Here is a 144,179-nt window from a genome sequence, read left to right on the forward strand (position 1 = left end):
ATAAGGGCATTAAATAGGCCTAAAGAAGTATATCAAACTGTACAATTTTTGATGCGGGGTTATAAGATTAAAGAAACAGCTGCAGGCCCAGATGCCGATTTGTTTGTGAGATTTTTAATTAGTAAGTTTGATAAATTGAAGGCGACTGTGGCAATCCAGGTTAGATGGACAAAATTGAACTTTCTGGATGATGGAGTTGGTGTATGGAATGAATTTGAACTGATATCTGATAAGGATATTGAAATTATACTACAATCAGTTACTCCTATACGCTCAATGCGTGATCCTTGTTCAATTGGAGTGCTGTGTACGTTGCTCCATAAGGTTGGGCCGTCTATTTGTCAGATTGTAAATAAATCATTATGTGATGGCGTTTTTCTATAGTTTTGTAAACAGGCCACTATAAAGCCACTTTTAAAGCATGCAGGGCTTGATTCCACTGAGTTGTGTAATTACCAATGGATTTCAACCATTCCATTTTTAGGAAAAATTCTGGACAAAATAAACAATTGGATGAATCCGTGGAGAAAGTTGATGGTTTGGATCCTTTTCAATATGGGTTCAGACATGCACATAGTGTTGAGACATTGTTGATTTCTACAGTGGATTTTATAAAGAGAAATATGAATGGTAATACGTGTTATTGTTTAGTTTCTCTTGATGTCTCCGGTGCTTTTGACTTGATGCTTGAAATGTTTAAGGATTTAGAGATGGCTGGATGAGTGTTGTTTCATATTTAATGGGAAGAACTATGGCTGTGAGTAGTGGTTTGCAAGCCTCAGCATCAGTAGAAGTTGATTGTGATGTACCACAGGGATCAACACTGTTGGTGCTGTTATTCAGCATATATTTGGCATCCTTAGGTAAGATGTTTTAATCATTAGGGATCAGGCTTCCAAAGGGGGGGGGGGAGCAGGAGGCAAGATTCCCTTGGGCCTGGACTCCAAAGGAACCCGAATTATAGCTACGTCATGCAAGGTTCCACGTTAGGAGTCACGAACCAAGAAAGGGATCTAGGTGTCATCGTTGATGATACTTTGAAACCTTCTGCTCAGTGTGCTGCTGCAGCTAAGAAAGCAAATAGAATGTTAGGTATTATTAGGAAAGGAATGGAAAACAAAAATGAGGATGTTATAATGCCTTTGTATCGGTCCATGGTGCGACCGCACCTTGAATATTGTGTTCAATTCTGGTCGCCGCATCTCAAAAAAGATATAGTGGAATTAGAAAAGGTGCAGAGAAGGGCAACAAAAATGATAAAGGGGATGGGACGACTTCCCTATGAGGAAAGGCTAAAGCGGCTAGGGCTTTTCAGCTTGGAGAAAAGGCGGCTGAGGGGAGATATGATAGAGGTCTATAAAATAATGAGTGGAGTTGAACGGGTAGATGTGAAGCGTCTGTTTACTTTTTCCAGAAATACTAGGACTAGGGGGCATGTGATGAAGCTACAATGTAGTAAATTTTAAACGAATCTGAGAAAATGTTTCTTCACTCAACGTGTAATTAAACTCTGGAATTCATTGCCAGAGAATGTTTTAAAGGCGATTAGCTTAGCAGAGTTTTAAAAAGGTTTGGACGGCTTCCTAAAGGAAAAGTCCATAGACCATTATTAAATGGACTTGGGGGAAATCCACTATTTCTGGGATAACATACATAGTAACATAGTAGATGACGGCAGAAAAAGACCTGCATGGTCCATCCAGTCTGCCCAACAAGATAAACTCATATGTGTATACCTTACCTTGATTTGTACCTGCCTTTTTCAGGGCACAGACCGTACAAGTCTGCCCAGCAGTATTTACCGCCTCCCAACCACCAGTCCCGCCTCCCATCACTGGCTCTAGCACAGACTGTATAAGTCTGCCCTCCACTATCCTTGCCTCCCAACCACCAACCTCTCTTCCCCCAACTGCTTCGCCACCCAATTTCGGCTAAGCTTCTGAGGATAAGCAGTATAAAATGTTTTGTACTTTTTTGGGATCTTGCTGGGTATTTGTCACCTGCATTGGCCGCTGTTGGAGGCAGGGTACTGGGCTTGATAGACCTTTGGTCTTTCCCAGTATGGCAGTGCTTGTGTACTTGTGTGTACTTTTGTACCCATCAGGAAACAGGATACCCTCACTGAAATTTGGTCATAGGTATTGATAGAACAGTGTAAAAAATAAGAAAAAAAAATAGAGTTTATAAGTGCTTGTTCTACCAGCTACAATAATTTTTAAAGCTGTTTTAGTGATATTCAATTTTTATTTCGAGTAAATTAAAAAGCTGTAAAATTAAGTTTTAAAAAAATCGTTTGTTCTCCACCTTTTAAGGCACTGTCTATCCATCCAACTGGAACAGCTTTAGACTTTTTACAGATGGTCCACTAATAGGTAGTCCCGTTTATTTCTAATAATCTGCTATTGTTTTCAATAGCGTTTGCTATTGTTTTGGGTGTACTAAAACGGCGGCAAGCTCCGCCTACTGGCTTCAACTCAACTATGGACTAGGTAGGATCACCCCGTCTCTTGTTTTCATCCTGCTTCCTTGTTTTAAACCTCCTTTGGCCACTTTCTAACTTGCTGGAAACAGGAAGTGGTATGAGGGGGGCGGATGACGTTCGTCCAAGGAGGTTGGAGAGAGGAGGAAGTAGCATCAGAGGGGGGCGGGACACCGGAGAAGGCAAGGAGAGATGCTGTGTCGGCCGGCGAGGACGTTCTCAGACATGAGTTTGAAGGTAAGATATGTAGAAGCGACGGGGAACTTGAGATTTAGAGAGAGATGCAGGATCGTAGACGGTGAGACGTGCTGAACGTGGGGAGCGTAAGATAGCGGGAAACATAGTAGACGATTGGGGAGAGAAGACGAGGGGTCACCGGTTTCTGAATGCGTGTGAAGAGGGTTGCTCGGCGTCTGAGGACATTCAAATAAATGCCTGCATTGCACACCTCTGTGTGCGTGACTTGGTATCTCTGCTAACCACAGCTTAAGACTACTTCCCGTTGTCATAGACTTTACATTAGAATATAAGAAGAGCCATTGCTGAGTGAGACCAAAGTTCATTGCATGCCGTCTGCGACTGTACTAGTCAGGATCACAAAGAACCCCGCAGGTCCCAAAAATTAGATATTTCCACACTTAATTTATAGAGATGAGCAAAATGGCTAATAATTTATATATTTGGATTTCAGTGGTAGTAGCTCAAGGTGAGTTACTGTTAGGTACCTTAAATATTTGCTTGTCACCAGAGAGCTTGCACAGTTTGTAATAAGCCAGTGTAGGGTTAAGTCAATTACTGAGCAGCAAGCAGGATTTGCAGTTGCTTCCATGGTTGTCAAGTCTGTGCTCTAATCATTAAGTTACTCCTCCACTTTTTCTCCAGGAGCTTGTCCCATCCTCTTTTGAATCTAGCTGTTTCGATTATCTTCCCTGCATTAGGCAACAGATTTTCAGTTTAATATAATGTATCACTTGTATTCTGCCAACTCCAAATAAGGTTCAGAGCAGATCACAATCAATATAAGTATACAACCCTCCCCCCCTCCCCCCCCCAAAAAAAAAAAACTATATATGTGTATGTGAAAGAAGAAATTACAATAAATATTTCTTGAACAAGTAGGTAAAAAAAACTTTCTGCAACTTGTTTTCAGTCTGGTGGGTATTTCATGGAGTTTTTTCTTATGTTTGTGTTTCTTGACAGTCTATGATGTCAAACCATGGGTATAGTTTTCCTAACTTTGGAAGAGCAAAGGGTAAGGAAGTCATAGGAACGGGAGGGGACAAATTTAGCCTTGGCACCAGCAATATTTGAGAGCATGCTCTCTGCCTATACCCACCCCAAACTATGCCTATAGACCAAACTAATTGTGGAGCACAGGAGTTTGAGTCCACAGGGCTTTCGTTAGATATAGTACATGAGCTTTCCACACTGTGCTTCAGATATCTTTGGTTTATTCTTATTGTGAATGCAAATCTGGACATAGTTTTCATAGGTAAAGCAAGGGTTAATATTTGAGCCAGAGATGTGTGAATAAATAATGATTGTTCATAAGTCAGCCAAGAGCCAAACACAAGGTCAATAATAATTGTACTAGAAGGGAGGATCTAGGAGCCAGACTTGGAATGACTGGAATTTATGTTCATTTATAAATTGCAAATTTCATGTGATGTACATCAAGGTATTTATTACAGTAGCAGAGGAGGAGTCGATAAGAGGCTACTGCCCTTCTTGCTCACCCACCTGGAATGTATCTGGCATTTGAGAGGCTTTAGGCTGTGGTTGCTTCAGCATTGAAAGAGAGACTAAAGCTGCAGTTGCTCTGGGTGGGTGGATGGTGCATCCTCCCACCTTACTCCCAGAAGCTGGAGCATTAGCCTGTCTTCATTGCCCACCTGCCACCAGAAGCTGCAAAATTTAACCTCTCATTACTTGCCCACCCACTCCCAGCAGCTGCAGCCTATAGCTTCTCTTAATCACCTACCCAGCCAACCCAGCAACAGCAGCCTTGGTGTCACATCCCTTCTCCAAGCAGCCCCAGCAGAAGCCTGTCTCAATCCTTCTTCCCCATCAACCCCCCATCCCAGCAGTAACCCCTCTCAATTCTTCTCTTTCCCAAAAAAAAGAACCAGACTTTAAAATTTTTGATTGATCTACCAACAGGGCTGCTGTAGAATCTCTTTCTCAGTAAGTGCTCCTTATGGGTTGCTTCTGCTGCTCTGAATCTCCTTCTGATTCACAAGGCTTCAGATGAGCTGCTTTTCCACGGTGGACACCCCCCTCCCAAGTTCTGCCTCTATCCCTGATCCTGGCACACTCATCCCCCATGGCTCTCTGCTTCCCCCCAGCACACAGCCTCCAGCTTTCTTACACCCTCCTCCAGCACACACTTTCATATCTCTCTCTCTCAATCACCACCCCACAGCATATACAGTGGTGGAAATAAGTATTTGATCCCTTGCTGATTTTGTAAGTTTGCCCACTGACAAAGACATGAGCAGCCCATAATTGAAGGGTAGGTTATTGGTAACAGTGAGAGATAGCACATCACAAATTAAATCCGGAAAATCACATTGTGGAAAGTATATGAATTTATTTGCATTCTGCAGAGGGAAATAAGTATTTAATCCCTCTGGCAAACAAGACCTAATACTTGGTGGCAAAACCCTTGTTGGCAAGCACAGCGGTCAGACGTCTTCTGTAGTTGATGATGAGGTTTGCACACATGTCAGGAGGAATTTTGGTCCACTCCTCTTTGCAGATCATCTCTAAATCATTAAGAGTTCTGGGCTGTCGCTTGGCAACTCGCAGCTTCAGCTCCCTCCATAAGTTTTCAATGGGATTAAGGTCTGGTGACTGGCTAGGCCACTCCATGACCCTAATGTGCTTCTTCCTGAGCCACTCCTTTGTTGCCTTGGCTGTATGTTTTGGGTCATTGTCGTGCTGGAAGACCCAGCCACGACCCATTTTTAAGGCCCTGGCGGAGGGAAGGAGGTTGTCACTCAGAATTGTACGGTACATGGCCCCATCCATTCTCCCATTGATGCGGTGAAGTAGTCCTGTGCCCTTAGCAGAGAAACACCCCCAAAACATAACATTTCCACCTCCATGCTTGACAGTGGGGACGGTGTTCTTTGGGTCATAGGCAGCATTTCTCTTCCTCCAAACACGGCGAGTTGAGTTCATGCCAAAGAGCTCAATTTTTGTCTCATCTGACCACAGCACCTTCTCCCAATCACTCTCGGCATCATCCAGGTGTTCACTGGCAAACTTCAGACGGGCCGTTACATGTGCCTTCCGGAGCAGGGGGACCTTGCGGGCACTGCAGGATTGCAATCCGTTATGTCGTAATGTGTTACCAATGGTTTTCGTGGTGACAGTGGTCCCAGCTGCCTTGAGATCATTGACAAGTTCCCCCCTTGTAGTTGTAGGCTGATTTCTAACCTTCCTCATGATCAAGGATACCCACGAGGTGAGATTTTGCGTGGAGCCCCAGATCTTTGTCGATTGACAGTCATTTTGTACTTCTTCCATTTTCTTACTATGGCACCAACAGTTGTCTCCTTCTCGCCCAGCGTCTTACTGATGGTTTTGTAGCCCATTCCAGCCTTGTGCAGGTGTATGATCTTGTCCCTGACATCCTTAGACAGCTCCTTGCTCTTGGCCATTTTGTAGAGGTTAGAGTCTGACTGATTCACTGAGTCTGTGGACAGGTGTCTTTCATACAGGTGACCATTGCCGACAGCTGTCTGTCATGCAGGTAACGAGTTGATTTGGAGCATCTACCTGGTCTGTAGGGGCCAGATCTCTTACTGGTTGGTGGGGGATCAAATACTTATTTCCCTCTGCAGAATGCAAATAAATTCATATACTTTCCACAATGTGATTTTCCGGATTTAATTTGTGATGTGCTATCTCTCACTGTTACCAATAACCTACCCTTCAATTATGGGCTGCTCATGTCTTTGTCAGTGGGCAAACTTACAAAATCAGCAAGGGATCAAATACTTATTTCCACCACTGTACCTCCATAACAGTCTCACTGATCTGCCCCCGTGTAGCCCACAGCAATCCCCCATAACTGAAACCTTCCTTACCTCTCTCCACTTTTCTCTCTCCTCCACCTGCACCCCAGCACACACTTGGCTCTCTCCCCTCCTGCCTCATCTTACCCCTCTGCCACCACTGATCCCTGCAGCACATAGACAGTCGGCTCTCCCTCTTCCCCCCCCCCCCCCCCAATAGTACACAGATATCTGGCTCCCTCTCTCCCCCACCCTAGTCCTGCAGCACACAGGTGCCTAGCTTCATTTCCGTCCCATCCCACAGTGCATAGACACTTGGTTCTAGCTGTCTCCGAGGGCAAGCAGGCTTATTTATTCTCACAAGTGGGTGACGCCAACCTGCGTCGCCTGGTCTGGAACTTATAACAAGTATAAGTAGACCTTTGTGGAGTACAAGACATGGTCCTCCGTGCATTTGTGAGGACCTTCCCACACGCCGCGAGAACGCAGTCTCCTCGGTTCTTTTTCTACTACGGTGAGGAGATAGCTTATTTTTTTTTACCATCTCCTCTCAACACTCAGTCCTAAATAGCTTTCTTCGTGCCTGTTGGTGATTTGTTTTTTTTTTTCATCCTCAAATTGTGTTTTCAGTTGTACAACCTCCGTTTTTTTGTCTTTCCTGTATATTTTTAGTTTATTTTAAGTTTCCTTTCTTTTTCGTTGTCGTTTGGCCGCAAATTTTCCCGTTGTTTTTTGCTGTGCCTTGCCCCTTTTTCAGGCACCATCGCTTCATTTAATTTAGCTGAAGAAGTTTTTCCTTCCATGTCCACAAAGATTCCCAGTGACTTTCAGCGCTGTACTCGGTGCAGTCGGACGATCTCTGAGAAGGACACATTCTTGGTGTCTTGGACCCAACCATAGCCCCAATAACTATGTTCACTGTCTTCATATGAAGAAGATGACCCAAGTTTCCAGAGAGGCTCAACAAGAGAGGATTTTTGGAGCTAAGTCCGGTTCCTCGACGTCGGCATCGACGTCGAGCTTTGCACCTCTATCTGGAGTGTTGGTAAGCATGGCTTTTGCTAGACCCTTAGATACTGGGAGAAGTGAAGCATCGAGTGGGCCTCCATCTGCCTCAAAGCCTCCTGCTGTGCATAGCCCCCAGGACCGGCCATTGTCAGACCCGACCCCGAGGCAACGTGTGGATTTGACGTCATCCTTGTCGGCACCGAGGAGCCTCAGTGACATGCTTCAGATGAAGGCCAAGAAGTATCGTCATCGATCGTCCTCGACGCTTGGTGCCAGGAGCTCTGGGGCGTTGAAGGATTCGGCACCCAAGAAGTGTCAACGCCAGGAGATCCACTCCCGCTCCATACAGGAGGTGCCGATGCCTCCGTCTCCCACCAGCCAAGATCCAGCTGCCGCATTGACTCCGACAGCTCTGCAACCCGCGCCTGAACTGGCACCCCAGCTTTTCCCGGTGTCTGCCCTTGATGAGGGCATCTGGGCCTTGCTCCCTGAGCTGTGGGATAGCCTAATGCAATGGTTTTCATCGGCATCGGGGTGCTTATACATACCCTGCATACCATTGCGGCTCTTCTTGGCCCTCAGCCTGAGGTGCGACCTCTAACACCAATGCTGCATATGGCTCTGGTGTCGACTGCCACCCAAGCTGGCACTCGCTGGACATCGGTGTAGGATGCTTCGCCGGAATTGAGGCGGGAACAGACTTCTCAACGCCTTTCTCGAGGGCATGGTTCCTCCACATCAACACAGGTTCAGTCTCGACACTTCCATCAGGAGGTATTGTCTGACAACAAAGAGGAGCGCTCATGGGATTCAGAGGCGGACCCAAGGTACTTTTCATCAGATGAGTCCTATGGAATTCCCTCTGAACCCTCCCCTCCACCTGAAAGGAGAACGTCTCCTCCGGAGAGCCTTTCATTCCCTTCTTTTGTTAAGGAAATGGCTGATGCTATTCCCTTTCCTTAGGACGAGCCCAGGGCCAAGATCTTCAAAGTTCTGAACTACGTCTCCTCCTAGAGAGGCTGTGACTGTCCCTCTCCACGATGTACTCCAGGAAGTCCTCGTTAGGAACTAGGAGTCCCCTCTGTCGGTTCCGGTCATGCCCGAGAATATCGACACCCAGTATCAGATCCACAGTGTAGCTGGTTTTGATAAGCCTCAGTTGCCTCACAATTCCATGGTGGTCGAATCCACTCTTTCAAGAGCCAGGAGTTCCAGGGGCTATGCCTCGGCGCCTGCGAGTAGAGAAGCTAGAGCCCTGGATTCTTTTGGGAGGAAGAGTACCAGGCTTCATTGCTCATCTTCCGAATACAGTCATATCAGCTCTTCAAGAGCATCCACTTGCGAAACTTGGTGTGCAAGTTCTCAGACCTGGCTGAGACGCTCCCTCTGGAGCAGGCCAAGTCACTTCACCAGTTAGTCAAGCAGTAGAAGGCGTGTCAAAAGTTATTGGCCGGGGTGCTTACGAAACTTTTGATGTGGCATACAGGATCTCTGTTCAGAGTATAGCAATGTGCAGACTCCCATGGCTGCGTGTTTCTGACTTGGAACATTCTGTTCAGCAGAGGGTGGCGGATGCACCATGCCGGGGGATAACATTTTTTGGAGAGAAGATTGAGGAGGTCGCTGACCAAATCAAAAAGCATACTGATACCATTTCTGTCTTCCGCCAGGCGCCTTCTGCATCTACCCCCTCAGCTGGGAGGACTTTTGGCAAACCAAGGAGGAGTGCCTATTACTATCAGAGATGTAGGTACAACCCCTTGTCTTACCAGCCTGTTCAGGCTCAACCCCAGAGCACTTGTTCACGTCAACAGCATGCACCAAAGGCCCCTACTGCTCCCCACGCAAAGCTATGGACAAGCTTTTGACTAGCTCCAGCAGAGCATAGCCACAGTAAATGTCCATCCCAGATGACTTGCTGGTCGTGGGGAGGCTGAAGCTTTTTCACAAAAGGTGGCTCCTTATAACCTCCGCCGGTGAGGTCTTCAAATAGTCCATCTTGGATGTGCACTCAATTGGTATCTAAAACTTCCAAATTGCCCGCTGAGAGCTCATTCAGCTCTCAGCACAGGCAGATACTTGAAGAGGAACTCTCAGCCCTTTTGAAGGCCCATGCGGTTGAGCATGTTCCACCAGGGGAGGAAGGGTGGGGATTCTATTTCAGGTACTTCCTTGTGCAAAAGAAGACGGGGGGGGGGGGTGCGTCCCACCCTAGACCTAAGGGCCCTGAACAAATTCCTAGTCTGAGAAAAGTTCAGGATGGTTTCCTTGGGCACCTTTGTCCCAGTGATTCAGAAAAATGATTGGTTATGCTCTCTGGACTTAAAGGATGCATATACTCAATTCCCAATTCTTTTAGCCCACCGGAAGTACCCTCTATTTCAGCTGAAAACATCAGTACCACTTGTTGCCTTTTAGCCTTGTGTCAGCTCCCAGGGTCTTCACCAAATGTCTAGCAGTAGTTGCAGCATCGCTACGCAGACTGGGAGTCCATGTGTTCCCATATCTTGACGATTGGCTGGTAAAGAACACCACTTCGGCTGGTGCTCAGGAGTCCATGTGGAGGACTATTCAGGTGCTTGAGCTGCTTGGGTTCATTTTAAACTACCCCAAGTCCCATCTTCACCCTGTCCAGCAACTGGAGTTCATAAGAGCCTTGCTCGATACACAGAAGGTTCTAGCCTACCTTCTGGACACAAGAGCGGACACACTTGTTGCACTCACTTCCAAGGTTCGATCCTCTCAGCAGGTCACAGCTCAGCCGATGGTAAAATTGTTGGGCCACATGGCTTCCACAGTGGATGTTACACCCATGACATGTCTTCACATGAGATCAGCTCAGTGGACCCTGGCTTCTCAGTGGTATTAAGCCACAGGGATTCTGGAAGATGTCATCAAATGTCCCCAGAGCTTGTAAGCTCCCTTCAGTTGTGGACTGTTCGAATCCATTTTGACTCTGGGACTTCCATTCCAAATTCCTCAGCCATAATGCTGATGATGGATGCATCTCTCCTGGGATGGGTGGCTCATGTAGATGGGCTTCACACCCGAGGTCTTTGGTTCAGTCAGGAAATGAATCTTCAGATCAATCTCCTGGAGCTCCAGGCAATCTGGAATGCTCTAAAGGCTTTCAGAGATCGGCTGTCTCATCAAATTGTACTCATCCAAACAGACAATCAGGTGGGGCACCGGTTCTCACCCTTTGTATCAGGAAGCTGTCCAGGGTGTGACATTGGGCTCGCCAACTTGGTATGTTCCTTTAAGCCACTTATATGGTGGGCATAAACAATACCCTGGCCGTCAGACAGAGCAGTATAATGTAACCACACAAGTAGTCTCTCAATATGGGCATAGCCCGCAAGATCTTCCAAGCGTGGGGCACCCCCTTAGTGGATCTGTTTGCCACTCAGATCAACCACAAGGTGCCTCAGTTTTGTTCCAGGCTTCAGGCTCATGTCGGACTAGTGTCAGATGCCTTCCTCCTCAACTGGCGGACAGGTCTTCTGTCTGCATATCCTCCCATACCTCTAGTGGGGAAAATTTTGAAACTCAAGCAAGACAGCGGAACCATGATTCTGATCGCGCCGTACTGGCCACAGCAGATATGGTTCCCTCTTCTGGAGTTATCCTCTGAAGAACCGTGGAGATTGGAATGTTTTCTGACCCTCATCTCAACCTCCAGTCTATGGCTCTCACAGCTTGGATCTTGAGAGCCTAGAATTTGTTTCCTTGGGTCTTCTGGAGGGTGTCTCCTGGCTCCCAGGAAAGACTCCACTAAGAGGTGCTATTCTTTCAAATAGAGGAGGTTTGCCATCTAGTGTGAGAGCATGGCCTAGATCCCCTTGCTTGACCTACACAGACCCTGCTTGAATACCTTCTATACCATCTGGTCTCAAGACCAACGCCGTAAGGGTTCACCCTTGTGCAATTAGTGCTCATTATCATGGTGTAGAAATTAAGCCCATCTCTGGACAGCCTTTAGTTGTTCGCTTCATGAGATGTTGGCTTTTGTCAAAGCCCTCTGTCAAACCTCCACCAGTGTCATGGGATCTCAGCGTCGTTCTCACCCAGCTGATGAGAGCTCCTTTCGAGCCACTGAATTCCTGCCATCTGAAGTACTTAACCTGTTAGGTTGTTTTCTTAGTGGCTGTTACTTCAACTCATAGAGTCAGTGAGCTTCAAGCCTTGGTGGTGGATGCACCTTATACTAAGTTTCATCACAGCAGAGTAGTCCTTCCGAAGGTGGTGTTGGAGTTCCATCTGAACCAGTTGATTGTCTTGCCAACATTCTTTCCCCGACCTTATGCCCATCCTGGCGAAAGCAGCTTGCACATCTTGAATTGCAAGAGAGCATTGATCTACTACATGGAACGTACCAGGCCCTACAGACCGCCCAACTTTTTGTTTCTTTTGATTCCAACGCACCATTTTTAATTGACTGGCAGATTGCATTTCCTTCACTTATGCCAGGCTGGGCTGGCCCCAGAGCTGAATCAGTAGTCTACTTGAGGTTAGTCTCCATTGAAGAAATTTGCAAGGCTGCAACGTGGTCTTCAGTCCACACGTTCACATCACCTACTTGAGCAGGATACCTGATGCGATAGTCTGTTCGGGCTGACAGTGTTGCAGAATTTGTTTGGGGTCTAGAATCCAACTCCAGCTTCCTAGGCCCGTTTTATTCTGTTCCGGGCTGCATTCTTGTTCAGATTGTATATAGTTTCAGGTTAATCTATGTTATGTCCTTACTGTTGAGAGGCCCAATTGTCCAATGTTTGTTGTTTTTGTTGAGCCTGAATGTTAGGGAGTCCCCACATGTGAGAATAAATAAGCCTACTTGTCCATGGAGAAAGCAAAAGTACTTACCTGTAGCAGGTACTCTCTGAGGACAGCAGGCTTTATAGTCTCACAGTCCCTCCCACCTCCCCTTGAAGTTGTCTCCTCTATTATTTTTACTTTATTTTTGCTGTAGTATTAAACTGAGAACACTGCGTTCTCGCCCATAATGCAGTGGACGGGAAGGCACTCCAGCATGCGCAGTGGAGCATGACTTGTGCTCCACACGGCTCTACTTACACTTGTTATAAGTTCCAGAATGGACAACATGGGTCGGCGTCTCCCACTTGTGAGAATATAAATCCTGCTGTCCTCGGAGAACACCTGCTACAGGTAAGTAACTTCACTTTATCTTCCCATCTCCCGCAGCACAGAAACACGGCACGCTCTCTGGCTCCGTGGTGGTCCCAGCCCAGTGAGATTATTGGGGGAGGAAAGGAGAGTGGCTGTGCATTGGTCACATCATCTTCCTCCTTTGCTGCTTTACTACTGAATGCAAAATTTGAACCATTCAGTTCAAATTTTATATTCAGCACCAAGTGGCAGAAGAGAAGACTGCTGCATGACATACAGCTGCTCTCTTGCTTGTGATTAGCAGTAGGCCTGGGTCTAGATCAGGGTAGTTGCAAGCATGTGAATGTGTGCTTGCATGTGTTGGATATACCGAAGTGGGGGGGAGGGTGCAAAGACAAGAGAGAGCCTGCTGCTGACCCTGAATGTTCTCTGCAGTTCCAGTTGAGCCATGGTGACTTGTCATGCCCTAGTGTATGTCGTGGGAAGAACTGCATTTTCCTTTTTTTTTTCACCGCTGAAAGGGAAAAGTGATAGGAATGTTTATAACTAATTGCAGAAAATACAGTTTCTTTGAAATGTATAGAAATCCAGCTTTGGGCTTTGTGTGTTCAAAGATCACATGGAGCTTTGCCTATGATGTCAGTCTGTGTGCCAGCATACAAATGAATAAACTGAAACTTTCAGCTGGCAATGATGTGTTTAAGTTTCTTATTAACATTTCCATTGGTTCAGTGTAAGGCATTTCATGCAATGTACAGGTCTCATAATCTAATATACCTAAAAAAAAAGTTTTTTATTATATGTTTGCCTCCAACGCACTCTTCCTTAGCTTCCCTTCTGACCAGCCCAGAATGTGACTGATGGGTTGTGCATTTCTTCCAGCAGGTGCAGACTGAGAATTCTGACTCTCGTGCGAGCCAATAAGAGCCCTAGCTAGCTAGAGTGAGATTCAGTATTCTCAGTCTCCAGCAGGTAGAAGGAGGTGAACCCTTCAGTCTCTTTCTAATTTCTTCCATATGATTAAAAAAAAAATAAGTAATTATGATTATATCCCTTGCATTCTGTGCTCTGGTGTTTCTCTTAAAGTTGGAAGCTGAGGCCCATGGGGGTTTTCAGTAAGCCTGGGGGGTGCTAAACTCGGATGGCCGGGTCCCTCCCCCCCAAAAAATCCTCCCAAATGTTTGTTTTAGTGCTTCTAGCTTCGATTGTCTGAAGTTTTGATTTGCACTGCCTCAGCCCCTTCTGAGAGCCTCAAAAAAGTACCTTGGTACCTCTGTTTAGGGTGTTTGGTGCTCTTTTTAGCATGGCGTATAGGCACGTCTGAGCTAAAGCTTACTAGTGCAAACCCACTCTCATGTGAATTTGATCTGCCTCCTTTCTGTGGGTTCAACCAGGGCGCTTGGCCTCTCTTTATGCAGGTATTTTTTTCTGCCCCTACTGGGATCTTGGTCTGAATTTGTATCTGGGGCAGTGGAGAGTTGGGTGCCTTGCCCAGGTTTACAGAGGATGGTACTGGACGTCTAGCCCAGATCCCCAGGTTCTCGGCTCACTGCACTGGCCGTTAGACTTCTCCTCTCCTCTCCTCCCTGTATGCCAGGTGTAAATCAGTTTTGCCTAAATGTTCCAAGAGGCATGTTTGACCTACAGTATTCTGTAACTTACAGGTGTTTCTCGGTGCCATGTCCATGGTCTACCCATGCTCCTCCCATATTTGGGCACATCTTGGAATTACAACGGTACAGCTCCAGTGACATTTTATTTTTGGAAAATACCAGTTAGACACACCTTTGCCGCACACTCAAGTGGCACGCTCTAGGGATAATTCTATAGCGCAGGGACACACGGCCCTAGTTAGCACTCATTCCATAACTGAGATCACAGTTTCCCTTTTTTTATGGATTTGCAATTCTTCTTCTTTCCTGCAGGTCACGGACTATCAGAGCCCATTAGATTCTCCTCCAACATCATTTATACCATTCAAGTGCCCTCTCCTGTAATAGTTAATCCAGTTAACCCTCCCTTCTCTTGGCTACCTTTGGTGATTCCAGCTTCTTTTTTTCTCCCCACTACTGGTTTGGGGGAGACAGAAGCAAAGCGCCTTCGAGTTTGCGGGGAAGCGATCAGATACTCTTCTAGAGTCTCCCTGTTGGTCAATTCTCAAAGCGGAAGCCTTCAGGTCTGTTTTACACAGGCTTCTCAAACTTCAGGTTATTTGCATAGTACCTTTTACAGATATCGGAACATGGCGCTACTCTACTTACTTCACTGTTCCGAAGGAGGAAGGGTCCTTCAGGCTGGTTTAGATCTCAAAGTGGGCAACTGAGTACTCAAGATCTTCTCTTTTCTTATGGAAACTCTTCTTTCCATCTTAGTCACAATGTGTTCAGGGAGTTTGTAACACTTCTGGACTTAACGGAGTCCTATCTTCAAGTCCCAATTCATCCGTTTCATTAGCGGATTCTTCTCTTTGTGGTCTTGCGCAAGCATTATCAGTCTCGAGCTTTGCCTTTCGGTCTCGCTACAGTTCCTCTACCATTCTTCAAGTTCATGGTAGTAGTAGCAGCAGCAACTCTCAAGTTTGATGTTTTTCTAATTCACCCTTGTCTGGACGATTGGTTGATCAACACAAAGTCTCTCCTGTAGAGGTTGCACGTTACATTTCCAGTTGTCCAGTTTCTTCTGTCCTTCAGGTAGCTAATAAACCCTATTATGAGTCGTTTAGAACCCTCTCAGACGGGGTCTCTTCCATAGGACAGGATTATCTTCTGATTTTTAGGTTCCTTGACAGCTACGAAAGAAGAGTGCCTTGGGCCACAGGAGACCTCTACAGCTATCCTACTGGTTTCCACTTACAGATCCGATGTCTGTCTATCTGCCTCACAGATCTTTCGAAAGAGGAAGTTTTTGTGGGTGCCTTCAAACCCCAATTTCTGATCAGGGGTGTTCCTTTGCATCTGCCCCAGTGGTTAATGATAACACTGAGGCCGGTCCCAGGGGTTGGGACACTCTCCGTATGGGGCAGCTTCTTCAGGGACGGGAGTTCCCTATGGAAGCAAGCTGTTCGATCTCTCTGTAGAAAACCCGGGCAATTCGTTACGTTTTTACAGTCTTTCCAACGTCTTCTGGAATCCTGTTCTGTGCAAGGGCTCTCGGACTACACGACAGTGGCCAGTGCAGATCCCAAAAAGGAGCATGGGTGGGTCATGGGTGTTCCAGAAATGTACACACAGTGTTATAGAATAACCTGCTCCACACCTGTAGTTAAGCGTGAGCATTTACACCAGGTTTTCATTGGTGTAAATGGCAGCGCCTAAATTCTAGTCACATGGACGTATTTAGGTGTATTCTGTAAACCATGCCTAACAGGTACAGTTTACAGAATACACTTAAGCGTGTTTTCCTTTGGCACCGATTTTTTTTTTTTTAATGTGACACATAGAATTTGGTTCCATGTGTGCGGGTAAATGCCACCAAAAAAGTTGGTCTGTTTCTGCTTTCTTCATCTTACTTTAATGATGACATCTAACCTGCACACAAAAATGCATTTGTGCCTTCATGGTGACCAGAAGTATGACAATCTACACTAGAAAAGAACACCAGCTAAATTTTCTCCCTTGTCCACTCCACTAATTTCAAGGTGCACAAGGTCTACTAGGGAGTAGACTTGATTTATGGCTAGAGCAGCTGGACCTGAAATTTCATGCTCTGGATGACGTGGGCTATATTGAAATAGTCTTTCACAGTGCATAAAATTTCCATTTGAATACAATTAAAATATTTGCAATTTGGTATCTTTGTAGTCTCTAAACAAAAACAGAGAAAAAGGTGTAGAACACTTTGCAGGCTCACATCTGAAGAGTCACCAAGAAATGATTTCTGAGAGTGCAGTGCTGTGCACCACAGGGAAGACTTGAAAGCTGTCTGCTTGCATGTTAGTACACACAGGTACGAGACCAGACAATCTAAAACAAAAGGGGAAACAAAATAAGCCCCCAACTCCAATTTAACCATTATGCACTTTTGTTATTTTATTTCCATTACTAAAATAACTCAATAGCATGCGTTTACCAGAAACTGTCTTTTATGCAGTCAGTTTTCTTTCACCAAGCCTATCATTAAGGCTGGATGTTTTCCATGAAAAAAGTGGCACTTTCAAGAGAGCAAATTGCTCGATTTCATAAGGCAATACGGCAGATTTACAGGGGAGCAGAAAATAATGGAAATTCTGTACCTCCTAGTTCTGACACCTTTATAAGAAAAATAGAGTTTTCATTATTATTAAAGGGATAAATTATTTTGTATGGCTGAAACAAATTAAGGATTGAAAACTATAATTTTATCATTTAGCTGTTCAAAAATTCATCTATCGCTGATGAACCAAATCAACTATGCATGACTCCAAAACACAAAACAGACTTGCGCTGTCTTGTGTCAATGGAAAGGGAATGGATGCTAGCAGCAATTCCAGTGAAGTCAGGTGCTTCCAGTCCTGCACAACCAGGGGGACTAGGAAACTATTGCTGTATTAGGAAGTTTGGATGCCACGACTACAGTACTTCACATTCAGCATCCAGATGTGCTCTCGAGTTCAGCTGACTCCTGGCGACTACACAATGAAGGAAATTTTATAAGTGGACATGAAATGTAAGCACACATTCAGGTGCCTATTGTAGACAGTAACACAGTAAATGATGGCAGAAAAAGACCTGCAAGGTCCATCCAGTCTGCCCAACATGGTAGCAAGAGCCACATCTGCCCCTCTGTACATGTTACACTCCTTCATGTAGGAACACTGGCATCACAACCAGGCAGTTCACCATTTATTAGCATGTCTATCATAAATTAGTAGCTCTATATAATGCCGCAATATCACACCACCATGCCAATAGTCTGAAGAGTGATTTTTATTACAGCCTCAGCATAGTCTCAACAGTCTAACCATTTTGAAATTGGAGAGTAAAATGTTAATTAGCACTTTGTATCACTCTATGGTGCGACCGCACCTCGAATACTATGTGTAATTCTGGAGGGGTAGATGGAGGGAGGGGCTGTAAAGCCATTTTGAAGGGTAAAGCTGGCCCCTCAATGTTGGGGAGACAATTTTTCTATGCTGAGAATCTAAAAGGTTTGCTGTCAGATGAACTACTAGGTAAACAAAACTCTGATGTCTTACATCTGTTTTTCTCTTCTCTGTTTTGGGATGGAGGTGAAGAAGGCAAAAGCTCAGATTATCCTTGGTTTACCCGATTCTTTCTGGAATTTTTGAAAAGCTTGGTGTCTCCTTCAAGTTTCTTGGTAGCCACCAAGATTGGTAGTAGAAAATCAAATGTTCCTTGAAATCAAATCAGAAGACTTCTTGTCAAGAAACTGCTTCACGGGATTAATCTGTCAGATTTGTCATTTACTGGTGCACATTGCAAACTAAGGGTTGAATGAGAAGTAATGTCTCCATCATTAGTTTTGTTTAAATTAAAATATTTGTAATGAATAAAAAAATGGAAATAACTCATGAAACTTGCTCTTCCATTACATGGATGTACTTTTCTACATAGTCACTACCATTTGCCACACATTTCTACCAACAATGGACAAGTTTTTGAAGTCCAAGAACTACACATTTCCCCCCAAATTCTATAAATGGTACCTTAAGTTGTGCATGCCAAATTGCGCACACAACTTAATTGATGAACAAGCCAGTCAGTTCTTGATACTTAGCCAATTAGTGGCACTAATTGGATTTAATTAGAATTTGCGTGCACAACTTTCTAGCACATCCTATAATGTGGTGCGCATACATTCTAATTCGTAGAAACAAAAAAGGGGCGTGGAATGGGTGTGTCATGGGCATTTAATAAACTATGCGTGCTATTATAGAAGACACCTGATCAAAGTTAGGCACAGGTATGTAGGCCTGGTTTTAGGTGGCCTAAATGGGTTCGCCTAAATTTTAGTCGCAAGCATATCTGCTAAGCATATTCTATAAAACTATGTCTAGCTTTAGGCGTAGTTTATAGAATCGTGGTAAGCACAGGGGTTTTCGTCGTCAGTTTTTAAGGTGCCATTTATAGAATTTGGCCACTTGTCTCTTTAACTAGTTGTTTAGTCTTCACCTCTTCATTTGATGCTCCCAAAGGTATTCCTTCAGTTTTAGGGACAAGATGGCAATTGCATAGCGCTAAGTCTGGGTTGTTTGGCAGATGGGGTAAGATTGTTAGACTAATCCAACGGGTAGCCCTGTTTCGCTACAATATAGCTGCCTCAGGGGAATATTCATATGTATGAAAAAAATCCAAGCTTCTAATGTCTCGCCGTCTCCACTTTACTCTGGTTCAAAACATGGCGGACGGTCTCTCCGCTTTCCCAATCTGTTCATATACTCAGCGTCTGACGTCACCCGAGAATGCTCCAATCACCCGGACTAATCGTCAGAGAAACACTTTCCATTCGATAGCTACATTTAAACCCCTGGGTATGACAGTCTTAAGCTCAAATATCCATCGTTGTTCTCTTTGTCTTAGAAGACGTCTAATATCACCTCTTCTTTCCGAAACTCTCATTTGTTCTAATGCTATACACCTCAATTCTGAAAACTGATGATGATGTTGTATGCAATGCGAGACCATAGGTTCATATGTCTTCCCCGCTTGGATACAGTGTCTGTGTTCTATTAATCGAGTTTTTAAAGTTTAAATGTAGCTATCGAATGGAAAGCGTTTCTCTGACGAGTAGTCCGGGTGATTGGAGCATTCTCGGGTGACGTCAGACGCTGAGTATATGAACAGATTGGGAAAGCGGAGAGACCGTCCGCCATGTTTTGAACCAGAGTAAAGTGGAGACGGCGAGACATTAGAAGCTTGGATTTTTTTCATACATATGAATATTCCCCTGAGGCAGCTATATTGTAGCGAAACAGGGCTACCCTGTCGGGACTTTATTCAAGCGTGGAGTACAATGGATGCGAGGCTGGGTTCATAAAGCAGGATAATTCTTCAGCCAAGATAAGTACTCTTTCCAAGCCTTTTGAATTTAGATTTGATTATTTAAGTCTCCTTTACAAATGTTTGTATAGCACATGGTTAAGCCAGTGGCAAAAGAGTGTTGTGGAGTTTTTTTTTTGAAGACACATGATTGATACAGTTCCCTCATTATACAAAAGGCTTGTCCTTTGACAAAGAGGTGTCGCTGTAATACCTGATGTCTTTTTCTCCACATTTTGTGACTGTTGGAAATTGCATTGCCCAGGGGCAGCCATAGTTGCTTGCTAACAGGTTGTAGATAAGGTAGAAAGAGATATATAATTTTTGTTGGTAAGATTGTTAGACCCATCTTTGCAATTGCCTCTGTGGTGTTTTTCGTGCTGTGTGAGGCCTAGTGGTATCATGTTGCAAAAAAAAAAAAATCCTCCTTGTCCTTTCAAACTCTTTTCTCAATCGTTTTTTCAAAGTCTTCAGTGTTGCAGTGTAACACTTCAAGTTGATGGTTGTACCAGGTTCAAGCAAATCCATGTGAACACCACCATCCTCTCATAACTAAACAGCAATGTTTTAACTCTCCTTTTACCTCCTATCCTCTCCTTAGTTTTAGTTTTGTGAACTACCTAGATGCCTATGTGTAGGCCCTTTGTGGTGAATCAGAGAAATCAATCCATGTCTCAAAAGACTGTAACCATGATTTTTTTTTTCCGGAAGAAGGCTGTGTGTGCTCCACTTTTGTGTTCTTCATTTTGACTTTATTCGTGGAGTGTTTCAACTTCTTCGGTGTCCTGCCTATTGAATACCTACCTTCATAATAGCTTTGCCGTTCTCTAGTATTCTCATTGTATTCACACATCAAAGGGGTAATTTTCTATAGGGTGCTTAAAGTTAGTATTCTATAACAGCAGTGGCATGCGCAATTGCCATAATAGAATTACTAGCCTAAGTCTGCAGTGGTCACCGAACTTTAGGTGCAAGCACTTATGCCAACGGCTGGCATAAATGTGAGCGTGTAACTGCTAGCGTTCTGTAACATGTGCTCACACCCTTGGCAGTTGCGCACTATGGGGCCCTTTTATGAAGCTGCGGCAAAAGGGGGGCCTGCGCTGGCATAAGCATGTGTTTTTGACACACACCGAGGCCCCCATTTACCGCAGCAGGTAAAAGGCAGGATTATTTTTTTAAGGGAATGGACATGCAGCAAGTGAAGCACTTGCCGCGCACCCATTTCGGGTGGGAGCACTTACCGCCACCCATTGAGGTGGCAGTAAGGGCTCCCGTGCTACCCCGGAGGTAACCGGGCAAGGCGCAGCTCTGTCCTATTATCGCTGGGTACACACCTTGTTTCTGTAATCAAGCTTATCCTGAGGTCTTTGTATAACTTTGAAGTCCTAAAAATAAGTAGTAGTTTTATTTATTTATTTATTGTATTTGTACCCCACATTTTCCCACCTTTTTGCAGACTCAATGTGGCTTACAGAGTATGGAAATGAGAACGTCATTGCATGATATAAGAAAACAGTCGATCATAAGCTGAGGTGAAAGAGGAATTTAGGTAGAAGGTGTTAGGTAAGGTCGTGTAAGAGGTGTTTTGGTGTACTTCGGTGGTTTAAGGAATGATTTGTTTCATTGAGGGTGACTTTTGTAGGCTCTGTTGAAGAGTGTTTTCAAAGCTTTGCGAAAGCTGATTAGATTGGTCATGGTTTTTAGGGCCATGGGTAGTGCGTTCCAAAACTGTGTACTTTTTTGTACGCAAAGGTAGTAGCATAAGCCTGTTTGTATTTCATTCCTTTACAGCTGGGAAAGTTCAGGTTCAGGAAAACGAATTAAAAATTGCCCCGGCTTAGGAAGCAAGTATTCTAATTCTACTGCATTTATATCTTGGGAAGGGAATATATGATATAAGGAAGATAAATGTTTGAGCACATTTACTACAATTGAGGTTCATCACAGTACATAATTTCGCATCAGAGTTTGTGGTGTAATAGGGGCAGTATTTCACTTGTGTGGTTGTGAATTTTAATATTTACCTTGGTGGCTGCCTAGTATGTGCCTGGAATCAGAACAAACTCTATACACAAACAGATTTGTATTTAGTTTGGACCAGGGCCTGGGACTGGCATACACCAGGAGGCCGGAGACAAATAGCACACACTCTTCACTCCTCTCTCCAGCAGTGAGTCCACTCTGGGTATATGAGTTCTGAACCAACTAGTTTACTATGGGCCCCTTTTACTAAGTCACATAGGTGCCTATGCGTGCCCAACGGGCGCCAAATTGGAGTTACCGCGTGGCCCTTGCGGTAATTTCAATTTTGCCGCACGTCCACTACGCGCTTCTGAGAAAAAATTTTTATTTTCTGGCACGCGTAACGGACACGTGGCAAGTGGCATCTGACACACATAGGTCATTACCACCCAAATTCTTTACCGCTAGGTCTATGGCTAGCGGTAAGGTCTCAAACCCAAAATGGACGCTCGGCAATTTTGATTTTGCCATTTTCTGCAAAAAAAAAAAAAAAAGAGGCCTTTTTTCACAGGTGCGCTAAAAAAATGGATCGGTGCGTGCCCCAAACCCATGCCTACACTGCCGCAAGCCATTTTTCAGTGCACCTTTGTAAAAGGACCCCTAAGTTTCTTGTTAACAAATAGTGGGACAATAACTTGCAGGAGTCTTGTAGGCAGAGACCACAAGCAAAACTATATACAGAGTTCCTAACCTTCGCCTACCAATTATTCCTCCTGCGACTCGTATGTCGATACTCTCCATATAACTCCATATAAGAGCAGTGTATCAATTAGCAGCAAGCAGATATAAAGAGAACTGGCACTTAGTCTTTGAGAATAGCACAGTTGGGAGATGCAGGGTTCCTGAGGTTCTGAAGGAAGTTACGTGACTGGGGTGAAGTGTTGTTCCTATGAGACTGCTTGCTGTAAGTGGTTCCTTTATAGTCCTCAGCCTCTGGATGTTGATCCAGGACCTTAAGTGTAGGTTTGAAAGGTCCTGGGCACTGAAACGGAGTTGCACAATTAGCCCTACTTCTCCCTTACTCCTAAGTCCTAAGAGTAGGTACAGCAGGTTCCTCATTCCCACTGGCCCAAGTGCAGTGCGAAGTTTAAGCAGTGTTTGATTATGCATCTGCTCCTAGATTCTATTTGCAGGCTTTCCTGATTAGGGTAAACTAGCCTAAACTATATAGGCTTAATTGACACGGGCTGTAGGCTAGAGGGCTCTCTCTTCACGTGTGTTTAGAGGCAGAGAAGCAAACCAGAGAGAAAAATTGAATCCTGAGCAGTTCCTCCAATAATGATCTCTCCTGATTAGAATAGTGAGCACAGGGTCACTAGTGTTTTCTAGAATTAGTTCAGGACAAGTCAACAGAGTAACAGTCCTAACCAGCAACTTATGATGTCACTGTAAAGTCCAAATTACACTGCTTCTGGTAGGGTCTTTGTTATTCAGTTCATAGACCCGTACTGCAGGATTCCCAAGGTCTCTGCACTTGTTAGGGATCATTTACCATATGGAACTAAGCACCTTCTTCATTACACAAGCAGCCGTAATGCAAGGCATATGTCACTTAGCTTCCAGTAAAATTAAATCTAGTTATTCAGAGCATCTTATGCATGTACCTTGTAGTATCAATCAATCTATTTCGCTTGCAGGAAATAATTTTTATAATGAGTATAGTATGCTGGATTACAGTGCAAGCATGAAGTTACGATGGGAGTGAATTAATCTTAGCCCAGAGTTTGTATTTTTAAAAAATATATATATGTGTATATATGTATATTGCTGCTGCTTTTAACTCCTATTCGCTTATTCAGTACCCATGTCTGTTTTGTCATTCCCACCTTAGTAAATTTCCTTATTCTGATTAGATTGTAACTCTGTTGAGCAGGGACTGTCTCTTCATGTTCAAATGTACAGCGCTTCATACGTTTTGTAACGCTATAGAAATGATAAGTAGTAATAGTATATTCCATCCTGAATGACCAGTGGCTTTGTATACTGTATGCTGCTTGTCAGTGCTTGCCAGGAAATTGTGAAGCTGTTTGTAAATCGGTGACTATATGTGACCTCAACTCCTCAGATTTATAAGATGAAATTTAAAACAAAAAAATACTTATGGATTATTGGAGAAGACCAGCTTTATTTCTGTTGGTGCAGAGTTAATTTTGTTTGATCTCCTCAATCTCAAGACTGGGTTTTTGGGACAAATTAAAACTTGTATTTTAGGACTTGCCACAATCCATTTTCTTTCTGAGCCAATCAAAGAATTGGTGGTTTACAATAGCGTTAAGATAAATCTTAGGAGGGAAGAGAAGAAAAAGTTATAATCATAAAGCAGAGAACAGAAGTTAATAGTAGTTCAGCTGACCAACTGCCCAGGATGTCCTGCATTAGAAATCAGAAATTGCATGAAAAGGGCAGCCTATCCAGGGTAGTTTGTTGCCAAATAACCTCCAAAAATAAGTAGGCCTGAAGACCCTTTCTTGTTTCTAGCCTTAAATGAGTGAGCAAATGATTCCAGAGCAGAACTTCCACAGAAAAACTGATTAAAATATAACTTGCTTCTCTCTCTCTCTCTCTCTTTCTGCTTTCTTTTATTATTGGCCTAGGTTTTAAGACTAATATGTACTAGTACAGCAGTGCGAAGCAGGAATGTGGCAGCCGCAGGACCCGAGAAGTACACAGAGGCTTTTATTAAAAAGCAGATTGAAGAGTTCAACGTAGGAAAGCGACATTTAGCCAACATGATGGGAGAAGATCCAGAAACTTTTACCCAAGAGGATATTGATGTAAGTGCAGTTGCTCTGTTGCAGAAGTAATTTACTCTCTAGCTTTCAGATATTGAAAGCATTTTGCTTCAGCATGAGCCCCTCGGCTCTCTGAATTTTAATCAACCTGTCGAAGCGGGGCTTAACACTGCAACACAGTCGGAAATGTATTCATCTGCCAGAGCTAGTCAGGTCAGGCAGCGCGGTACAGCATTGTCTATATCCTAGCTCAAACATAGTCTGTTGTTGTTTATCTGCTAAAGGTTTGAGACTCCGATCAGAGGCTGGAGGACATTATCATCGAGCTCTTTCCGCACAGAGAGCATTTACTTCAAATTTAATTTGCTGATTACCACAGCAGGTTTTCACCTGTCATGGCAGAAAAGAATGCAAAATACATAACATGGCTAGGTGATAGAGCTTGGCTCGCATTTTTGTTAAATTCTTATATGGGTCTGGCTGGTGGTATAGGGGGTCATTTTATAACAGGATGCTTATTTCACATACTATATAAAGGCAATATAGGTACACGCATATTTTTATTTAAATGCACATATGTCACAACAGCACCTCACAGACTATGCGCTGAGATGCTTAGAATCAGTACGAATACAAGTAGTGCCATTTTGTAGGCATGCGTACTTATATGGCCCATCATTTTGTAAATATCCTTTTTCATGTGTCCTTTTACAGGTGGATCAACCTCTGTAAAATACCCTCCATTGTGTTTGCCTTTTATATTTTATGCTGTTCTAGAAATATAAACAGGTGGGCTTTGTTTTACGGGGAGGGGAATCATAAAAACAAAACTTTAAAACCAGTCATGAAACCTAAATATGTCAGTAAAATCCACTAATGTAACACCTCATTTCTAGATATGTCCTAAGAGAAAACTACAGAAACATCTGCACAGATGCTGGTAGGATGCTAATTACTTGAGGGAATATGCAAATTTTCTGTCTACAAGCAGGATGAATTGGCCACACAAATAGGGCGATCTCATCCAACAGTGCTATTGCAGAGCATTTCTCATAAAGCATAGAAAAGCCTAGATGGTCTCTCTGAGCATTTGCAAGAATTCCCCACAGCTACTGTGGTTAGTGAAGAAAAGACGATAGGGGGAAGGGGTGGGGCATCCACTAACCTCGTGTCTGATGTTTCCTCTGTTTTTTAGAGGTTCTTTTGCTGTTTATTAAAATCATGTTTTCTATGTATGTTGGGCATCCTCTATCATCCTAGCTTGCCAGACAGGCTTTAGTGTCCCTTCAAGTTTTCTTTCTTTTTCACCGATAGCTGTGGTACGTCAGAGTTTTTCTTTTATCTTCGCAGAGGCTTCTTGGCAACTCTGTATATTTATTAGTGTTGATTTTATAGCATTAGATTTCCTCATGTTGGAGGAGGAAACCAGCAGCTTCAAATGATGCCTCTTACGTATTTGGAAGATGGGGATTGTATCAGGTGTTTGGGGCTAGAATATGATGTCCTTTGTTGTGCTGAATGCACTAAAATGTTTCATAGGGCTATCAGACTCTAAGATTTGGTGTGATCGTGTTGGTGCTTATCTGGCTGTGCAATGATAACCATTCTCTACTTGTGAAACGTATTGAAAATACTTTATGGATTTAGGCTCAAGAAAGTAATTTTATACCTACATGCATAAAGCACTTTCTATTCTGACAAAAAAAAAGCACATGCTTATATTTACATCTGCACTTCAGTATGTACAATTAACTGAATTTTAAAAACATGCATGTAAAAGCAAAATCCATCCTAACCCTGCACATTGGAATGTATCCATTGTATGCCTACAGCCTTCCACACATATGGTTGTGCAGCTTAAAAAGGTATGTATATCTGCACATAAATAATTTTTGTGTAGCATTGCCAGGTGTGTGCAGCAGCTTACCCACAAAAGTGCTTTTGAAAATTGCCCTCCCAAGTTTTAAGTGGGACTAGTTGACCCAACCATTTTCTCACCAGGTATGAACAAGCAGCTGGGTTCTTTGCTCTCTTCAGGGGTGAAAAAGATGTGATCGCTTGATTGATGTTGAGGCTGCTGAAATAAGAATCTTTCAAATGGATCCTTTATACCTAAGGAACTTGGTCTACAGGGTACACATTCTAATTCTAAAGGCTATGCTCATTTCTCAGAGCTTTTACCATCTTGTTGGAAAGAAAATCTTGATTTAAATGGATAACCAATTGGCCGGGCCAGCTTAAGGCATGAACCAGATGAGGCAGTAGCATAGGGTGCCAAAAACCTGTCTCACTAACCCATCCATCCTAGCGGCAGGAATGTGCTTCCATTTTCATGTCACTATGCTCTCCTCCTTGTACTACCACCAGCACAGTTACAGGTTTAAATGTGAGAACAGGTACTTCCCATTCTTTCATTTAAACCTGTGGCGGTGCCAGCAACAACTCAGGGAAGAGAGCACAGCACCAAGAGCAAAGCAACATACTCTATCCACCATTTAAGTGGGTCCCAAGATGGGGTGTCAAAAAATTGAGGTGGCCCTGTCAATTGACAACATTAATATAGACAGAGATGGAGGAGCTGGACCTTACATCCTTCATACAGAAGCTCTGAGCTGCTGGAACTGAATTTTCTTGACCAATGTGTCTTTCAACAACATACTTTCCAGAATTGTAGACTATGATTGTAGACAAGCATGGCCATCGCCTGCTGGAACTTTGAACCAGAAGATAGAAGAAGATATCTTTCAACAATGAGGAGTTCCAACAAGAGATCTCTAAGAAGAGACACTTCTGTTTTCCGCAGGTCTCCTTTTATGCTATATACTAGCAAATTGGAGGTATTGGGTACTTTTAAAAAATATACCAGAGGGCCTCTATAGTCCTCAGTCCTGAACTTAAATGGACAGCACTGTGTGGTCATCGGTAAGTCCATTTATTTGGCATCATCACTTATATGGGCAATAGCTCTGAACATATAGATTAGGTGCCGGTGCTTAACCCGTTGACTGTGTCAGCTGAAAATCTATCCTATATCGTTACATCTATTAGTGCCTAATTTCGTGAGGTCAATGTAGTATACAGAACCCCTGATTACGAAACCACCAGCTCTGAGAGACTTCACTGTGATTCTGTTCTACCCATAAAACTATTTTGAGCATACCATTGCCTGAAAGCAAAAGTGTCAGATGTACAATTTTTGCATGAAATGAGACAGACATACATTTTAGTACATTGCTGTAAGATCTTGAAACTGTTGTAAATTCTGAAAAGCCATATCTCAATAAAAAAAAATCAATACTATAACAAATTTTAAATAAGCATATTAAACTCCTCATTTTCTGTGTTTCACGTCAAGCACATGTACAACACTTTTGCTTTCTGGTGATGATATGGAATCAGAGCTGAAATACCTGTCTTGGAGCATACTCAGTAACAGCAGCTTCAGCTTGAAGAGTAAGTGAATTTCAAGCACTGATCCTTTTATTCTGTACACCTGCAATTTTTTTCACAATAGTCCAGTATTTCTCAATTGGTGTACTTTCAAACCTGATCAGGTGTACCATGGAATAGTCCCCCCTGCCTCATCCAGAGAAGCACCTAACAGCAACAGGACATATGGAGTCATATATATTTTCCTAGATAAGGCATTGGCTTTGACTTTGGGAATTGGGTCAGTTATCTGTATCCTACTTACTGCCCTACTCTAAGCAGTGCACAAATTGTATAAATTGCTACCTCCTTTTTCTCCAGTTGATCATGGAGGAGTGGCCTAGTGGTTAGAGCACTGGTCTTGACATCCAGAGGTGCCCGCTTCAAATCCCACTGCTGCTCCTTGTGGTCTTGAGCAAGTCACTTAACCCTCCCATTGCCTCAGGTACAAACTTAGATTGCGAACCCTCCAGGGACGGGTAAATATGCAGTGTACCTGAATGTAACTCACCTTGAGCTACTACTGAAAAAGGTGTGAGCAAAAGCCAAATAAATTTTGGCTTCTGGTGGGGCTTAGTGTTTCCCTAGTTCTTCTTTGGCCATATGAGTCCTTTCTTGTGTCCACATTGCTTGCATGGCAGAAGTTAATGTGCCGCACAAAATTGTAAAACAAAAAAAGTGTCTGCTTTGAAAAAGTTAGGGAACACCAGGTTAGTCCTTCGAATTTGCCCCAAGATTTTACCAAATGTGGTTATTAGATGCTGACTGAATTTCCATTTTAAGCCCGAAATTCATAATCCTCTTTTGTTTCGGTTTTGGCCGAAAATGCCAGCACGCTTTTGGCTTGAACCAAAACTTTATGCTGGGCCTCCTAGCTCTCCTCCTGCCCCCCCCCCCCCCCACCCCCATGCCCCAACCAGGCTTACCTTACATCTCCTGGTGGTCTAGTGGCAAGTCAGGGCAGGAGCAATTCACAGTCACACCATCCCACGCCATCTTTGCTGCCACAACCTCCAGTAGCATTCTAACTGCTGGAAGGGAGCTCATTTTGTTGGAGGGAAAGGGAGGCAGGAGTGCTTATTCTGTTTTGGGGGGGGGGGGGGGGATGCAGAGCTGTACCCGCTCGGGCCTAGAGCGGGACCCTAGCAGCCAGTTTCAATTGAAATTGAGTAGCGAACTTCATTCAGTTGCAGATTCGGTTTTGGTCAAAAACAAAAAATAAAGGTTTGGTCGCCCACATCAATTCATCCATTGTGCTTTCCAAAGTCTTAAGACCCTATAATCAGAATCAGACCTTACACGTAATGGTGTGTAATAGCAGTCGTGCTGCTAGTTCACTTAATAGATCAAAGGATATGAAAAGATTTAGTAGTTGACGTACATAAAATAACAGTGGCTAGTAGACTGCATATCTCACTTCTGTAGTCTAGCAGGACTGCAAATAAATGTAACCTGCTCAGGTAAAGGATACCAAAAGTGGGGTTACAGATAACAGAGATAAAGGCTGCAAAAGTTTGGAAGAGTAATTGCTATGAATGAAATTTGATTAGTTTATACAAAACATGGTCAAAATTTATGCATAATTTCCTAGAGATTACAGAGAGATATGGGTGTTTTAAGTTTATTTTTCTAGTGCATTTTTCTGAAAAACGTGTACTTTTTTTTTATTGATAAACATTTCTCGCTTTTTAAAGACATAATTAGTCCATACCCGAGGTTCAAATTTTGCAGGATTATGTAGTTGATATCCCTCTATCTTGTTATAAAGTCACATACCCCACTTTTGGTACCTTTTCGCTCAGCAGGTCACAAATGGTCTAGTAAAGGCACGTCAAGTTAGATCCACAGCAGTGGGAAGGAGCAAGATGGCAGATTAAATTGCATGAACACCGCACATTTGCTTTGATTTTGCTTACCGTGCCTAATTTATGGGCAAAATGAAAGGTAGAAGCTGTAGGGGCAGAACACGGCCTTCGGTGGCTTCTACCTGTGGTCTGATGGACTGTCATGTATAGTGACTGATCAAAGCAGCATCAGGGTCCACTGTACAGCCACTGGGAGAAGCTGAAGGAGCTGGAGATCTTGGTATCTCCCATTTGTGTTGGAGACATCTTTGAGCCCATACAATTGACAGCCCCCACCAAACTCAACTGTGAGTAGAGCCCCAACTGCTAGAGAGGCATCTTGGAGTAGTGATGTCGGAGAGGCCGCCGACACTGTGAGTGTGAATGCAACCATGGGAGAGACTGGAACTTCTCCTGGGGAGATCTGTCAGTGGACTTCAGGAAATAGAATTCAAGTTGCACACCTGTCGGTGATATCCTTAGACTCAACCTGGACTGCATATGCAGGCTCGGGTAAGATGCCATCTGCTCAATATGCAAAACAGAATTTAAACACTTTTTACAAACAAAGTAAAAGCAGAACACATACAAAATCCAAAAACAAGTGAATAAAAAGAAGTGGTTTATTAAACAGTTACCTGACATGGCAACGTTTTGCCCTCAGGCTGCGTCAGGGGTTAAAAAAACTACAAAATAAAATCAATATATATAATAAGCTTAATATAAAATATACAATATCTCTAAAAACTTGAAACCATAAAATAAATTTGATGGGCATCATAAACACTAACATAAATTGGCTACAAAAACATAAATATACAATTATTAAAAATAACTAAATCATAAGTTTAATAAAAAAACATTCATTATAAACTAAAAGCCATGTACTCATAAACAGGTAACAGGAGATCACATTGTGATAGTATATGTGAAAGCAAAACAAGCAAGTTAGTGTGCTAATGTGCTGAATATTACCTCATGCGACAGTTATTAAGGTGCTCACATTGGGAGATTGAACTACACAGAGAGAAAATGTTTACGTACCTAATAGGGGTGAAAACAAAGTGTGCCCCTAATAGTAAAAATCAAACCACCTGAAATGTAAAATGCAAGACAAGAATTCAATGTGTGTTATTGATTGGGTTATGACATGTCTTTTATACATCTAGTATTCATTTTCTTGCTAGTTTTTGAAAAAAGGTTCTCAAAAAGCCAAGCTGTTCAATTGCAAGCTTAAGCTTTCAAAATTAAAAAAAAAAACCAAAAAACGTTAAACATCTCAACATTGAATGTTGACAAAGAATACTCTACAACTAAGTGGACGACTGAGCAACTACATTCCAATTATCAAAGTAACAGTCTTGATTGCAGTAAGAATATGATTATTTTAAATAATTTTATGATATTTGTTAGTGTTACCCATCAAATTTATTTTATGGTTTCAAGTTTTTAGAGATATTGTATATTTTATATTAAGCGTATTATATATGTTCTGATTTTATTTTATAGTTTTTTTTACCCCGATGCAGCCTGAGGGCGAAACGTGGCCACGTCAGGTACAATGGTGGAAATAAGTATTTGATCCCTTGCTGATTTTGTAAGTTTGCCCACTGACAAAGACATGAGCAGCCCATAATTGAAGGGTAGGTTATTGGTAACAGTGAGAGATAGCACATCACAAATTAAATCCGGAAAATCACATTGTGGAAAGTATATGAATTCATTTGCATTCTGCAGAGGGAAATAAGTATTTGATCCCCCACCAACCAGTAAGAGATCTGGCCCCTACAGACCAGGTAGATGCTCCAAATCAACTCGTTACCTGCATGACAGACAGCTGTCGGCAATGGTCACCTGTATGAAAGACACCTGTCCACAGACTCAGTGAATCAGTCAGACTCTAACCTCTACAAAATGGCCAAGAGCAAGGAGCTGTCTAAGGATGTCAGGGACAAGATCATACACCTGCACAAGGCTGGAATGGGCTACAAAACCATCAGTAAGACGCTGGGCGAGAAGGAGACAACTGTTGGTGCCATAGTAAGAAAATGGAAGAAGTACAAAATGACTGTCAATCGACAAAGATCTGGGGCTCCACGCAAAATCTCACCTCGTGGGTATCCTTGATCATGAGGAAGGTTAGAAATCAGCCTACAACTACAAGGGGGGAACTTGTCAATGATCTCAAGGCAGCTGGGACCACTGTCACCACGAAAACCATTGGTAACACATTACGACATAACGGATTGCAATCCTGCAGTGCCCGCAAGGTCCCCCTGCTCCGGAAGGCACATGTGACGGCCCGTCTGAAGTTTGCCAGTGAACACCTGGATGATGCCGAGAGTGATTGGGAGAAGGTGCTGTGGTCAGATGAGACAAAAATTGAGCTCTTTGGCATGAACTCAACTCGCCGTGTTTGGAGGAAGAGAAATGCTGCCTATGACCCAAAGAACACCGTCCCCACTGTCAAGCATGGAGGTGGAAATGTTATGTTTTGGGGGTGTTTCTCTGCTAAGGGCACAGGACTACTTCACCGCATCAATGGGAGAATGGATGGGGCCATGTACCGTACAATTCTGAGTGACAACCTCCTTCCCTCCGCCAGGGCCTTAAAAATGGGTCGTGGCTGGGTCTTCCAGCACGACAATGACCCAAAACATACAGCCAAGGCAACAAAGGAGTGGCTCAGGAAGAAGCACATTAGGGTCATGGAGTGGCCTAGCCAGTCACCAGACCTTAATCCCATTGAAAACTTATGGAGGGAGCTGAAGCTGTGAGTTGCCAAGCGACAGCCCAGAACTCTTAATGATTTAGAGATGATCTGCAAAGAGGAGTGGACCAAAATTCCTCCTGACGTGTGCAAACCTCATCATCAACTACAGAAGACGTCTGACCGCTGTGCTTGCCAACAAGGGTTTTGCCACCAAGTATTAGGTCTTGTTTGCCAGAGGGATTATATACTTATTTCCCTCTGCAGAATGCAAATAAATTCATATACTTTCCACAATGTGATTTTCCGGATTTAATTTGTGATGTGCTATCTCTCACTGTTACCAATAACCTACCCTTCAATTATGGGCTGCTCATGTCTTTGTCAGTGGGCAAACTTACAAAATCAGCAAGGGATCAAATACTTATTTCCACCACTGTAACTGTTTAATAAACCACTTCTTTTTATTCACTTGTTTTTGTATTTTGTATGTGATCTGCTTTTACTTTGTTTCTATCTCAGTAGGCAGATCAGTGCCTCTTGTTCTTATTTAAACACTTTTTTACAGGATGTTGGAAGCAGTAGAAACCAAGAAAGCACAAAGGCAGACGGTCTGCAAACTCCAAGGTGGAAAGCAAAAAGAGCAGATCGTTTAAAAGTAAAATGTAATTTATTTTTAAACAGTATAGCAATACTTATATAAATACAAACAGCCCGACACAGGCCGTGTTTCGCCCAACTGGGCTGCTTCAGGGGCTTTAAAAAAACATATACATTGTCTGTTATAATATCAGGCTACATATATAGATAACTTATATAATATATATACATATACATGTATATGCACACACAACAAATATATCATCTATATAAATGTACATAAATAAATCTAAAATGATACATACCAAAACATGCTCTATATAAAACACTTGTTGTTTAGGAAATACATATATAGAAAACACCATCTAAAATTATTAATAAAACGAAAAACTAAAAACAGCTACATCCTATAATTATGGTAGTTCATATGCACATGTAGTAACAGGTATCTGAACTATAAGCAAACATAGGCTAAGGCACCCACCTATACAAGAGTCCTTTGCTACCAAATATGAGGCAAATGGAGAATGTCCTGTCAATAGCTACAAGATGAAAAAAAGAATTTGAAAAATATTATTGGATAAACATCAAATGGTATCTGCTAGTAAAATAAAAAAATAAAAAATGAATAAGAAAAATTGAATTTAAAAACTTTTTCTAGACTCACATATACGGAGGACTGATTTGATCTGAAAAAAAACAGCTGAATCAGAGATGCCAAAACATAATCCGCTGACCTGATAGAGGATGAAAGTATGCATCTTTCTTTTCTTATCAGGTCAGCGGATTATGTTTTGGCATCTCTGATTCAGCTGTTTTTTTCAGATCAAATCAATCCTCCTTATATGTGAGTCTAGAAAAAGTTTTTAAATTCAATTTTTCTTATTCATTTTTTATTTTACTAGCAGATACCATTTGATGTTTATCCAATAATATTTTTCAAATTCTTTTTTTCATCTTGTAGCTATTGACAGGACATTCTCCATTTGCCTCATATTTGGTAGCAAAGGACTCTTGTATAGGTGGGTGCCTTAGCCTATGTTTGCTTATAGTTCAGATACCTGTTACTACATGTGCATATGAACTACCATAATTATAGGATGTAGCTGTTCTTTTAGTTTTTCGTTTTATTAATATTTTTTGTTTTATTAATAATTTTAGATGGTGTTTTCTATATATGTATTTCCTAAACAACAAGTGTTTTATATAGAGCACTAGCTGTTAAGCCTGTTAAAACAGGCGAGTTTTTTTTTTCTATGGGCTCCCCCCCATCCATCAACCGTGTTCTCTCCCCTGCCCTCCCCCCATGTCCTGCAGCCCTCTCTCCCCTGGCCTCCCCCCCCCCCAACCCTCCTCTCTCCCCTGCCCTCCCCCCATGTCCTGCAACCCTGTTCTCTCCCCTGCCCTCCCCCCATGTCCAGCAGCCCTCTCTCCCCAGGCCTCCCCCGTCCACCAACCCTCCTCTCTCCCCTAGCAACCCTCCTCTTTCCCTTGGCCTCCCCCCCAACCCCCTCTCGAAACCGCAGCACTCGATGTCCGCGTCCGGGGCCACGCCTCTCGGGGTGAAACGTCATCACCGCCGCCATGGCTCCTCCCCCCGAAACCGCAGCACTCGATGTCTGCGTCCGGGGCCACGCCTCTTGGGGTGAAACGTCACCGCCGCCATGGCTCCTCCCCTCGGGGCTCCGCCAATCAGAGGAGAGGAAGGCAGGGCGCTGGCCGGCTGTGGATGTATGAATGGAAGAGTCGCGTGGGTTGGCGAACCTCTCGCATTTGTGTCGCGCGCAGCGTAATTGTTATCCCGTCGCACTTGACTTGATTGTGGTCTCGGCCGTGTTGTATAGGTGTTACTGTGACAGGGAGGCAGGAGCAGCGGCATCGGCAACGTCGGGGAGGGGGGGGGGGCCTTCATTCGTTCCTCCTTCCCCCTCTGATTTCCACGTCCCCTCCGATTCCCACGCCCCATCCTCTCCACGTACCTTTGGGGCTGTTTAGTGTACTCTCCGCCCCTCACCCCGCCTCTGACTCCTCCTCCTTTCTGGTTCTGGAGCTGTTGGAGGCGGGGCTTGGACTTTTGACGTCTCAACGTTCGGGCTGTACTGCGCATTTGCAGGTGAGTCGGTCACTTGCCATTTATATGTTTGATGTTTTGGTATGTATCATTTTAGATTTATTTATGTACATTTATATAGATGATATATTTGTTGTGTGTGCATATACATGTATGTGTATATATATTATATATGTTATCTATATATGTAGCTTGATATTATAACAGACAATTTATATGTTTTTTTATAGCCCCTGAAGCAGCCCAGTTGGGCGAAACACGGCCTGTGTCGGGCTGTTTGTATTTATATAAGTATTGCTATACTGTTTAAAAATAAATTACATTTTACTTTTAAGCAGTAGAAACCAAAACAGAGTCTGTATTTTCAACATACTCTACTTTGATGAAAGATTACTTGCTTCTCCATAATAAGATTGAGAAATATGGAAAATATTTTGCACAATAAGAACTTATGATTAATTTTCCCAATATATCCTCAAAGGAAATGCTTAGAAAATATTTTATGGAATTTTTTTGAAAATTCCTGAAGCATTGGTTCCACCAGTAACTCAAGTGTACTATAATCCTGTGGTGAATGCTAAACAGACAGAAACACACAAAAATGTAGTCCCAAGCTCTCTTGAATTCAGATACTGTTTTCATCTCCACCAGGAGGCCATTCCACGAGTTCACCATCCTTTCTGTGAAGAAGTATTTCCTCAGGTTACTTCTGATTCTATCCTCTTTCACCTTCATCTTATGCCCCTTGTTCCAGAGCTTCCTTTCAATTGAAAGGGACTTACCTCCTTTGCATTTATGCCGTGCAGGTAATTAAATATCCCTCATATCTCCTGCCTTTTTTCCAAAGTATACTTATCACCTTGAGCTACTACTGTAAAAAGTGTGAGCAAAATCCAGATAAATAAAATAAATTGAGATCTTTAATTGTCCCCATACACTTTGACAAAGATCACTGACCATTTTAGTAGGCACCCTCTGGACTGATTCCATCTTTTTTTTTTGAAGGTGCCCTTTCCAGAATTTTACACAATATTCTAAATGAGGTCTCACCAGAATCTTATACAGGGGCACCATCACCTTCTTTTTTCCTTCTGGCCATTCCTGTCCCTATACACCCAAGCATCCTTATAGCTTTCGCTATCACCTTTTCTACCTGTTCGGCCACCTTAAGATCATGTACGGTCACACCAAAGTTACACTCCTCTTCCGTGCACAAAAGTTCTTCACCCGCTAAATTGTACTGATCTCTCAGGTTTTTGTAGCCTAAATGTATGATCCTGCATTTTGTAGCATTAAATCTTAGCTGCCAAATTCTAGACCATTCCTCTAACTTCACTATGTCCTTCCTCATGTTAACCACACCATCAGGGGTGTCTACCCTATTACAGATAAAGAACCTACACCAATCGGTTTCCTGTCATCATAGTTTGGTCCCCCACTTCCCCTTCATCATCGCTAATCTCTAGCATTCCTGTCTATTCCTCTTTCTGTTGCAAGTTTGCTGTCCCGTCTCTGACAGACTTGGAAAATAATATTAAACATATTCACCTAAACACTTAGGTAGTGGATCCTTTTCCTTCCAGCTGGTTTAAGATCCAGCGCCATTGCTTGTTGCCCTTTCTCCTATGCTTGATCACCCTAAGCCTTAAACAGGCATAGTCCCTCAACATTGGAAATGCACTGTGGTAAACTCTATTTTAAAAAATCCCAGCTTAGACCGCTCGGACCCCGCAAACTATCATCCAGTCTCCAATCTTTGTATAGCTTCTAAAATCACTGAGAAAATAGTCTTTGATTAGCTGCTCTCACACACTAGGGTACTTCATCCCAGGCAAGGTTCATAGCTAATCCTAGCACTGAGACCACTTTAACCACCTTAATCAGTGAGTTACATTCTATTCTAGAGACAGATTAAAATTTCTCTGCTGGTTTCAATAGATTTATCTGCCACTTTTGATCATGTCGATTATTCTCTTCTTGTTGCATGCCTTCGATATAGTGGGCTGTCCGGTCTTGCATTGTTTAGGTCTTTCCATTCCAATCAAGTTTTTTCTGTTTACTCCTCTGATTCTTTCCCATGAGGTGCCTCTCTGTAGTGGTGTACTTCAAGAATCAGTACTCTCCCCACTGTCATTTTAACATTTTTAGTAGCCCACTAGCCACCCTTCTACAAGATCATAACAACCGTTTTTTTTTATTTATACCAATGATATTCTCTTAACATTTCCTACTTCCCCTACCCTTCCCGATCTCTCCTTGCTCCAGGCTTCATTTTCTTCACTTTCTGACTGGTTAGCCTCCTGTGTTCTCATCCTCAATCCTGCCAGAACCACTGTATGTTGGATCATCCGATCATTGAACAAACCATCTGCGCCATTATCCCTTTTCAGTCTATCCATCGCACCTGTTGATTCCTTTCACTACCTAGGAGTTATTATTGACTTCGCACTTTGTTTTGTTAAACAAATCTCGCAACTCGTGAAAAAAGGCTGCTTCTGGCTACACCGGCTTTATTCCATACGACATTTTCTTGACTTTCCCGAACTACATGCACTGATTCATTATGTCCTGGTTAGACTGCTATAACACCATTTATGCCGGCCTACCATAATTTCAATTAAGATAGCTTCAAACCCTACAAAATTCTGCTTGTCCTCTGCTTTGTAAAGCTACACGTTTTGACCCTGTTGCCTCTCTCCTAATCAGATTGCACTGATTTCCTTTCGCTTTTCGTATCAGGTATAAAGTTGTCCTTTTGGCATACAAATCTTTATACTTAAGTTGCCCTTCATATATATCTGCTTCAATCATCCTGTACACCCCATCCTGTTCCCTTTGGTCCCTCGACTAATCATCTTGCTTTACCTTCCTCCAAGCAAGCTTTCCACAAATTCACCTGCAATTCCACTGCCGTTTTCCTTGACCCTAGTTTATGGAACAACCTACCCCCAGATATTGGATCAGAATCGACCTTAACAAAATTCAAGGTGAAGTTAAAACATATTTTCAGAGAGCTTTTGTAATCTTAGATGATACTTTGCAATGATCCTATTAGCTTACACAGGCTCCACTAGTGCCTGTTTTACTTATTTTATTTCCCCCCCCCCCCCCCCCCCCTCATTTTCTTTTCTTGATTCCCCCTTCCGTATGATCTTTCCTAACTGTTTTTAATTTTATGTTTTCTTAGAGTTGGTGTAGCGCTATAGAAATGCTAAATAGTAGTAGTAGTGTTCAATCTTTCCTCTCGAAATTAGAGTTGTATTTCTTTGGATTTAATGTTTTGTTTTAAGTTTATAAACTGCTTTGACATCCCTGGAAGAAAGGCAGGATATCAAACTCTTAAATATACATAAACAACCATCCACTCTCCCAGGAAGTTGACTCCTAAGCTCTGTGTAAGACTAAGGGGTACATGAGGTAGCAGCAAAGTTGACTTCTAAGCTCTGTGTAAGACTACATGAGGTAGCAGCTGCAAGCTCAGAAAAACAAACAAAAAAATAATATTTTTTTCTGAGGTCTGTGAGCTATCTATGTTGATGCTGTTGGATGTCATCATCCATTTGTGTGTCCAAGTTCTTGTTTACAGAAAATCCCTGTTTCAGGTATGCAACTTCATTAATCCCTATTGATAGCTTTGTGAGAGATTTCAAATACGTGCATCCTCATTCTTTTCTTTTGTCTCTTGTTAGCAGAAGAAGGGGGGCTGTTTTTTGTTTTTTTCTGAAACTTCAGAAGCAGGTACTAATTAGGGATATCTTAAACCTCATATGCCGTGACCAAAGAAGTTAAGCTGTGTTCAATAGCAGAGTTTCAGGCAAAGGCCAGAAAATTGATATGTAACACTGCAAAAATCTTTCCAATTGCTTTTTAATTGTTATCCTAGACCTTGTGGTGAAAGCAGGGTATTTCATTCTCTGATGCTTAAATGTACTGTATAAAATTTCTCTAATTGATTTGCTTTGCCCATTCCATTTGATGTATCATTTTTCACAATATTTCATAATTTGTACTCATTTCTAATGAACAAAGTCATTAGGATAGGCATATCTAAATACAACTGACAGCTAACATTAGGTGCCAGATGCAGTTTATAAAGTGATGTAGAACTGCAGAGAACAGTTTAAATAAATTAGCACCTGTACATTAGTCTCACTTGCTGATAATTTATAAGTGAATCAGTAGAGATGACGTTTCGGTAAGTCATTGATCAACTTAACAGCTGCATACTCACTGCCCAGCTGGGATAACTAATTAATAGAGATAGCAGTCCTGACCCAGTAGGCTTCCCTGGCTGAGTCTATAATCTCTCTTTATTCCGTGGGTCCAAATTTCATTGCCAGATGAAACGGTCTACCTTCAGTTCAGGAGTCTGTCAAAACACTGATGCTGCTCCATAAAGCCTAACATTATGACCTGCTGTTAATGAAAAAGCATCATTAGCTTGTTCATGGTTGTAATTTACTTCCTTATAGTCAGTGGCATTTGGGTCATGTGCTGACCACCATGTAAAGCAGCAATCGTTTTTTTCTCTTTTTCAAGAATTATCAGTGGCAGATTGGTATGTATTCTCTCTTGGAGGAAAATGATCCAATAGGCCTTGATGATCACTGAATATGCATGTTCTCTGAGTAAGGTCTTGACATTGGGACTTTTGTAAGAATGATCCCCCCCCCCCCCCCCCCAAATGCACACACACACACTTGGATGGGATCTTTCAATGATCAGCTCTTGGAAGCATTTCTTCAATAGATTGATTCATGACTTCTGAAAAGCTTGCTGAATCAAAAGGGAGTTTTGATACCTCCATTTTACTGTTCTGTGGGGCAGTTGGAGGGGGGGGGGGGTTGGTGAGATCATCTGGCTCTGTCTGTGGGTACCCCTCATACCTGCTCCCTAGGACAGTACCCTGCCTTCATAAGCAGATAATAGAAACTGACTCTCAGGTCTGGAAAACTAGACTGATTTATTTACCTTAGCATAGCTATATAAAAAGAGTAACAATACCAATAAAAAGTAACCTAAGCTCTGCTGAACACTTAGTTCAGCTCACACTTTCCAAATGAATCAAATTTATCTATCCATGGTTTGCATATGACCTGTTAGTGGACAGACAGCTCCAGCCAGTGATGAGTATCGGTGGCTCCAGCTGGCCTGTCGATGGGTGAGCACAGGTTTAGGAATAGGCAGAGGGATAGATATGCAGAAATGACAGTGTTCAGCGGAGTCCTTAACTATAGGCAGGCTACCCAGGAGGTAGCTCAGAATCCTAGGAAATACCTGTAGAAGTTTATAAATGGTGTATACCAAAGTACAATGCAACTTGTCTTGCAAAACAGAATATTCAAAGAAAATTTTGTACACGTGGGCAAGAGAGCGCTCTCTCCCTGTCCCGCTCCAGCAGCAGTCATATTTTTTCTGTTATCTTAAACAAAGCAACTCTCCTGATTGGTGGTACAAGAGATTGTTATTGCCAAAAAAATCGGGGTGAAAATGACCATGTGGTATCTACAGCACAGTCACTTTGACGCATCATAGCAGACGCCCTTAAGGAATCCAATGCTGTGACTTGTTCAGAGAGTTTGTACTGGTAATAGCTGTCTGTAGGCACCAAGTCTCACAACCAGATTGATCCAGTGCACAGCATGGAAATAAACACCATATCATATGGCTTTCTCTCACCTTTGACCCACAGTAAACAATGCAGTTCCAGCACTTAGTTGACCCAGGCAGGTCCAGGTCTGTGTAGAATTCTCACATCAAGCAGGATGGCAGTACTGCATTGTCAGAAATCCATGATGATTTGCAACTTGTGTAGGGTCAACTGAGGTTGATTCTGTACTGGGATGTGCACACAAGTTGTCCAAGCCATATACCCCCCAGATTCCACCCCCCCCCCCTTTTTTAAGATAAGAGGGGCTACAATGCAGCGTGTTACAACTTAAAACCCTAACTACTCATACAGCTGTGTGAGTCAGAACCAAATCATGCAGTAGTCCCCAATAATCACTGATAAAGCACTAAACTCAAACTTGTTTGGGATAATGTGGGATATAAATGTCACAAATAAACAATTAAAGGTGTTCGTAAATATATCACTAATACTTATTATCACTATGAATACTGTCATGTCATCTAGTAACATAGTAGGTTGCTAAAGTACCAATTGGTACAGGCCTGTTGCTTCTATCTCATTGTTGACTAAGGTAATGGAAGGAATAGTCAGTACTTAGCTTATGAATTACCTTTCCTCTTTCTCCCTCTTGCATAAATCCCAGTCAGGCTTTAGACCTTTTTATATTACCGAGACAGTCTTGTCCACCTTAGTATCTGATTTAGGAAAGCAATCGGTCTAGGCTTTAAGTTTTTATTGTTGCAATTCGATATGTCAAGTGCCTTTGACCTCATTGATCATGAGTTGCTTTTAGGCTTGTTTGACCAGTTCGTACTGTGTGGGAAGGTTCACCAGTTGTTCCATGACTTCCTAAAATCTAGATCATATCAGGTGAATTTGTCAGGATCTCTGTCACCATTCTGGTCTCCTGACAGTGGGGTGCCACAGGGCTCACCACTGTCTCCAATCTTGTTCAATGTTATGATGTCTCCATTAGGTGAAAGATTGGAGGCAGTGGGGTTCTGCACTTTAATTTATGCAGACAGTGTCACAGTCTATATCCCTTTCAAAAATCAATTGTCCAAGCATCCCATATGTCTCCTTCACCTCCATTCTCTGGGTAAGAGGTCCACATACAGCCTCTTCCATACAAGCCGGTCCAGTAGAAATGGCCACCCCTTCCACACTGACAATTTGCAGCATTACTTCCCTGGGCCAGGTTGGCCCTTATATGGGGCTTCCAAACACCTCATCGGTATGCAACAGCCTCTCTTGAGCACCAGCCTGAATTTGTGGGTTTGCTGGAACTTCCCACTCCTTCAGACTCAGAAGTGATGCCCACTGTAAACGGGGGAGCTGACTCTGCTTTCTAGTGGACTTACCCATCACCGCTGGTAACAAATTAGTCCATTTGTCCAGCAGCCACATGGACAGATGACTTCGCAGGATAGTTGCACATTTTGCCTTTTCTTTATACCATTAGAGAAATAGCCAAAGTAAATTTAGTACAAGAAAAAGACTGGTCAGACAGAGGGACATCCGAAGCTACGTATTGGCTGCTACTACCCCCCCCCCCCCCCCCCAACAAGGAGGCAATTCTATATCGGTTGCCTATGTGAGACATTATAAAAGGCATCTGTTTTATAAAGACAACATAGACCCGCCCACCCCTAAGTACCTTTATAAAATAGGCTGCCAGAATCAGTCCCAATAGCGTGCCAATGTCCATGCATAAATTTACACTGTCTCCAAAAAAGGCATAACTGTGTGCATGTACTTATGGGTGTAATTTTTTCACCCACGGAAGGGCTTTTATAAAATTGCCTTATGGTACATGTAGTGATGAGAAGGCATGTGTTACACGATCTGCACATAGACATGTTCATGGGCATATGTACATGCATACTTCACATGTATACATTACACCTATTTCAGAGCAGGTGTAAATGTATTCAGGTGTATTTTGCGCACAGGTGTTGCAGGTTTTGTGAGGCTGTTTTATATACACAAAGGCACCTATGTCATCTTTATGAAATAGTCCCAAAGTATGTTCCTACTTAAGCATCATACCTAAGTGATCTGTTATAAAAAAAAAAAAAAATTAATGCACAGATTACAATTCTGCTTCCGCTCTGTCTAGACTATGCCCATGGGAAGCCCTGCACATGGATAATGTAAAAGAAAGCGCACTTTTTCTGTACAGTTGCTTTTTACGTGTGTATACAGCTGCACAGTTTTGTAAAAGCCCTTTACTACATGTCGGACAAACTTTACATTGCAAAAGAAGCATTAAAATAATTATTAGAAAACAAATGTTAAGTTGCCAACTGTGGCACTAGAGGTGTATGTTGTAAAGTTGAGTTGTGTTTTCAATTAGGGTAATTTGTGTGTATGATCTTGCAGCATATTGGCAAGAATATCAAATCCATGAAGTGGTATTAAAATATCAAAATACTCTACTAGATATAGAAGTGAGAGAATAAATGCTACATATAATTACGTCATATTTATTTTGAAGACACAGAGGGACATTTTCGATATGATATCTAAGTCCGACTTTGGACGTTTTGCAAAAAAAATCCAAAATCTGGGAATTGGAAAGAAAGTTATTTTCAAAGAAGAAAAGTGTCTGTCTTTTTTTTTCAAAGATATCGTTTTGAACAAGGTTTTGTGATTTGGACGTTTTGTTTTTTGGTCCATTTTCAGAAAAAAAAAAAAAGTCCAAGTGCAAAATGCACAAAATCAAGCCATTGGGATGTAGGAAGAGCCAGCATTTTTAGTACACTGGTCCCCCAGACATCCCAGGAAAGCAATAGGACACCCTAGGGGGCACTGCAGTGGACTTCATGAAATGCTTCCAGGTACACATCTCGCCATTTCTCACTTCTTGTCTGCTGAGCCCCCCCCCCCCCCCCAAAAAAAAAAAAAACCCACTACCATAGCCCTTATGGTTGAAGGGAGCACCCTATATGTGGGTACAGTGGGTTTCTGGTGAGTTTTGGTGAGTTTCCTCCACAAGTATAACATGTAGGGGGAGGTATGGGCCTGGGTCCACCTGTCTGCAGTGCACTGCACCCACCACAACACTACTCAAGGGACCTGCATGCTGCTTTAATGGACCTGAGTATAACATCTGAGGCTGGCAAGTAATGTTTTTAATTACATTTTTGGGAGGTGGGAGGGGGATAGTGACCACTGTGAGATTAAGGGGAGGTCTTCCCTGATTCCCTCCAGTGGTCGTCTAGTCATTTAGGACACCTTTTTGTGCCTTATTTGTTATAAAAACAGGTCTAGCTAAAAATGCCACTCAAAATGCCTTAGTTTTAGTCTTGGACGGTTTTGTTTTGTTCCATTATGGCTGAAAAATGTCCATGTTAGGAACGCCCGGATCCCACCCGTAATGCACCCCTGACATGCCATTTTGTGATTTGACCGCACTTCTGACAGACTTCATAGAAAAAAGTCTAAAAATACCTATTTGGATGTTTTTGTGAGAAAAACGTCCAAATGTAGATTTATGCCACTTTTTGGATGTTTTTCTCTTTTGAAAATGATCTCCAGAGGATGATATATTTTGCTATAAAGCATAAGGTTTCTATATTGTAGAGCTTGTATTGCTATTGTAGAATAGCAAGTGGGTACGTCAGCAAGTTGAGATTTTAAAAAAATAATAATCTTCTGTAGTTATAACTTTTTAAAAATTTTCACTTTTAACATTTTTAATATGTTTTGATTTATTCAATTTTACAATTGCCTTTAATTTATTGAGTGAATTTCAGCCTATTCCCATTCTTTTTTGGCATATAACACCTTTCTCTTGAGGGTAAATTGATTTCTTGGAGTTTAGGAGAGCTATTAACTTTTCTGTTTGAGAATCGTTTAATACCATGTGACATATATCTATTCATTTGATTTATTTTAATGACTTTATGATTGTTGTATTCATTTTATTTCATTACATATGTTTTTGTAACCCATTCTGGGTGTTTCAGGGAGGACAGGCTAAATATCAAATAAAATTAATAGGTGTTTTATTGATCCTGAAGACTATAAGTGTCTGATCCTTGGTGATTTTTTTTTCTCACACAAAGTTTTTCTTTCACATTTGGAATGGTTTTATATTTTCAGTAGTTCAGGAAGTGTGACTTGCTGATGGTATTGGTTCTCTTTTCTCACTGCATTTTTGCCTCTGCCTGTTCTTTGGGCTCTTTGAATTATGTTATTAATATAACATTGTATCCATAGGCGGTCGGTAGCCCAACTGTTTGGGGAGGCTAAAGGGGGCGGGGTTAGGGGTGGGGCCAGGGGTGGAGCTTAAATCCATAATTGTCAGATAACACACAGAAAAAATAAAAATAAGTCACAATTAATACATTTTATTACATTTAGGTATTAGCTATGTATCATATGTCAAAGAATAAAGTGGTTGCTCAAAGCATATACTAACCACAATCGCTCAACTGCAAAACACTATGCACAACTTTGTGCAAAAACACACTCAGAACCTTACTGTACCATAAATATTACAATGGGCATACGGAAAATGCAGACTGTCAACAATATGAAACAAGGGATCATAATATGATACGTGTAGAGCCACAAAACACCTAATTCATGTTTAATGTGGGATAAAATGCCATAAATAAGTAAATAAATATAAACTTTTAATGTTGAGCACCTAGTTCTCAAAGTGGACATATTCCAAACACTATAATGAAAATAACATGATCTTTTCTACCTTTGTTGTCTGGTGACTTTGTTTTTCTGATCATGCTGGCCCAGTATCCGATTCTGCTGCTATCTGTCCTCTTAACTCCGTTTCTAGGGCTTCCTTTCCATTTATTTCTTTACTTTCCGCCTTTCTTCTTCATTTCTTGCCCTACATCCGTAAGTAAAAGCTGGGTCCTCCACAGACTTGACTGTCCAGTGGATCCAGCTTCTGCCTATTTTCTTCCTCCATGTGCAGTTTTTCTCGCTTCCTTTTCCCTCATCTCATCTCCTTCCTCACTCTTCCCTCACCACCATGTCCAGCAACCCTCCTCTCCCCTCCATCCACCCATGTCCAGCAACTCTCCCCTCTCCTCTATCCACCATGTCCAGCAACTCTCCCCTCTCCTCTATCCACCATGTCCAGCAACCCTCCTCTCCTCTCCCCTCCCCTCCATCCACCCATGTCCAGCAACTCTCCTCTCCCCTCCATCCACCCATGTCCAGCAACTCTCCTCTCCCCTCCATTCACCATGTCCAGCAACCCTCCCCTCCCCTCCATCCACCCATGTCCAGCAACTCCCCTTTCCCATGTCCAGCAACCCTTCTCTCCCCTCCCCTCCATCCACCATGTCCAGCAACCCTCCCCTACCCTCCCCTCCAGTAGGTTTAAAAATTAACAGTCTTTAAACCACAGCCAGAGATTGCAAATGATTTTCTGCTTATTGTTCAAGCAAGCTTGGCTATAAACTGTTGAGGTGACCTAGTTCTGCACGGTACAATTACATGTCTGCAGGAAAAGTTTCCCAGGAGCTGGAGAGAATGCAAGCAGAGTTCGTAGTGGAACAGGCGATTTTCTGAGTCACTAGTGGAAAGAAGCACTCTGATGTTGTAAGAGTTTCTCACCTGACATTACAATTCAAAACCAATGACATCAAATTCCCCTCCCATTCCTCTCTCTTCCAGAAACAAGCGTCATTTACCATAAATAAGGCAAAACTTTATGTACAGTGCAAACAGTTTGAATCTGCCCTAGGATCGTTAAAACCCAATTTCAGCCCCTGTTCTGTTTGTTTCTGATCTATCTTTCATATGGCTTAACAGAAAGGCGAACAGATTGAGCCAATCCGGGTTTCAGCCTGTCCTCTTTTTGTTTTTTTCTAGAGCCATATGGTAATGTTTCAGAGACCCACAGCACCTGTCTTTCTAGTTCCTGATTTATGTCTAAGACTCCCTAAATCCAACCCTGACATGCTGATCTCAGAGACCCCCAATCCCAGCCCTCAGAGACCTCCAACCTCAGCCTTTGTCTTGTTGGTCCCTCCTTGCACTCTCTCAAGGCTCTTCCCAACTCCAGCCCCACCCCCCCCAAACTGCTGGTCCCAGAATCACATGTCCAGATCGTCCATCATCTCTCCCGTCTGCCCTCAGCTCCCCGATAGCCCTCGTTTCCTTCCTGCCTCGGCCCCCTGCCCTACCTTTAAATATTCTATTTTTCCTGGAGTCGCGGGCGGTGCCAGTATTGAAAGCAGCAGCAGGCTCATCTTGGCTGCAGCCTTCCCTCACATGGCTCCGCCCTCGTGGAAATAGGAAATACATCAGAAAAGTGCGGAGCCAATACAAGGGAAGGCTGCAGCTAAGATGAGGCTGCTGCTGCTTTCAATGCCGGTGCCGCCCACAACTCTAGGAAAAATAGAGGCAGCAGGGGGAAAAGGTCATGGTCGGTTGGGCTATGGAGACTTAGCCTCCCCAAGCCTCTTATACGGGGCTATGATTGTATTTGTATAAGGATCATGTCTGTTCAGTTTGTTCATGTCTCATTACCTTATGTTTGCTAATCTTGTATCATTTTATTATTTTTATTATTATTTTATGTATTATTATGCTTTGGGGCTCATTTAAAAAAAAACGCTCAAAAGATGGCATAAAGTGGCAGATGGATGTTTTTCTCATAAAAACGTCCAAATCATAATTTTTGAAATTTATATTTAGGATGTTCTCTGCAGTTTATCTAAATCGCAAAGGGGTGTGTTGGAGTTATGTTTTGGACAGGACTAGGGTGGGCTTATGATTTGGACGTTTTTCTGTGATGATGTTCAAACTGAACAGATGACCATTGGAGAGATGAATGCATGACCCCCCCCCCCTTTAATCCCCCAGTGGTCACTGACCCCTCCCATCTCAAGAGGTGAAAGTGACAGTACATACCAGGCTTTATGACAGCAGAAGATATAATGAGCATTCCTCTTTAGAGCAGCAAGCAGGTCTCTGGTGCAGCCTAGTGGCCAGTGCAGTGGACTGTAGAGAAGGGGGGACCCAGGCACATATTCCACTGGCACACTCGTGTTGGAAAGTGTGAGCCCTCTAAAAACCACTAAATACCTACTATACCTACATATAGGTGATGTAGGCTTTAAGGGTTATTGCAGTGGTGTATAGTTGAGTACAATACATTTTATGCTATTCCTGGTGGACTTTACCATACAATATAAACCTTGGACCTCTTATGTAATGTCTACTTCAGTGCCCCCTAGTCCGTCCTAATGCTCTGGTGGGATGTATGTGGTCAACCTACTAAGAATCCTGGCCCCCAGACATCCCAATGGCTTATTTTTGTGTTTTGTTTTGAAAATGGTACCAAAAGATAGATGCAATGAGCACAAAAATGTCTAGAAAATGGCAGTTTTTGAAACAAAAAGATAGATGTCTTTCTGGTTCGAAAATCGCTGTTTTCTAAATCAGACTTAGTCATATCAAAAATGCCCTTCTTTGAATGTTTAAGTATGTTTACATATTTTTAATACACTCCTGATGCAGGCATTTTGACAAAATAAATGGGACACCGCAGAAAAACAGAAGAATGGTAACCCTTGTAAATACACAAACAAAACAGAACAAGGGTGACAAAGGAAAGGGCGGCAGACAAGGTCTAAAATAAGACCTTTTATTGCAATATCCAAAGACTCGACACGAGTCGTGTTTCAGCCCGAAGGCCTTCCTCGGGAGTCTACAGACACATACATATACAGAATAAAATCAATACAAATGAAAAATACAATACATAAAAATATATTTAGATTATGAAGTCAGTATTTATCCAGTACATATTTTTATGAAGTCAATATTTATCCAGTAGAAAGGTATAATACTCTTATTCATTCACCAATATCTTCTCCTCCCCCTCCCTTTTTCAGATATCGAATGTCATCAGTATCATTTTAGACGTAGCTTTATATCAACATACATCCAACTAAAGGTATTTTTTTTTAGACCAGATCCTTTTTATTGTCTCTACTGTTTTTATATATGCATATACACTTATTACTATTCAATATCATAATTTTACATTTGTTTTATGTTTTGTATACCAGAATACATGTTTTTTATATATTGGTTCATTTTACGCATTCATACTGTGTCAAACAATCTTCTAAATACATTTTTATGTATTGTATTTTTCATTTGCATTGATTTTATTCTGTATACGTATGTGTTTGTAGACTCCTGAGGGGAAGGCCTTCGGGCTGAAACACGACTCGTGTCGAGTCTTTGGATATTGCAATAAAAGGTGTTATTTTGGACATCGTCTGCTGCCCTTTCCTTTGTCACCCTTGTTCTGACTGTTTCGACAAAAAAAATGGGCCATGTTGAGTCCATTAATACATATTGCTTTCCTGCCATCCTTGGTGTCTGGTTAGACTTCTTTGGGTGTCTTTAAAGACAGACTTGACGATTTTAGCAGTCTGTTATATATGTGCAAAGAAAAGAGTCAAAGATGACCGCCAAGGTTATAACTGATGAGAGGGACCAAAACAGAGAAAGGGGGAAGAGAAAGAGGTGGGTTTAGAGGGAAGATAAGAAGATCTGTCTTTGCCATATTCAGTTTCAGATGGTGGTGGGACATCCAGGCAGCAATGTCGGCTAAGAAGGCGGAGACTTAGGCTTGAATTCCTGGTGAAAATTTCTAGCGTAGAGAGGACGGTCTGGGAGTCATTAGTGTAAAGATGGTACTGAAAACCACAGGAAGAGATCAGAGCACCAAGGAGACAAGTATATAGGGAGAAGAGGTACCAAGACAGAGCCCTGAGGTACACCAACTGATAAGCGGGATAGAAGTGGAAGAGGATCCAGTAGGGCATACACTAAAGTGTGATGGCAGAGAAAAAAAAAAAGAAAACTAAGACAGAATAGAGCCCTTTAATCCAAATGAGGCAGCGTATCAAGGGGTACATGAAAGCAGCAGCAAAGTCAAGACTGAGGATTGAGTAAAAGCCCTTGGATCTGGCCAGGAACAGGTAACTAGAAACTTTGGCAATTAGACATCTGCCCAAACAACCTCATGAAGTCAGCCCCTCAACAATTTATATTGGACCTAACAAACCACGTAAACTTTATGCTACAAAACGGACTCTTCCCAATGGAGAAAGGTAATATTTTACTCACCCCCATACCCAAGGATGCAAAGAAAAATGCCAGCGAACTAACAAACTATAGACCTGTAGCATCCATTCCCTTAATTACCAAAATAACAGAAGGTATGGTGACCAGACAACTTACAGAATATCTAAACAAGTTCTCAGTATTACACGATTCCCAGTCAGGATTCCGCGCCAACCACAGCACTGAAACCGTATTAGTCACACTCATGGCAAAACTCAAACAACTGATTGCAAACGGGAATAACATACTACTGTTACAATTCGACACGTCAAGCGCATTTGATATGGTTGACCATGGAATTTTATTACACATCCTTGAATACTTCGGCATCGGAGGCAACGTTCTCAACTGGTTTAAGGGGTTCCTAACTACACGCTCTTATCAAGTGACATCAAATTCGGCCACATCAGCTACATGGACACCTGAATGCGGTGTTCCACAGGGAATCCCCTCTCTCACCGACCATATTCAACCTAATGATGACACCCTTGGCCAGACTACTATCGAATCAGAACTTAAACCCACATATATATGCTGACGATGTAACGATCTTCATCCCATTCAAACAAGATCTAAGGGAAATCTCCAACGAAATCAATCAAAGCCTACACATCATGAATTCCTGGGCAGATGCATTTCAGCTGAAACTAAACGCAGAAAAAACCCAATGCCTTGTACTCACTTCGCAATACAATAAGAATAAATTCACCACCATCAACACACCTAAACTAAACCTACCAGTTTCGGACACCCTAAAAATTCTTGGAGTCACCATTGATCGACACCTAACAATTGAGAATCATGCGACAAACATGACCAAAAAGATGTTTCACTCAATGTGGAAACTAAAAAGGATTAAACCATTTTTCCAAGGTCCGTCTTCCGCAATCTGGTACAATCACTAGTACTCAGCCATCTGGACTATTGTAATTCACTATACGCTGGTTGCAAAGAGCAAATACTTTAAAAAACTCCAAACAGCCCAGAACACAGCAGCCATACTAATATTCGGCAAATCAAAATACGAATGCGCGACACCCCTACGAGAAAAACTACACTGGCTCCCACTTAAAGAACGCATCACGTTCAAACTTTTTACCCTGGTCCACAGGATCATCCATGGAGATGCCCCAGCATACATGTCAGACCTAATAGAACTACCACCCAGGAACGCAATAAAATCTTTTCGCACATTCCTCAATCTTCATCCCAATTGTAAAGGTCTGAAATACAAATTGTTGCATGCATCTACCTTTTCCTATATGAGTGCACAACTATGGAACGCACTACCAAGCAAATTGAAAACGGTCCATGAAATGGCCAATTTCCGCAAACTACTGAAAACTTATCTCTTCGACAAGATTTATCACAAAGATCAACACATGTAACTTTACAATCTTTAATATATATAGGAATGTCTTATAACGTCTTTTGCTGTAATACAACCATGTACTTCACCACCATGTAACCCTAACCCTCCATAAACCAAATGTATATTCTTTTCTATTTCCAATTTTCACGACGAATTGTAAGCCACATTGAGCCTGCAAAGAGGTGGGATAATGTGGGATACAAATGCAATAAATAAATAAAATAAATATATATATATATATATATATATATAGAATGTAAAGGGTGAAAGCCAGAAGTTGTGGATCAAGAATAACATGAAATGAAAGAAAGTCAAGACAGCAGTGGTGAACAGCACATTCAAGTAGCTTGGATGTGAAATGGAGAAGAGAGATGGGATGATAATTGGAAAGGCCCAATTAACGTTTGAGGAGTGGTGAAACCACAACATGTTTGAAAGCATTGGGCACAGTTGCAGGGGAAAGTGATACTGAGGATATGATAGAAGGGATGACTGTAGGGAAGATAGAGCTGATCAGAAGAGGTAGTGAGTTTGGAGCAGGAGAGATGTGCAGTTTAGAAAAGGAGAAAGCGATGTCTTAATTTGAAGGAAGGTTGTGGGAATGGAGTGGGGAGATGGGGAGGTGACCTGGTGGAGAACTCAAGATTGATCTTGTGAATCTTGTCATGCAAGTACTCAGTCATAGTTCAGGCAGAAAGCAGAATAATCTCAGTGGGGCAAACTGAATGGTTTTATTTGGACTTTATCTGCCATTTGTCTGCCTTGTTACTACCGTATTTATTTATTTGTTACATTTGTATCCCACATTTTCCCACCTATTTGTAGGCTCAATGTATGCAATCCCAGCAGCATATACATAGGCAAACCTACTATGGCCCAGTACTAGCACTCAGAAAGCAAAATATTAAATGACATTTTTAACCCCAAAAGGTCATTTCCCCATCCTCTTAGCTTTTAAAGGGAAAGGGATAATTTAATATTTTCTCTTCTCTTTAATAGATATTAATGACAATCCCAGTATTTTACTCTGTTGCTAGTACCACCACTTATTACATATCCTATAGCCCCCACCCCACCCCCCCAAAAAAATCAGAATTGTAGAATGTTTTCGTAAAACGTTGGTGCACACCAGCTAGAGCTTAAAATGCTGTTTGTGACAACTGCCCAGCTTTACACAGTGCCTTCTGTCTCAGCAGCAGAGAAAATCAGATGATGATGTATCAACAGTGTAAGCCAGACCTTTGTAGCTTTGAATTCCGGCAGTCCATGCACAGCAAGCACTAATTATAGACCTTTTACTGCTGTTAGGCAGTAGCACAGAGAAAGCATCCTGAACGTGTGGAAAAACAAGCATGAAATGCTTCTTTCAACAGGCAGCCAGTCATGTTAGAAATCTAGGCAAACTGCTCCTAGCTGTTCCTAATATTCTGGTTAGGGGGCTTGGCCAGCCACCAGCATCAATTTGTTGATATTGCATCAAAGGGTTTTGATGCTTAGTACAACCAGAATGTTATGGCACCTCAGTCGCAGCCTGTGTTTTCCTTGGGCTATTCCCTCATGTGCCACTCAAGTCCATCCTTGGTGAGATCAGAGATTCAAGGGCAGTGCTGCATAGGTTGGTATGTTAACAGCAACCTTCTTTGCAGAGGGGCAAAGGTTGTATATAACTACACTATTCTTTGTTAGGTTGCTTACTGTTCCAGTAAAACAAAGTATTGTCTGATGCTGCTTCACTGTATTGTGTAAGTGAGGATTGAAATGTTGTGAAGTATCTCTGAATTCACTGTACGTAAAGATGAGCTTTTGTGTCCATTTTGGTATAATAGAATTTGGCTCAAAAAGTAACATATGTTAATTGGGGAGAAAGTAACACAAATACCTTTTGTGTGTGAGTATACGATTCTGTCTCTGTATTTCTTTGTAAATGGTTATAGGTAATTCTAAGGAAATCCATATTACTACTCTACTACTACTACTTATCATTTCTATAGCGCTACTAGACGTACGCAGCATTATACACTTGAACATGAAGAGACAGTCCCTGCTCGACAGAGCTTACAGTCTAATCAGGACAGACACATAAGGGAGTTACTAAGGTGGGAATGGTAAAACAGACATGGGCTAACATAGCAGACGTACTATTCAATTATGCAATAAAAGTACTAGTTCCTGTGCAGTAGCTTTAAGGCTCCACTTGCATCATAAGGTCTTTCAGTGTAATTGTAGTGATTGCATTGATATGGTTTCTTCTGTTTAAGTGTACACGTTTTAAATATTTTTATTTCTTGCAGAATGCAATCAAATACATCTTCCCCTCTGGCTTATTTAATACAAAAGCAAGACCTCTTATGAAGGTAATAACACTAATACATGCATTCTTCCACTCTTTTTAAAGATCTTATAATTTTTTTATATGCTAATGTATCTTGGGTTGTCTTTACAGCACCCGCTGGACGTTTTTCCAAAGCAAAAAGGTAAGTCTACACACAACTCTGTCTGTTCAAGATAATTTCGTATTCATCTGTCCAGAAAACATTATTACAGAAGTCCTGCAGGTCATCCAGATGCTCTTCGTTGAACCTGAGGCAGGTGCCAATGTTCTTAAAGAGCAGTGGTTTCTTCTACCTGTCCTTCCATGAACATCATTCCCATTCGGTTTTTTCTTGATGACACATTGAACCCTCACATGAGTCACAGTGAGAGAGACCTGCAGCTTGTACTTAACCCAACTAGGTTAGTGCTGCAGGATTTCAGCGTCCTTCTTAATACCAGTTCTTCTTTTCTTTTTATGTATAATATTTATTCTCCCTAGTGTCCAAACATTAATGGTAAGCACATGAAGTCTTTAATGTGCAGTTTTTCCTCTCATTAACGGAGGGTTTTTTGTTATTAACAGCCACCTCCCAAGGTTGCATTGCTAGGAAACTCCCTCAACAATCCACGCTATAGACTACCGAGGGAAACCAGAATCTTTCAAATGTGAATACTTTATCAGCTTCCAGCATCTGTGGGTTTGACCTGGATCCATTTCAAAGCTACAGTCCATATCCGACTGTACCCTTATTCCAGATTCAGCCCTCGGCCGTGCTCCTCCTTAATAGGCAGTTTAGTTGAAATCCATTTCACAAACGTTTCGTTACTAGTTTGCCAGTTTGCTCTTGAACATGACCTGCTTGGAAAAGCACATACCTCCATTCTATCCTCCTCTAGCTTTTCCAGGTTAATTGTCCATGGGCTTCTCCCATGAACTTGCCACTGAAACTCAGGGCCAGTCTAGCCATTAGGCAAGACTAGGCAGTTACCTATAATTGCATCTTCTAGGGAACAACAAAAAGCTGCAGGCAAAACAATAAGTCTCAAGCAACCATCAACGCATACTTTTACCTGAAAAAAAATTTAATATTTAAAAATATGATGTCCAATTATTTTTTAACAGAATTGTAGGATTACTGTAGAGTTTTATCAAAATCTTGGGGGGGGAGTCAAGCTAGGGACCTGAAAATTAATAAAGGTGTGGGGGTGGAAGGCCAAAGGCAGGATCAGTTATCCCTGTTAACTTTGGACCTACAAAGAGAGCAGTTTTCAACTTATTAATGCCACATATAGTGCTTTTGATACAGCCTCCTGCGTCTTGGCCATCACCTGAGGAGCATGTAGAATTGCGTGATTTCAAGTCTTCAGTCTCTAAGAAGATCTCCATGACTGTCTCGCAGATGTCCTCTGCACCAGTAATAATCTCTTTGGCAGTAAAGTAAGATACTTTTTTTCTCATCAAGGATCATTCCTCCACAGTCTAGAAGCTCTTCACTCCCACTAACAACCAGCGAGAACTTTTCAAAAGGATTCTACAGTCCAGTTACAAAAAAATAATCCTTTGCTCAGGCCTACTACTCCCAAAGGAAATTTCAGCCTTACACGCACCTCAGCCAACAGCACACAACTGCACATGCACAACCTTATTAGCCGTTCCAGAAGCCTTGAGAACAGAAATAGCTGGCTGATTCTGAGAAGTTCAAAATGGCCCCGCTGCTCAACATTGATTGGCTCACCTCTTTGGATTTCAAAGATGCTTACACACAAATACCCATTCATCTACACTACTGGAAACTCCTGAGGTTCCAGTTTCTGAATCAGTATTACCAGTACAGAGTCCTCCCTTGGTCTGTGCTCCATGAGTGTTCACCAAATGCTTAGCTGTTGCAGCCGTCTATCTATGCAAAAGGGACACTTCATCTTTCCCTATCTAGACAAATAATTGGTGTTGTCTGCAGTATCCTACAGGCCACCATATTCATATTGCAGTGTCTTGGATTCCTCGTTAATGTTCTCAAGTCAATTCTGGTGCCATGCCAATTCATCTCAATTCAACTCAGTGATTGGCTAGAAGAGAGAAACTGGCTAGATCCATATCAACCTGGATTCAGATCCGGTTATGAAAAGAAACAGTCCTCGTATCCCTACTAGATGATCTTCACAGAAATCGAGACAGTGGATTTGCCTTGGTGTTAGTACTGCTAGATTTCTCAGCAGCTTTTGACACTGTGGATCATGATATCATGTTAGCACGACTGACAGAAATAGGTCTCAATGGAACAGTACTTGCTTGGTCTATCAGACAGGCAACAATCCATAGTGTTTGGCAGCAACTCATCTCCACCAAGTGCACTGACCTGTGGGATACCACAAGGATCGATACTGTCACTTATTCTGTTCAATATCTTCTTCAAGCCACTAGCTGATTTGATTCGGTCAATTGATACTCAGTTCTACATCTATGCGAATGATGTGCAGCTACTCATGCCTATTGAACCTGACTTACCTACAGCCCTGAATAAACTGATTAGCTGTCTAACATCAATTCAAGAATGGGCTAAACACAACAAACTTTGCCTGAACCCAGGTAAAACTGAGCTTCTCTGGTCCCCTACACAAGTGACTAAAACCTGACATCAAAATCTCTTTTGGAAAGTACGAACTCTCCCTCAAATCACAAATCAGGACTTGGTATACAGTTAGATTCAACATTTACTCTGATTCCCCAAATCCAAGCAACCTTCAAGAGCTGCTTCTACTATTTGCAACAGCTACGCTGCCTAATCTTATCCCAGTTGTGCATGCCATAATAACATCGACTGGATTACTGTAATGTACTCTACAATGGTCTGACTACAAAGGGCCTGCACCAGCTCCAGTTGATTCTGAATGCTGCAGCAAGACTAATAGAAGATTGCAAGTGAAGTGACCACGTCACACCATTTTTGCAAAAACTTCACTGGCTACCAGAACAATATAGGGCTAAATTTAAAACTCTTTATCTGATCTTCAAGGCCCTTAAAGGAAGTGGCCCTGAATACCTGAAGAACAGGATGATCCTCTACACACCTCCAAGGGCACTAAGGTCCTCTGAAGGACTATCACTAACCACACCCTCTCCAAAAGACATTACACGATGTGATACCCGCAAGTGAGCCTTCTCCAGAGTAGATACCACACTCTGGAATGCACTGCCTGAAAGGCTCCGCTCAACACAAGACTATCTGTATTTCAGGAAGCAGGTGAAAGCTTGGCTGTTCAACCAGGCCTTTAATGGAAGATGTAACTAACTTGTTAGTCTCACTCACTCTCACACACACAAGGAGGGACAAGGGCTGTACATACTGCAGCAGGGCATGTTTATCCACTCCTACCCTAGCTGAGCTAATATTTAACCGTCTCTTTGACCCTATGTGCAAATTTCTTTAAATTAGTCATCTTAGTTTGTAACTCCTCTTACTCTTACCTATCTATATGTTTCATCTTTGCCTATACTGTATACTGTCAATTAAAATATTCTATTCAGTATTGTGTTGACATTCTAAGTAGTATACCATGCCATACTTTGTATTGTTATTTGAATGTTTTTACTGCTGTAATTGTCTATTGCTCATGTTTGATTTATTCTTATTGTACACTGCCTTGAATGAATTCCTTCAAAAAGGTGGTAAATAAATCCTAATAAATAAATACATCTGTGGTCTGTAGAACATACAGGAGACTAGGCTATATCTTCCCAAGGGTAGAAAACAAATTCCATGGTTCTTCTGCTCCCAACTACAGGCCTCCACAAAATCATGCAGGTACTGAGGCATACGTCTGCAAAAATCCATATCTTCCTTAGCATATACACCAGATCAATCCAAGAACTGGTGGGTCGTGTCCATCTACCAGCAAGTGGAGATAGAGATTACAAAGCTGAAGGCAGTGATACCAGATGGCCAGCTCCTCCTTCACCTCAGTACATCTCTATCTCCAGCAGGTAGTGGACGGCGCTTCAGCAGCTCCTGGTTTTGTCTAGATACTCCTGGGTCCTGTGGGCCAGTTGAGTTTAGGGGTGTCTGGCTGATGGTGCCGACTTTGGGATCATACTCAGTCTTCTGGATCCCTGCTTCACCCTTTCCCCCCTTACCCTCCCGGTCTTTAGAGCTCTAGCCTTCCTCACTAGTAAAAAAAAAAAAAAAAAAGCTTGTTTGCCTTCATTCGGTGTTAAAAAAAAAAAAAAAACCCAGGAAACAAGATTTCTGACAGGACCTGGCAATACAGGGTTTCCCTTTCTTAGTGCTATGCTTTCAGTCTGTGTGCCGGTTAGGCAGCAGGCTGCTGCGTCAGTGGAACTCTGCTTCTCTGGAGACACCTTCTGTTCGGTGAGTCCCTGCCTTTCTATTTTCAGCGAGGGGATACCGTGCTTTAACGTGGGTGACGCTGGCGTTTGAAAGTTGTTCCCGCTGCGGTAGCAGATGTTCTGCAGCGGGACTTTGTGTGGTGGCGTGTTTGAACGCTGGGGAGGAAAGTGCTGAAGTTCCCCTTCCCCGAGCAGTCTTTTGCCATGCTAAAATGGCGGGAACACACGCCTTTTTGCTGGCATGGCCCTCTTTTCTCCTGATATCAGCCCTGCTCCTTTCCCGCCCTGCGGCCTTGATGTTGGGGGGGGGGGGGGGGGGAAGGGGCGGCTTCTCCTAAAGGACCTTGTGTTCCATTACAGACTGCTAGTACAGGGGATTCCCCTTTTTTTTTTCTCCAGCCTTTGGTTTCCTTTACCAAAATCACTGTTGAGTCAGAAACTGTTTGCATGTGGCTGGGGCAGTGGCACAAATTCTTCTCAAACTGCCTCCACTATGCAAGGGGATCCAAGGGAAGAACGGAACTACTTTTAAGCTGTTTCTATATCTTCTGAGCAGGATTTCCTCTGCTCTGGGACCCTTAATTTGAACCTTTCTTCTTAAGAGATCTTGGCCTCAGTAGCCCTTTTTTTTTAATTGAGGGAGTTTTTATTCCCACGTTGGGCAGATGGGCTGTAGATGTTTAATTTTCCACAAGGAATCTGATGGTCCTGCGATGCACCTTTTTTTTTCGGGATACCTATCAGCCACTCTGGGGGCTTCTCTGGGGCAGGGGGCTTCTAACATTACCCCCCCCCCCCCCAGCTCATTCTGCTGCTCTGTATGCCTATATGTTGCAGAAGTCTGGTAGGAGAACTGACAGTTCCTTTTTAGTTCAGCCCTTGGAGTTTTCTGGATTGTTCCCTGTCTCAGTCTCTTCTGATGGACCCTGCCTCAAAGAGGGGATGTTTTCTCTCCAGCTCAGCAGTAGGGTTCATTTCTCCCCTGTCTTCCTCTATTTGGAGGGAGTCTTTTCAGGGCAGTTCCGCTCTGCACAAAGGCAGCAAGAATCACCTGAGCTGGAAAGCCATGTTTGCCTAAGTGGGTACATTGATAGCAATAGGCATCACTGTCTGTGGTGAGTTTAGATTTTCTTATAGTTCCTGCATTGGCTAAGGTTGTTCCTGGTGTGGGAAACAGTGAACAGCATCGGAGCAGGACTCCTTGTATGTTGGGCTACTGAAAGGGCCCATTTAGTGTTTTTATTTACAGACTTTTCCGTCTCCTCAGTCTTTCGCTGAGGGAGTTGCTTGAACAGCTTGGAAGTTTCCATCCTTCCTTTGTGAAACTCTTTTTTTTTTTTTTTTTTATACTGGCAGTACAGGCTTTGCTTATGAGCACATCACCCTGAGTGTGCCTGATCTCTGATCTTGGAAGCTCAGCAGGGTTGGGCCTGGCTGTTTTCTACTTGGATGGGAGACTGGGAATACCAGGTGCAGTAGATTTTCTTTTTCTTTTCTTTTTTTTTTTTTTTGCATCTTTTGCTCCTTTTACAGTTGGGTGTTTCTAGGCTTAGTGCCTTTGGCTCCACGTTTCTGTGGGAAATATTATATTGTTATTTTCTGGGGCTAGTGCTCTGGTAACCATGGAACCTCAGTTCTGCCATGGGGGCTTTATGTCCAGGTGCAGTAGTTTCAGCAAAATAGTTTTATTTTTCTGGAAGATGGTTGGCTTTCAGCCTGAAGGTCACAGGTTTAAGGCTAGTTTGTGCACCATATTATAAGCTGTGGCCCTCTGTTCCTTTTCTACGGGGCATATTTTACTTCCCTCTCTCATATTGATTGGCTTGACAAGCAGTTTTTTCCATAGCTGGGACAGTTTACACTATGCTACATTGCCAAAGGTTAGCTGTGGTGGTTTCCCACAGCAGCTCTGCTCTTCTAGTTTTGCTCTCTGACAGTGATCAAACTATTGCTTTACAGCTCCAGCTTCCACTGTATCTGTGGCACCTCTAGCTAACTGTTTGTTGCAGTGTCTCTAAGGCTTTTTTTGCACTTTTTCTTTATATTTATATTGGACAGCTAGCTATATTCAGAGCTACTTCAATTTAGCCTGCACTTCTCCCTTAGGAAGCGTTTCTTCTCTTTCCACTTTGGCCCCCTCTTCTGTAGTTTCTCTGTTTGGCCATTCTGAGCCCTCATGTTCAGTTCCAGGCTTTGTCTGTTGGCATGGCTATGACTCCATTCACCTTTTCCTAGGTTTGGGAGTTTTGCAGCATTCTCCTCAAGGACAGCATCAGAGTGCACCTCGCTCTAGACGAGATTGAGAGTTTATCTTGCTGGGTCTTCTTGGAATCCTTGAGCTGGGTGGTCACCCTTCAGATGAGCCACCTCATCCCATTCCAGACAGCTCTGGTACGATTTTTTTCTTGACCAAGGACTGGAGGATCTAGGTTCAGACTTGGGTGCACAGTCTGCTCAGGGCGCTGAGTCCTTGAGCCTGGCTATGCATGTATGTCTTGGGCTCTTTGGCAGACACTTTGGAGGTAGTGCTGTGGGTGGTGCTCACAGACAACATCTACAGCTCTTGCTTCTCAACTGGTGGTCTCGTCTGTTCCAGGAGTGTCAGCAGTGTCTTCCCGTGGCTGTTCTCGGTACACCTGTGCATGAACTGGTGTCTTCACAATTCCTGTGGAAGGGATGCTTTGGTGCCTCTGCAGTGGATGGTGGTGGTCACGGATGCGAGTCTCTCGAACTGGAGAGCCCTTTGCCTCCTCCTTCCATCTCCGGGGTGGTGGATGGCACAGGGGACGGTGTAGCCGAGCTCCTGCCTGGATCTACTTTTGGTGCAGTTCGTCTTCTAGACATTCAGGACACATTGCAGGCCAGGTGGTGCTTGTGCCGTCTCCCCCGCCTGGACCTGCTTTTGGTGCTGTTCGTCTTCTAGCACTTCAAGACACGTTGCGGGCTTGGAGGTGCTTGTTCCGTCAGAGAAGAGGAGGCGGTGGCTGCTTCGACAGAGTAGGACTCGGAGGCAGACTGTGGCCATCAGGGTATGTCACCCCCATGGAGTGGGCAGAGGACCCCATGTTCCGTTTCTACGCAGCCCACTTTGCAGGCTTTTCCTACAGTGAGTTCTCTTTTCTGCCATCTTCTGGTGTCAGCAGAATGGTTATTCCGCACCAGTGCTTCTCCAACTTGGCCTCAGGTAGAGATTTCAGTAGGTAGATCTGATGGCGACCCGGCTGGACGCCCAGATGCCTTCTTTCTTCTGTCATTGGAGAGAGGGTGATTCGGCAGGGCTGGTTGTTCAATTGCTTCCTTAGCCGGAGGATGTTCTTCGATAGTGTTTCCTCCGTGGTCTCTCTGCAGCCGAGTTTATTTTGGATCACTTGCCACCATGGTTGAGTCATTCTGGTAGCTCCAGATTAACCACGGCGCCCTTGGTATGCGGATATGGTGTGGCTCCTGGTGGCACCTTCGTTCTGGATCCGCTTGACTCCAGGCTTTTCCTTCTGGGTCCGCTCGTGAGTGAATGATCCTTCTCGCTTTGGTCTTACGGCCTGATTTTTTGAGAGGCCAACTCTGAGGAACAGAGTTCTTTGGATGCTATGGTTACTGTTCTGGTGCGATCTTGTATGTGGTCCAAGGTCCACTGCAACCGCATATTCTCGGGTGTTGAGGATTTTTTGAGGCTGGTTGCGGCCCACGCTTGGTCTTCATTGCGGGCGTCTGTTCCTCAGCGATTGAGTTATTTCTGCATGATGGGTTGCAGAAGGGCCTGTCCTGTCCAACGGAACAATCAAATGCCTATTACTTGCACCATAGGGACAATCTTGTCCTATTTGTTTTTATCTTTCAAACTCAAAATTCCAAATCCCTTCAAATCATTTACATCTTTTGGCCATTTCAACTTATCAAGCCCTTTCAAATGAAACTCTGTCCCAGTATCTCCTGGTTTCATTGTTGATGAGACTTCTCAACATAAGACACTCCCACACACACATTCCCAACCCACCCTCCACACCATCAGTGCGATGTTAGTGTAGTCCTAGCAGAGCTCCTTTTGAACTTATGCACCTCGCTTGTAAAACTGTTCTTTATAGCCATCCCATTGGCTTTCAGAGTTGGTGAACTTCAAGCGCTGGTTCATCACCACAATTCTACTTCTTCAAACTAGGTGGGGAGGGGCAGGAGTGGACTGAGGGGGCCACATATTGCATCTCAGCTCTTCCCCCTCCCCACCAGCTTTAAATTGCAACTTTGCTGACGAAGGTGCCTGATCTCCACCTGCTGAAGAGGTCTGTTCCCCGAGCTGACATGGCATGTGCTCATTTCAGTTGCTTCGAACACACCCAAATGTCTGCCTAAAGTTGTGACTGAATTCCACATCAATCAGTCCGTAGTATTCCTGGTTTTCTGGTTTTCTTCTTCAAACTACATTCTAATCGTGAGGCTGCCCTACACACTCTGGACTGCAGGTGTGCACTTCTCCATTACCACAATGTGTATAACCTAAGGGGGTGTGGTCAAGTTGGTGCTGGGCAGAGATGCTGCATAGAACAATTTGAGGGTTTCTGTACTAGCTCAGGGTGGGTTATAGTCAGGTACACTGGGTATTTCTATATCCTTGGAGGGCTCCCGATCTAAGTTTGTACCTGAGGCAATGGAGGGTTAAGTGACTTGCCCAGGATCACAAGGAGCAGCAGTGGGATTTGAACAGGGCACCTCTGGATGTCAAGACTGGTGCTCCAACCACTAGGCCACTCCTCCACTCCACTCTTAACCTCTGTTGTAATGGCAAAGATATAGGTGTAAGACCAGCTCATTTCCCTCTGAGACTGGACATTACCCAGCATTGCAACAAACTCTGAAGGCCTTCCAGACTCCTGTTACAAACTCTGAAGTTATACGTGCTTTACAAGTGATGCCAGTAGAGTCGGCTGAACACAGCATAGACAGGGTTTCCTATATCCCCAAACAGAGAATGCCTCTTCCCCCATGCAACCTTAAAATGGCTGGAGCCCCCCGCAGTGAAGTCATCTCCAATAGTCTTTGAAGAGACAAAGGCCAAGTTGGGTTTTGTTTTGTGTTTTTTTTGGAGAATTGGTGGTCAACTAAAAACTCCCTCCAGGATCCTGGGGAATAGTGAGACCTGCTTTCATGACTTTGGAATCACTGTAGGATATTATGCAGGCCGGTAACTCTTCTTTTTTATTGGTAACTGATTAGGTGAAGTTAATGAGAATTCTCAAGTGATTGCTGCCCATTCTATTCATTTGGATCAACTGTCTACCAAAGTTAATGCATTAGAAACGAAGTTGTCATCAATGTAGGTGATTAATACAATGATGATTTTAAAAAAGCTCATGGTGCAGTGTAAGGCAAAATAAGATTTTTGAATTTCCCAAAATCACCATTAATTGTCACTGATGAATATGTTGAGATATCTTAGTGAGGTTTTAGAACTGACTGAACAAACGATTCTTCCAGTAATAAGAGGTTATTACTTATCTGTGTCATGGAAATCAAACCAGAAAGAAATGGAAGAGAAGCATAAATCTTGAACAACTTTTTGGAATCTTCTCTTGAAGCAGTAACTCAGACTGGCTTTAGTAGTGACACTTCCATTAGAGAGAGACAATAATCTTGTATTATGCTTATCATTCAGACACATGCAAGAGTAATTCTTGGGATCCAATAATCATGTATTCCTGAGTTGTCTAAGGTAATGCAGAGAAGGCAGGAGTTATTGACTTTAAACCTAGGACACTTGTGCTAGGCACTTGCTTTTTGTTAAAAAAATTGTAATTCTGCTTTTTATTTTGTTTTGTTTTGTTTTTAGGGTAAATCTTATTTATTTTTTAACCTCAAACAGCTGTTAGGTTTTTTTGAAGCATAGAGAAGAGTTAAAAGCTCTCAGTGTAACTCCACAGGTATAAATGCTGTTATTCAGGTGCAAGTTTACTTCAGAGAATAATCTCTACTTTTTTATAGTTTAAATATTATTACATATTTTCTTCACCTCTTAATGATGTGAATACAAGTATATGGAAATTATAAATAAAGGAAGGATATCCACAAACCTTCCAGCTTTTTGTGTCTCTTAACCCTGCCAGGTTTGATGCACCAGTAGCAAAGCACATGCTATTTCATTGGATTTCAAGCTGCATTGATTTTTGCTACGGTCAAGCAGACCTTCCCCAGCCAAATGTGTATCTATTTACCACCTAAGAGCTAAGGTGACCTCAATATCCAGTAATCACAACGTTTTCTTACAGGACCTTGTAAAGCAGCAATTTGGTCCTCTGTTCACACCTTCACCAAACATTACTTCAGAACTTCCTTGCATAGTCACTAAGCTGCTTTCTTCCAGCTGCCCATGAATTTCTACTGGATCACATCCATACAACAAGACTATGCAATCCTAAACTCTAGGATTACCCATTCATGTGGCTGCATTCCCCTTTCTGTCGAAGGTGAAAGTGAAGTTGCTTACCTTTTAACAGGGATTCTTCATAGACAGCAGGAGAATGCAGATGGCACTTTCCTACCCCCCCCCCCCCTAAATCATTCCTTGCAGAGAAGCAGCAGCTATACCACAGACTTAGGTGAGAAGAAGAGGAGTTATAGGTTCAACGTGGGTATCCCTGCACATACTCAGGGAATTATTTTCAAAGGTTTCCCTGGAGTATTGGATAGCACTTCCACTAGATGACCTCAACTATTTGTGTATCTGCACTTCTTCCATGCTGTCTACGAGGAATCTCTGGTACAGGCAAGCAGCTCTGATAGCCTTGCCAGACTTCAGTAAGTAGGCTCCTGAGTGATTATTTTTCTATAAATATATTTTTTTCTTGGTACATCCATGTGATATTTATACTTGCAATGACAAGTATAGTCAGCAGGGCTTCATTATGTAATAAGGTATTAACATTTTGTAATAAATGTTTGTCTAATATTGCAGAAGTCAATTTTAAGATGTTAACTTTCTAAACTTAAAAAACCCCACAAAATACTTTGTCCTTTTGTGCTCTGCTATTTAACAAACTAATTTATCTTAGAAAGGCACTTATAAATGCAATTAAATGTAGCTTTTAGAGTATAATACTTGTTTCCGTATGTGTCTTCTGATTATTATTAGCAATTCAGTGGGGAGAGGATGGCCGTCCATTTCACTTTCTATTCTACACTGGCAAACAATCATATTACTCATTAATGCACGTAAGTACTATGAAGTAATTTTATAATTTTATTTATTTATTTATTTATTGCATTTGTATCCCACATTTTCCCACCTTTTTGCGGGTTCAGTGTGGCTTACAATATGAGTTGAATGTTGGAAATACAATTTGTTACAGATAGTTACGGATTATATTATGCAGGGTTAAGCGAAACAATTGAGGTGTCGTTAAGGGATGTAATAATGGAACATAGGCATTGCAACTTTGGAAGGAAACAATGGTAGCTTAGAGGCGATAAAAGACATGAAGTCATATGGTATATAACTTTCTGTGAGTAAAGGTATGAGTGATGTGATGATACAGGAGTGGGAGTTCTGAGATGAATGTACGATGCATTAGTGAACAGTAAGTATGGACTTTATGTGTTTTGTTTTTTTCCGTAGACTTGTTCGAAAAGATGGGTCTTCAATAATCTGCAGAAGGAAGCTTGCTCGTTGGTTGTTCTTAGGTTGCGCGGCAGTGTATTCCAAAACTGCGTGCTCTTGTGAAAAAATGTTGATGCGTGTAACGTTTTGTATTTCACTCCTTTGCTATTGGGGTAGTGGAGGTTAAGGAAGGTTCGAGATGATCTTTTGGCATTTCTGGGTGGTAAGTCTATCAACTCTGACATGTAGGCTGGGGCTTCACCGTGAACGATTTTGTGGACTAATGTGCATACTTTAAAAGTTATGCGTTCCTTGAGTGGAAGCCAGTGCAGTTTTTCTCTTAATGGTTTTGCACTTTCATATTTTGGCTTTCCAAAGATAAGTCTGGCTGCCGTATTCTGGGCTGTTTGAAGTTTCCTCAATGTTTGTTCTTTGCAACCTGCTTATAGTGAGTTGCAATAATCCAAATGGCTGAGCACGAGGGATTGCACTAGGCTGCGAAAGACGGATCTTGGGAAGTATGGTCTTATCCTTAGTTTCCACATGCTGTAAAACATCTTTTTTGTTGTGTTGTTAGCATGAGTTTCAAGCGTTAGGTGGCGGTCGATGGTGATTCCAAGGATCTTTAGCGTTTCTGAGACTTGAAGGTTCAGGTTTGGAGTGTTTATGGTTGTGAATTCTTTTGTGTTGTATTGAGAGGTGAGAATCAGGCATTGAGTTTTTTCTGCATTTAATTTCAGTCGAAATGCATCTGCCCATGTGTTCATGATGTGTAGGCTTTGATCAATTTCGTTGACGATTTCGTTAATGTCCTGTTTGAAGGGGATGTATATTGTCACATCATCAGTGTAGATGTATGGGTTAAGTTTCTGGTTTGATAGAAGTTTTGCCAAAGGGATCATCATTAAGTTGAAAATGGTTGGTGAGAGGGGTGATCCTTGTGGTACTCCACATTCAGGTATCCATGTCTTAGATGTGGTCCAATTTGATGTGACTTGTTATGAACGTTGGGTTAGGAACCCTTCGAACCAATTCAGGACATTACCTCCAATGCCAAAGTATTCGAGTATGTGTAATAGGATTCCGTGGTCAACCATGTCAAAGGCACTTGACATGTCGAATTGAAGGAGGAGTATGTTGTTGCCAGTTGCAATTGTCTGTTTGAATTTGGTCATAAGGGTGACTAATACTGTTTCTGTGCTATGATTCGATCGGAATCCTGATTGGGCGTCATGTAGTATTGAGTGTTTGTTTAGATAGTTTGTGAGTTGTTTGGTTACCATTCCTTCTGTTACTTTGGTTATTAAAGGTATGGATGCTACTGGTCTGTAGTTGGTTATTTCACTTGTGCTTTTCTTTGTGTCTTTAGGGATTGGGGTGAGTAAGATTTTTCCTTTTTCTTTTGGGAAAAGTCCATTTTGTAGCATGAAGTTTACGTGGCTCGTTAGGTCTGTTATGAATTGTTGAGGAGCAGATTTCATGAGGTTGTTTGGGCACGTGTCTAGTTTGCAGAAGGATTTTGCATATCTTTTGAGAGTTTCAGAGATGAGGTCTTCAGATAGTATTTCGAATTCGGTCCAAGTTCTGTCTGCAGGGTATGTTCCTTCTTCTGGGTCTAGACAGTCTAAAATTGTGGCGTACTCAATAGGGCTGGCAGGTATTTTGAGTCGTAGTTGTATAATTTTCTCCTTGAAGTATTTCGCAAGGTTGTCCGCATCTGGTACATCTTTGACATTGTTTGTAACTGGTGTGGTGTCTAACAGTTTGTTCACAAGGTTGAAGAGTTTATGTGTGTCTTTGTAGCTTGGTCCTATTATTGTTTTGTAATGTAGTCTTTTGGTCTGTTTTATGGTGTATTTGTATTTTCTCCGAATTAGTTTCCATGCGCTCAGTGTTTGTTCGTTTTTTTTTTTTTTTGTTCCATTCTGAACAAGTGAAAAGTACACATCTGTTTCGTTCTGCAGATTTAGTTGAGCTTTCTTTCAAAGCAAAAATAAGCATATACTTTCTCTTTAAAAATTATCTTGGGAAAAGAACCCGTGCACATTGATATCTGTTTATGTATATAAATACTTTCAGAGGGAATATATTTGTTTGCATTTATATGCAAATTTTTGCACTTTATGTTCTAAAACCTCACCCTAATCTCTACCCCGAAGAACACATCTGCATACATGGGGAAATTCTGTAACATAGGCACTAACATATACCCCGCTCTTACATGGGTAAATGTTTAGAATAATGGTATTTTTGTGCATATGTACGTACATTTTGCATGTAAGTGCCAAATGTTGATGTAAGCACTATTCTGTAAATACCCACTTAACCAACATAGCACATATTTGCAGTTCGGCATACGCATGGGCGGAGCTCCCATTCATGCGACTTAGACCAATGTTTCCCAAGTGAGTTCCAGAGTACCCCTTTGAAAGTCAGGCTTTCAGGATATTAACAATGAATATGCATGAAAGAGACTTGCATACATTAGAAGCAGTGTATACAAATTAATCTCAGAGACTTGCATACAATGGAGGCAGTGTATACAAATTAATCTTATGCATACTCATTGTGGATATCCTGAAAACCTGACTTCCAAAGGGGTACTCCAGGACTGACTTGGGAAACACTGACTTAGACTTCTGTAAGTTACATGGGTATCTGCAGCACTTAGGCACCAATGCTTATGCTATGGCTGGCATAAGTGCTTATGTATATTCCCAGTTACGCTATGGCTGGCATAAGTGCTTATGTATATTCCCAGTTACGCTAGTATTGTATAAAGGAAAAAGTGCCTACTTTCCTATATAGAAAAGGCTCCTACCACACATCCTTTGGCTGTCTAATTGTAGGTGCACTGTTATAGAATTGCCTTTACAGCAGGTAGAAATGCATGCAAAATGGCATATAGAGTAGGCAGTTTTATAATAGCCATTTCCTTGGGTAATGCACTGTTTTACCAATTGAAATGGCTTTTAAAATTGCCCTTCATATGGTCTGTGACAGTGATTTCCTTCCTCCATTTAATGCAAATTCATTGTAGATACTGCTGGTCTGTAATAAATAACATTTTTCTGAATTTAGGAAAATGATCACACCAATTTCTCTCACAAGCTTCTGAAGTTGCTCTAGTGATTTCATGACAATCAGTAATAAAATACCTGAAGTCAGCTTTAAAATGGTTTTCAGTTGAGAAATGGAGCTTTGCCATTTTCCAGAGTTTTTCTCCGGTTTCCTTCGAGTTTCTTTGACTTTTCCTTCCTCCTTGCCTTTTAAAGTAAAAAAAAAAAAAAAAAAAAGTAGATTCCTTTACCTTTTTAGTTTTTTTTTGCCATCTAAAGTGTCCTCGGAGAAAGCGAAGATACATACCTGTAGCAGGTATTCTCCGAGGACAGCAGGCTGATTGTTCTCACAAACCTGCCCACCTCCCCTTTGGAGTTGTTGTTCTTTAATTCTTGCTTTTCGATATAACTGAGCAGGTCTCTCGCGCGACGGGCGGGAAGATGGCTGCGCATGCGCACACCCTGAGCACCAGAAGGTTCTCTCAAAGCTTTGAAGACTTTTTGCTTTGAAAAATTCTGTTGTGGGGGCCACCCCAATCGTGAGAACAATCAGCCTGCTGTCCTCGGAGAATACCTGCTACAGGTGTGTATCTTCGCTATACCAGACTCTGATAGCTTTAAGATATTCTGGCTATTCTTAAGAAAGCCTCATGCCAATGGATGGAATGGCCTAGTGGTCAGTGCAGTGGAGAGTGAACAACAGGATCAAGGTTCAATTCTCAATTCAACTTTCATTTCAGTACAAATATGTGAACCCTCCTAGAACATGGAAATATCTCCTGTACCTAAATATTTAAGTGACCTGTAAGCCTTAGGGCTATTATAGTGGTGGAACTTTAGGTACAGTAGACTTTCCCTGTTTCTGAAGGGCTCACCATGCAATTAGAAATGCTCCCCATTCCACCTGCAGCACCCAAGAGAAAAGCAGAGCTCCGAAGTCTCAATGCGTGGTTGAGACGATGGTGCAGGGATGAGAGATTTAGATTTATTAGGAACTGGGCAACATTCTGGGGAAGGGAGAGCCTGTTCCAAAATGATGGGCTCTACCTTTACCGGGATGGAACCAGGTTGCTAGCGCTGATATTTAAAAATGAGATGGAACAGCTTTTGCTTTTAATCTAACACCGGGGAGGGGAGCCGACAGTTACCCAGGAGCATATGGTTTGATGTGGAGTATACTATCCTTGAAGAATATTATTGAAACAAGATATTTAGGGAATCCCAATAAAGAGGTTTCAATAATGGTGAAAAAGCCAGGAGTGTTCCATGGGAGAGCAGTGTAAAGGATGTAAATTGTCCGCATTAACTTCAAAGCAGCCTGTAGATGCAAGGAAAAAAGAAAATTTGCAGTGTCTATATACAAATGCTAGAAGCCTTAAAAATAAGATAGGAGAATTGGAGTATATAGCACTAAATGATGAGGTAGATAAAATAGGCATTTTATAGACCTTGTGGAAGGAGGACAATCAATGGGACACTGTTAGCAGGGTACAAATTATATCGCAATGATAGACGGGATCAGATTGGAGGGGGGGCTTGTGCTATATGTTAAAGATGGAATTGAGTCAAACATTCTACATGAAACAGCGTGGAATATTTATTGACAGAAATACCAGGTGTGAAGGGAAGGAATATACTGGTAGGGCTGTACTATCAACTGCCAGGACAGAATGAACAGATAGATGAAGAAATGTTTAAGAAATTAGGGAAGCTGGCAAATTGGGCAACATTATTATAATGGGTGATTTCAATTATCCTAATATTAACTGAATACAGGTTAACTAGGGAGTGCTAGGGAGGTAAAAAGTCTAGGTGTAATAAATGACGACTGCTTGGAGCAACTGGTCCAGGAACTGATGCGATGGGAAGCTATTTTGAATCTATTCCTTAGTGGAATGCAGGGCATAGTACAAGAGGTAATGGTGTTGAATCTGCTGTGAAACAGTGGTCATAACATGATCAAATTTGAGCTGATATCTAGAGTGAAGTCACTAAGGAAATTTACTGTAGCAGTTTTTAATTTTCGAAAAGGCGACTATGACAAAATTAGGAATATGGTTCAAAAGAAGCTGAAAGGGTTGGCCACAAAGGTTAGAACTTTAAATCAGGCATGGGCATTGCTTAAAAATACCATTGTGGAAGCCCAGCATAGATGTATTCCACATATTAACAAAGGTGGAAAAAAGAGCAAATGACTTCCAGTATGGTTAAAAGGTGAGGTGAAAACGGCTATTAGAGCCAAAAGAAAATCCTTCAAAAAATGGAGAAAGGATCTGAATGAAGAAAATAAGAAGTAACATAAGCACTGTCAAACCAGATGCAAAGCACTAAAAGGCTAAAAGTGAATATGATGAAAAAGTTGCTGCGGAGATGAAAACTCATAGTAACACTTTTTTCAGGTATATCAGAAGCAGGAAGCCTGCGAGGGAGTCTATGGGACCGTTAGATCAGGAATGAACAAAAGGAGCACTCGGGGAGGGCAAGGCCATAGCAGAGGAATTGAATGAATTCTTTGCTTCGGTCTTTACAGAAGAAAATATAACAGATCTACATACACTGGAAATGGTTTTTAGGGGCGATGAAGCAGAGGAACTGAAAGATCTTGGTGAACTAGGAAGATGTACTGAGCCAAATTGACAAGTTAAAGAGTGATAAGTCACCTGGACTGAATGGTATACACCTCGGGGTATTGAAAGAACTCAACACGAAATTGCTGATCTGTTGCTAGTGATCTGTAACCTGTCACTAAAATTGTCTGTAGTACCTGAAGACTGGAGGGTGGCCAATGTGACACCAATTTTTTAAAAGGGCTCAAGGGGTGATCCGGAGAATTACAGGCCGGTAAGCCTGACATCAATGCCAGGCAAAATAGTGGAAACTATTATAAAGAATAAAATTACAGAATACATAGACAAACATGTTTTAATGGGACAGAGTCAGCATGAGTTCAGCCGGAGGGGGGGGGGTGGTCTCACCAATTTGCTTCATTTCTTTGAAGGTGTGAATAAACATATCAATAAAGGTGAGCCGGTTGATGTAGTGTATCTGGATTTTCAGAAAGCTTTTGACAAAATTCCTCATGAGACTCTTGAGAAAATTAAGGAGTCCTGGGCTAGGAGGCAATGTCCTTCTGTGGATTAAGAATTGGATATTGGACAGAAAACACAGAGTAGGATTAAATGACCATTTTTGTCAATGGAGGAGAGTGAATATTGGAGTTCCACTGGGACCGGTGCGGTTTAACATATTTATAAATAATCTAGAAATCAGAATGATGAGTGAGAGGATTAAAATTTACAGATGACATGAAACTGCAAAGTTGTCAAAATGCATGCAGATTATGAAGAGTTGCAAGAAGACCCTAGGAAACTGGAAGACTGGGCATCCAAATGGCAGATGAAATTGGGAGGCGGGGCTGGTGGTTGGGAGGCGGGGATAGTGCTAGGCAGACTTATACGGTCTGTGCCAGAGCCGGTGGTGGGAGGCGGGGCTAGTGCTGGGCAGACTTATATGGTCTGTGCCAGAGCCGGTGGTGGGAGGCGGGGCTGGTGGTTGGGAGGCGGGGATAGTGCTGGGCAGACTTGTACGGTCTGTGCCCTGGAAATGACAGTTACAAATCAAGGTAAGATATACACAAAAACTAGCACATATGAGTTTGTCTTGTTGGGCAGACTGGATGGACCGTGCAGGTCTTTTTCTGCTGTCATCTACTATGTTACTATGTAAATGCAAAGTGATTCACATTGGGAAGAATAATCCGAATCATAGTTATCTAATGCTAGGGTCCACTTTTGGAGTCTGCACTCAAGAAAAAAGACCTAGGTGTCATTGAAGACAATACGCTGAAATCTTCTGCCCTGTTTGTGGCGGTGGCCAAAAAAGCAAACGGGATGTTAGGAATTGGTAGGCGAGAGATGCAAAATAAGACCAAAAATATTATATTGCTTCTGTATCGCTTCATGGTTCGACCTCACCTTAAGCATTGTGTTCAATTCTGGTCGCCATAGCTCAAAAAAAGATATAGTGGAATTAGAAAAGGTTCAAAGAAGAGTGATCAAAATGATAGAGGGATTGGAACTGTGCCCATATGAGAAAAGTAAAGAGATTAGGTCTTTTCAGCTTCGAAAAGAGACAGCTGAGTGGGAATATGATTGAGGTTTTCAAAATCCTTAGTGGTGTGGAGCGAGTGGAGGTGAATCCATTTTTCACTCATTCAAAAAGTACAAAGACTGGGGTTACTCAATGAAATTGCATGGAAATGCTTTTAAAACAAATAGAAGGAAACGGTTTTTCACTCAAAGAATAGTTAAGCTCTGGAACTCATTGCCGGAGGATGTGGTAATGGCTGTTAGTGTATCTGGATTTTAAAAAGATTCGAACAAGTCCATGGTCTGTTATTGAGATGGACATGGGGTAAGTCACTGCTTGCCCTGGGATTGGTAGTGTGGAATGTTGCTACTAATTGGGTTTCTGACAGGTACTTGTGGCCTGGATTGGCCACTGCTGGAAGCAGGATACTGGGATTAGATGGACCATTGGTCTGACCCAGTATGGCTATTCTTATGTTTATCTGGGTCCTCTTTATGTGAAGTCCACTGCAGTAACCACTAGGCTGCTCCCCGTCCCCATGGCTTGTTTTTCTACGCTTTTCCATGAGTCTTAAAATGTCTAACTCCAAGCCCTAATCGAAATTTAGACCTTTTTCTGGTTTGCTTATGGTTGTGTGCTAGACATTGAATTGAAATGTTTTCGGCAAAAGTCTCAATTCGGATTTAGACATACCGAAAATGCCCCTCTATAGGGGGGATTATTTAGTGTCTTATGTATTTTTGGCAGTGTGTAAAACACTGGTACTACTAGATTGGATATGTTCAATAAATCATGTTCATTTTGTCAAAATCCCAGATTTTAAAGCACGCTGAGTAACCTTAAGGATTATTTTTTTAATCTGTGGGTTGGTGCAGTGCATACACTTTATCCCCCAAATACTGTAAAGGGCATTTAAAATTGTGGTCCTCCAATTTGCGTGTGTAGTTTTAATTGAATAACAAGCCAATGAGTGCCAATAATTGGTCCCTATCAGTCAATTATCAATGCTAATTGGTATTAAAATTTATGTATGCATTTTTAGGCACCGTTATCCATGATTTTATATGTGGCTGCAAAATGAGACATAGCCATGAGAAGGTCGTAGATGGATCAGCGATGTTTTCGCAATTTATGCACGTTGTTTTAGAATATGTGGGATCCATGCCTAATTTAGACACCAGGATTTACGTCAGGGTTTAGTTGGTGTAAATCCTCATGTCTAAAGTTAGGCGTGGTTCTTGGCACTAAGCGCTATTCTGTAAATGGCACCTAACTTTGAGCGCCATTTATAGAATAGCGCTTAGTATGGTGGGGGGTTTTTTTGCGCCATTTATAGAATGTAGTTCTATATGCTTATTTGCATTTTCAAAAATGTGTGCATAAATTTCAATGGAAAATGTACCTACACAAATTGCAAGTGTAAATCTGTGCATGTACCTTACTTTTCCTAAGATATTTTCAAAGTGAATGATATTTTTCCCTTTTGAGATCTGATATAAAGGTTGCAAGTAAAAAGTACATGCAGACTTTATACAGTGGGGGAAATAAGTATTTGATCCCTTGCTGATTTTGTAAGTTTGCCCACTGACAAAGACATGAGCAGCCCATAATTGAAGGGTAGGTTATTGGTAACAGTGAGAGATAGCACATCACAAATTAAATCCGGAAAATCACATTGTGGAAAGTATATGAATTTATTTGCATTCTGCAGAGGGAAATAAGTATTTGATCCCCCACCAACCAGTAAGAGATCTGGCCCCTACAGACCAGGTAGATGCTCCAAATCAACTCGTTACCTGCATGACAGACAGCTGTCGGCAATGGTCACCTGTATGAAAGACACCTGTCCACAGACTCAGTGAATCAGTCAGACTCTAACCTCTACAAAATGGCCAAGAGCAAGGAGCTGTCTAAGGATGTCAGGGACAAGATCATACACCTGCACAAGGCTGGAATGGGCTACAAAACCATCAGTAAGACGCTGGGCGAGAAGGAGACAACTGTTGGTGCCATAGTAAGAAAATGGAAGAAGTACAAAATGACTGTCAATCGACAAAGATCTGGGGCTCCACGCAAAATCTCACCTCGTGGGGTATCCTTGATCATGAGGAAGGTTAGAAATCAGCCTACAACTACAAGGGGGGGAACTTGTCAATGATCTCAAGGCAGCTGGGACCACTGTCACCACGAAAACCATTGGTAACACATTACGACATAACGGATTGCAATCCTGCAGTGCCCGCAAGGTCCCCCTGCTCCGGAAGGCACATGTGACGGCCCGTCTGAAGTTTGCCAGTGAACACCTGGATGATGCCGAGAGTGATTGGGAGAAGGTGCTGTGGTCAGATGAGACAAAAATTGAGCTCTTTGGCATGAACTCAACTCGCCGTGTTTGGAGGAAGAGAAATGCTGCCTATGACCCAAAGAACACCGTCCCCACTGTCAAGCATGGAGGTGGAAATGTTATGTTTTGGGGGTGTTTCTCTGCTAAGGGCACAGGACTACTTCACCGCATCAATGGGAGAATGGATGGGGCCATGTACCGTACAATTCTGAGTGACAACCTCCTTCCCTCCGCCAGGGCCTTAAAAATGGGTCGTGGCTGGGTCTTCCAGCACGACAATGACCCAAAACATACAGCCAAGGCAACAAAGGAGTGGCTCAGGAAGAAGCACATTAGGGTCATGGAGTGGCCTAGCCAGTCACCAGACCTTAATCCCATTGAAAACTTATGGAGGGAGCTGAAGCTGCGAGTTGCCAAGCGACAGCCCAGAACTCTTAATGATTTAGAGATGATCTGCAAAGAGGAGTGGACCAAAATTCCTCCTGACATGTGTGCAAACCTCATCATCAACTACAGAAGACGTCTGACCGCTGTGCTTGCCAACAAGGGTTTTGCCACCAAGTATTAGGTCTTGTTTGCCAGAGGGATCAAATACTTATTTCCCTCTGCAGAATGCAAATAAATTCATATACTTTCCACAATGTGATTTTCCGGATTTAATTTGTGATGTGCTATCTCTCACTGTTACCAATAACCTACCCTTCAATTATGGGCTGCTCATGTCTTTGTCAGTGGGCAAACTTACAAAATCAGCAAGGGATCAAATACTTATTTCCCCCACTGTATATTGGCACATTCTTTTGACGTTGCTTCCTCCCAAGTTAAGACTTGAATGTGATTTGTGAAGTCATGATATTATTTTGTGTAATTTTTAATATAGTGTTTACAGCATAATTGTCTTTTAATTAAATAGGCATAAACCATAGTGTGTGTTTTCTATAGCATTGTAATTGCCACATCTGCCTCTGCTTAGACAAATAGAGATAATATTGATGATAAGACAGGGAGGTTTTAATGGCTTATCTGGCGCACTGTTTCCCCACTTTCACAATTAAAAAAAAATAAAAGGGGGGGTTGTTTTTGTTTTGTTTTTTTTAAATCATGGAGGTAACATAGGATGTTAATATTGACACTTAGGGCCCTACTACTACTACTTATCATTTCTAAAGCGCTACTAGACGTACGCAGCACTGTACACTTGAACATAAAGAGACAGTCCCTGCTCGACAGAGCTTACAATCTAATTAGGACAGACAAACAGGACAAACAAGAGATAAGGGAATATTAAAGTGAGGATGATAAAATAAGGGTTCTGAACAAGTGAATAAGAGTTAGGAGTTAAAAGCAGCGTCAAAAAGATGGGTTTTTAGCTTAGATTTGAAGACAGCCAGAGATGGAGCTTGACGTACCGGCTCAGGAAGTCTATTCCAGGCATATGGTGCAGCAAGATAAAAGGAGCAGAGTCTGGAGTTAGCAGTGGAGGAGACGGGAGCAGATAAGAGAGATTTACCCAGTGAACGGAGTTCCCAGGGAGGAATGTAGGGAGAGATGAGAGTGGAGAGGTACTGAGGAGCTGCAGAGTGAATGCACTTATAGGTCAATAAGAGGAGTTTGAATGTATGCGGAAACGGTTAGGAAGCCAGTGAAGTGACTTGAGGAGAGGGCTAATATGAGCATAACGACACTGCGGAATATTAGTTGTGCAGCAGAATTTTGAACAGATTGAAGAGGGGAGAGATGGCTAAGTGGGAGACCTGTGAGAATCAAGTTGCAATAGTCTAAGTGAGAGGTGATGAGAGTATGGATGAGGGTTCTGGTAGTGTGCTCAGAAAGGAAAGGGCGAATTTTGGTGACATTATAGAGAAAGAAATGACAGGTTTTAGCAGTCTGCTGAATATGTGCAGAGAAGGAGAGGGAGGAGTCGAAGATGACCCCAAGGTTACTAACTGATGAGACAGGAAGGATGAGAGTGTTATCCACAGAAATAGAGAATGGGGGAGGAGGAGAGGTTGGTTTAGTGGGGAAAAATAAGAAGCTCAGTCTTGGTCATGTTTAGTTTCAGATGGCGCTGAGACATCCAGGCAGCAACGTCAGACAGGCAGGCTGATACTTTGGCCTGGATTTCGGCTGAGATTTCTGGTGTGGAGAGGTAGATCTGGGAGTCATCAGCGTAAAGATGATACTGAAAACCATGGGAGGAGATCAGAGTACCAAGGGAAGAAGTATAGATGGAGAAAAGAAGAGGTCCCAGGACAGATCCCTGAGGTACACCAACTGTTTACTAAGGCACGCTAGTGTTTTTACTGCACACTAAAATTTAGCATTCACTAATGCTAGAGACACTCATATATTCCTATGCGCTAGAAATGTAAGTGCGCCTACAGCACGACTTAGAAAACAGGGCCCTTTTTATTAAGCTGCGCTAGCGTTTCTAGTGTGCGCTAAATGCTAGAGTCGCCCATATGTTTCTATGGGCACGTTTAGTATTTTCTAGAAAAGCTAGTGCGCCCTTAGCGCTGCTTAGTAAACAGGGCCCCAAATTTGTCCTATGATACTATGATTTTCAGTTGCAGCAAGATAACCAATTTAAGACATTGGGCTGCCCGTGACACATGGCAATAGGTCAACGTCCTTTGTAGGAAAAGTTTTGAGATTTGATAATATTGCAAGTCTTAAGTTTACAAGATATTAAAAGTCTGGTCTTCTAGATGAATATATTTGCCCCTATTTGGCACCATCCATTGAGAAACACCTGGGGCAGGTCCTCCTCTTGCTCTAATCACAGCTATAGCTTACTCCTTTTCTTTGTCTCTCTTTTCTGTAAGAGTGTCTAGGGAAGGATCTTCTCTTCTGCCTCTCAGCTGTCCATTATGAGCCATTTCATATAGCCATGTAAATTTCTAGACATAAGTGCATACAAAAGATTTCTGATTTTTAGTTTATATCCTTTATTGATTTTGAAGATTCACAGTAAATGCAAAACTGCAGGAGTAACCTTAAAGGCAACAAATTAGAGCAGCACAGCTGGAGAACAAAATATATCCAAAAATCTGACAGCTCTCAAATAAAAAAGAAAACTATCTAAAATTTCACTTACAGTGCATTTCCCCTTGTCATCTACTCCCCCAGCTGTATGAAATAAACAAGTTTGATTAATTTGCATGACTCCCTCCCTACCCCCTCAGAAAATTATGATTTCCAATTCTGTGCACAGTCCAACGTGCTTTTTAGAATTATTTGGTGCTTTCTATGCTCTCTAAACCCAAAGGACAAAATCCCCACTTGTCAGGTGCATTCATTTCTCTGGGAGAAAAAAAAAATCCTTGTCCTGTTGTGGGATTTTTTTTCTTTTCTCTGTTGACCTTGGGCAAATGAGCTTCTTGCCCTGGCAGAAATGAAATGAATGATAAATGTAGAGTGGGGGGCTTTGCTGAGTAATGGAGCAGCAGCAGAGACTTTCCACAGAGGTTTTCCTCCTGCACAGCCCGAGGCAGCCTGAAGACCCCTGCTGTTCATTTAAATAGGTATGTCAAATCTGCCTCGAAACGCCGCTGGTTTGATCTGTGGTAATATTTGTGAAGGTTCCATATGGGCTTGAGCCCCCCGCGGTGCTGAGAAATAATGTACAACGCTTCATGGTGCAGACGCAAATTTTCTCTGAAAAGGGGATATGTGGTGCTGTGTGTTTCTTTTTCCTTTTTTTTTTTTTTAATCTGTCGGAGAGGATGATGGAGCTGACGCACTAGGCCTGTCAACTCGTTACACGGATGGGTTGCACGCAGCGAGGCTGTGGAAAATCTGTGCCTTTTAACTTTTCTACTTAATCACGGTTGTAGCATTGCCTTTAGACTGTATGCTACATTAATTCTCTTCCTGCCTTCTGCCTTTCATCCCAAGTTCCATGGAAAAAAGTAAAGCATGCAGGTCTTGTAGAAGAGCCTTATCAAACAGCTGTCATCCAACAAGCCATTTGCATTTGTTTTGGCTGAAACAGAGCAACCCAAGGGCAAGATATTTTGCTGCTGCATTCCATCATAATGAAGAAAGTCCAAATTGTACCAGAAACAAAGCTCTCTCTCTCTCTCTCTCTCTCTCTCTCTCTCTCTCTCTCTCAATATATATATATATAGAGAGAGAGAGAAATTTTTTTTTTCTTTATATTGCCATACTATCCATATCATGCTTTTTTCCCATTACAGAAAGGATATTAATCACATTACTTTCTTTGGTGGTCATTGGAATATCGAACACCCCCCATTAAGTAAACTGCAGTAGAATCAAGAAAGGCGTTTTCCTTGAGCATGCCCATGTTTTAATACTCCTCCATGGTTTTAACATTTATATTCTTCGGATTTTAATTAATAAACACCAATAAAAATGCCAGATGTAAAAAAAAAACATTTCCCTTAGTACTTTCTCACTCTATCTCCAGGTTGTCTTGTACCCTCCACATAGTTTTTGTGTCTCTTCCGTCTAACAACTCCTAAGGGACACCAATATACATATTCGGAAAAAGGGCCAACAAAAAGTACCCATGGTGTGAAAACACCAATAAACGCTGAATTATTTTTGTCTATCCTCAAGAATTCAAAGTTAGCTGGAAAACAAACATCATAAATCACTATTATATTTATAATATTTAAAAATATTCATTTCCTAGTATTTGTTTCTGTTAATATTGTTATTCTAGCTGATGCAGTCTTCACATTTGAGATGAAAAACTTTTGATTTTAATTTTTATTTATTTATTTTGAAGAGCTACAGACAGAGGAAAAAAATGAGGAGATGGTGTTTGGCTTAGATGTATGCGTCAATCACTGCTGCTTTTGTTGATAACTGTCTCACATTTTCTTAATTGCAGTGGAGACAGCCAGTCATGGCAATGTCATTTGTTTAGATAGGACTAATCAAAAATGTTTGGCTGCTCTGAAAAACAATGAACAAAATGCTTTCCCCATGTAATTGCCAATATCCTCTTTATAAACAGACGAGAGAGGAGCTCTAAAAGATATTTTTGAAATAAATTTTTCTACTTCCATTAATTATTCAATGCTTTATTTTTCTGTCTCCCAGTCGATGAGCGCATGCTTAAAGTGTTCATGTTGGCCAGATTAGAACATTGCCTTATCCTATCATGACCCTGCAGTCATATGTCTGTAATTCTAAATGATTGTATGTGATATCTCCCACTGCAGGCAATCAGAGCAGACTCAGAGGTGGGGTGAAGGGAGGGCACAAGGGATAAATAAAAGATCCAAGGGCATTAGCAAAACAATATGGCTACCAAGGGGTAGTCCGCAGCTGAAGATCAGTCATGAAAGTAAATCAGTTTTATTAGAAGCTTGGGATCTGGAAATTAACCAGGACTGTATCTTCATATACTAGCCCTCAATATACATTATATGTATTTAATGGGGCATAATGACTAAGATGGCCATCTGTGTATTAAGGGGCCTTTTCACTAATGTGTGGTAAGAGTTTTGCACTTACTGCATCTTAACCGCAAAGTTAAGGTGCAGTAAGTGCAAAGCCTATTTGGTAAATGCAGGAGACATACCCAGAAATTGCCCTGCATTTAGCAAACAGGACAAACACTAACCACAAAAGGTAGCATGCTGCTTGCTTTGGCAGATAGGGCAGGATCTGCCAAAGCACATAATGTGATACTGACCCCACTAAACAAAAATATACAACTTTTCAGTAGCATTGTAACCTGACCCTCCTAACTCTATTGATCAAGGCCCTTCTGATCCAGCCCCCCCATCCTGATTTCCTCCTCCAGTACTTATCCAAGGGTCGCCCTACTAGCCTAATGGTCCAGAACAGGAGCAATCCCCCTCCACTCCCATCTTGGCACTGCTCTGGGTCCACAATCACACCTAACGGTAGCCTTGCATAACTGCTGCTAGGGTTCAATCATGCCTTTATATAGCACATTTGACACCTAGCTGTAATACTGCAAAACTACTACTAGAGATCACCAGAAGCCAGGTTAGGGTTAGAAGAGGAGGGGACTGCTCCCTTCCCAGACCACTAGACTACTAGGGTACCCCTTAGTGAGTCACTGGGAGGGATAGAGGGGTCTGCTTTCAGTGGGATCAGATTGGGGAGGTTCCATGTGAGTGGGAGGGAGGGTTGGATTTATTTATTGAGATTTTGCTCACACCTTTTTCAGTAGTAGCCCAAGGTGAGTTACGTTCAGGTACACTGGATATTTCTCTGTCCCAGGAGGACTCACAATCTAAGTTTGTACCTGAGGGAATGGAGGGTTAAGTGACTTGCCCAAGATCACCAGGAGCAGCAGTGGGATTTGAACCGGCCACCTCTGGATTGCAAGACCAGTGCTCTAACCACTAGGCCACTCCTCCACTCCACCCATGTTCTAGCTGTCACAGCTGACTGCTCCGCCCATATCCTTCCTGTACCCATGTTAACTTACTAGCACAAGATTTTTTTTACCATGCTTACAGGTTTTTTTTTTTAATGTGTATATACATATACATTCAAGAAATACATACTTGAAAAACAGAAAATTCCAGGAAAGATTGCCATGAGCAAAAAATAAATAAAGGAAATCCTTTAGTCCTCAATAATATAGGAGGAGCCATAGGAAAATAATAAATTTTAAAAGAGTGACAGAATAGACTATGAATCCTTGCAGTGGTACTTTCTAATTATGAAACATTACAGAAATTCCTTCTCTTTCCTTTACCATCAAGAGGTTATCCGTTACTTAGGTTCAGAAAAGGCATAATTTTTACCACAAAAAGTGAAACAACATTTAGGAGGAAATTTCACAATAAAAGTGGCACCTAACACCAAGATTCTTGGCTAAGAAATCTTTTCTGCGCTTGTGTGTAACTTGAGTAAGATGAGGAAATATGAGTTGTAGAAACAAGAAACTGCTCTGGCAAATGACAGAAGTAAAGATGTAGAATATTATTTTTATTATTATTACATTTGTACCCCGCGCCTTCCCACATATTTCATGCTCAATGCGGCTTACATAGTAAATACAATTACAAAGTCTAGAGGAAAATATTATAAATTGTGATAAACGTAGTAGTTGTCAGGTTATGGAAAGCAATAGCTTATAATCCCAAAATAAAACGTTCATGGTCTGTGGCAAATGGATTAGCCACATGGCAACCTACCTGGTACAAGAACAATTGGAAGATTAATACCAAAAATTTGAGGGGTAAAGAATTGTGGCAAGACATTTGGAATTATGTACAAAATACAAATGTTGCTGTTTTTCATGTAGATGCTCATTGCAAGGGTGACACTCTAGAACGCCTTTACAACGCAGTGGCTACTACTACTACTATAATAAATGTAATCTCAGGGGTAAGTATTCAGCCAGGGCGGTGAGCATTTTGCTGACCGCCGCTGGCGTTATTCATGGATATTCAATGCCGGGCCATACCTGGACTTCAACATTGAATATCTGGTTTATGCGGCAGCAGCCAGCACATAGCTGGTTGTCAGTATTCACAACTTAACCGGCCATGGCTTGCTGCATAAAGATAGGCCTGTCTTTTGTATGCAGTCCTATTTATGTGGTTACCCTGGACAGTTAAGTGCTGACTCTGCCCCAGAACACCCCCAATATAGCCGGTTTTCATTTAGATGCTAACCAGTTAAGTGTTGCTGAAAATTAGTGGATAGCCCCAAACAAGCGACTTAACTGGTCAGCAGCTGTTTCTGGCCAATTAAATCAGTTTGAATATCGATCATTCTGTCCAAGGCAAAGGTTGAATATCGATCAGACCTGTTCCAAGGCAAAGGTCACCAAAAACTTTGATTTTCCTGTATTAACATCCAGAAAACTCTCTAAAAACTCTGTTATGTTCAGAGAATCTGTGACCAAGTTAACTTCTACCGGGGTTGATGAACTGCTCTCTCAATAGCGGCATATGGTATAAACAAGATTTCATGAAAGTACTTGCATAGCATTTCCACTGGGGCTACAAGAGGAGAATTAGGGAAAGTCAACGGTCTCAAGTTGTTTTATCGCATCTGATTTTCCATATGCTCCAGCTTCCTTTGTAGAGCTTCTCTTTCCTTAATTATTGTAATCTCCAAATTCTTCACTTCCTCCAACTTCTCTCATGCTGTCCCAATTGCTCTTCATGAATTTCAAACTTGGATTGCACAATACCAACTTCAGTTTTCATCCCAGAGAATGAAGTATCCTAACAAAATAGCTTCCTCTCGTCAATTGCTGATCCAGCTGCTGCATGAACCAGTCATTTATTTCATCTAGGAACTTAACCTTCCTAACATTACCTGGTGTAACATCTATCTAGTAAATGTCAGAGTAATTGAAATTGTCCATTATTGTAGTGCTGCCAAATTTGTTAGCTTCCTTAATTTCTTGTTAACATTTCATCATCTGTCTGTTCACTCTGGCCAAGCGGATGGTAGTATACCCCCACCACTAGTCTCTTTTTCCTGCCATACATAAAAATTGATATGCTCCTTTGTCGTGTTCAGTTCTTATTATACCCCAAATACTGTGTTAGTACAAAAGCATCAGCATAAATGCAAAACAAAATTTGAGTTACGAGAATCAATAAAAATGGTTTTACATGACATTGTTTTTTCCATCTGAGAAATATTTGTATGTGCCAGTTTATCTTTAGATGTGTTATTTGCTCTATGGAAGATCATGTAGGAAATGGTGCAACACATCTGTTCTTGTCAGATGATTTAAAAGCACAATTTTTGATAACTGTCCTAGAGTGCTAGGAATATGAACAGGTTTGTTGAAGTTGCTTTTCTGTACTCATTGCCCATATTTCCTTGTCAAAATATGTCATGTGTTCTGGAGAATGTCCCCACTGGCCCTGTCTCTGTCCCGTTCTGCAGGTTCTGTCTCCTGCCCCATCCCCTGGACCCTGTCCTCATCTGCAGAAGCCTCGCACACTTACGATTTTATATTTAAATCTTTTAAAGTATAAAAAGAAACAATATACTGTGCAACTGTTGTGTATAAATCACAAATAGAAATCAATAATAACAACAGGCAGCTATAATAACCCACCACCACCACCCCCTACCCTTCCAATCCCAACAATAGCTGACTACTTCTACCCCAAGGAATCCTAATCCACCCTGTTAAAATATTCAGGGGTACAAAATACAATCCGTTCTGTATGCCCTAGAGAGGAGAAATAAGCCCTATGAAGCACTGTTATGATTTTTTAATATGTGGATGAATAATACATCGTCAACAATCTCAGGATTCAGTCTAGCTCTCCTGTCTTCCTGCAATGGAAGATGTCTTCTCAGAAGATGTGCTGGTAGCAGAATGTACATGATTCCCCATGCATCAAAATAGCCTCGTCTGCATCAATCAAACATAACAGTCCAGTTCATTAGCAGGCTTCGAAGTAGAAAATGACACGGGGACAAAGTTTGTCCCCATCCCCATGGACTCTGTCCTCATCCCCATCCCCACAGTTACTACGGGTCCCCATCCCATTCTCAAATATGTTCCTTATTTGGCAGCTGTTTGTAACACTGAAGCATGCCCTTCCCTGTTCCCCAGCAATGTTTTGCATTTTGTCTTGGTTTCCCCTTCCCCCAATATCCTTTTGCCTACTTTGCGAGCTTTGATCATGGACTGGTGACACATTTGTTTTATTGGTTGGTTGGTGTTTCCCTTTCCATTGCTGCTTACAATTTATTAATATACTATACTTTTGAGTGAATTATAAACCTTATGTGTCTGTCTTGTAGGAAAGTTTTTTCAAAAACTGCTACATAGGTTGGCATTGTCAGGGGCCATCGAGGCCCCCATTGCTGTACCTTTGACTTGTTGGCAAAAAATATCTCGGAAAAATAAATAAATCTTTGTTAAAGGTATAGTGGCGAAGGTTAGAATTAGATGATTAAGAATTCTGCAAGTGTCTGTTCTATCCCTCAGTGATCATCAAAGCATCTATTTGGGGAATATTAGTATAGAGAGAATCTATATTTAATATATAATATCAGTCAGATCACCATCAGACTGAGCAGATTGATCACGTGTGCAGAATCTCTAACATATGATTCTATCAAAGGAACAGACGTAAAAAGTAGTCAATAAAATTGAACAAAGGTTCAAGGACAGAGCCGTTACCAGAAACAATCGGTCTTCCTGGGGGTTTGTTGACACATTTATGAATTTTAGGTAAAACATATATGGTAGGAATAACTGGATGTTGGACATTCAAGAAATCTTTCTCTTTTGGTGTAAGATAACCTGCTTTGTCAGCAAAATCTGTGATTCATGTGATTTCTCTCTGTAAATCGGATATAGGGTCTGAAGATAAAGGAGTATAACAGTTCCTATCATTGAGTTGTCTTTGAATCTCTCTAATTCAATCCTGTATGTTGAGAATTATAATCACAATCCCACCCCCTTTGTCAGCTGTTTTTATGACTATATCACAATTGTTAGCAAGAGTCTGGACTGTATGATGTTCACTTGAGGTGAGATTATAAAATGTTTCTTTTTATATCTCTCAGCTTTCGTATATTTCTGTACGCTTTGGTTAAAGGAATAAATTAATGGATCTACCAGCCCTGGAGGTATCCATTTTTAAGAATTCTTGACTGCAGACACATCGTGATAGGTCGTGTTGGTTTTATAAAGACTGAATGATTTGAAGTTTTCTAGTAAAATGAAACAAGTCTACTCAAGTTTGAAAGGCATTACAGTGAAACCTCGGTTTTCATCGATAATCCGTCCGAAAACAATCAGCGAAATCCGAAACCGATGAAAACAGAGGCAATTAACGAGGACGCCCAAAATCGGGAGAAGGACGTCCATCTTCTGATACAAATTGGGAGATGGACGTCCTTTTTCGACGAAATCCGAGGCCACCAACGAAAACCGAGACACATTTCTTGTCGAAAAAATCTACAAAATCCGAAACCAACGAAATCCGAGGTACTACTGTATACTGAACAGTGGTTACAAAAGACAGGCGCTTTTGTAATACCTTAGTTTCAGATTCTGAAAGAAAGGTATTTGACAAGTTAAAATTTGGAACTTCTACTTCCACCTGTTTCTGCGGTAGGGGATTTGGCCTCGGCCTCATCCCCAAACATATCTGACTCTCTGAGGGAAATTGTGGTGTTGGTTGTGAGATGTTGGGATGCTGTAATGATGATTGTTGTACAACCGACTGTTGTGCTGTCGTGTTTTCGATGAATGCTTGTTCCAGACATTTTCAAAAAAGACCTAGAAGGGTCAGATGTTGGTGATGGAGCAAGACTAGTAAAGGGGAAGGTATAAAGTTCATGTGAGTCGGTACAAATCTTCTTTCCTTTTTTCCGCTTTCTTTTAGTATTTATTTTATTTATTGATTAGGATTTATTTACCACCTTTTTGAAGGAATTCAGTCAAGGCGCGGTGTACAGTAAGAGTCCTTTCTCGGTTTAGATGATGGAGCTATTGATTGAAGCTATATAATTTCTTTTTGTTGGATTTATAATAGGATAATAATAATAAACTGGTCTTATATCCCGCTAATACCTCACAGTTCAAAATGGGTTTCACAATCACAAGAGACCTGAATCAGTTATCTGGGAAGAAAATAACACTGTTAGAGACATAGAGGGGCATAATCGAACGCGAATTCCCATCTCCATGGGCATCTATGTCCGAAAACGGGTATGTGAAGAGGCGGGACAGACCATATTATCAATAAAGATGGGCATCCATGTTTCGTTTCGAAAATACGGTTTGGACGGACCAAATGCCATGGATTTGGTCCCTTCTGAGATGGGCGGGTTTTTGTTTTTTGTTTTTTTGGTTTTTTTGCGATAATGGAAACTAAAAACGCCCAGCTCAGAAACGTCCCAATCCAAGCCATTTGGTCGTGGGAGGGACAAATGTACAACACAACCATAGCTCTTAGGGGTGAAGGGGGCAACTACATGTGGGTACAGTGGGTTTTAGAGGCGTCCCATTTACCACCACAAGTGTTACGGGTGGGGGGGATGGGCCTGGGTCTGCCTGCCTGAAGTGCAATGCAGTACCCACTACACGTGCTCCAGGGACAGGACTTGTTGCTGGTGTATAACCTTGGCACAGCAGTTGACACCTGAAGACTAATCTCGCTGAAAACGTCCTTTATTTGAATAAGCACCTTTACTCACAGTTAGCTGCAGATCAGAGGTTGTGCCCCACTGGCAACGAGTCTCTCTGATACTGAGATTAGCAGTAGGTCCGAGCTGGCAGAATGGTGTACAATGCCGTCTTTCAGCAACATTCAAGGTAAGAACTAAGTGCTGTAACATGGCTAACACATGAAAGGGATCTAAAAGTGTCTTACACAAATGGCCACTACCTCATGGACTACCGGAAACAAAACCGGGCACACTCTGACCCAGTAAGCAGAGGGAAAAGCACCATGGGAGTAGAGCCTACCAACAACATCATGAGCATTTAACACAAGGTAGTGGAATCACGGATCCCAATACCCTACACCCACCACAATGCATTACTGATGTGACTCTGCAGTGCGCTTAACAGAAAAGGTGTCACACTCACTCGAAACCCACATCTGAACCAGGGAAAGGCTGTCAGAGGATAGAACACATTCTGCTGTCATGGAGGTGGGTACGGCATTTGAGGCTGGCATTAAGGCTGGGAAAAAAAGTTTGTAAAGTGGGTTTTTGTTTTGGTGGGAGGGGGTTAGTGACCACTGGGGGAGTCAGGAGAGGTCATCCCTGATTCCCTCTGGTGGTCATCTGGTCAGTTGGGACAGTTTTTTGGGACTTGGACCTGAAAAAAAGGGTCCAAATAAAGCGGACCAAATTCTCGTCAAAAACGCCCTTCTTGTTTCAATTATCAGCTAAAGACGCCCATCTCTCCTCGGCCGATAACCACGCCCCAGTCCCGCCTTCGCCACGCCTCCAACACGCCCCCGTGATCTTTATTCGTCTCTGTGCCAGACTGCAGTTGAGGACGCCCAAAATCGGGTTTCGATTATACCGATTTGGGCGCCCATGGGAAACAGACGCCCATCTCCCGATTTGGGTCAAAATATGGGCGTCTTTCTCTTTCGAAAATAAGCTGGATAATGAACAATTTGAGTGCAAAAGTATTTCTGAAACAAAAACATTTTCATCCTTTTCCTAAAAACAAAATATGATTGAGAAGAGTGAAAAATATTAGTAATATCATTCCAAAACCTAGCCGCCTGAAAGGCCAGGCTTTTCATCCTTTTCCTAAAAACAAAATATGATTGAGAAGAGTGAAAAATATCAGTAATATCATTCCAAAACCTAGCCGCCTGAAAGGCCAGGCTTGGGCTTGGCCAAAGGATAAATATTGCTTTTCCTATAATCCAGCTCATCTCTTCTGAATTTATCCCTTTTGACCAGTTTAATTTCTTTACAGAACCCATTCATACGTCTATTTACATCACATATAACAGAATCAAAATTCCTATCATTACATTGTAAAATCTCTAGTTTTTAATCATAGCTAGTTTGTAGTGAATCACTTTTTTCTTTGAAGTCTCAACCAAAGGATCATAAGGTCCATAGAAAATTTGTTCAATATGGCACACCATTTGTTAAGAATGTCCTGATCATCTAAAAACATTTATGTAGATAGGCTTATGAACCTTAACATGTATACGCTGGAAGAGAGGAGACATGATAGAAACGTTTAAATATCTCGAGAGCATTTATGTACAGGAAGAGAGCCTTTTTCAAATGAAGGAGAGCTCTGGAATGAGGGGGCATATGACAAAGTTAAGAGGGAATAGGCTTAGGAGTAACCTAAGGAAGTATTATTTCACAGAAAGGGTGGTGAGGGTGTGGAATGGCCTCCCGGTGGAGGTGGTGGAGTTGAGGACTGTTCCAGAATTTAAAAAGGCATGGGATAAGCATGTGGGATCGCTTAGGAACAGGAAGAATTAGGGGTTACAGAGGATGGGCAGCCTGGATGGGTCATATGGCCTTTATCTGCTGTCATGTTTCTATGTTTCTATTTGTAGCACTGTAGCAATGCGAAGGCTTCTAGGAATCCTCTTTGCTTGGCGATAGTTCAAAATAGCAGCGAAGTGTAATTCAGTGTGGACGATATTTCTTTTCAAATCAACCACATCAGACCATCGGTCATTTAAAGTGTCTTCCGTAGATGTTTATTCCTCATCTTCTTTCACAAGTGGATCTTTTAAAAGTTGCTCAAATCGATCTTCAGGGAAACTCAAGATGTCCCATGGTTGAAAAGCCATGGTCAAACTCTACAACAATAAGCAAACCGAAAAAAGGAGACAAAGTACCCTACATAAAACCAGCGGCAGAGCCAAATAGAGTAGGGATAGACCGCGGTCTTCCAACACAAAAGGAAGACGGCACTACAGGTCAAAATTTTGGTTAATAGAATCAAATGTATGTAACCATGTCCATCAAAAAACATAAAATGGTAATAGGCAAAAATGGTGTCTTTCCAACTGTAGTATATGTCACTCTCTGGTGGACATTAATATGCGTGTGGACCTGACATGGATCTGTTTTTTGGCATGAATGCCTGCTTTTGTCTTTAAATATCACAGACAAAATAAATGGTACAAAGCCAAATGCATAAAAATAGAAAATGACATGTATAGAAAACTAGAAAATGAACACTGGAACAGCTCTGTACAATAATTACAACAGATAATAGCTGTATCATAATATTCACATATCAGTGATATATAAAGATATATCTAGAAAGTATACAAAGATGGAATCTATAAAACCTCAGCATATAATACAAAATTATGAATGGATACAGGGCAGATCAGTAAGAAAAATGAGAGCCACCCAATGGTGAATATAGGCAATATTAAATATAAAAGCAGGAAAAGCATGCCTGAGATAGATAGATATGAAATAAAGTATAAATGTATGCAAAACACCTCTGTAGTAACAGCAGAAAATTGATGGATAAAACATAGAGACGATAAGAGCTTTCATAACTGACTTGTAAAGTATCAAAAGAAACCAATAGAGTTGAAGATTGGTTACTTTTGTACAGTCAGTTTTTTTTTTTTTTGGTTTTTTTTTATAATCCAGCTTTATTGGTTTATTTTGATACTGTACAAGTCAGTTATGAAAGTTCTTCTCGTCTCTGTTTTATCCATCAGTTTTCTGCTTTTATGCATACATTTATACTTATTTCATACTAGTAAAAAAGGCCCGTTTCTGACACAAATGAAACGGGCGCTAGCAAGGTTTTCCTCGGAGTGTGTATGTTTGGGAGAGTGTATGTGAGAGTGACTGTTTGAGAGTCAGAGTGAAAGTGTGAGTCCAATCCATGCTCCTCTGTCACCTGGCCCCTCCATTCATCCCTATCCAGCAATTCCCCTCTCTGCCTGAGGCCTGCCCTGCAATCCATATCCATCCATGCCCATCTGTCCCCTCCATTCATCCCTATCCAGCAATTCCCCTCTCCCTGAGTCCTGCCCTTCCAATCCATGCCCATCCATGCTCCTCTGTCACCTGGGCCCTCCATTTTTCCCTATCCAGCATTTCCCCTCTCTGCCTGAGGCCTGCCCTGCAATCCATATCCATCCATGCCCATCTGTCCCCTCCATTCATCCCTATCCAGCAATTCCCCTCTCCCTGAGTCCTGCCCTTCCAATCCATGCCCATCCATTTTTCCCTATCCAGCATTTCCCCTCTCTGCCTGAGGCCTGCTCTGCAATCCATATCCATCCATGTCCATCTGTCCCCTCCATTCATCCCTATCCAGCAATTCCCCTCTCCCTGAGTCCTGCCTTCCAATCCATGCCCATCCATGCTCATCTGTCACCTGGCCCCTCCATTTTTCCCTATCCAGCATTTCCCCTCTCTGCCTGAGGCCTGCTCTGCAATCCATATCCATCCATGCCCATCTGTCCCCTCCATTCATCCCTATCCAGCAATTCCCCTCTCCCTGAGTCCTGCCCTTCCAATCCATGCCCATCCATGCTCCTCTGTCACCTGGCCCCTCCATTTTTCCCTATCCAGCATTTCCCCTCTCTGCCTGAGGCCTGCTCTGCAATCCATATCCATCCATGCCCATCTGTCCCCTCCATTCATCCCTATCCAGCAATTCCCCTCTCCCTGAGTCCTGCCCTTCCAATCCATGCCCATCCATGCTCATCTGTCACCTGGCCCCTCCATTTTTCCCTATCCAGCATTTCCCCTCTCTGCCTGAGGCCTGCCCTGCAATCCATATCCATCCATGCTCCTCTGTCCCCTGCCGCCTCCATTCATCCTTTTCCAGCAAGTCCCCTCTCTCCCTTCCATGACCCCCCCCTCGCATCCATGCTTCTCTCTCTCCCATGTGCCAGCCTGGGCCGGCCTCTTCCCCCCCCCCCCCCCCCCGCTCGCATCCATGCTGTGGTTGGCCACCCTCTTCTCTCCCCCCAACATGCGTTTTTTTTTTCTTCCACCCCCTCCCGCGAACCTGTCGATCCCCCCCCCCCCCCCCCCCCCCCCCCCCCCCCCCCCGCCGGAACGCCGAAAACTGCCGCCGCCGTTGTTATACTACCTTCCCTTCCCGTAGGTTGTTGAATCATCTTAGAAAGTTTAACTCCGTGCGAGACGCACGGAGTTAAACTTTCTAAGATGATTCAACAACCTACGGGAAGGGAAGGTAGTATAACAACGGCGGCGGCAGTTTTCGGCGTTCCGGCGGGGGGGGATCGACAGGTTCGCGGGAGGGGGTGGGTTTCGAGGGGGCCATAGCGCGGGGGGGGGGGGGTGACAGCTGATTCCGAGGCAGTAGGAGGAGTAGGGAAACACGCTGCGCGTGTTTCCCTACTCCTCCCCTTGCCTTGCAATCAGCTGTTTTGACGTCAGTGACGTCAGTGCGTGTCTGCCTCACAGACCACCTCCAGCCAAGGAGCCACGGTCCCAAGCACAGAACGTTGGAGGTGAGAATTATTATATAGGATATCAGGTATGCTTTTTCTGCTTTAATATTTATATCAGCTGAGACCACAATTAGAAACTGAGCACCAAGTTTTCATGTTTATTTTTTTTTTAATTTGAAGATATGCACAATATTTAGGTCATGTTTCTTTTTTTATATATTTTCTTTTATAATAATACACAAGATCTCTTCATAAGATACAACTAAATTTGCTACAGGGAAGAAAAAATAATAATAATAGTGTTCATTTATGATATAATGTCTGAGATACTTAGACACATTGAAGCAAGCATTCATGCCGAAACACGGATCTGTGTTGGATCTACGCATGATTGCGTCACTCTCTGGTGGACTTCATACTACAGTTGGAAAGACACTGTTTTTGCCTGTTACCATTTTATGTTTTTGATGCACATTGTTACATTTGATTTTATTAAATTATTATTATTATTTTTGTTACCTCTTCTTCCTTCTGTGTTGGAAGGCTGGTCTATCCCTACTCTTTCTGGCTCCTTTCCCTCACTGTTCCCAGACATGAATATTATTGAAAATCTGTGGGGAGATCTCAAACATTCACTGCATGCTAAGAGACTTAAGAATATTTTTTAGACAGAAGCATTCTGCAAGAAAGAGTGGAGAAAAATTCCGAAAGTATGAATGGAAGATTCTTGGGGCCCTGTTTACTAAGGTGCGCTAGCATTTTTAGCATGTGCTCAAAATTAGCACACACAAACCGTGTAAATACTTCTAGTGTGGCTTAGTAAACAGGGTCCTTGGTTAGCTATAGAAAACATTTGAAAACTTTTATTTCTAAGACAGTAAATATAAAGTACTAAGTGAAAGGGTGCATACACTTTTGTACCTGCTGTATTCACAGTTTGCAGAATTCGCAGAAAGTTGTCATGTTTAACTTCGTACCATATAGAGGCTGTGTTAGCTTCTATTCACCTAAGGATTAATTGAAACAGACTTTGAGCAGGGGTGCCTAATCTTTTGCACACAGCTGCAGATGTTTGTTCATTGTCTTTTTGTAACAGTAATACACTGATTTTTCTTGCAATTTTAGGATACATATGAGAAATTATTAAACATTCAAAAACATGAAGATCATATGCGAGCCAAAGGTGTCTCCTCTGACAACACAGTACAAATGTAAGTTCCATCTTAAATTACTACTTGGGAATTGCATATGATTTAGAATGAAAACATGTTTGTCAACCAGCAGGATGATCAGCTGGACAAGTGAGTGACGTCTAGTTCCAATGTGAAACATCCCTGCAAGTGCTTAGAAAAGCCTGGAAGGCGTTCCTGAACTTGTGCAGATGTTTCTGCTCAGCTGCTACCACATTCACCACCTCTGTCATTTTTTTGTTTGCTCTGGTGATAAGAGGGGCAAAATGTGCCTCTACTTTTTGGGCTTTTTTCCATTTTTAAATGTTTTCTTCTTTAATAGCACTGCCTCCTGCTATAGGCCTCTCCAGCAAACTAGTTAAGACTTTTGGCACTTAAGCCTCCAATCTTTCTTATTGTTGCTGCTGATCCGGGTTCTTTTTCTTTTGATTTCATTGAGTTAGTGATTCAATGACTGCATCACTTTCCAGCAAAATTTTGTTTGATTTTCACCTTGTCAGTTTTCCTTATGATTATAGAGAAGCAGGACAGCAACAGCAAAATGTGCTCCCACATGCAGTCGAAAGATGTTAACCAACTGTCATAAAGATTGCATCCAGTACTTGAAACCTTACTGTAATGTCCCTAGTTGCATTATCAGTTCTAACGTGTGAGAGGAATCGACTGAGTGTAGGTAGCTTCAAGGAATTGGTCCTCTTAATGGAAACAGAGTTGCATACCGCAGCACTGATTCAAGGCACGCTTAATCTTCTGTGTAACTTTCATAATATACTTTTTCAATATACGCTGTTCTTTAGTACAGTGGGTAAATTCCCTTTACTCACCCTTTGCAAGAGCCCATAAGAAGACATAAAATATGCAGCATGATTCCATAAATATAAACAACAGACAAGGAATCCAAGGATGCACTGCACATGCCAGTATTAATCTAGAAGCAAATCAGTAACATACAAGCAGAGGAACAGATATTGGGAAACATGGCCAGCTGGAATCTCCAACATGAACAAGGCAACGTGGTTACACAGATAAATAGATAATGCATCACAGATTATGGCCTAGTACTGGTCCAACCCAGAAACAGAGCTGATAAACCCTTGATCTCTAGGCTGACCTCACTAAGGCCAGTCAGACAGGGACATACCTAATAGAGACAGACAAGATGAGAAACGGAGGACACGCCCATGAAGATACAGAAGAGATGGAAACATAGCTCCTCCTAGAGGCAGGGAAGCTCATGCTCAGCACAGTACATCTCAGGTCAAACTCAGCTCCAGGCTGACCATAACCAAGACTGTCAAGCTGTGAAAAGGAAACTGACTTGACAACCTTGGTTTGACATCAAAGTCGAAGATGTCATTGGCACTAAAGGTTTTAGCACTAAAAGACCAGATATGTACACTGTATACAATACTAGCAGTTTGACACCAAGGGTTGCTCAGTCTTCTGAAAACCAAGTCCTGTGATAGGTTCTGGAACAGAGATCCTCCCTGTGCTTACCACTCATCGAGGGAGGAAGATTCCTCTTGCCTGAGGTCACCCTCAAAGAGTTGTGGTGCTAATTATCATGCAGAGGGCCATTATTCCCTCTTGGTATTCAAGGTCCTCCTTACAAGCAGACTCAAGGCTTTGCCTGTACAATCGCAAAGGCTGGGACAGGGATAGACTCCAGAATCCTTAGCTAGTCTTTAGGTCTCCTGTTAAGGCAGCCTTTTTCAACTGGTGTGTCGCAGCTGCTCCACAGGTGTGCCACATGATTTTGTGGTCATTATAGTAGCAGGGCTTAATAATTTGTACCGGAATGCCCATAGACTGCTCTCCCTCCTGTCCCCTCCCTAGCCAGCAACCCAGCATCTCCCTTTGTGTATCTTGACCCCTTCCCTTCCATCCTGTACCTTTTAAATTTTCTTCTGTAGCAGCAGCGGGCAGCGATTCAGACAGCCTGCTAGTGCCAACCCCAGTGTGCTCTCTGTGATGTAATTTCCCATTTCTGCATAGACGGGAAGTCTTGGAGGAGGCTCAGGTTGGCGCAAGCAGGCTGTCTGAATTGCTGCCATCGGCCACTACAGAAGAAAATTTAAAAGATATGAGGGGGAAGGGCGGGTCAAGAGAGGCATAGAGAGATGACGGGTCGCTGGCCGGGGAGGGGACAAAGATTACTTGGACAAGGTTCCTTGCCCTTGAAGTGGTTTCAGGGAAGGTGACATAGATGCAGTCAAGGAGTTGTCAGGGGAGTATGATGTCACCACATATGCTGTCGGGAGAGGGGCAGTTGGGAGGTGGGCTTTGCACATAACGATTACCCTCTGCATGTTATAAAAGAATCTTTAAATCTTTTTTTAGCACATCAGGAAATGTTACAGTACTTGGATAGACTAGCCAGTATTCTCTTGTCAAACTTTTTCACATGCAGAATATGGAAGGAGGAAAAGAATGGGAGAGAGGAGATGCTGACGGCGGGGGTGGGGGGGAGGGGAGATGCCTGCTGTAAAGGGAAGGAAAAGATATGGATAAGGGGTAGGGAAGAAAGGGGATGGGGAGATGCTAGGCTACAAATGGGGGGGGGGGAGGTTTTTGGCTACAACAGGGGGGTGGAGAGAGAGGAGATGCTGGGTTGTGAAAAGGAAGAGAGAGAGAGAGGGAAGATATTGGGTTACAAACAGTGGTGTGCTGGCCTGGCTTGCACCAGCTCGCAAGAGCCGGTTGTTAATTTTTGTGACATTTTGCGAGCCAGTTGTTGAGGCAGAGCGAGCTGGTTTGCCTCTCCTTCCCCGGAGCCGCAGGGTCCCAGCCCATACCTAAAGGCAGCCACCCTGGTGGTCTAGTGGATTCTTTGGGGCAGGAAAGATCCCCCACTACCACATTGCTCTTTAAAAATGAATTCCGCTGGAGATGCCCAGTCTGCCAGCCTCATAAGGTCTTCCTGCAATTTCTCACAGTCCACATGTGATTTTAACAACTTTGAATTGTTTTGTGTCACCTGTAAATTTGAGCAGACGTTTCCATTTTTATTTGGTTGTTTCCATTGCCAGATCATTTATAAATATGTTTAAAAAGCAGTGGAGCCAGCACAGATCCTTGTGGCACACCACTATTCATCTTCCTCCATTTAGAGAATTAGCCATTTAACTCTACTCCCTCTCCTATCTTTTAACCAGTTCCCAGTCCACAACAAAATATTGCCTCCTATCCCATGGTTTTTTAATTTTCTCAAGAGTCTCTCTACTTTGTCAAAAGCTTTCTGAAGATCTAGATACATGACACCAACCGGCTTACCTTAATCCACATGTTTATTCATGCCTTCAAAAAATATATAGCAAATTGGTGAAGCGTGTTGACTCTGTCCCGTTAAAATCTTGTTTGTGTATGTGTTCAATAATTTTGTTCTTTATAATATTGTCTACCATTTTGTCAGCCCTGACATCAGGCTTTTACTGGTCAGTAATTTGCCAGATCACCCCTGGAATCTTTTTTTTTTTTAAATTGTCATTATATTGACCACCTTCAGATCTTCAGGCACTATTGATAATTTTAATCTGATAGTAGATCCTCAATCAGTACTCTGAAGCATGCCATCCAGTCCTGGTGATTTACTGCTCTTTAATTTGTTGAATTGGCTGATAGATCTTCCAGATTCACCAAGATTTTTTTTTTTTGTTACATTATGTACCCCGCACTTTCCCACTCATGGCAGGCTCAATGTGGCGGGCAATGGAGGGTTAAGTGACTTGCCCAGAGTCACAAGGAGCTGCCTGTGCCTGAAGTGGGAATTGAACTCAGTTCCCCAGGACCAAAGTCCACCACCCTAACCACTAGGCCACTCCTCCACTTCATTTCCTCTATATTGTCACCCTAAGATATGCTTTCTTGCACAGGTAGCTCCCTTACATCCTCCTCAGTAAAAAAACCGAAGCAAAGAATTCATTTAGTGTCTCCACTATGACCTTGGCTTCACCAAGTGTCCCTTTTAACCCTTGCTTTCTTATGGGAACACATCTGCTATTTAACCACTTGGTTTACATTTATATCTGCTCTTTACCAAGAGTTAACTTGTGTGCATAAGGTTGAATTTTCAAAAGTATGTGCATAAGTGAAAATCTCTCCCCAGCCCCATCCATTGGGATGCCTCCACTCAGTCCAAATCCTTTATATCAGACATGCAATTTTGTCTCTTTCCATGGATAAAGTAGTGCTATAACCGTGGGACTGCTTTTGAAAATTACCCTCTCAATGTGATATATGTGTAACATCACTTTATTGTTCTATCAGAGGTTTTTAACCCAGTCATTGGGTCACACTTGGAGAAGGAACATATTCATAAATTTTTGTGCTGTGAGACACTAAGGGCCCTATTTACAAAGACGCACTAGCATTTTTTAGCATGTGCTAACCGTGTAAACACCCATGGGAATATTACGGGCATCTACACAGTTAGTTAGTGTGTACTAATTTTTAACACGCACTTGAAACGCTAGCGAGCACATTTGCAAACAGGACCCAAAGAAGAAAACAAGACAAACTGAAAGTAAACTATTCAAAGGATAGAATAAAAATTGACTATAATAAGGGCATAATACATGACTGTAATATGATACCCATGCTAAAAACGCTAGCGCACCTTTATAAACAGGGCCCAAAGAAGAAAACAAGACAAGCTGAAAGTAAAATGTTCAAAGAAGGAATTAGTCTTAGGGAGGGTAAATTTTTGAAGACATTTTTGTAGGTAAAATTGTCTTTTCTGTGTATTGGGAAACCTACCTGCTTGGTGTCCCTATGGGGATAATTGTATAACAGGATGCCTGAGCAGGGAAGGCACCTATGTGCCTTTAGAGAATTATACAAAGAAAGGAAGCGAACATATGTGGGTATTTCATAAAATTCTTCGCCATCTGGATTATTTGTAGATCACATAAAAGGAGACACATTTTGGGTGTAGTTCGATAAGAGCCACCTAGTTTTAGGTGACAGGAAGGTGAGTATATATGGTCACTTATAGAATAAAGTGCACACCATGATTTAATAGTGTGTACTTTGCTGAAAGGCATGCACATGAGTAGAGCTGGAGCCAAACGTTCAGGTACACACATAAATTATAGAATTCTATAACAGGCTTATACATGCTAGCATCAAGCTGTAGGGGCCAGTGTAAGTGATCATACCTTAATGTGTGTGCTTTTTTGGTGATTCACATTTAGTATTCTATAAGGAAAAGTATGCACCTACTTTTTGGAAAGTCTTTTTATCAATGATCTGAAAAAAACATACAATATACAAGTTTCTTAGTCCAATAGCAATCATACCAGAAAAAAATCAGCAGAGCACATCACAGTAGCAGGAAGCATCCAATAACAGCCAGTGATACAACTGTATATCCAGACCTTATTTTAAATTTTCTCCTATTCCCCCCTCCTCCCATACAGCAGCTATACTTGGAGATGCAGCCTGTTCTTAGTGAGACTTGTCCAGTGGTGAATATACTTTGAAATAAAGTCTCTTTGGGCCATTGAAGAAGGTATCAGCCCGATGCTTTTGGCTTGAAGATTCCGATGGTCTGAGACAAAAGGATTGAACTAACCTTGTGAACGTGGGCATGTAGTAATTTAGTTGTATTCATAGTCCTGTTCATGAAGAAGGAACGTCTAGAGAGTCCTTATAAAATAGGCACAACTTTTGGGGAAGGGAAGGAATTTTGGATTTAGCCCAGGGTGAGTTACATTCAGATACAGTAGATATTTTCCTTACCTTAGATGGCTCCCAATCTGCTTGTACCTGAAGCAAAAGAGAGTTAAGTGACTTACCCAAGATCACAAGCAGCACTGGTGAGATTTGAACTGGGCTTCTCATTGCATTAACTATTAGGCTATATTATGCCAATGTAGCTTTCCTTAACGCTGTAATAACATCACCCTCCACATATCTATAGGAAAAATGCATAGTATACCTGGACCTATTAAAATAAAAAAGTATCTCAATGAAATTAAAAATGTACCAATTTTAATACTGGACATACCATAAATTGTCAGTTGTTCCCTATCCAAAAATAATGTTTTCTTAACTTCACACTAAACAATGTGAGATCAGGAGACTTAAATTATGATTATACCGTTTTGCAGAGTAAAAATATATTTGTCTACTGTCTGCATCGGAATACGTGGTCCTTTGTGATATAACTCTAATTGCATGGTTAATTAAAGAGAGATTATGTGATATTTTAAACAGAAACCTGATTGGCAGCAGATGGTTGATTAAGGAGGAACTGGAAGAAATTTTAGTTGAACACTTGTCGGATCAAGATGTGAGTAATTAATCTTTTAATTTAAAGGAACCTGTAACAGCATAGGATACCTAAAATCTTATAATATAAAAGAAAATTATGGAGGAGCAGGTGCTTTCCTTTTTAACGCCCAGCAGTGAGAGTTCAAAGGACAACAGCTATTCTACTGAACAAACTCCTTAAGTTTTTGTTTAAATTAATGAGGTATGTTCCACTCAGGCTCCTCAGCAGTCAAGGCATGGAACGGACTACTTTTGTTATAAATGTGTTTCGTCTTGTACAGGAGTGGGTGGCAGGAATATAGTGGCCCGGAGTATTTTGTTTTCATAGTGGCCCATGAGGTATCTAAGTTGTGTTCATCCAATTCTAGTAGTTCCTGCATCTCTTCTAGTTTAGAAACTTAACATCCAGTTTCTAAACTAACAAAAAAAAAAATTATGTGAGTTGACCGATTGCATCAATATTTGGTTTGCAGCCTTATTAAAACCAAACCTAAAGAATAGGCAGCAAAGCAAACTGATATGAACCTTTCCAGGCAATAAGATCTTTTATTTTTTTTTTGTTAAGTTTTCGGGCCAAAGAGAAGCACACACAAATCACATTATATAACACTATTCTGATTGTGCTTTCTAGATTTTATATCAGAGCAGAAAAGTAGCATCGTCACTCACTGACATCAAAGCGGCTACGGGAATGCAACAGCAATATACATCTCCCTGATGCCCAGTCTGCCATGGTCCTGTTGGTCTACCACTAGCTTACTCTGGACTGCAGGCTGCTTGAAGCAGAAATTTGCCTGCCTCCTGGCCCAGCTCTCTTCTGTGCTAGTCCTGTCCTCTGCAGGTCAAAGCAGCTATAGAGACTGCAAGACGCACATGGTGGAGGTGGCTTAGGTGAATGGGAGTCAGGACACTGATGCCAGTTTGTTCCTCTGCTCTGCTTGATGACATATACTGAGAGGGAAAGCTGCACACTGCAGCCCCACGGGTCCTAGGGTAGCTTCTGAGGGAGAGCAGCAGGAGTGGCCTAGTGGTTAGGGTGGTGGACTTTGGTCCTGGGGAACTGAGGAACTGAGTTCGATTCCCACTTCAGGCACCTGCAGCTCCTTGTGACTCTGGGCAAGTCACTTAACCCTCCATTGCCCCATGTAAGCCACATTGAGCCTGCCATGAGTGGGAAAGTGCGGGGTACAAATGTAACAAATAAAATAAAATCTAACAGCATTTAAAATATTCTGTCTCCTGCTGCACGCTGTGAGCCAGCCAGACTCAATTTTAAAGTGTGCTGGCATGCAGTATCCACTGGTCACATGACTTCAGTCACTGGCCCACCAGGGCAAACCTGAATGCCTGATAGGGCAGTCTGCCCCTGATCATAGAGAGATCCAAATACAAAATTAAAAGTGGAATTCTATAAGGTGATAGTGGTTTGCTATTTCTGCTTTGAATTTATAGCTCATTCAAACCCTGCTCAGGCTATGGCCCTTGTGCCACAAGCCTTCATTTACAGCTACATGGGGTTTTCCCTTATGTTTGTTCGCTCTTCTCTACCTCCCCCAAAGCAACCCATCCATTCCACTGACTGACCTCTGATGAGAGGTATATAGTGCATTTTTCTCTGGAATCAGCCAGCCAGCATGGCACACTGTTCAGCAGTGTCTGGGACCCCTCCCCCCCTAGGACTTGTATATGCTTTGTTCGCAGTCTCGGTGCTCTCAGCTTGAAGAGTACGAGTTGAACCTGAGAATCAAACCAGATCTCCTCCTCATAACCACACACAATAAGCCCAATATTGTAAATGTTTTAAATAGCAGATCACCTGCCCAAGGCTAACGGGCCATTTTCAGCAGCACTTAACTGCATAGTGCGCCTGAAAATGCCCGGTTGGCACCCAAGCCAAAATGGCATTCTGACGGTGGAGTTAGTACTTAGCTGGTTGTGCTTGATATTCAGTACTTAATAGGGTAACGTAAATAGAACCATATAAAAAGCAATCCTCTCTTTCCTACCCCGAAGAGGTGATTAGACCACCAGGACACCACACTAAGGAAGGGTAGTGAATGGAGTCATTTGGGTGGATAGAGGCTAGAAAATTGGAGAGGGGATTTACATGGGGAGAGGGAGAGAAGGAATCTGGCTTTCTTGGGGGGGGGGGTCAAAGTGACACGGGGCAGGGGGCGAAGCAGGGGTGTGACATGGGGGCAGGGCGTGTGTCCTCTTTATTTGTTTTTTTCCTTATGGTAACCCTACACTTAAACCAGCTATATTTTCACCAGCTCCGTATATCCAGAAACTCAGTACTGGAGCTCAGACATGCTCAGACCAAAAGGGAGTTTTTTGTGTTTGAGCCCCCTTCTAAGGCTTTCCTGCCATAAATGGAACGGAATGTTTGCTAAAATTAAGGCTTTATGGCTTCTTTAAACGTTATTGCCAGTGTTCCACAATGATTTACAGGAAGTACAAGTAGACTTTTCACTTCGGGATATATGTACTAAAGTTTGTACCATTTTCCCCCGGATTCTGTATATATATATCGCACCGAGATTTCTGTGCAGAAATCAAAGCTTATTCCATAATGATGCACATAACATAATTGGTTAACAAGCCAATCAGTATTGATTACCAATTAAGCAATTGACACTAATTGGCATTAATTAGAATTTACGCACACAACTGTCTAGGCATATTCTATAACGTGCACATAAATTCTAAGTTACATAGTTGAAAAGGGGGGCATGGCCATAATCATGGAATGGGCAGGTCATGGGCGCTTCTAAAATCTATGCGCATTGTTAAAGAAAACGCCCGGTCTGCGCCTAATTTAGGCATCGGCATTTATACCAGGTTTTACTTGGTGTAACTGCCCGTGACTACATTTAGTCATGCGTACGGGCGCTTGGCGTATTGTATAAACCACGTGGAAATTTAGATTTTTATTCTATAAGCACCCCTAAATTGAAGTGTACTTTGTAGAATACGCTTAGACAAATTTCATGTTGCATCAAATTTTTAGGCGTGATATATAGAACCTAGTCCTTTATATCTATGGGGAAAATGGTTAGCTTCTTTGGCTTCTTTTGTGTCAGATTATGAAAATCTTCAGGACCAAATGGGTTAACATTGAAGTTTTAATTTTCTAATCACATGTTCTAGAACAAGAGAAAAATGCAGAGCAGGGAAGGATAATTAATTTCAAGAGGTTGCCCTTTGAGTCAAGAGCTCTTCAGGTTTTAAATAGCTCAATTGTTCTGTTGTAAAGGAAATCATAAACATTAAAGTAGCACAGCATGAACAGCGAGTGAAAATATATTTCTTGCGTGTATCGCAATCATTCAAGAATTTCCGTTTTGTAAAATAAATGATTTCCATATGAATGTGCATATCAGCATGTTAAGGAACTGGAAAACTTTTTCAGCTGCTGTCCTAAAAGAATTGACTCATGACCCAGAATCCTTTCAGTATCTATTTTGTTAGGACTGGGAACCATATTTTAATAATAGTGTCATGTCACAAGGGAGATTTTGTTCTTTTAGGGCATGATATTGAAACACTTGCGTTGGCAACAGATTCCAATTGCATAAAAGTATTGATGGATTTTTTTTTGTTTTTTAATTTTCACCACTTATACACATATAGTGGCATTCTATAAACTAGATGTCCATATCTGCATACATGTTACACACACAAATGTGTAGAAGACTGGCACCCGCATATACGCGCACATACTTGCGAAAGTACTAGCAGGGTGCCTCAACGCTATTCTGCAAATACATAGTAACATAGTAGATGATGGCAGAAAAAGACCTGCATGGTCCATCCAGTCTACCCAACAAGATAAACTCATATGTGCTACTTTTTGTGTATACCTTACCTTGATTTGTATCTGCCATTTTCAGGGCACAGACCGTAGAAGTTTGCCCAGCACTAGCCCCGCCTCCCCCCAGCGGCTCTGCCACCCAATCTCGGCTAAGCTTCTGAGGATCCATTCCTTCTGAACAGGATTCCTTTATGGTTACCTCACGCATGTTTGGTTTCCGTTACCGTTTTCTTCTCCACCACCTCCCGTGGGTGCCACTTAACTTACGTAGCAAGTATTCATACAGGGCAGAGAACAGCAGAACCTAGGCAGGACTGTCACTTAACAGTGTAACTTAAAGAATACTGCAGGGTTTTACTGAGCCAGAATCGCACTCTGTGCACCACACCCCCTGGCTTCTCCACCCTGTGCCACCGCCAAGAATAGGAGACAATGGATGGGGAGCAGTGTTGGTGCCGCTGCCTCTCGTGTGCCCTGTATGGCTGCACTGTTCACATAGCCTTCAGTGTGACCCTAGGATATTGTATGTTAAGCGCATCTCTGTTGCATTAAGGCTCCCTCACTTAAACGAGGTGTGTGGCTGGCATGTGTGCAAGCATCTAAATTTTAGGCATTCCAATATCAGGTTATGCTTGCATTCTATAATGGAACCTAGGCACCCAGGTTCCCTTTATACAGCAAGCTCCACCTCCTGCCAATACAGCCTTGTGGCATCTAAATGGAGGTGTGCAGTTCTAGAATTGCCCTAATGTGTTTGGCCATGCAAATCTCTATATAGCCAAGGTAATCCATTGTAAATTGGGATGAGAGATAGGGCAGTCCAGAAGAGACGGGAGTGAAGTGGAGGAGTGGCCTAATGGTTAGTGCAGTGGGTTGCAGACCTGGGGAACTGGGTTAGATTCCTGTTGCCTGATGGTTAGTAGTGGGTTGTGATCCTGGGGAGCCAGGTTTAATTCCCTCTACACCTCCATATGACCCTGGGCAAGTCACTTAACCTTCCATTGCCCCAGGTACAACAGTAGTACAATGTACTACTTAGACTGTGAGCCCACTAGAGACAGACCCAGTACCTGTAGATTGAAACTGTAAACCACTTAGATCTAATGTGGTATATAAACACTGAAATTAAATAAAGAAATAGATTTTGTAGGGAGAGTGGCAAAATTCAGCAACTTTCCATCCAATTTGTGCGGTTAATAGTATGAATAACTATAAACGGATCGTTCTTTTGTGTGCGTAAAATCGTGTTTTATGTGCATAAAGAGGCATTTATAAAACTTCCCTGAGATGTACGTACTACCAATGCATAGGACGTGCTTTTGTGCAGTATATATTAGAGGCCAGCTGAATTTTGGTTTTAGATTTGGCACTGAAACCGAACCGAAATCAGAGTTTGATTTTTCAGCTGAAACAAACTCTCCGCCTCATCCCGGACACCCAACAAAAATGAGTCCTCCCACCAAACTGGCCCCCTGTCCATCAGTAGGCTCTCCCCAAGCCTGCCTTAACAAGCCCTAGTGGCCTCTTTGAGGGCAGGAAAGAACCCCATTCTTTCCTGTTTGGTGGCACTGCTGCTTTAAAATGGGTGCTGAGACTTCTCGTGGCAGCCTCGTGAGACTATTTTGAAACTTGCTCTCTTGCCTATACTGGTGCCATCTCAATATGACTCCCGGAACTCCCACGGCAGTCTCGGCAGCCATTTTAAAGCAGCAGCGGCACCGGAGAGGAAAGAGTGGGGTTCTTTCCTGCTCCGGAAGAGGTCACCAGACCTACCTGAATAAGTGCTGCTCACCTGGCCAGCCGCTGATTTTCAGCAGCATTATTTATGTTGTTTATTCATTTAAAAGTGTTTTGATTAGGGCTGCATATCGATTAAAAATTGTAATCACAATTAATCACACAATTAAAGGAGTTTATTTATTTATTTCCCACTGCATTTTGACACTAACCACAGGAAGATGGTATATCAAATCCCATCTCCCTTCCTTCCCTTAAGGACTGATTATCCCCCATATCCAACATCTCTCCCTTCCTCCCACTCCTCTTTTCCAAGATCCATTATCTCGTTCTTTCCTGGGGTCTAATCTCTCTCTCTTCCCTTCTTTCCTCCCTCCCATTCTCCAGCATCTCTCCCTCCCCTCCACCTCCATAAGCACCAACACAAACTTGGTGGTGAGCAGCACTAAGCTCTTCTTGTGGCTGCTGGAGCTCATTGCCTTGGTCATAGCTTCCATCAGTGGCCCCTCCAGTTCTGCTCATCAGTCTGCAGCTCACTCCCCTCCCCCCACATGCCCCAAAGCTTTCCCTCTGACCTGTGCTGCCTCCATGACATCACTTCTTTTTTTTTCTGCATGGGTGGAATGGGTCAGACGAAAAGCTGTGGTCCAGGCTGCAGGCAGCATATATGCAACACTGCCACTGGCAAGGATCAACAGAATATAAGAATAGCCATACTGGGTGAGACCAATGGTCCATCTAGCCCAGTATCCTGCTTCCAACAGAGGCCAGTCCAGGTCACAAGTACCTGGCAGAAACCCAATTAGTAGCAATATTCCATGCTACCAATCCTGGGGGCAAGCAGTGACTTCCCCCATGTCCATCTCAGTAACATATGGACTTTTCCTCCAGGAACTTGTCCAAACCTTTTTAAATCCCAGATGTGCTATCCGCTGTTACTACATCCTCTGGCAGTGAGTTCCAGAGTTTAACTATTCTTTGAGTGAAAAAATATTCCTTCTATTTGTTTTAAAAGTATTTCCATGTAATTTCATTGAATGTCCCCTGGTCTTTGTACTTTTTGAAAAAGTGAAAAATCAGTTCGCTTCTACCCATTCTACACCACTCAGGATTTTATAGACCTCAATCATATCCCCCCTCGGCCTTCTCTTTTCCAGGCTGAAGAACCCTAACCTCTTTAGCCTTTCCTCAGTACTCTAGATAGTGTATAAGGGTTGGCAGTGGAAGAGAGTAGAAGAGATGTTTGAAGGAGACAGGAGACACTGCAACACGATATTCTTTTAATCGTAATTAATGATAAATGCATTAAGTGCAGTGTTAACTATGTTTAAAATGAAGCCATAGTTTTGATATACCGTCATTCACAAAGGCATAGTGGTTTACAGGTCCAAAGAAAAATCTGTGTGGAGCAGTAGTCCAGATTGAAACAAAAGGAGGGGTAAAAATGAATAGAACAGCAAAAGTTACCATATAATAAATATAGGTCACAAAAGGAAGGGTAACAAATAATGTTAAGAATACAGTTAATGATACATTGGGAATGCCTGCTGATACAACAGTGTCTTAAGCGCAATTTTAAATTCTCCGAGGGTTCTGTCCATACTTCTAGATGCATAGAGGTTAGTGCCCTTGAAAATCATCACTCCAAAGCCTCAGCACTATCCAGATAATGTCGAGGTGGAGGCACTGAATATCTGCAGTATCCTGATAACTTTTAGCGCCTCCCTTATACCGAGATATATTCAGAACCGGTATCCAGTTGTGGTCTGCCACTGAATATCCGGTGAGAGTTTGCAGTCAGCACTAACTGATGTTTAAATATCAGGGGATATATTTGTAAATCTTTTTTTTTTTTTTCTTAAACCAGAATCAGATAGTGGTAGGCAAATGGAAAGTGTGTCTGTGTGCCATTTTTAAAACAGCCTGTGGACGTAACATTAGTCAAGGAAAGCAACATGGTAAGAATTACAAAACTAAAGTGCCAAAGGAATTGTGTTGAACTGCTAATGAAGTTTTGTTCTCTACAGTATATGCGCTTTATTCAGCTGCTGGAAAGGATATCAACGCAGCCATATTGTAACATTGAAGAGGGCTACATAATGAAGTTTCGTAAGAAGCTAGAAACCCAGCTAAAGAAGCTGGTGATTGAGCCCCTTCAGTATGATGACCGAGGCATAGCCTTCAGCAAAGGAGAAGGTAATCATTTTAAAAAAAAAATTAAGGGTTTACTTCTTAGTGTTAAATAAACTCTACTGCATTAGTGGCTCTGGTTATTGCTTAACATTTTAATAAACTAATAATTTTTTTTATTAGTCACAATAGAAAGAATAATAGTGGCCTGTAAAACCCTAGTTAATATTAGTATCAAGTTTCGAAAACGTTTCTTCCTCCCCAGGTACCGTTATCAGTCTGCTTTGAAGCATCTAATGCATTGATTTCCAAACTGGGTTTTGCAGAACCCTAGGGTTCCTCAAGAAGTTAGATTGTAGAATCTTTATGAACATTATATATATTTACTTAAATTGAAGTTTCCTCCATGTATGAATTAGTATTTTAGGGGTTCTGCCATGTAAAAAGTCTGGGAATCACTGGTCTACTGGTTATGCGTTTTGAATAATATTAGTTAACTAACATGCATGAATTTATAATCTTGATCTTATTACAAGAGCACAACTGACAGTGTTGAGAAAAAACAAGACAGGAAGTGTACACCAGATTTCCAAAGGCATGCTTTATATATGCAAATGAGAGTGAAGTAGATTTTTTTTACTTTCCTATGAGAGAGAGAGAGGTTCATTTTATGTGCACTCGTGTGTGACTGAGGCAAGAGATGGCTGATCGTTTAAGGGCAATTATATAACAGGGTTTTTACATTTAGGTGCCCCAATGCTGTGTGAGTTGCATCTGTTCTATAACAGCATTTGGCACCCTAATTCCGTTATAGCATAAACCTACATTGGCCCACCCAAATATAGGTGAGACCATTTATGCCTGCTGAATGACAAGCATAAATGTTTTATTAAATCTGATATCCCGCTTTACTTTTCAGAACAAAGCGGTTTACGATTTAAAAGTTATTTAAAAAAAAAAAAAAACACAACAAAACAAACTGCAAAAATAAAACAAAAAAAAGGAACTCCATTTTTTAAATGTTTACAGGAAAGCCACACACGCACACATGAGTGCATACACTACCTCAATATAGTCTTATTTTGCAGCAGCATTGGATACCCTACTATATTCCCTAAAATGCCTGTGTACACAAACATGTTTTCAATAGCACTTTAAATTTTTGATCTGCCTCTCCACATAATGGCTTTGACAAATTATTCCAGAGAAATGGCGCTAACCAAAGAAAAGCTCTTTTTCTAGTCCAGTTACCTGATATTCTAGTATGGTGTGACATGACTATCCTATGGTCTTGGAAAGACCTCAGTACTCTACATGGTGTATAAGGAGTAACCAACGAACATAAATGAGGGGGGTTGTTTCTAAAAAGCATTCTGGGCTATTTTCAAAATTTTAAAATTCTAAATGAAATAGGTAGCCAGTGGTAGTGCTTATACAATGGTGTAATATGGTCATACGAATGTTGCCAAATTTGCCATGTTTTGCAGTGTCTGCAAACATTTTAGGTTTAATTTTGTAATTGCAATATAGCTCATATTTCCATAATCTAACTTTGAGATTAATGTGTATCACTGTATTCAGTGTGGCTTCATTAAAACAATGTTTTAACACCCTCAACTTTCTGAGTATTGAATCTTTTTTTTATCAGTAAAGAAATTTGCTCATCAAAAGTTAGCCTGGAGTCGGTAACGACACCAAGATATCCAAAACTATTCACTGGGATCATTTTTTTCCCAAATAAAATAGGTGTTAGCAGTGACAGATTCATTCTTCCTGAAATCCACCATGTAACATTGTTTTCAATATTTAAAACCAAGCAATGATTTCATAGCCATTGTTCTACAACCACTACACAGTTTTGTAAATTAGAAAGGTTAAGTGCTAGGGGATCTAAGTACACTAAGCAATGCTTATATAATATTGTATAAATTGTGTGTGTAAGATATAGAAACAACGCCACCTCCAACTGTCTGTCCAGTGTTCTGTGATTGGAGTCGTCCTGCTCTCGAGCACCTGCACACGACCGGGCTGGCTGCAGCGATGGGGGCATGGTTTGCTTCTGTGAAATGGACCCAGACATTTCCAGCTAGGCTTACTGCCCACGTGACTACCTTGATTACCATTATGCTACACATTGCCACAGACCCTTGGGGTCCTTGCAGTAGCACCCACCTTAGTCCTTGTGTCCTGGCTATATCCAGGATCAAGCAGCACAGCCTCTTTAATGGCAGCAAAAGGAGATTGCCCAGTTCAGGTTGATGACTCTAGCGATAAAAGCTTGCTTGCTTTTTACCATACCATGATAACTTCCCCTGTAATAATTAAAACCATAAAACTTTCAGAAAATAAGACAACAAAATAATCACACAAAAACCCAGTTGGCTGAGTTCACTAAAATGATAGAAGCTACTAAAGAGTGTTGTGCTTTTTTTCGGATATGATAACATGCAGTTGCACTTTACAATAGTTTGTAGAACTACTGAAATCTTCTTTACTGTAAAGTATATACCATCAAACCATTTAAAATGACTTTAAAAAACTAAAGTGCTGTCGAGTTTAGTGAGGTTTGTTTTCTCCCTGTGGCTCACGAACTAATAATATTTTTTGGCCTCTTTTGCTTCCCTTCAGCTTCTTCACATGGCCTTGGACATTTTACCACTAATAGCATAGATCATGGTTACCTTTCTCCCTGTCAGTAGGCATTCACGCAAGATGGCTGTCTTGTGAATAAAATTACATATAGTTTCTTTACATGTGTTTTAATTCTGTTTCCTGAAAGAAAAATGTGTTCCTTCCTCTGATCAAAGAGAATTCTCTCTTTTTTTCGAACCTGACATAGTGCTAAACCAAAACTGGAGCCACAACTCTTGCACTTTGTGCTCATCTGGAATGTAGAAATTTCCATTGGTGTAATCCTTTACTGGGTCTAGGGTTTTCCTTCTATGCTATTACGCTTGCAGCTCAGAGCCAGGGCTGGAATTGGGTGCCATGTGCCTTCATTCATAACCACCTCTGGGTTTTCCCCCTGTTTCTAAGCCCCCCTCCTAATTCAGTCTAGCCAGCACACAAATAGTACTTTCCAGTGGCCATAAACCATCTGAAACAGTGGTCAACACAGGGGTTGGAAGACCTGACCCGGGAGTCAAACTAGGTCCTCTTATCACTCTTTCCAACAAGCTACTAATCTGGCCCTGTGCTGCTAATTATCAAAATATCAGATCCAACAAGGCCCTCAGACATTTACACATAGTTCACATTTTCTTCAGTCATTCAAAGCATCTGAAAATCTGCTGGTGTTCCAAGTTTCAGATGCTCCAAGTGCAGTCTAGAATTGTCCTGGCACTTGTAATTTAAGACATGGAGAAGCTGGCAAAACATCTGTCTGAGTAAAGCCTGTTAGTGTTGTGTTCAAATGTCCAAACTGTAACAACCCCAACATGTGTTTCGCCAGTAAATTGCTACCTACACAGAGAGGTTTTGATTGCCTGTTACCAGAACAGCCTTTTTTTGACAGTTCTGAAGACAATGTGCTGCTGTTAGGCAAATGTCATTGTCAAGTGTGCATCCCTAAGTGGATATAAATCAGATTGGGAGGATGTAAGGAATGCCCTTGTGAGGCAAAAAAGAAAGCCTTTTATGTATTGTTTCTAACAAGAAATCAAATTAACCAATTCTGGGTGATACAAGCATCAGCTGAATAAGTTGCAGCTCGCTCGTAACATTTCAAAGGCAAAAAAAATAATTTTGACATCTCATTATTTAATAGAAATGCTCTTTTAGCTTTCACAATTTTATACTAGCAGGTAATGGTGCATTTTATTCTTTTAAGGAAAAAGAAAAACCGCTCGAGCATCTGTAGTACTGTATGATAATGGGACAGGAAAAATAACAGTCAATGGTGTAGACTACGCGGAGTACTTCGCAGTGCTTCAGCACAGGTGAGAATTTTTTGTAATGTGCCACATCAAAAACTAATAATAAGCAAATATATTTGGGTTAGTATTTAAAATGACTTGCACATTTGCAGTAAGAGGTGATTTTATAGACCCTTTTCACACACAAAGCCCTGGATTCTATATAGCGTGACTTAAGTTGCGCACACAAATCCAGTTGTATTCTGGATTTAATTAGTTAACAAGCTAATCAGTGCTGATAATTGGAACTTAATTATTGACACTAATTGTCATTGATTAGAATTTATGCGCAGAACTGTTTAAGCGTATTCTATAACGTGATGTGCATAAATTCTAAGGCGCATAGTTTAAAAGGGGCGTGGCCATATGCTGGAATGGATGGATCATGGGCGTTTCTAAAATCAACGCGCATGGTTATAGAATACACCCATTCTGGTCATAATTAAGGCATCAGTATTTACACGAAGCTTTACTTGACGTAACTGCCCGCAACTAAATTTAGTCACACGGATGGGCACTTGGCGTATTCTATAAACCGTGCAGAAATTTAGGCATGATATCTAGAATCTAGTCCAAAATGCTGGTTTATGTATGTAAGAAGCCTTATAAAATTACCTCACAGATGTGGTGTAATTAAGCAAATATTAGTACAGGATTTTAGAGTAGGCATGTTCAAGGGAAGAGTTTGAGTGGCGTGTGGGCAGAGTATCTGAAAATTATTTGCAGTACAGCACTTTTTACTCTTAGTGCAGGCTTTATTGCTCTCCCAGTTGAATTACTGTAATATTGGTTATATATGTTGTACTACATTTTTGTTAAATTGCAAACACTTAACACGGCAGTTTGACTGATCTTCTCCTTAGAGGATCTCACATTACTATAAAAAAATTGCATTGGCTCCCCATAAAAGCAAGGGTTTTATTTAAACTCTCGTGTATTTTACACAGAATTTTATATGGTGAGTTACCATTGTATATGTATGAACACTTTATTTGTGTCGATTCATGTAGGCTGAAGAGAAGGTGTACCAATAATCCTTTTGCTTTTCCATCTTTAAAGGATGTTAAGACTGCAAATAGGCAAGAAGTTATGGACTTTTCAAGCAGCTAAAATTGGGAAGGAGATCATCAACTTTTTGTGGCAATTCCTTAATTATAATGATTTTAGAAAAATGTTGAAAATGCCTCTGCTCTTTCCAGAAATATGTTTTAGCTGATTTAATGTAATTTAACCTGTTAGTATTGTGTATTTCCAGAATGATGTTCTGGTTTTCTTTAATTTGTTAACCACTCAGAACTATGAAGTTGTAGTGGCATATAAAGCAATTGTTATGTATGTTATTTAAACCTGCTCCTGAGCCAGCATAACTTCCATGCCTTCAATCCAAGCACTGTTTCATCAGGATCTGTGTTTGTGTTTTAGAAAGTCCTATAAGCATTTATGTATCTTTATAAAATAGGCTGCAAATGGGTACTTTTTTGCCCTTCAGACATAAGGGCGCTCATTTTTTAAGCAGATGGACTAGGACTTTCTTTTGCTGTTTTGAGATGTCTAAATCATGATTTTCGAAAGGCACAATTTGGACATTTTACACTGCAGTTCATCCAAATAGCAAGTGGGCATATTGGGAGGTATGTTTGGGTGGGACTAGGGCAGGCCCAAAATTAGGACATCTTTCAGCAATAATGGAATGAGAAGAAAAGTCCGAGGCAAAAATGGGACATTTTTATCTATTCCTGTTTGAATTACATCCAGGGTACAAAAGGTGCCCTGATTGAGCATCTGACCACTGGAGGGATGAAGGCATGACCCCTCCTTAATCTCCCAGTGATTACTGACCCCCTCCCACCTTCCTATGAAGTGAAACCAGGCTGTATGACAGCATCAGGTATTATGGCCATTCGTAATAGAGCAGCAAGCAAGTGTAAGAAGTAACCTAGTGGTAGGTGCAATGGACTTTGAACTAGAGGTCTGCACCGGAATGAGGTTTGCGAGAATGCCCTCCGGGTCAGCGGGAGTGCCACTGGGATGGAAATAAACATGCGGGATTCCCGTGGGGATGGAAGATGTTCTGGCGGGATTCCCGTGGGGACACGTGCACATACCTTTGTTTGAGAGCCCGCTGCTTTTCTGCCGATCTTTGTGCCCCTATCGCATCAATCATGCAGCTGGTTGGCCAGTCGCCCCTTCTTTTAATGGGCGGAGACACCAAGCTCTCCTCCAGCGGGAAAAGAAGGACGCCCTCAACTGCCCCGTCTCGCCAGGGACGGCCAAATTTCAAGGGGGGTGTCGGGCAGAGCAAAGGCGTGGATGTGCTCCGAGAAACGTCCATTTTGGGCGTCCTTAACTGCTCTATCGCGCCAGGGACGGCCAGATTTGAAGGGGGGTGTCGTGCAGAGCAAAGGCGTGGATGTGCTCCGAGAAACATCCATTTTGGGCGTCCTTAACTGCTCCATCGCAAGGACGGCCACATTTCAAGGGGGTGTTGGAGGCATAGCGAAGGTGAGACTTGAGCGCCTAACACTTAAACGTCCTTCATCCATAATCTTTAAAAAAAAAAAAAAAAGGACGTCCCTGACGAGCACTTGCACGTTTTCACCAGGGTCTCTCTCTGTCTCAAGTTCAACACGTGCAGGAGATTTGCTCAAGTTGTAGGTAGTGAGTCTTCCAGGCAATGCCAGACCTCGGTATTCACAGAAGAGACTTCACAGAGGTGAGCTCAGCTGACTACTTTTATTTTTTATATGTGTATAGGCAGTTTATTTCTCGTGGTGGGAACTGGCTGTTTGTGAGCTGTTTTACTGCAGCTAAAGCATTAGCATACCCACTTGTTTCTTTTGTTGAGGGCATTGTGCTGTTTGGGTGACCAATAATTCTCTCTATTTTAGTGTGGAAAAAACTTTAGTTTGTTTTATGTATTTATTGCCCTTTTTCTAAGATTCAGTATATTAATGAGTGAAGAAATATTTTCACTGATTTGTTTTAAATGTATTACTCTGCATTGTGTGCCCCCTGTCCACTCCACTCCACTCAGTACTTTATACTTTGTACTTCCTTTTTTTTATGGGGACAGGCGGGGATGGAGGAGATCACTCACGGGGACGGGCAGGGACAAAGGAGATTACTCACAGGGACAGGTTAGATTCTGGCAGGGATGGGGACGAGTTTGATTCTGGCAGGGATGGGTCGCATTTCTGTCCCCGTGCAACTCTCTACTTTGAACAAATGGACCCAGGTGTAACTCCCACTTTAACTCTTTTGTTTCTGTACAAATATGTGAGTCCTCCTAGAACATAGAAATAACTGCTGTACCCGAATTTGTAAGACACCTGTAAGTATGATGGCTATTGTTGTGCTGTACCGTTAGGTACAGTAGGTTTATATCTGTTCCTGGATGGCTCATATTAACATATAAAGTAATTAAGGTGGGATTTGTACCTGGGTCCTATTATTTAAAGTCCACTGCACTGACCACTGGGCTGCCCCTCTGCTCTGCAGGAACAACTGTGTGGCCATTTTTGTACAAATGATGCCAGAGACATATTTTTGTACCTGCTTTTTTGGCATTCATATTTTTGGCGTTTTATTTTAGAAAATGGCTGTTCTTTTTGGATGTTTTCAGTACAAGAACATCCTTTTCACATATTTTCGAACAGAAATTCCCAACATGTTCCCTGTTTGAAAATGACTGTAAGAGGAGATGGGGTTTTTAGTCGTCATGAGCAGAACGTCCCAATTCTTTTTTTTTTTTAAACTTATATTTTGCCAGAATAAAAAATCTTAGACAAAATAGAGTATAAACTCCAAAGCACAGCTGATAACACACTGTAACTTATCAAAAGCTATAATTCTAGTGCTCGAAAACCCAACCATCCCTCCCCCATCCCCAAAAGAAACCCCCATCTCCCCCCAACCGACCAACAGAACAGATCTATCAAAACAGAGGGAAGGGCACTAGCCAAGACATTGACATTAAGGCAAGGCTATTGTGGACTGAGCAGTTGAAGTCTTCTCTGTCCATGTAGTATAAGTGTCCCAGGTTTGTTGGAAAGACGGGACCTTATTTTGCTTAAGATCCTTCAATTTGGACATCAAATAATTATGATTCAGTTTTGCTAATACAGCAGTGTGCCCTGGAAGTACAGGGCTTTTCCACACCAACATCAGAATGAGGCGTCCAGCTGTGACAACCTGATGAACAAACTTCTCCTTACGAAGTAGTAAAGTTGATGGTCCAAAATTAAGCAGACATCCAGCAATAGATTTATCAATCCGCATGCCCATAATTTCCTATACCAACTGCATCACTTGGCCCCAAATAACTTCACGTCCACCATATATGCAGAAAAGTCCTTCGTTCACCACAGCCCCTCCAACATAAATCATACCCCCAACCATACTTAGTTTTAAGACGAGTAGGTGTATAATAGCATTGGTACAGCTTTTTATAGCCATTCTCTACCATATTTCATGCTATAGAAACTTGTAAAAAGTAACATATATTCTTCTCCCAATCTTGAACCTCAAAAACAGTTCCCAATATGTCCTCCCAAGCTTCTTTGTATGTACTGAGCTGGTAAAGGGATCTGAAGCAACAAAACTCAATAGAACCTCGTAATACTCCCTCTACCCCCCTGAACTGCCCATTCAAGAAGTGTTTCCTGCAGCAACAGTTCTTTCCAGGCCTTACGGCGTACAACATCTATCGCTTATCGATACTGGAAAAAATCCCTCTGTGTAAGACCAAATTTCTCATCATAGGGCACTAGCACCCCATTTTCAACTAATTGACCTAAAGTATGAAGGACAGCCCACCCCCTCCCCCACTCCAATCCAAATGGTGTAATTCCTATCATTTTGCCCAGGAGGAAAACCATCAGCATAGCAAATAGAAGTGGCACAGATATAAATTCTGCCCTGGAGTAACTTGGAGTGAACTTTGTACAATATAACAAGAGTTAGTCCTAATATTGGATCTCCCACTCGTTTTAAATGGCGTATGGTCTCTAATTTAAGACAGGGAATCACTCTTAAGGGAATATCCCCAAGCAAATACTGTTCCATCTGCACCCAGCTTTTATGATTGTCTCATATCCAGCTAGGGTTATATTTAAGCTATGCTTCTTGATAATAAAGTTTAAAGTTAGGTACTGCCATATCCCCTTGTTGTCTAAGCTGGTAGAGCATTTTCTGTTGCACCCAAGGCAGCTTTTTCCACCAAATATAACAGAAAAACTTTTTTATAGAGCTGTCTAAAAAAATGTTTCCAATAGTGGAATTGGCAAAGCTGTAAACAAATACAGTAACTTAGGAAGTACCAACATCTTAACCGCATGTATTCGCTCTACCTAGGAAATCGTCAGACTCGGCCATCTAACAAGTTTAGCCCATAATGATTTTAACAAAGAAGGGTAGTTGGCCTGAAATAAAGTTTCTAAAGGCGCAGTTAAATTAACCCCTAATTACCGTATATAATGAGGGGCCCCGCGAAAAGGAAAAACCCTTTTTTAGCTAATTGGTCGGATTCAGGGAGCAAAATATTTAACACTTCTGACTTTGTAGTATTTATGGGAAAACCCCAAACCTTCACAAAAGCCTCTACAATATCCACGACCTCTGGCAAGGAAGACTATGGGGTCCATAAGAATGAAAAACACAACACCGGCAAACAGTAAAATTTTTTGATGCAGTCCCTCGCAAGTGATGCCCTTAATCTTCTCACTCTGATGTACCGTTGAGATAAGGGCTGCATCACCAGGGCAAAGCTTTCTGTATAAGTCCCATTTATGCGGAGACAAGCCATTGGGCCCATGTATATGGTGCGAAGCCATCTCCCCTCTACGCCTACTTTCCCAAGTACCACAAGCAGGGCCAATAAACCCTTTCAAATGCTTTTTCAGCGTCAATTCCTAAAATCAAAGCTTGTTCAGGCCTTTGATTTCCCCCCCCCCCCCCCCCCCCCCATATTCTTTCTTCATATCATCAAAGGTTTGGCGATCTCTAACAAAGCCAGCCTGATCATCATGTACTAAATTTGGCAAATAAGGTTTTAGGAGGTGTGCCAAAATCTTAGTAAAAATTATATAGTTTATGTCTAAAAGGGAAATGGGTCTGTACAACCCACAGCTGTCTGGAGGTTTCCCTGGCTTTAGAAGGACTGTAATCCTTCCAGTCTCCACGATTCTGGAAAAATCACCCCCTCTTCCCAGCTATTAGAGTTAATGGCTGCACCAGGTAAGCCTTATAAAGTTTATAAAATTTTGTGATGAATCCATCCAACCCGGGTGCCTTCTGTAGTGGCAAATCCTGTATAGCCCATTGCATCTCCTCCTCAGTGATGGGAAGAGACAACTGAGCTGTCTCAGCCAAAGAGAGGTGAGGCATCTGGACTGTCTGTAAATAATGAGCTATAACAGGCTGTGGGTTTTGTCGTTCGGGAGTTTATAAATTTTTATAAAATGAGTGAATGCCTGCTGAATTTGATCTAATGTAGTGCAATCCGCCCAATGGTACCGAATCTGCATAACAGAGGTATGCAGTTGTTGCTTTTTCAGTTTATGGGCAAGTAATCTCCCTTCTCTATTGGCAGTCTCAAAATATTCCAGTTTTAGAGATTGCAGCTAAACACTAATCTCCTCCAAATCCAAGGCTTGGAGATCAGTACGGAGCTTATTCAGCTGCAAGGACTGCTTAGGGGACAAGCAACTTGTTTTATCATTTATGTTCAAAATGATGTAATTGCTGTCTCAGATCAGCCTTTGTACGTGACTTTTTCCACCTTTGATGGTTATACAATGCTGTCAGCTTTCCCCAAATCACAGTTTTTAAAGCTTCCAAAAAAAATATCTGGCGACACTTCAGGGGCCTCATTTAAACTCAAAATATTCAGGACGTCTCAATTCTGACTTGGACATTCTTTTGAAAATGCCCTTCAGGGTGACTTTTTATACATTAATCCTCTTAGGGGGTAATTATATAAAAGGATGCTATTCTAGAAATGAAAGTACTTTCCTTTATAGATCATTAGCATAGCTGGGCAGATAACGTACATCTAATTTCAGCATGACCACTTACCCCAGCCATAGACCTGGGCCCTCATGATCCAAAGCCCCGCGCTGTTCCAAACAGCGCTCTAAAAATGGCGCTGGAACAGCGCAGGGCTTTTCTGCATCGATGATCAGAGATAATGCATGCAAATTTAAGCAGCGCAATTATCTCTGATCAAGGGGTAGAAGTGCGGGAGAATTGTACCTGAGCATGCGCTCAGCACAATTCTCCCGCACGTGTTTGACAGGTCTGGGCTGTCAAAAGCCCAAACCATGTGGTAAATTACCAGCATGTGGTAAATTACCACATGCTGTGTTAGGGCAAGACAACTTACATTAGATTGCCCTTTAGATCACATTAAGGGGCAAATAATGCAGGTTTTTGCCCTAATACAGCTTAATAACTTCCCCCATAATCATAATTCAAAATTATGAGGGGAAAATTAGTCCTCCTCAGCTAAATAAAAGGACAGTTTGAAAAGCTATTTGTTGCTTGCTGCAGGTAGCACTGATGTATTACACAAAGCATTGGTTTCAACCCAGTCCTCGGGGATCACCAAGCCAGTTGGTTTTCAGGAGGTTCACATGAATGTGCATCAGATTTGCATGCATTGTCTCCATTATATATAGATCTTTCTCAAACTTGACTGACTGGTTGGGCTCCAGGGACTGAGTTGAGAACCACTGATATAAAGGGTAGCAGTATCCAGAACTAACCATAATTTGTAGGTGTCTTGTTTAAACAAGTGGTTCCCAAACCTGGTCCTAGAAGCACCCCAGCCAGTCAGGTTTTTAGGATATATATAGTAACATAGTAGATGACGGCAGAAAAAGACCTGCACGGTCCACCCAGTCTGCCCAACAAGATAAACTCACATGTACCATTTTTTTGTGTATACCTTATCTTGATCTGTACCTGTCTTTTTCAGGGCACAGACCGTATAAGTCTGCCCAGCACTATCCTCGCCTCCCAACCACCAGCCCCGCCTCCCACCACCGGCTCTGGCACAGACCGTATAAGTCTGCCCGGCACTATCCCCATCTCCCAACCACCAGCCATGCCTCCCACCACCAGCTAAGCTTTTATGTACAATGAATATTCATGAGTGAGATTTGCATGCAGTGCATGCAAATCTCCCATGAATTTTCATCATGGATATTCTGAAAACCTGACTGGTTGGAGAGCCTCCAGGATCAGGTTTCAGAACTGCTGGTTTAAACCCTTTTTCATTGCTTGCAATTAATTTAAACAAAATGGGATGTATGTAAAATCTCCACTTTGTGACAATGTGCTTCTCCATATAATTTTAGAGAGCAGTTGATGTTCCCATTCCAGTTCCTGGATAGACTTGGAAAACATGACATGGTCTGCACAGTGTTAGAAGGAGGGAAGTCATCACAGGCTGGAGCAATCCGCTTGGCTTCCTCTAAAGCCCTGATGAGCTTTGTCACTGTGAACGAAGTAGAATTCATGAGACAAGGTAAGGAAATTCAGAGACCTTAATCAGTGCAATAAATTTGTATTCATTTTTTATGATATTCTGTTACTTGGAAAATAATTTACCATGAGCATCCAGTTACTTTTTTTCGATTGCACATTAGCCTCCTTTTAACCAATACAGAATTGTCATTGCCTTTGGGTCATTGTTGCTGTAGATCATATTAAAAAAAAATGTCCTTCTCCTGCAAAACCAGTCCAGATGAGTGGGTTATGTTCCCCAACCAGCAAATGAAGACACAACACTGAAAATGTAGTGACATCATCACAGAGATAAGGAGTGGTGCAGCCCTGGAGCTTTCAAGTATTTCTCTGCTTCCAGCAGATAGTATAGCTTGGACTGGTACGGCAAGATTCCCTGAGGCAGGCCTAACTCCCAAGGGTATATTCCACGGCCTGCAGCCTTCTAGTAGAGTCCTGTGGCCAGTGTTGGCTCCCAGGGATTAGTACTAGCAGTAGATTTCATTATATATTGTTTTTTCCCAGGGTTTTTTGGTTGGTCCCAGGTCGGGTTACCATATGGCTCCAGAAAAAGGAGGACGGATTGAGCCAGCCGGGTTTTACTTCCATTGCTTTCCATTGCAAGCAATGGGCAATTACTTCCATTGAAAGCAATTGCTTTCCATTGAAAGCAATGGAAGTAAAACCCGGCTGGCTCAATCCATCCTCCTTTTTCTGGAGCCATATGGTAACCCTAGTCCCAGGGATTAGTACCAAACTCTACCGAGTCTAAACTCCCTTAGGTCTTCCACGCTGGGCAACAGTTTTCCACTCTCAGAAATGAGATACTGGGCATTACTGAGCTTTTGGTATATCTTATATTCTTATGAGGCGTTCTAGGGATGTGATTAAAAGTTAACTAGATAGTACCGATAATCAGCATTTGGCAATTGGCTTTATCTATTTAACTAAGACTGCATAAATAGCTGTCCTAACTTGGGACCACACATTCAGCTGTCTGATTAAACAGTCTACTAAAATGTAGTTGGATTTCTCATTGCTGAATATCTGCACTGGTAGCATTTGTAGAAATATGGATACCATAAACAACTAAAATTTAAAGCTAAAAAAATGCCAAGGGAAAGGAGGCAATAGGGTAAGGGTGAAAGGAAGCAGACTCAGGAGTAATCTTGGAAATGTTTCTTTATGGAACAGCCTCTCAGTGGAGGTGGTGATAGATGATAACAGCATCTGAGTTCAAGAAAGCATTGGACGAGCACAGGGGATTTGTGAGAGAGGAAGGATGGAGGAGCTGAGTTACTTGGTGTGGATAGATCATATGGCCTTTCTCTCCTGTCATATTTTGTGTTTCTGTATCATTTCCACACATCAGAATTGTGTAATTACAAAATGGTTTTCACTTTGTTTCCCAAAAGCTGGACTGCTTACTACAGATCCTCGTGTGAGGGAGCGAAAGAAACCTGGCCAAGAGGGAGCCCGCAGGAAGTTCACATGGAAAAAACGTTGAATCTCTCTATTCCAAGTCAATTAAAAACGGAGGACATCTTATTACTGTACATTTCAGACTCAATGTATACAATTCACTGCTATGAACATTTTTTGATAATAAAATTACCTTCATAATTTGTAGTGGTAATGCTGTTTTCCTTCTTTTTAGCTACAGAAAGCTAATTTTAAAGGTGCATTTTATTCAAAGCAGAAACCTAGATTTTTCCTTAAGGACCACACAGAAAAACGGGTGAACTAACACCAGCTAAAGCGTAATGCAGTGTAAGTGGTAAGATTTCCACCCACCTTCTCTGAAGTTCCTATTGGTAATCCAGTCAGAACTCCTTATCCAAATTAGAACCATCCTTGCCCTACGGTTCAGTGACTATGATAATAAAAATGTGCAATAACCTCATCACAGGTTCAGGCCAAGCTGCACAGGATCAGATTCTGTTTCATTTGGGCCAGTGAAATCAGGAATTGAATTCTGTTCAAATCATTTTTTTGTTGAACAGGTTCAAATGTAATCCGAACCAGGTCAATCATCCCTAATGTGAGCTATGATAACTTTCTATCTTGCGGGCTACAGATAGTGATACCATTTAATGAGCCAGCATAAGAATGTAGTGAAGAGGGTTACAAAGCCTCGAAAGCATAGTCATCTACAGCAGCTAGTAGTATAATTTTGGCATTTATAACATGCCAGGTCATTTTACAGAAAATTTTGTACAAGTACAACGTTGCTGCTGTTTGAGGCAATTGGAGATAAAGCTTTATTTTAGAAGACTTATTTGCAACTTACCCTTGGGAAACTTGACATTTACATGTGTAAACAATATCCACATTTAAGTGACAATTTTTGAAAGGGTTCAGTGTATACGTGGATGTCCATCAAACATATAAATGGCAAGAGGCGTACTCACCCGCAAATGCGCAGTAGAAGACCCTCTCTGTCCCGCCCCCGCGTCAATACGTGATGATGGGGGCGTGACAGAGAGGGAACCTGCGCACCTGCGAGTGAGGGAACCCCCACCGCTCCCCGCCGTCACAACCTGCCTGTGTCCCGCCCTCGCCGACGTTACGTCACACGAGGGCGGAACACACGCAGAGAAGAAGGAAGGCCGACAGCAGCTCAGATGAGCTGTGTGCTGCGTTCCAGCAGTTTGAATAGTGAAGCCAGGTACCCGGCCTGGGTGGAGGGGTGGCGGAGGGGACTCCGGGGTGGGGGGGGCGGCGGCGACCTATCCGGGGGGGGGGCTTTCAAACCCCCCCCCCCTTCCTTTACTAGCCCGTTTTTACGGGCTCAACGGCTAGTAATATGTAGAAATAACAGAGAGGCATGATGGGATGGAGTGGGGTGGGGTGTGGTGTGGGGTGGGTGGCTCAATAATAGATACACCATTTCAGAGAATGCACCTGTATGACTCAGTTTCAGCGTAAGGCTTTATAGCTGCTGTTCCTTCATGCATATAACTTATTTTAAAAAAAGTGCTTGTTTTTGCCAGTAATACCACATTATTTTCCCCTCCAAATTAAAAAAGGGTAAATAACTGACATCTGTATATAATACAGCTGTATTTTACTATTCAGCCAAATATAAATAAGGAAAAATATTATTTGACCGAATGTGAATAATGGGCATTGAGCTTTAACATAAATAACGAAAAAAGCTATATGAAATCAGAGATCAAGTGTTTCAGTAAAAGTTAGCACAGTAGAGCCTCAGATTATTTGTATTCAAATTTAAATCATATTCAGCTAATATGAATAATGTATTTGTGGCACTATTCACAGCTGAATTGAATAGAAATATTCGGTACAGCTCTAGTATTTAATTAGCATTGAAAAAAACAGCAGAACACCTCACAAAGAGCATTGTGGCCATGTTTCGCCTACAAAGGCTGCATGAGGGGCAATGACTGTCAACAAATAAAAAATATTTATATAAATAATATGGGAGCTTGAAAAGGTCTTGGGGGTGCATCCTTATGAGGAGGTTGTGCACAAGTGACCTCAGGGTTTTGGAGATTATTCCCTGAATCAGCTATTCAGTTTAAAGGCAAGCCCCTGCTGGATACAGTGTGCTAAGTATTGAAAACTGCATTATAAGTTTTTATTGCGCATATATATCCATCCAAATAGAGCGAGAAAGGTGGGCTATCCAAGCACAGGGGCTTGTTTAAAATATTCAGCTCCAAATGCCTCCTATAAACTGTGTGTGGGAGTGTCCCCAGCTTCAGACCTCTTGGAAGAATCTCGGGGGCCCATTTGAGTACTATTTGTGGCCATATTTGGTTGGCGCTCCCCTATAGGTTCCCTCCTATATTCGATGGAAGGGATTGTGGAGGGTGTGACCCTTTCAGTACTCCTGTTGTGTAGAGCCTGTTTGATGGTGAAATGTATACTGTTACAGTGGATTAAGACAGACTCGCCCACATTGGGCCAATGGCATAATCAAATGTTTGAGCTGCTTCAGATGGAGAAGAAGGCAGCAATCCTCAGGGGATGGTCTGCGAAGAAGAGATTTTTGAAGATCTGGGGTCCTTATTTGGTGACCTTATCACTGAGAGTCCATCCTGTGATTTAAAATGACTTGGATATTTTGTAAATGGGGTGCACAGGAGGAACTGAGGGGTCCTTTTACTAAGGTGCGCTGAAAAATGGCTTGCGGTAGTGTAGGCGCAGGTTTTGGGCACGCATCGATCCATTTTTCTGCATGCCTGTTAAGGCCATTTTAAAAAAAATTTTGCCAAAAATGGACGTGCGGCAAAATCAAAATTGCTGCACGTCCATTTTGGGTCTGCGACCTTACCTCCAGCCATTGACCTAGCGGTAAAGTCTCACATGGTAACCAGGCGGTAATGACCCTACGTGTGAATAAAAATTATTTTTCAGCCACGCACCAAAAATGAAATTACCACAAGAGACACATGGTAGTCGGGTGGTAACTCCATTTTGGCGTGCATAGACGCTTACACAGCTTAGTAAAAGGGCCCCTGAACTCTTTAGTTGTTTATTTTACATAGGTTTGTGGAACTGAAAGACTGTTGAGTGGATATAACTGGGACTCATGATTTGTGTATTTTAGCACTCGAATTGGGGAGGGCAGTGTTGTGTGTATGGGGGGGTGATAAAATCTAGGCTTAATGCATTTTATCTTGGGAATGTCCTGCATGCTAAGCCAAGATTTAACCTAGTACTTGAGGGGGTTTATGTTAAATACTAGTAAAAAAGCCCCGTTTCTGATGCAAATGAAACGGGGGCTAGCAATGTTTTCTTCTGTGTGTATGTGGGAGTGTGTGTGTCCCTGCCCTCTGGCCTCTCTCCCCTCCCCCCTCTGAGTCCTTCACTGTTACAGAGCCAGCGATTTGATTTCGTGCTCTGCTGTTTTCCTTCACTGACTGTGTTACAGAGAGGGCGGGGCAGACACTCATAGGGAAACCGGATATCTCGCCCCCTTCACACTTCCGGCTGGAGGCTTCATAGAACGTTGGTGTTGCCTTTTATATAGAGAGATTTTCTTGCAGGTCATGAACCTGCATAGGGTTAACATGGGAGCACCTACCACCTCCATTTTAAGAGTTGCTAGGTGCTCCTGCTTTAACTCTGTTTTATCCAGTTAGGCTGCACTAATCATAATGCGCTAGCTGAATAATGGAATAATGCTCACTGTCCACACATGGCACCCCCCCCCCTTCCGAAATTTATTTATTTATTTATGGTTCGCAAACCACCTATTTAGAAGGCGGTAAGGGGTCATGCGCTACTCTTGTGGTAATTGGGCAGCGAGCTTGCGGCAATAGCCATTGCGCTGCCTGATTACTGCCAGGAACACCTACTCCCCACCTCCCACACTAGAAAATAAAAATGATTTACTACCATGGGAAATGGCGAACGCCAAAAACAGAATTCCCGCAGGGCAGCTGGGCGTGCCCAGCAGTGGTGCTGTTTTTCTATTTGGTAGACCTACCATCCTTTTGTAAAAGGGCCCCATAACATGTTAAGTCCATAAGAATAAAATTGGCTTCTTAGCATTTAGGGGCCCTTTTACAAAGCAGCAGTAGAGTTACCACCACTTTGTCGTGCATCAAATTGGGGTTACTGTTGGGCTACCGCAGGAGCCCAGCAGAGGTTCCCACCCCTAGTGCACACCGGGTTAGCACAGGAGCTCTTACTGTCAAACAGCCTTTTGCCCACTGCAGTAAAAGGGGGCCTCAGTATGTATCAAAAAAACACACCAATGTTTCCGCAGGCCCCCTTTTACCGCAACAATTACTAGCATAAGTGGCCTAAAATGTGTTTTCACATAGGGCACAATCACTCCAGTCCTAATTGGTGTAAATTACTGCACCTGTATTTAGCAAGAACTGATGTAACTCATGGAACCACCACTGTGCAAGCCACAGTAATAGTACAGTATTATGCAAAGTGCATACTTTCATGTTAGTTGGTATTTATGAGGTCATCTATAAAGGATTTAGTTCTGTAAATGGCACTATTTTGTAAATGGTGCTCAGAGTTGGGCACCATTTATAGAAAAGCATTGTGCGCTGGGATCCGTGCTCAATTTTGGATGCAAGGATTTACATCAACTGAAACCTGGTGTAAATTGTCATGCCTAAATTACTTGTGAATTCCCCGAATTCTGAAACAATGCATGCAAATTCCAGGAACACCCTGACCTGCCCTTGCCCCTCCCATGGCCATGCCCCCTTTTCTGATCCTCACAGAAATGTTAATGTCAATTAGTACTGATGATTATTAGCGTCCAGTTAGTTTTAATTGGCTCATTTATCAAATAGTGTGCTTAAATTGGGTGTATGTGCAATTTTGAGTGCCACATATAGAATTAGGGTGAAAGTGCCCACTTACCCATGTAAATGATACATATGCCACCATTTTTGCATGTTCTTGCTGCCTAAAACTAGTAGTTCCTTTAAAAAAAAAAAAAAAAACCTACCACCTATATACATATTATTTTGTGTGACTAAGACATGTTTCCCATTTTTTGCTATCATATTTGCAGATTTCTGTATAAGAGGAAGGCACTGGGCATGACAAAGTGGTCACACAGCTTTGTTGCCTTGCTATATTTGGGTTTGTAAGATGAAAAAAAAAAACAGGAAGAAAATTGGTTTGGTGAGCCTGTGGAAAATTTCTGTATTCCCTAAGTACCAGCATTTGACCACAGGATGGTGCCATTTACAACCAATAGAGAGAAATATGCCTCCAGAAGGAATAGCTTACCTTTCCAGAAGACAATGAGAGAAGAAATTTTAATATAAATAATTTCTCAAAAATTTTAATTCAGTCGGAAACATTACTTATTAGAGCTCAGCACCCAGCCAAGAGGGTGTGTGAATTTAACTAGAACTGGTAGGTTTCATTTTTTACCATCAGTGATACATCGACTTGTGTTAAAGGGTCTAACAGATTGAAATAAAGGTTTCCAAATATCTTTCCCACTCAGCATGGCTCTCCATTTAACTCTTCTTACCAGTAGGGATAGCACAAATGTATGTTTGTCCTCACTATGGAATCCCTAAATTAATATGCTTTTGTTAAAGAATATGTTTATCTAATAGAAGAGGAGATCCAAAGCCAGCAGGCATAGCAGGCATGATCTTACTGATGGCTGAGTAGCACCAGTCCATCTGCAGTAGTCCGAAATCTAAGTGGATAGAGAGCATAGATATTGCTATTACCTTGCCATCAGAACCAATACCCATAAGCTGCAGATTATCAAGTCACATGTCATGATCCAGCATCTCCCCATCTCTTTCAACCCCCTCCCCTGCTCTTGATCCAGCATCAACCCCTCTCTCAAACCCACCAAGACCACTTTCAAACCAACATCTCCCCCTTTTTCAACCCCCCCCCCCCCCAAATCCCTCTTACTTTAAAACTTGCTTTTTCTTCTAAAGGTTGCTGGCAGTAGTAGCAAGTCACATACACTGTCTATAACCTGCTTTGGTGCCTTCCTTCTGCTGTGTCTCACCTTCTCTAATGCAACATTTTGTTTTCATGTGGTGGAACACACACAGCAAAGGGAAGGTGCTAAGGCAGGTCCAGGCAGTGTATATGACTCACTATTAATGCCAGTGACTGCTAGAGGGGAAAATGGGGTGGGGGGGGGGGAGCTTGAGAGAAGTGAGATGCCAGACCTGGAGTCAGAAGGAAGGGACGGAGAAAAAAAAAGAATGGGAGAGATGGACCCAGAGGTGAAGCAGAGGGAGGGAAGAGAGAGAGATTGGACCTAGACACGTACACAGAGGGAGAGATGCTGTACCATGGGGGAGAACAGGAGAAAAGAAGAAATAAAACATGGAGATGATAAGGGTGGAGGGGAAGTGACAGGGAGATGTCTGTGGGGAGTAGAGCAGAAACTGGCTGGGACTCTGAAGGGAAAGGGAGTACAGCAGAAGATGGATGGGATTCAGGGGAAGGAAGAAGGAGAACAGAGCAGAAGATCAATGGGACTTTGAAGAACTGGGATTTAGTGACAGAGTGGGAGAGTTTTGGGGACAGAGTAGGAATGGGACTGAATGGGAATTTGGAGGGGATAATGAGAGGGAGCTGTTGGGAAATGCTGAGACTGATGAGAATTTGGAGGGGATAAGTATGAATGGGGTGGTTAGATGAGCTGGGAGTATGAGTGAGGGTGTTAAATGGGGGTAAGAGAAAAGGGATGAAGTGTAGGAAGAGGTTGAGACATGGTGTGAATAACCTGAAGGACTGGAGAGTGGATTTGATGCATTCAAAAAGAATTGAGGTGCTGTGGAAGGGTATGGGAGATGAAGATGGGTCTCTGAAGGGGTTGACCAGCCAATTTACTAGGAAGTTTTGTTGTATTGATATTTTGCTGTAAATAATTCTTTGAGTATTGTAGGTGCATGTATGGTTTTAAAATCATCTGTAGGACAAAATTCAGATGGTGTTATGAGATACTGTTCTTTGTTGACCACAAATAGGGCTGTTCGGAGTGTTCAGTTTCTGACCGTGGCCTCTCCAAGGGGGTCTTTTAGAAAGGTGTGCTAGCATTTTTAGCAAAATGCTAGAGATGCTCATAGAAATATTTGGTGGCCATTTTCTCTATATGCGGGAGTATACGAATCATGCTATAAGACCCTCTTCCTTGAGGAAGCTTTTTGCGAAACCTGGTCACATCGGTGGAGGTTCTCCTGCTGGTAAAGGCTGTTGCCACCTTACAAAGATAAGTTTGTGCTAAAATGCATGTTTTTGATATATAAAGGCTGTTGTTACACTAGACAGCTATGTCATACTGAAAGATGTAAAATAAGAAAATAAGCAATAAGAAAATAAGGGTGATCCTATGACGATTTGCACCACAACCATTTTCTTAGATGTAGAAAGAACACTACTGTTCATATGGTGTGAGTTGCAGCTATACCTGATGATCCCGTTTGTAAAAGTGGCCCCATGTTTCAGTGGAATTAAATTGAAAAAAATATTTTGAGTCTTCATTTAAAGTTCTATCAGCTAGAATTTGGAATGGATTACCAAATTGTATTAGATGTTCTCAATCTTATTTGTTATTTAGGAAGCAACTGAAAACCCATTTGTTTTGACATGGAGGAATGAGGAATGGTTTTTGTCTATACTATGTAATGCCACCGGTTTGAGGTTGTTTCTTATTATGTAATCCATGATGAATCATATTAGAGATACTGCAGAATATAAGACACCTCTAATATAGTACAGTATAGTATAGTGAGGAGGATAATTGATGTTTAGATTATATCAAGGTTTTTCAATTCAAGGTTATCAAGATTTCATTTTGTAGACTTACAACAAATTATTTCTCCTCTAAAGGTCATTTTATATATTTCCCAAAACAATATTGCATCTTAATGTTTAGGGGAGTTGTGTTTTAAAAATTCCATAGTGAAGTTTTCAACATGTTGAAGAAAATCGGAATCAAGGAGAAGGTCATTATTTAGGGTGTCTTTTACTAAGGTGCGCTCACGTTTTTGGCATGCGCTAAAATTGTGGGTGCGCTAAATATTAGAGACGCCCATTGGAATGCATTGGCGACTCTATTGTTTAGTGCACCCACAATTTTAGCTCGTGCCAAAAACATGAGTGCGTCTTAGTAAAAGACCCTCTAAATCTCCATTGAGATTTGTGTGATATAGCTATACCTAATTTTAGATTCAAAGAAATAGCAGCATGATCAAAAATCAAAACTGGAAACATAGTAACATAGTAGATGATGGCAGAAAAAGACCTGCACGGTCCATCCAGTCTGCCCAACAAGATAAACTCATACGTGCTACTTTTTGTGTATACCTTACCTTGATTTGTATCTGCCATTTTCAGGCCACACAGACCGTAGAAATCTTGCCCAGCACTAGCCCCGCCTCTCAACACCAGCTCTGCCACCCAATCTTGGCAACATTTTCCAATCTGCTATATCTGATATCAATGTTTTGGATAGTAAGAAAAAAAATCTATTCTGCTATATGTATTATAAAATGCAGAATAGAAAGGCCCTTTTACTAAGCCACATAGAGGGGCATAATCGAACGTCGCCGGCGATCTATTTTGGCGGCGGCGCAACAGCTGGCCGTAACCGTATTATCGAAAAAGATGGCCGGCCATCTTTTCTTTCGATAATACGGTTTGGCCCGGCCAAATGCCAGTGTTCGCCGGGTTTGAGATGGCCAGTTTTGTTTTTAAGCAATAATGGAAAAAAATGCCGGCAATCTCAAACCCGGCAAAATCCAAGGCATTTGTAGTGCACTGGTCCCCCTGACATGCCAGGACACCAACCGGGCACCCTAGGGGGCACTTCTAAAAATTAAAAAAATGTATACAAATACATATAGTAACATAGTAGATGACGGCAGAAAAAGACCTGCACAGTCCATCCAGTCTGCCCAACGAGACAACTCATATGTGCTACTTTTTGTGTATACCCTACTTTGATTTGTACCTGTGCTCTTCAGGGCACAGACCGTATAAGTTTGCCCAGCAAATACCTCCCAAGTACATAGCTTCCTTACCTTGGGTGCTGAGCCCCCCCCCAAATCCCCCCCCCAAAACCCACTCCCCACAACTCTACATCACTACCATAGTCCTTATGGGTGAAGGGGGGCACCTACATGTGGGTACTGTGGGGTTTGGGGGGGGGGGTTGGAGGGCTCAACACTTAGCACCACAAGCGTAACAGGTGGGGGGGGATGGGCCTGGGTCTGCCTGCCTGAAGTGCACTGTACCCATTAAAAACTGCTCCAGGGACTTGCATACTGCTGTCCGGGAGCTGGGTATGACATTTGAGGCTGGCATACAGGCTGGCAAAAAAGGTTTTTATTTTTATTTTTTTAGTGTGGGAGGGGGTTGGTGACCCCTGGGGGAGTACGGGGAGGTCATCCCCCATTCCCTCCGGTGCTCATCTGGTTAGTTGAGGCACTTTTTTGAGGCTTGGTCGTGAAAATAAAAGGACCAAGTAAGCCCGGCGAAATACTGATTAACGCCGCTTTTTATTTCATTATCTGCGAAAGCCAGCCATCTGGTAGCCACGCCCACGCCCGCCCATGTCCCGCCTTTGCTACACCACCGACCCGCCCCCTTGAAATTTCACTGGCTCGGCAAAGGGAAAGCAGCAATGCTGTCAAAAAAGCAGCTTTCGATTATATGGATTTCGCTCCTTTTGAGAGATCGCCGGCCATCTCCCGATTTATGTCGGAAGATGCCCGGTGATCACTTTCGAAACTAAGCCTGATAAGCATCTACGCATGCCCAATGCGCCAAAATGGAGTTACTGCCTGGCTACCGCATGGCTGTTGTGGTAATTTCATTTTTGGCACGTGGACGATATGTGTGGCAAAATTGTTTTTTTTATTTTCAGACGCACACATCCGATGCGCGCAAAATGGCATTTGATGCACGTAGGTCATTACCGCACGGTTACTGCATGAGACTTTACCACTAGGTCAATGGCTGGCGGTAAGGTCGCAGACCCAAAATGGACACGCAGCAATTTTGATTTTGCTGCACGTCCATTTTCAGGAAAAATTTTAAAAGGCCTTTTTTTTTACAGGTGTGCTGAAAAATGGATTACCCCCCCCCCCCCCCAAAAAAAAAAAACCCCACTCCTACACTACCCACAAGCCATTTTTCAGCACACCTTAGTAAACGGACCCCAGAAAGTATAATCTCTGTTAGTAGGATTAAGTATTCTCCAACAGCCAGTAAAATTCAGATTTGAGATGAGATTATGTAGCTCTTTCCAGGAACGTGATTTAGCACATTTTGAAGATTATTGTCTATCTAGAATTAGATCCAAAGGGAGATTAAAGTCACCAGCTATTACAAGCAATCATTATTGTCAAGTAGAAATTGAGACAATTTCCTAAAAAAAGTCAGGATTATCAGAAATAGATAAATAATCAGTATAGACACCCCAGGTTTCTTATGAACTGCAGGAGAGTAAACGTGAGCGGAAATCCATGGAAATTTTAACTTAAGATATTCTGATGCTAGTAAACATGTTTCCTGTAACATTATGCTTTGTTTCTTAATATAATTGAAGATCATCTTCTTTTTCATTGGATGGTTTAGTCCATTAACGTTTAAGGAAAAAATGTTATCATCAGAGATACTAAAATAAAGGAAATTCCATCGTTGGGCAAGAGAGAATATTGAAGAAATATTCAGGAAGGTAACAGTAAGATATAGAGAGTAGGAACAATAAAAGAAACTGTAAACCTACACCCTCAGACATAGGTGTGACAGATATGACAAAGAGGCATAGAGGAGAAACCTCAGTTATGTAGCTACTTCAAGTGCCAACAATAAACTAAGGGGACTTTTTATAAAGGCACGGGATGGCTAACGCTGGTAGCTAATGATCTGTCACTAAAATCGTCTGTAGTACCTGAAGATTGGAGGATGGCCAATGTGACGCCAATTTTTGAAAAGGGTTCCAGGGGTGATCTGGGAAATTACAGACCGGTAAGCCTGTCGTCAGTGCCGAGCAAACTACTACTACTACAAACTAGTGGAAACTATTATAAAGAATAAAATTACACAACACATAGACAAACATGATTTAATATCAGTATAGGTTCAGCCAAGTGAAGTCTTGCTTCACCAATTTGCTTCATTTCTTTGAAGGGGTGAATAATTATGTGGATAAAGGTGAGCCGGTTGATGTAGTGTATCTAGATTTTCAGAAAGCTTTTGATAAAGTTCCTCATGAGAGACTGAGAAAATTAAGGAGTCATGGTATAGGAGGCAAGGTTCTGGTGTGGCTCAGGAATTGGTTATTGGACAGAAAATAGAGGTTAGGGTTAAATGGTCATTTCTCTCAATGGAGGAGGTGGATGAACAGTGGAGTGTTGCAGGGATCAGATATGGGAATCAAAATGACAAGTGAGGTGATTAAATTTGCAGATGACACAAACTATTCAAGGTTGTTAAAACATGTACAGATTGTGAAATATTTCAGGAAGACCTTAGGAAATTGGAAGACTGGGCATCCAAATGGCAGATGAAATTTAATGTGGACAAATGCAAGGTGATGCACATTGGAAAGAATAATCCGAATCATAGTTACCTGATGCTAGGGTCCTCCTTGGGGGTCAGCATTCAAGAAAAAGATCTAGGTGTAATTGTAGATAATACGCTGAAATCTTTTGTTTAATGTGCAGCGGCAGCCAAAAAAGCAAATAGGATGCTAGGAATTATTAGGAAAGGGATAGTGAATAAGACCAAACATACTATAATGCCTCTAAATCGCTCCATGGTGCGACCACACCTTAAGTATTGCGTTAAGTTCTGGTCGCTGTATCTCAAAAAAGATATAGCAGAATTAGTAAAGGTTCAAAGAAGAGCGACCAAAATGATAAAGGGGATGAAACTCTTCTCGTATGAAGAAAGGCTAAAGAGGTTAGGAATCTTCAGCTTGGAAAAGAGACGGAAGAGGGGAGATATGATTGAGGTCTACAAAATCCTGAGTGGTGTAGAACGAGAAGTAAATTGATTATTTTGTACTTATTCCAAAAGTACAAAGACTAGAGGACAGTCAAGGAAGTTACATTAAATTACTTTTAAAACAAATAGGAGGAAATATTTTTTTTTTCACTCAATGAATAGTTAAGCTCTGGAACTCTTTGCCAGAGGATGTGGTAACAGCGGTTAACGTTACTGGGTTTAAAAAAAGGTTTGGACAAATTCCTGGAGGAAAAGTCCATAGTCTGCTATAGAGACAGACATGTGAAACAATTGCTTGCCCTGGGATTTGTAGCATGGAATGTTGCCACGATTTGGGTTTCTGCCAGGTACTTGTGACCTGGCTTGGCCACTGTTGGAAGCAGGATACTGGGCTAGATGGACCATTGGTCTGACTACTACTACTACTACTTAGCATTTCTATAGCGCTACTAGGGTTATGCAGCGCTGTACAAGTTAAAACATGGGGAAGGACAGTCCCTGCTCAAGAGAGCTTACAATCTAAAGGTAACAAACTATGTAGTCAGTGTAGTCAGTGTATCATGAATGGGGAAGGTGGTTAGGCGCCAAAAGCAAGGGAGAAGAGATGGGTTTTGAGTAAGGACTTAAAGATGGGCAGGGAGGGCGCATGGCGTATGGGCTCGGGGAGTCTGTTCCAGGCATAAGGTGATGCGAGGCAGAAGGGACGGAGTCTGGAGTTAGCGGTGGTGGAGAAGGGTACAGATAGGAGTGATTTGTCCTGAGAGCGGAGGTTACGGGTGGGGACATAGGGGGAGAGGAGGGTAGAGAGGTAATGGGGGGCTGCAGATTGAGTGCATTTGAAGGTCATTAGGAGAAGCTTGAACTGAATACGGTAGTGAATCGGGAGCCAGTGAAGCGACTTGAGGAGAGGGGTGATATGAGAGTATCGGTTCACGCGGTAGATAAGACGTGCAGCGGAATTTTGAACAGATTGAAGGGGGGATAGGTGGCTAAGCGGGAGACCAGCAAGGAGAAGGTTGCAATAGTCAAGACGAGAGGTAACGAGTGAGTGGACGAGGGTTCAGGTGGTCTGTTCAGAGAGGAATGGGCGGATTTTGCTAATATTATAGAGGAAGAAGCGACAGGTCTTAGCTGTCTGCTGGATATGGGCAGAGAAGGAGAGGGAGGAGTCGAAAATGACTCCGAGATTGCGGGCTGACGAGACGGGGAGGATGAGGGCGTTGTCAACAGAGACAGAGAGTGGGGGAAGAGGAGAGGAGGGTTTGGGTGGGAAGACAAGGAGCTCAGTCTTTGCCATGTTCAGTTTCAGATGACGGTTGGACATCCAGGCGGCGATATCTGAGAGGCAGGCCGAGACTTTGGCCTGGGTTTCGACTGTGATGTCGGGAGTGGAGAGGTAGAGCTGGGTGTCATCGGCATACAGATGGTACTGGAAACCATGTGATGAGATCAGTGAGCCCAGGGAAGAGGTGTATATTGAGAAAAGAAGCGGTCCAAGGACAGATCCTTGAGGAACCCCAACAGAGAGCGGGACGGGGGTGGAAGAAGAGCCATTAGAAAATACTCTGAAGGTGCGTTGGGAAAGATATGAGGAGAACCAGGAGAGGACGGGGCCCTGGAATCCAAATGAGGACAGTGTGTCAAGAAGTAAATTATGATTGACGGTGTCGAAGGCGGCAGATAAGTCGAGGAGGATAAGGATGGAGTAGTGACCTTTGGATTTGGCAAGGAACAGGTCATTGCAGACTTTGGAGAGAGCTGTTTCTGTTGAGTGTAGTGGGTGAAAGCCGGATTGAAGCGGATCAAGGATGGCCTGAGAGGAGAGGAAATCAAGGCAGCGGCTGTGGACAGCGCGTTCAAGTAATTTGGAGAGGAAGGGTAGAAGGGAGATGGGGCGGTAATTGGAGGGACAGGTGGGGTCAAGTGATGGTTTTTTAAGAAGTGGAGTGACTACAGCGTGCTTGAAGGTGTCAGGGACAGTAGCAGTGGAGAGAGAGAGGTTGAGGATGTGACAGATTGAGGGGTTAACTGTAGGAGAGATGTTGGTAAGCAGATTGGTGGGAATGGGGTCAGAGGAACAGGTGGTGCACTTAGAGGAAGCAAGAAGGCCAACAGTTTCCTCTTCGGTGATCTCAGGGAAGGAGGAGAAGGAGGACAGGTTAGGTTGGTTGAGGGAGTGGGTTAAGAAGTCACAGGGAGGAGAAGGCTTGGAGGTGAATTCAAGGTTTATCTTCTGCACTTTATCGCGGAAGTAGTCAGCTAATGTTTGAGGAGAGAGTGAGGGGGGGGGTGGGAGCGGAGGGCACTTTAAGTAGGGAGTTGAGGGTTGCGAAGAGGCGACGAGGGTTGGAGCCAAGAGAATTGGTTAATTGAGAATAATATTCCTGTTTGGCAAGGAATAGGGAGGACTGGAAGGAGGATAGCATGAATTTGTAATGGGTGAATTCTGACAGGGTGCGAGATTTCCTCCAGAGTCGTTCAGCAGATTGGGTGCAGGAGCGAAGGTAACGGATGCATGGGGTTAACCAGGGCTGAGGATTAATGCGCTTAGTGGGGCGAGAGACAGATGGTGCTAGGGTATCCAGAGCAGTGGAGAGAATTTCATTGTAGGTAGAGACAGCCGTGTCGACAGATTCAGAAGACGAGATGGACGGGAAGAGATTGGAGATGTGAGAGGATAGGGTAGGGGGGTCGACAGCTTGGAGATTCCTGAAGGTAGTGGTTATAGTTGGGCGAGGTTGAGGGGGAGGGTGACGAAGTGTGAGGGTGATTAGGTGATGATCTGAGATAGGAAGGACTGAGGTGCAGAAATTAGAAGGTGAGCAGGAAGAGAAGAGAACGAGGTCGAGACAATGGCCATCACGGTCTGACCCAGTATGACTACTCTTATGTTCAGCTTTTAAGAGCTAAAAGGATTTGCTCACATCAGGAAGATTTTGATAGTCAAACTATGATTATGTGTAAAAGATTATAGAGATAGGGGATTCACTGACAGACATATTAGCGATGGACTTGAATTTCACTCTGTTGTTTTAGGTTTAGAATATACTGCTTACTATTAAGGGAAAGTGCTTTGAGAGACCCTAATAGGTAAGTGTCCCCTTTAAATGTTCTATCATGCATGAGTTTTTTAAACATATATCTATGTTTATAAAGACTTATGATTTTTATTTAGTACTGAATACTTAATGCACCCCAACACGCCTCCCTTGTGATTTGGATGCACTGCATATGAACTGTGCAGAACACTGTCTTAAAAATGGGTTTTGAAAATAGCAATTTGGAAGTTTTGGCAAAAAAAGTCCATCTGCCGCTTTGTGTCGCTTTTTGGACATTTTTCTCTTTTGAAAATGAGCCCCTATCTTTCATACTTCACAGAGCTTTATGGACACCAGCGAAATATAAAGCAAAATTAACGACGGATAATAAATGTTGGCATTGTAATCTGTCAACTGGAACTTTGAATCATATGTTTTATCAATGTTCTAGCATATATAAATTTTGGTGTAATATATGGACAGCTATACAACAGATCCAGAACATTAATGAACCTATTTTAGTCTTAGTAATTATTCTTCATTCACTACATCCAACTGTTAACTTAGAAGATAACCATAATGTTTTACTGAACCTACTTCACTCACTTGCTCTTCAAATGAGTCTGAGATTGTGGAAAAACACCACTGCTTTAAATGAAATATTTTGGTGGCATACAGTGTGCCTTGTTTATAAATATGATCTTAAGAGAAATAGATTGCATGCTTTTATGTTATGGGATGCGAGGACTGTTAGGTATTCCCCGAAAGAAAGGAGGGCTTTCATGTCTATCTGGAATTGTTACTTACTTACAACATATCTCCCATACAGTCAGAAGTGCAGTATTGAACAGGTTTCAGAGTTTTTCTTAGGTTGGTACCGTTATTATTAAGAGGTGTCTTGGGATTCTCTGCTTGGGTAGGGTTTGGGTGGATTGGGATTTCTGAACGTTATCTTTTCAAAGATGGCCTGGGGTCATAAGAATACAGACGCCGGGTCATCTCAATAGTATGGTTAAGATCTGGGTTAAAGTAGGGTTGGGGGAGGGGGGTAATTTTGTATACCACAGTTACATTTGATAAGAAACGAGGTATTGAAAAGGGAGGGTGTGGGAGTTTTCATATGAACTTAAAAAACTAAAGGGATCATTTGTCATCCAGTTTGTTGTAAAGATGTTTTTGCTTATTATTCTGTTCTGCTTGAATACTGTCGTGTCATTGCTTGAGGTTTTTATATAGACTTGTTTAGTTATTAGATGTTGGATTTGTTTGATCCTGAATAAAAATTGTTGAATGATAAATATGATCTTAAATCTTCAGAGAAAACCAACATTGGCTATATGGAAACTCTAAAATGCTACTTAGATCTTAGGAAGTAATTATTCTGTGATTGGGCTTTAGCTATTCTTATATTTTTTATTGTTTTCTTTTTTTTCTCTTCTATTTCTTCTTAATATTTTATTGTATCTACTCATATTTTTAGATGTGCGCAGTGTTTACACATGATATTGTTATTTACTTGACCTGTATTTTTTTTTCCTCCTGGATGGTAATTTACTGTTATTCTGAAAGTATTGGCTGTTTTCAGTCATTGTTATTTATATTTGAAAATTTAATTTAAAAAGTTTTTGGAAAAAAAAAAAGAAAAGAAAACTGGGGCTGGAACAGAAGATGCTGCACAGGGGAGGAGATTAGGAAGGGAAATGCTGGCTGAGATGAAATAAAGAAAAAAAGACTCTAGGCAAGTCACTTAACCCTCCATTGCCCCATGTAAGCCGCATTGAGCCTGCCATGAGTGGGAAAGCGCGGGGTACAAATGTAACAAAAAAAAAATGACATCATGGAGGCAGTGCTGGAGATTCATTGTTTGTCACTAAGTGCTTCTTTTATCACATCCTGCTAGTGATCCCCAGTGCAGTAAGGCCAATAAAGCCCATTCACTTTCAATGGGATTCATTGGTATTGCTGCCATGGAATCGCTAGCACAGCTTGATAACACAGAGACCTTAAATTTTAATATAACATAGACCAATTTATGCAATTCTGTAGTGGTCCTGAAAGTGTGATGGTGGTCCTGAACATCTGATTGGCAAGGTGAGCTCCTGCAGGTAAAGGATTGAGGGGCACTGCTGTACTTGATCCAGATGCACAGGCCAGGGTTGATCCAGTCCTGGATTTTTGGATGCAGAGACTTGTAGGTCTGATTTTCCCATTACATTCCCTAAGCAAGACTACAAGTCCCAGCATGCGCTAGGGTAAACCCAGGACTAGATCAACCCTGTCCTGTGAATCTGGATCCAGTTGACAGCCTTACCTAGGTCAGTGTTTCTCAAGTCAGTCCTGGAATACCCTCTTGCCTGTCAGAGTTGCAGGATATCCACAATGAATATGCATGAAAACACTGCCTCCATTGCATGCAGATAGATCTCTTTCATGCATATTCATTGCAGAGTGCCTAAAAACCTGACTGGCAATGGGGTACTCCAGGACCGATTTGGGAAGCATTGCTTTGTGCCCTCTTCAATTACTTTTCAGACTCTTACCCCCTCCCTTCAGATTTTCATAATCAAACTCAATCATCATAATCACCCTAGCACCATTGCTCCCAGAATAGTGCTCTGAAAACATAATTGGAGCACCCTTGTAAATATTAAACGTATTATATAACTTGTATATGTGCTTGCTGATTGATTGATTGATTGAGTTTTTATAGCCGCGGTCAGGAACTATCGTGTAGCTTTTTGACAGCAGCTGTTCTTTGACAGCCCCCACCCCCGAAACTACCCCCCTCCCCAGGCCACTGCTTAAGCTTGCCTAGAAGTTAAGCCAACCCTGGCAGCGCTTTATGCCTTTCAACAAGTGGAACTGAAATCCTCCCAGAAGAGCCTCAATTTAGCCGCAAGATAAGGCCTGGGCGAGAAAGGCATTTTCCACTCAAATCCACAGTCGGTTCCCCATACGCCGCTGTAATTTTAAGTCTCTGTTGATATTTGGTCGGCGGACTGGAAAACTCCGACTGGGAAGGGGCGATCCTCCCCTTTAAGGGAGTCGGTATCATTTTATGCATGGCCCCGGGCGGGGAACCAGCTGTGCGGCAACTGGAGACTGCTACCGGCTCTGAAATGGAGCAGCAACCGGACAATGGCTAGGGGGCTCTGCGCCCACCCCCCCCCCCCCCCCCCCCCCCCCCCCCCCCCCCCATCGCGAACCTGCTGCTTGCCCCAGGGTAAGTGCCAACCGCAGGCAGCCCCTCTTGGCTACGCTTTGCTCTGATTTGTCATTTGCCGTTGCATGATCTTGTATCCTGTCTGTGCTGCTCTGCAACATCTGGCCCATCTCTCTCCCCCCCCCCCCCCCCCCCCAACCCAACCCCCCACCTTAAAACGCCAGGCGTCTGCTGTGGCTGTATGAAACATGCTCTCGAGATACTAAAGCAAATCACTCCCGTCTATCTGCACTGGACGCTATTAAAAGGATTTGGGACTTTCAGGGTACAGTTTGCTTATACTTCAAGTCTCTGGTTCCTGTTTGAGTGATCTGATTTATATTTGGGTCAACATATTCTTGGGATTTTTAAAATCTTATTTTGAAAATGATCTTTAAAAAAAAACAACTCTGCTTTAAAACTCATATTAATAATGGTGCAGAGCACAAGCCAGCACAATTTTGTCTGCATTCAAGTAGTTTTAAAAATTACATAAAAATTGCTTGTTTTTGCCTTTGACCTTAACGTTTTGTCTAACTTTTATATCCGTTGGGCATAGTTAAGGCATTAATGCACATGAAAGAGGGCATTTTGCTGGCCAATGCCCTGGTAGAAGGAGTTAGAGGTCCTCTGGGAATCTATGTGCCAAATTCATACCCTGCCATACTCTTCTGAAATCTGAAGTTCCATATTGCCAAACTGAACTATAATAAATAGCCAACACTTTTTTTTTTTTTAAAGGTACGAGCCAAGTTTCATATTTCTAGTGTGTTTATCATCCAAAGACATGATCTTGTACAAGCTAACACACTCTGGTGTTTATAATTCAATGTAATTCAGAATCATATTAGCTGAAAAGGAAATGCTAATCTATTCTTTCCAGATTAGAATGTTACTACAGATGCTAATTTGTTTAGGCCTAAATTCTTCCCAAGCATTTCTGGAGCTGCAGAGTGACCCCAAAGAAGAAAGGGGCTCGCTTACAGCTAGAGGTACTGTAGATTTCCCGCACTTGGCAATGCCCCTTCAAAATTATTGCTTAGGGCCTATCATTTGAACTTCTGCCACCTTAAGTAGTTTTGCATTTCTTTTGCTAAAAACCAAATAACTGTAGCATAGCATTATGTTTGTTTAGCTAATGATGGTGATAGTATTTTATTGCTGCTAGCAATGATAGCACAATTGGGGAAAAATACCTGAACACTTTTAATTTGAGAGGGTTTTTATCATTCGGTTATAACATATATTGGTTACATTACCAGTTCACATTCCAGAAGGTGAAGTAGGAAGTACTCCTGTAGCCAGGACCTGCACACCAGGGGATTTACTATCCTCTGGCACCCAGGATATGTCTTCAGTTACTGCCCGAAAGGGAAAGGATAGGACAGCGGTTGTAGTTGGTGATTCGATCATTAGACATATAGATAGCTGGGTGGCTGGTGGACGGGAAGATTGCCTGGTGACTTGCCTGCCTGGTGTGAAGGTGGCAGACCTCACGCGTCACCTAGACGGGATTTTAGATAGTACTGGGGAGGAGCCGGCTGTCTTGGTACATGTGGGTACCAATGACATAGGAAAATGTGGGAGAGAGGTTCTGGAAGCCAAATTTAGGCTCTTAGGAAGAAAACTCAAATCCAGATCCTCTAGGGTGGCGTTTTCTGAACTACTACCCGTTCCACGCGCAGGGCCCAAGAGACAGGCAGAGCTCCAGAGTCTTAATGCGTGGATGAGGCAATGCTACAAGGAGGAGGGTTTTTAGTTTTGTCAGGAACTGGCAACATTCTGGGGAAGGGGGAACCTATTCAGAAAGGATGGGCTCCACCTTAACCGGGATGGGACCGGGCTACTGGCATCATCATTTAAAAAAGAGATAGAGCAGCTTTTAAACTAGGAACGGGGGGGGGGGGGGGGGGGGGGGAGGCCGACAGTTGCACAAAAGCGTATGGTTTGGAATAAGGTATCTTGCAAAGATATCGCCCAAACAGGGAAGATAGTGAGGTTGCAAAAGATACTGTAGTAGATTCAATGTCCTTAAATAAAAATAATAAAAAACAGACAAAAGACAGTAAAATAGTACTGTCAAGTAATCAACATGATGTGATAAGGAATAACAAGTCTAGCTTGAAGTGTCTATATGCAAATGCTAGGAGCCTTAGACATAAGATGGGAGAATTGGAATATATTGCACTGAATGAAGAAATAGACATAATAGGCATCTCTGAGACCTGGTGGAAGGAGGATAACCAGTGGGACACTGTCATACCGGGGTACAAATTATATCATAGTGATAGGGTGAACCGGATTGGGGGAGGAGTAGCATTGTACGTTAACGAGAGGCTTGAATCAAATAGATTGAAAATTCTACAGGAAACAAAAGACCTCTTGGAATCATTGTGGATCGAAATTCCATGTGTAAAGGGGAAAAGGACGGTGATAGGGGTGTACTACCGTCAGCCCGACCAGGATGAGCAGACGGACGCAGTCATGTTAAAGGAAATTAGTGAGGCAAATAAATTACCCCCATATAGACTGGGTTAATGTAACATCAGGGCACGCTAGGGAGGTAAACTTCCTCAGTGAAATAAAGGACAGCTTTATGGAGCAACTGGTACAGGAGCCAACGAGAGAAGGAAAAATTCTAGACTTAGTCATTTGTGGAGCGCATGATCTGGTACGGGAGGTAGTGGTCCGGGGGCCGCTTGACAATAGTGATCATAACATGATCGCCTTTGAAATTTGCTTTCAAAAAGGTAAACATAGGACGTCAAATATGTTAGCGTTTAACTTTAAAAAATGAAGCTATGATAAAATGAGAAGAACGGTAAAAAAAAAAAACTTAGAGGAGCAACTGAGAGGGTAATAAACCTACAACAGGCATGGATGCTGTTCAAAAACACCATCCTGGAGGCCCAGGCCAAACATATTCCATGTATCAGAAAAGGAGGACGGAAAACCAGACGACAGCTGGCGTGGTTAAAAAGTGAGGTAAAGGAGGCTATTGGAGCTAAAAAGGAATCCTTCAGAAAATGGAAGAAGGAACCGAATGAGGAAAATAAGAAGCGGCATAAGGAATGTCAAGTCAGTTGCAAAGTGCTGATAAGAAAGGCAAAGAGGGATAGCGTTAGAGGCAAAAACTGATAGTAAAAAGAGTAGCAAATCTCCTGGACCAGATGGTATTCACCCTAGGGTACTGATAGAACTAAAAAATGAGCTGGCAGAGCTACTGTTATTGATTTGTAATTTATCCTTAAAATCGAGCGTGGTACTGAAAGATTTGAGGGTGGCCAATGTAATGCCGATATTTAAAAAAGGTTCCAGAGGAGACCCGGGAAATTATAGACCGGTGAGTCTGACGTCTGTGAAGGGCAAAATGGTAGAAACTATAATCAAGAACAAAATTACAGAGCACATTCAAAAGCATGGACTAATGGGACAAAGTCAACATGGATTTAATGAAGGGAAGTCTTGCCTCACCAATCTGCTGCATTTCTTTGAAGGGGTAAACAAACATGTGGACAAAGGTGAGCCGGTTGATATTGTGTATCTAGATTTTCAGAAGGCGTTTGATAAGGTCCCTCATGAAAGACTACAGAGGAAATTAGAGGGACATGGGATCGGAGGTAGTGTCTTACTGTGGATTAAAAACGGGTTGAAAGGAAACAGAGAGTAGGATTAAAAGGTCAATATTCGCAATGGAGAAGGGTAGTTAGCGGGGTCCCTCAGGGATCGGTGCTGGGACCTCTGCTTTTTAACATATTTATAAATGACCTAGAGATGGGGGTAACTAGTGAGGTAATCAGATTTACCGATGACACAAAGTTATTCAAAGTAGTCAAATCGCAGGAAGATTGTGAAAAACTACAAGAGGACCTTAAGAGACTGGGAAACTGGGCGTCTAAATGGCAGATGACGTTTAATGTGAACAAGTGCAAAGTGATGCATGTGGGAAAGAGGAACCCAAACTATAACTACATCATGCAAGGTTCAGCGTTGGGAGTCACAGACCGAGAAAAGGTTCTAGGTCTCATCGTTGATGATACGTTGAAAACTTCTGCTGCTGCGGCTAGGAAAGCAAATTGAATGTTGGTATCGTTAAGAAAGGGATGGAAAACAAAAATAAGGATATTATTCTGCCATAGTATCGCTCCATGGTGCGACCGCACCTCGAGTATTATGTTCAATTGTGGTCGCCGCACCTCAAAAAAGACATAGTGGAATTGGAAAAGGTGCAGAGAAGGGCGACAAAGATGATACGGGGGATGGGACGACATCCCTCTCAGGATAGGCTGAAGAGGCTGGGGCTCTTCAGCTTGGAGAAAAGGCGGCTGAGTGGAGATATGATAGAGGTCTATAAGATAATGAGTGGAGCATCTGTTTACTCTTTCCAAAAATACTAGGACAAGGGGGAATGCAATGAAGCTGCAGTGTGGTAAATTTAAAACGAATCGAAGGAAATTTTTCTTCACTCAACACGTAGTTAAACTCTAGAATTCGCTGCCGGAAAAGGTGGTTAAGGCGGTTAACTTAGCAGACTTCAAAAAAGGGTTGGACAGCTTCTTGGAGGAATAGACCATAGAATGTTATTGAATGGACGAGGGAATAAGGATGGGCGGGACAAATTGCTTGTTCTTTTGGCTGCTGTCGGTGACAGGGTGCTGGGCTCGATGGACCCTTTGGTCTGTCCCAGCATGGCGATGCGTATGTACTTATGTACTTATGCTTATGTACTTGCAATCTTATAGGTGTATTGATGATAAATAAAGTTTTCCAGCTAGGAAAGAATCCTCCTGGACCTATTCAGTGGGACAAAGGGATTTCCTTAGCTCCTGTGCCGTGCACAGCCTTCCTTTTAGGAGACAGAATCATGCACTGTTCTGGGTAAATCCACTCTCCTACTATTACTGTAACTGCTACTGAGCATTTGGAGTGGAGGAGTGGCCTAATGGTTAGTGTAGCAGGTTGCAGATCTGGGGAGCTGGGTTTGATTCCCACTGCTACCTAATGGTCTGCAGTGGGTTCAGAACCAAACCAACCTCAAAATCATTGAAGAATCCAGAGAAGCCTATAAATGTGTATATTTCTTCCATCAGTTACAAACCTTGTTGCTATTTTGTATTATAATTTATGCATCACATCATGCTGAATAAAGGAAGGGGAGGGGGAGAGAGGAAGGGGAAAGGAAGACAAG

The 144,179-nt window shown here is 42.2% G+C and overlaps 2 protein-coding genes across 3 annotated transcripts in view; both read left to right on the top strand.

Moving 5' to 3' along the window:
- The first annotated feature begins 2,616 nt into the window (after positions 1 to 2,616).
- MRPS9 (mitochondrial ribosomal protein S9) lies at positions 2,617 to 120,930 on the top strand. 2 transcript variants are annotated; one of them, XM_030201453.1, is made up of 12 exons: positions 2,617 to 2,716; positions 24,233 to 24,412; positions 38,540 to 38,626; positions 53,446 to 53,508; positions 53,598 to 53,628; positions 64,933 to 65,012; positions 92,868 to 92,953; positions 99,149 to 99,224; positions 106,784 to 106,952; positions 110,716 to 110,824; positions 119,158 to 119,327; positions 120,721 to 120,930. In XM_030201453.1, the coding sequence occupies exons 1-12, from the start codon at positions 2,672 to 2,674 to the stop codon at positions 120,810 to 120,812; spliced, it is 1,188 nt and encodes a 395-aa protein (XP_030057313.1). In that variant the 5' UTR covers positions 2,617 to 2,671; the 3' UTR covers positions 120,813 to 120,930. The 2 variants fall into 2 exon arrangements, with proteins under 2 accessions (XP_030057313.1, XP_030057314.1); XM_030201454.1 differs by lacking the exon at positions 38,540 to 38,626.
- A 17,970-nt stretch (positions 120,931 to 138,900) lies between these two features.
- GPR45 (G protein-coupled receptor 45) overlaps positions 138,901 to 144,179 on the top strand; it is an 11,523-nt gene continuing 6,244 nt past the window's right edge. The window contains exon 1 of the mRNA XM_030199555.1: positions 138,901 to 139,012. The gene's annotated coding sequence lies outside the window, so the exon portion shown is untranslated. The remainder of the gene's footprint in view (positions 139,013 to 144,179) is intronic.

The sequence above is a fragment of the Microcaecilia unicolor genome, chromosome 4 (assembly GCF_901765095.1).
Source record: "Microcaecilia unicolor chromosome 4, aMicUni1.1, whole genome shotgun sequence".
NCBI lineage: Eukaryota > Metazoa > Chordata > Amphibia > Gymnophiona > Siphonopidae > Microcaecilia > Microcaecilia unicolor.

Bases quoted from the DNA above. Each gene is read 5' to 3' on its own strand.
- MRPS9 (XM_030201453.1), top strand. From the start codon at position 2,672: ATGCTGTGTCGGCCGGCGAGGACGTTCTCAGACATGAGTTTGAAG. The intron at 110,825-119,157 runs GTGAGAATTTTT...ATATAATTTTAG, and splicing joins TTCGCAGTGCTTCAGCACAG to AGAGCAGTTGATGTTCCCAT. The intron at 119,328-120,720 runs GTAAGGAAATTC...GTTTCCCAAAAG, and splicing joins AGTAGAATTCATGAGACAAG to CTGGACTGCTTACTACAGAT.